This window comes from Hordeum vulgare, chromosome 5H (assembly GCF_904849725.1).
Source record: "Hordeum vulgare subsp. vulgare chromosome 5H, MorexV3_pseudomolecules_assembly, whole genome shotgun sequence".
In the NCBI taxonomy this organism is placed as follows: domain Eukaryota; kingdom Viridiplantae; phylum Streptophyta; class Magnoliopsida; order Poales; family Poaceae; genus Hordeum; species Hordeum vulgare.
Genome location: NC_058522.1, coordinates 112,167,807 through 112,311,985, shown reverse-complemented (window position 1 = coordinate 112,311,985; position 144,179 = coordinate 112,167,807). Strand labels below are relative to the sequence as shown.

General features: G+C 43.7%; 1 long non-coding RNA gene and 1 other non-coding gene across 2 annotated transcripts; one reads left to right on the top strand and one right to left on the bottom strand.

Moving 5' to 3' along the window:
• Positions 1–80,308: 80,308 nt before the first annotated feature.
• Positions 80,309–80,403, bottom strand: LOC123400521. Its single transcript, XR_006610763.1, has one exon. It is a non-coding gene; the product is annotated as a small nucleolar RNA Z103 (small nucleolar RNA).
• Positions 80,404–121,578: 41,175 nt separating this feature from the next.
• On the top strand, positions 121,579–122,308 carry LOC123397753. The gene is made up of 3 exons (XR_006610017.1): positions 121,579–121,609; positions 121,693–121,785; positions 122,127–122,308. It is a non-coding gene; the product is annotated as an uncharacterized LOC123397753 (long non-coding RNA).
• Positions 122,309–144,179: the final 21,871 nt, after the last annotated feature.

Genomic DNA, 144,179 nt, shown 5'->3' with positions numbered 1-144,179 from the left:
TAAAACCACAATTCATTGGATCCCAATAAACGCACCACACAAAAGGAATCACATCATGTGGATCAAAGCGAAGATGCGATAATCATTGTATTAAAGATTGAGGAGAGAGATTGTCATCTAGGTACTAGATATGGACACGTAGGTCTATGATGAACTACTCACACATCATCATGAGGGCAGAAATGTTGATGAAGAAGCCCTCCATGATCGATACACCCTCTGGCAGGGCGCCGAAATGGAGCTCCAGATGGCCTCCCATCTGAACAAAGACTTGCAGCAGCGAAAAAAGTGTTTCGGGAATGCCTGTGGGTTTTTTAGGTTATTTGTGAATTTATAATCCCGAGAACAGAGTCAGGAGGGCTTCAAGGGGACCATAAGCCAACAGGGCGCCCCCAGGCCACGCTGGGATGGCTTTGTAGGGCCCTCGTGTGGCCCCCAGCCTTCTTTTGATGCTTGCTGGTCTTCTTTTGGTCCAAAAAAAATCTCCAAAATATTTTAGGTCAATTGGACTTCGTTTGGTATGGAAAACCTGAAAACTGCAAAACATGCAGAAAACAAAAACTAGCACTAGACACTTGGTCAATGGGTTAGTGCTAAAAATTAATATTAATTTGTAAATAAATACCCAAAAATTATTCTAGAATGATAATATATCAGCATGGAAAAATAAAAAATTATAGATACATTGGAGACATTTCACATAGGCAAGGTTGCTTCTCCATCGACCCTTCATGGGTGCAGCGCGTCGTGGACTCGCATAGTCGTTACACTCCATGGGTTGAAGTCTCCACAAACATGGACATACGATAGCACCACCTATCAGAACCATACCAACAATCTTTGTGTCTTCATTGTGTTGATCTTCCTACTATACCATCTTTTATGTTTCTTGCAAATACAAGTTGCTTATTTTGCGCTTCTTGATCTCTAGATATGCATGTGTAGAAACTTTTGGATGCAACTTAACTTGTGAAAAATATGCCTAAATTTCAAGCCAACTAAAACTTGCTCATATATCTTGTTAGGTGTCTATTCACCCTCCTCCCTCCTCTAGACGCCCTTCTCAATCCCACAATTGGTATCAAAGCTTTTCTCTCCATTGCTTTGGTTTTATCACCATTGAAGAAAGGTGTATGTGTCTACTTTGGGGACTTTTAGATGTAGAGTGCCTATTATCATTGGGGAGTAGTATAGTCAATGGAAAGACAAAATGCTTGAGATATTTGATGAATTTAACTTAAGCCAGTATGTTGATAGTCCCTATGTGCCTCCCATTGATCCCTTATATCCTACTCACGAGGAGTAAATTGACATGCTTCGTAATCTAAGAACCGTCAATCTTATAATCAGAGGATTACACAAAATTATGTTTAACTTTATGGAAACCTTTGTGTCACTTTGTGGAAACATTTGGATAATAATGTCCAAACAATTCTTTCAAAAATCTTGATGTTATTCTCCATAAGACTATTGCCTTTCACAAAATGAAGCCTAGCGATCCTATTTTTGATTTATATATATTTGAGCTTCATGACCTCATGCATGCTAATATATGAATTTTGCATCATGTTTTACTACTATTATTTTTTTCTCTCATAATATGCAAGGTTTACACAAAGAGAGAGATTACCGGGAGCTAGAATTGTGGACCTGAATAAGCTATGTGAGATATACCTATTCTACACATCTCCAAATAAGCTAAAATTTCATGGAGATTTATTTTGGAATATATAAAAAATATTGGAGAAAATAAATACGAGAGGGGGCCACTAGGCACCACACTGCGCCTACCCCCTCGCACACCCTAGTGGGTAGTAGGGCCCCTGACCGGCCTCTCGTGCCCATCTTCTTGGACATAAGCCCATTTTACCTAGAAAAAAATCAGGAGAGGACTCTCGGGACGTAGCGCTGTCGTCTCGAGGCGGAACATAGGCAGGAGCACTTTTGCTGTGCGGCACAACGATTCTGCGAGGGATATTTCCCTCCGGGAGGGGGAAATCGAAGCCATCGTCATTAGCAACAACCGTCTCACCTTAGTAGGATAAATCTTCATCAACATCTTCACCAATACCATCTCATCTCCAAACCCTAGGTCATATCTTCTGTTCAATCTTTGTATCAAAAACTCATATTGGTACGTGTGGGTGACTAGTAGTGTTAACTACATCTTTTAGTTGATGCTAGCTGGTTCATATGGTGGAAGATTAAATCTTCAGATCATTTACACTATTTATTATCCCTCTAATATTGAGCATCAATATGATCTGTGAGTAGTAGCTTTTGTTCTTGATGACATGGAATAAGTCTTGTCATAAGTAATCATGTGAATTTGGTATTCGTTTGATAATTTGATGATGTTTATGTTGTGATCCCCTTAGTGGTGTTATGTGAACGTCGACTACTTGACACTTCACCATATCTAGGCCTAAGGGAATGCATTGTGGAGTAGTTATTAGATGACGGGTTGATAGAGTGGAAGAATCTTAAACTGTAGTTTATGAGATATTCTGTAAGGGGTTGATTTGGATCCATATGTTTAATGCTATGGTTAGATGTGATCTTAATTCATCTTTCGTCGTTCAAAATGCTTGCGAGAGAGGTTAATCATAAGTCGGAGGCTTGTTCAAGTAAGAATAGAACCCAAGCACAGGTCCACCCACATATCAAATTATCAAAGTAGCGAACGTGAATCAAGCAAACATGATGAAAGTGACTAGGTGAAATTCCCATGTGTCCTCGAGGACGTTTTAGTTATTAACAAACACCATTCCGTCTTGTCCTTTGCTACAAAAAGGATTTGGATACCTTGATGCACTTTTTTTACCATTATTGTTACTTGCTCGTTATAAATTATCTTGCTATCAAACTATGTGTTACCAACAATTTCAGTGCCTGCATAAAATACCTTGGTGAAAATAGATTGTCATTTCTTTCTACTCCTCGTTGGGTTCGACACTATTACTTATATAAAGGACTATAATTGATCCCCTATATTTGTGGGTCATCAAGACTCTTTTCTGTTGCCTTTTCCTGGGAGTGAAGCACTTTTGGTGACTGGAAATTGGTAAAGAAAACAATAATGTTACGGGCTGAAACTTACTGTTACTTGCTACTATGGAAAACAATCCTTGGAGGGGTTTGTTCAGGGTACCTTCACCTCGATCAGAAGCACAAAGGGTTTCTTCTCAACCTAATGCAACTACTGAAAATATTGATTATGATAATCCTTCGGGTATGATGGAGAAACTGCTAGCTAATCCTTATGCATGAGATGAAACACTACATCCTGATATGCACTTAATCTATGTGGACGAAGTTTGTGGATTATTTAAGCTTGCAGGTTTACCCGGAGATGACGTTAAGAACAAGGTTTTCCGTTTAATTGGGGGGGTGCATTGACGTAGTATAGGCTATGTGATGTTATTGGAACATGGGACTCAAATCAATTGAAACTGGAATTTCATCAAAAAATTTATCCTATGCATCTAGTTCATCATGATCGTAATTATATATATAATTTTTGGCCTCGTGAAGTAGAAAGTATCGCTCAAGCATGGGGAAGTCTTAAATAGATGATGTATACATCCCCAATCACGAGCTCTTAAGGGAGATTATCTTACATAATTTTTATGCTCAACTTTCCCATGATAAATAAACCATGCTCGATTCTTCTTCAACTGGCTCTTTTATGAAGAAAACTATTGAATTCAGGTCGGGCCTTCTTGAAAGAGTTACACGCAACTGTGAAGATTGGGAACTCAACAAAGGTAATGAGTCAAGTATAACACTTAAGTTTGATTGTGTTACAAAAATATGGATACCGATACTTTTCACAAGTTTAACAATAAATATGGACTTTACTCTGGGATAGTAGCCTCTTTTGGTGAATCATTTGCTACTCACGTTGATCTACGTAAGGATAAATGGTCTAAATTTCATCCAATGTTAAATAAAAAATTGAGGAGCCAGTTATACTTAAAGATGAAAATATCATTTACAAAGTTGATCCATGTGTGTCTGCTCCTTATATTGAAAAACCACCTTTCCCTGTAAGGATAAAAGAACATGCTAAGGTTTCAATTGTGGTTAACAAAAGTAATATTAGAGCACCTAGGACATCTGAACAAATCAAGGTAGAAATTAGTATTGCTATGGTTAAGGATATCTTAGTTGATAATATCGATGGGCATGTTATTTATTTCTATGATGGAGCTGCTAGAATTGCTAAACCAGATACTAAAGATAAAATAAACCTGTTGTTGGCATGCCCGTTGTTTCAGTTAAAATAGGAGATAATTGTTATCATTGCTTTTGTGATTTAGGTGCTAGTGTTAGTGTTATCCCTTTTACTTTATATCAATAACTTATGAATGATATTGCAAATTCTAAAATAGAAGATATTCATGTCACTATCGAACTTGCAAACAGACATACTATCAAACCACTTGGGATTGTTAGAGATGTTGAAGTCTTGTATGGGAAAATAAAATACCCTAGTGATTTTCTAGTCCTTGGTTCTCTACAAGATGATTTTTCCCCATAATATTTGGTATACCTTTCTTGAACACTTTTAATGCTAAGATAGATTGAAGTAAAGAAATCGTGAGTGTTAATGTTGGTGATGTGTCCCATGAGTTTAATTTCACTAAGTTTCGTAGGCAATCTCATGATAAAGAATTGCCTACTCAGGGTGAAGTAATTGGTGTGTCTTCTATTTCCGAACCACCTACTGATCCGTTAGAACAATATTTGCTAGATCATGGAAATTATATTTACTTGCATGAAATAAATGAAATAGATAAGATGTTATTTGATCAACAACCTATCCTTAAACACAATTTGCATGTTGAAACTCTAAGAGGCCCTCCTCCACCTAAAGGTGATCATGTGTTTGAATTAAACAATTACTTGATACTTTGAAACATGCTTATCTTGATGAGAAGAAGATATATCATGTGATTATTAGCACTAACCTTACAGATCATGAAGAAAGAGAATATTAAAAACTCTAAGGAAGCACCAAGCTGTTATTGGATATACTCTTTATGATATTAAGGGTATCAGTCCCACACTCTGTCAGCACAAGATTAATATAGAACCATATGCTAAACCAGTTGTTGATCACCAATGATGATTAAATCCTATGATGAAAGAAGTGGTAAGAACTGAAATATTAAAGCTTCTTGAAGCACGTATAATTTATCCTATAGCTGATAGTAGATGGGTAAGTCATATTCATTGTGTCCCTAAGAAAGGAGGTATTACTGTTGTTCCTAATGATAAAAATGAACTTATCCCACAAAGAATTACGATTGGTTATAGAATGGTAATTGATTTCCGAAAATAAAATAACGTTACTAGAAAAATCATCACCCCTTGCCTTTTATTGATCAAATGCTACAAATATTATCTAAGCACACAGACTTTTGCTTTCCTGATGGTTATTCTCGTTTCTCTCAAATACGTGTACCACAACCCGATCAAGAGAAAACCACCTTTACTTGTCCTTTTGGAAATTATTCTTATAGACGTATGCCTTTTGGTTTATGCAATGCACCTGCTACCTTTCAAAGATGTATGACTGCAATATTCTCTGATTTTTGTGAAAAGATTGTTGACGTTTTCATGGATGTTTTTTCTGTTTACGGAAGTTCTTTTGATGATTGCTTGATCACCCTTGATTGAGTTTTGCAGAGATGTGAACAAATATTTTCTTGAGGCATACAATTTTTGAACGAGGCATTGAAGTGGATAAGGACAAAGTTGATGTAATTGAGAAAATGCCATGTCCTAAAGATATTAAAGGTATCCAAAGCTTCCTTGGTCATGCTGTATTCTATGGAAGGTTTATTAAAGCTTACTCATCTCTTGCAAAAGGATGTTCCATTTGTTTTTATGATGATTGTGTAGAAGCCTTTGAAACACTTAAGAAATCCTTAACTTCTGCACCTATTGTTCGACCTCCTGACTGGAACTTGACCTTCGTAATTATGTCTGATGCTAGCAATTATGACATTGGTGTTGTTCTAGGACAAAGATTTGATAAGAAATTAAATGTTATCCATTATGCTAGTAAGACTCTAGACAGTTCTCAAAGAAATTATGCTACTCCTGAGAAAGAATTTGTAGGAGTTGTGTTTGCTTGTGATAAATTTTGATCTTACATAGTTGATTCTATAGTAATTGGTCAGACTGATCATGCTGTTATTCAATACCTTATGTAAAATAAATACGCTAAACCTAGACTCATTAGGTGGGTTCTTCTGCTAAAAGAATTTGATTTACATATCACTGATAGGAAGGGAGTTGAGAATCCCGTAGCTGATAACTTGTCTAGGTTAGAAAATATTCTTGATGACCCACTACCTATTGATGATAGCTTCCCTGATGAACAACTAGCTATCATAAATGCTTATCATAATACTCCTTGGTATGCACATTATGCCACTATAATGTTGCTAAATTCATACCACCTAGTTTTACATACCAACAAAAGAAAAAAATCCTTCTTTGATTTAAGACATTACTTCTGGGATGACCCACATCTATGTAAATAAGGAGTAGATGGTATTATTAGACGTTGTATACCTGAGCATCAACACGAATAAGTCTAACAGAAACGTCACTCTGAATCCTATGGAGGACACCATGCGGGAGATAGAACTGTACACAAGGTATACAATATGGTTTTTATTGAAAGATGCTCTTAAGTTTGTTTTATCTTGTGATAAACGTCAAAGAATTGGTAATATTGGTAGAGGTCAGCATATTCCCATGCAATATTCACTTGTTATTGAACCATTTGAAATTTGGGCTTTCGATTATATGGGACCTTTTCGATCCTATAATGTGTATAGACATATTTTTGTTGATGCTGATTATGTTACAAAGTGGGTAGAAGCTATTCCAACTAGTAGTGTTGATCATAACACCTCCATTAAAATGCCTAAAGAAGTTTTTTTCCCAAGGTTTGGAGTCCCTAGATATTTAATGAAAGATGGTGGTTCACATTTTGTTCATCGTGCCTTTCGTAAATTTCTTGCTAAATATGATGTCAACCATAGAATTATATCCCCTTATCATCCTCAATCTAGTGATCAGGTTGAGTTGAGAAACAAGGAAATAAAGTTAATATTACAAAATACTGCCAATAGGTCTAGAAAGAATTGGTCTAAGAAATTAGATGATGCACTTTGGGCTTATAAAACGACTTATAAAAATCCTCTGGGTGTGTCTCCATATAAAAATGGTTTATGGAAAAGCTTGTCATTTGCCTCTTGAGTGAGAACATAAAGCTTATTGGGCAATTAAAGAACTCAATTATGACTTCAAACTTGCCGATGAAAAGAGGTTATTTGATATTAGCTCTTTAGATGAATAGAGAACCCAAGCTTATGAAAATGCCAAATTGTTCAAAGAAAAAGTTAAAAGATGGCATGACAAAATAATCCAAAAGCGGGAATTTGAAGTAGGTGAATATGTTTTATTATACAATTCCCGTTTTAGATTTTTTGTAGGAAAAGTCATCTCCAAATGGGAGGGGCCATATATCATTGAAGAAGTTTATCGCTCTAGAGCTATTAAGATAAATAATGCCGAAGGCACTAATCCGAAGGTGGTCAATGGACAAAGAATTAAGCACTATATCTCACGTACACCTATTAATGTTGAAACTAATATTATTCAAACTATGACACCATAGGAATACAAAAAAGAGACCTTTCAGAACATTTGAGAACCTTGAAAAGGAAGAAGTACATTAAACAGTAAGTAAATCGACTCAAAAAATTCTGTAAAAATATTTTATGTCAGTTTTGGAATATTAGATAAAAAATACCCGAGAAGGAAACCTAGGTGCCCACTAGGCACTAGGGCGCGCGTGCCCCACCTTCTCACCCTGGTGGGTAGTGGGCCCCTCATGAACCTTCCCGACTCCATTTTCCTCTAGATTACTTGTTTTGCAAGATAAAAATTATTTATATATACTCTCGGAGGTTCTGAACATCGCATCATGGAAATATCATGTGTTCTTGTTTCATGTTGTTTTTCTATCACATCTAGATCACCATGGCCTCAACAAGATCTTCTAACGACAAGTTCTACGAGAAGGTCATCAAACCATACCCACCTAAGGTGATGAAGCACCCTCAAGCCATTGAGATGCATGAGGTGGTGCTTCGTATCCGGGATGTTCAAGGTCCCAAAAATATGGGAAGCATTGAGGCGAGGCTCGAGGCAGTGGAGCAGGAGATTTTCAAGTGCCAAGGGGTGGTGGCGATCTTCAAATGCTCAGGCGCTTGTCATTGCTGCATGAGCCGCCCGACAGGCAGAGACGGAGGCAGCGACGACATGGGTGGGTCAGGGGGTTCCACTATATACCCAGCCGACTCCTGGATACATTGGGCAATGAGAAAGGAATGTAGGTGTCCCTTGCTTGTCTTTTGCTCTACGCAATGAGCGCATGCCCAGAGACTTTGAGGGCCCTCATAAGGTACCCAACTATACACCCGATCTTGAGCCGGGGCGTGGGTTGAGAGCTATGAGCTGGCTATGGACATGCTGGACTCTAGCGAGGCAGTCTGCGCCAAGCATTTCACCACGATGTTGGAAGAGCTGGCTCGCATGTGGTTGAAGAATCTACCCCCAACTCCATTAACAATTGGGCGGAACTCAAGGAGCGCTTCGTCAAAACCTTTCGAGGAACCTGCAAGCGTCCGATGACCATTATAGATCTACAACATTGTGTTCAGTGGGCGGATGAGTCAGCTCATCGTTGGAAAAGGCGGGTCGCGGAGATCATCCACTCTTTAGATGACATTACGGCGGCTCAGGCCATGCTAATCTTGGAGAAGAACTGCCATTTTCAACCCCTGGTGTTGAAACTTGGCCGCCTCAAGCGAAAGGCGCAAGATATGGGCGAGTTGATGGACACCCTCACCGGGTATGCTGAGTCAGACGGCAAGAAGGATACCGGCTCTGATGACGAGAAGGCCAGTTAAGTTAAAAGGGGAGACGGACCTAAGGATCACTTCCAGACTCCTGGGAGCAATAACAATCACGGAGGTCAAGGAAAAAAGAAGGCAGCAAGATGGCGTGTTTGATTTTGTTGCTAACACCAATGCAGGGCCCCGGAACCAGCGTCGGAACATGAGTCAAGGCGTCTTTCAGGACCGGGGCTTTAGCGGAAGGAAGCCACGCAATTATGAAGAGCTCCTCAGTGGACCTTGCCCTAAGAAAAGTACTCCTGATGCCCCATCTACTCACTCTTGGGAAAACTGTTTTTTGATGCAGGAATTTCGTCTCCAGGCGTCCCAGGATCACCGGGGAGGTAAAGATGGTGCCCAGCAGGGTCGATTTGGCCCGGGCGGGTCATGAGGAGGCTCGTTCAGCGACTTTCCTAATCCAGGTCGTCAAGGGCGAGGGGGATCACATAATAATGGTGGACAGTCATCTCGCCAAGGCAATCAGCAGTATAATGACCAGGGCAGTTTCGAGCAGCCGAACAGCCAGGGTGGTTTCCGGAGAAATCCTAAGCAGTTGAATGGCGGGCAATACCATGTCTTCACTACTGGTACCTGTAAGAGGGATAAGAAGGTGAAACAGAGGGCCATCAATATGGCTGAGCCGGCGTTCCCCAGATACTTAAACTGGTGTGAACAGCCTGTCACATGGAGTAGTGCTGACCACCCGCCTCAGATTGATAACCCTGGCGACTTTGCATTGGTGGTGGTGCCTCAGGTTGGGGGATACACGCTCTCTAAGGTCCTCATGGATGGAGGTAGCAGTATCAACATCCTATATTATGACACTTCCGATGGATGAACTTTAATGAGAAGGATTTGATGCCTTTAACAACGGTTTTCCACGACATTGTTCCGGGTAAGTCGGCTTATCTTGTTGCGCGAATAAAGTTGAATGTGGCTTTTGGTGATGAGTCCAATTACTGGAGTGAATCACTGATGTTTGAGGTGGTCAAAATTAAAAGTCCTTATCATGCTTTGATCGGGCGGCTGACTTATGCTCGCTTCATGGCTCGGCCTTGTTATGTGTAATTTAAGCTTAAAATGGCAGGTCTTAAGGGCACCATCATAGTCATTGGGGATCAAAAGATAGCTCACGAGTGTGAAGAAGGAGACGCCGCGTATGCTGAGTCGGCGTGCGTTGCTGAAGAGTTGAAGTTCCACAAAGCCAATGTGCATCTAGCTGACATGAGCCCGCTCAAGAAGCCAACGGTTGATTCTGAGCCGCCCCTTAAGTTCAAACCGACAGATGACACCAAGCAAGTTGATTTCATCCCTGGCGACTCTTCCAAGCAGCTTACTATTGGGACCGTCCTTGATCCCAAATAGGAAAGCGCGCTCATCTAATCCATCCATGAGAATCGGGACATCTTTGCATCGAAACCTTCTAACATGCCACGAGTACCGAGAGCATTCGTTGAGCAGCATCTCAATGTGGATCCCAAGATAAAACCAGTCTCTTAGTACCTTTGCTGTTTTTATGAGGAGAGACGCAAGGCAATTGGAGAAGAAGTCGCCCGGCTCTTGGCCACCGGGTTCATCGTCGAGGTTTTTATCCTGAGTGGTTGGCTAACCCGGTCTTAGTTCTCAAGAAGAACGACACTTTTCGCATGTGCATTGACTATACAGACCTCAACAAGGCTTGTCCGAAGGATCCTTTTGCCCGTCCCCGTATCGATCAAATCATTGACTCTACGACGGGTTGTGAGTGTTTGTGCTTTCCGGATGCATACTCTGGTTATCATCAGATCAAGATGGCCCAGGAGGATCATGAGAAGACGGCTTTATCACCCCCTTTGGTGCTTTTTGCTATGTCTCAATGCCTTTTGGGCTTAAGAGCGCGGGGGCGACATATCAGCGTTGCATTTAGAATTGTTTGCACAGCCAGATTGGACGTAATGTCCATGCTTATGTCAATGACATCATGGAGAAATCACAGAAGAAGGAGACACTTTTAGGCGACCTCAAGGAGACATTTGACAACCTCCGGGTGTATCATATGAAGCTTAACCCAACCAAGTGTGTGTTTGGGGTTCCTGCAGGAAAATTGCTGGGATTCGTGGTGTCCGAGTGTGGCATAGAAGCTAATCCGGACCAAATCAAGGCGATAACTTCGCTTGGGAAGACGGCCAACATTAATCAAGTCCATCGTATGGTGGGTCGAATTGCGGCACTGAGTCGTTTCATAAGTCGCCTTGGTGAGAAGGTCATCCCTCTTTACCAGTTGCTCTGGAAAACAAATCACTTCGTCTGGAGCGATGCGGCTAATGAGGCCTTTGAGGCCCTTAAGAAGCAACTTGTTGAGCCGCACCATGCTGGCAGCCTCGGCTGACAAGGAGCCAATGCTCTTGTACATTGCCGCCAACTCTAAGGCGGTGAGTGTGGCGGTGGTTGTTGAACGCAAGGAAGAAGGCAAAGAATATATTGTTCAGTGGCCAGTGTATTTCATCAGTGAAGTATTGACCCTGTCCAAACAGCGATATCCGCATTGGCAGAAGCTGGTCTTTGGGATTTTCATGGCAAGCCAAAATTTAAAGCACTACTTCCTGGAGCACCCAATTACTATGGTCAGTTCGGCGCCAATTGGGGACATTATACAGAACCGAAAAGCCACTGGGCGGATTGCTAAATGGACAATAGAGCTTGGTCCTCATCATATGAAGTATATGCCTCGCACAACCATCAAGTCTCAGGCTCTGGTAGACTTCATCAACGATTGGACCGAGTTGTAGATTCCGGAAGATAGGCTTGATAACACATATTGGACTAGTCATTTTGATGGCTCTAGGAAGTTCGAAGGATCAGGAGCTGGAGTGGTGTTATCCTCCCCATGAGGAGACAAGTTTTGCTATGTTCTGCGGCTCACGTTTCCTTGCACAAACAGTGCAGCTGAGTATGAGGCGTTGCTCCATGGGATCAGGATAGCTAAGGAGATGAACTTGAGATGGGTCAAGTGCTTAGGCTACTCAGATTTGGTCGCTCAGCAGGTATCAGGAACCTGTGATTCCAAAGATCCATTGATGGCGGCTTATTGGCGTGCGGTGACCGAGGTGGCGGGTTATTTCCGTGGCTACCAAGTTGATCATATTGGTCGTCGATAGAATGAGGCGGCTGATGCTCTATCCCGACTCAGATCAGAACGTAAGCCTGTTACCCCAACATGTTCTTGGATGTCTTAGATAATCCTTGTGTGAAGTTGCTTTCTGAAGAAGACATAGCGGTTCCAGACCCGAAGTCACAATTGGTGGCGCCTCTCCAGACGATTCCTGACTGGATGGTACCTTACAGGGCTTATCTAGCTCGAGGCGAGTTGCTAGGCAAATCGTGCGGCGGTGCAACTCCATGGTTATACACAAAGTTGGGTCGCATAAGAGAAGTACTTTTGGGGTTTTTCAGCGCCGTGTTTCGCCGGAAGAAGGGTGAGATATCCTCAACAAGATACATGATGGCGACCGTGGACATCACGCCGGGTCACGATCTTTGGTGTAAAAAGCTTTTTGCCATGGTTTCTGCTGGTTAACGGCTCACGCCAACGCAGAGGATATAGTGCGCCGATGTGACGGATGTCAGAAGTTTGGACATCAAGCACATGTGTCGGCTCAGGAGTTGCGCATGATCCCAATTACATATCCTTGTAAGTCTCTCCGAGTCTTGGGTTTTGTTTGGCCAACTAGATCTATGATTCTTGCAATGGGAGAAGTGCTTGGTTTTGGGTTCTTACCGTGTGGTGACCTTTCCTAGTGACATTAGGGGCAGCAAGGCACACATCGTGTAGTTGCCATCAAGGGTAACAAGGTGGGCTTTGTCGTAGATATGAGATTGTCCATCTACATCATCTCATCTTGCTTAAGGCGTTACTCTGTTCTTTTGGACTTAATACACTAGATGCATGCTGGATAGCGGTCTACGTGTGGAGTAATAGTAGTAGATGCAGAAAGTATCGGTCTACTTGTTTTGGACGTGATGCCTTTAGATATAATCATTGCCATAGATGACGTCACGACTTTGCGCGGTTCTATCAATTGCTTGACAGTAATTTGTTCACCCACCGTCTACTTACTTTCATGGGAGAAGCCACTAGTGAACACTACGGCCCCCGGGTCTATTCACACCTATCGTTTCCACTTTTGCTTTTACTTTGCTTTGTTACTTTGTTGCTTTCAGTTCTCACTTGGCAAACAATCTATAAGGGATTGACAACCCCTTCATAGCGTTGGGAGCAAGCTTTTTGTGTTTGTGCAGGTACTTGTGATACTCCTTCACTGGATCGATACCTTGGCTCTCAAACTGAGGGAAATACTTACCACCGCTGCGCTACATCACCCTTTCCGCTTCGAGGGAACACCAACGCAAGGCTCCAAGGCCACGGGGAAATCCTTTGCATATTTGCCTAGGAACTCCCTAAAGGCGTAGCCGTAGAAGAAGGATTCCTGGTGCCGTTGCTGAGGAGTATCAAGACAAGAACAGTCTCCCGTCAGCACGTGTTTCTGGCGCCGTTGGAAGGTCTTTTGTTGCAGTAGCAGAAGTATTTCTGGTGCCGTTGCCGGGGAAGGAGAGATCTATCCAAGTAGGTCTCACAAACTCATCTCTTGCATTTACTTTTTCGCCAGTTGCCTCTCGTTTTCCTCTCCCCCACTTCACATTTCCCATTTTCATTTGTCTTTCTCCTTTGCCGTTTTCTTTTGCCTTTTGCCTTTTTGCTGTTTTCCTTCGCCGGTTTTCTTGCTTGCTTGTGTGCTTGTTTGTTTGTTGAAGTCATCATGGCTGAAAACACCAGACTTTGCGACTTCTCGAGTACCAATAATAATGATTTTATTAGTACTCCGATTGCTCCCGCCACTAGTGCGGTATAGTATGAAATCAACACCGCTTTGACGAATCTTGTTATGAAAGAGCAATTCTCTGGCCTTCCTAGTGAAGATGCCGCATCCCATCTCAATACCTTCATTGAGCTTTGTGATATGCAAAAGAAAAGAAATGTGGATAATGACGTGATTAAGTTGAAGCCTTTTCCTTTCTCGTTGCGAGATCACGCAAAAACTTGGTTTTCTTATTTGCCTAAAAATAGTATCGATTCTTGGGATAGGTGCAAAGATGCTTACATATCCAAGTATTTTCCGTCGGCTAAGACCTTCTCCTTATGTAACGATATCATGAATTCCAAGCAACTTGATCATGAACACGTTGCACAATCTTGGGAGAGGACGAAGCTTATGATTAGAAATTGTCCCGGTCATGGCTTGAGTTTGTGAATGATTATACAAATCTTTTACACTGGCTTGAATTTCGCTTCTCACAATATCTTGGACTCCGCCTCACGTGGAACGTTCATGGAAATCACGTTAGGAGACGCTACAAAAAACCTAGACAATATCATGACCAACTACTCTCAGTGGCACACTGAAAGGTCGCCTGCTAGCAAAAAGGTACACGCTATCGAAGAAATTAACTCACTTAGTGCTAAGATGCACGAGTTGATGAATTTGGTTGCTAGTAGAAACGCTACTGTATATCCTAATGACATGCCACTATCTTCCTGAATTGAGAGTAGCAACGCTAGTTTGGACGTTAACTTTGTTGGTCGGAACAATTTTGGCAACAACAATGCTTTTAGAGGAAACTATGTTCTTAGGCCTTTTCCTAGTAACTCCTCTAACAATTATGGCAATTCCTACAACAACACTTATGGAAATCACAACAAATTACCCTCTGATTTAGAGAGTAATATCAAAGAGTTCATCAACTCTCAAAAGATTTTCAATGCGTCCATAGAGGAAAAACTACTCAAAATTGACGATTTGGCCAAGAGCATTGATAGGATGTCTTGTGATATTGATGCTTTGAAAGTTAGATGCGCTCCTCCCTAGGTCAACTTGGATGAAACTTTGAAAGCTATGCATGTCTCCATGAATGAGAGCAAAGATAGAACAGCCCAAATTCGCGCTAGGCATGAATAGTTTAAAAGGGTGCGTTCTAGTGATGCAAATCATGAAGATCTTAAAGTGCTTGGTGTGACTCCTCTAGAATCTTTGTTTTCGCATGTCAAAACTATTGATGAAGGGGCTGGATATGAATCCACTTTGGTTGAAAAACGCCCCAATGATTCCGAGTCCACCCATCTTGATGATAAAGGTGTGGAGAGTGGAGTAGAAGAAACCAAATTTTGGGTAGTAATGAAACTCCCACTTTGGATTTCAAGGAATTCAATTATGATAACTGCTCCTTGTTTGAATGCATTTCTTTGATGCAATCCATTGCAAACTATCCACATGCTTATAGCCAAAGCAAAGCCTTTACCGCGCATACTGTAGATGCTATGATGAAATCTCTTGAAGAGAAGCTCGAACTAGAAGTCTCTATACCTAGAAAACTTCATGATGAGTGGGAACCTACTATCAGAATCAAGATCAAAAACTATGAGTGCAATGCTTTGTGTGATTTGGGTGCTAGTGTTTCCGCGATTCCAAAGTCTTTATGTGATATTCTTGGTTTTCATGAGATTGAAGAGTGTTCTCTTAATTTGCATCTTGTGGATTCTACTGTCAAGAAACCCATGGGAAGGATCGATGATGTTCTTATTGTTGCAAATAATAACTATGTACCCGTGGATTTCATTGTACTTGACATAGATTGCAATCCTTCATGTCCCATTATCCTTGGTAGACCTTTCCTAAGGACTATTGGTGTTATCATCGATATGAAGGAAGGGAATATTAGATTTAAATTTCCTTTAAAGAAGTGCATGGAGAACTTTCCTAGAATAAAAATAAGATTTCCTTATGAATCTATGATGAGGGCTACTTATGGTTTGAGCACCAAAGATGACTATACGTGATTCCATCACCTTTTGCCTAGCTAAGGGCGTTAAACAAAAGCGCTTGTTGGGAGGCAACCCAACGAATCTATCCTTTTTCTTTATGTTTTCTGTTTTCCACACTTTCATAATTCTGTTAGGATTGTGTTTATTGTGTTTATTTTTGCGTTTGTGCCAAGCAAAACCGTTATGATTAGTCTTGGGGATGATCGTTTGGTCATGCTGGAAAAGACAGAAACTTTCTGCTCACGAAAACAATTTTTTTTCCTGTAAGATATTTTGAGTTGATTCTTTTTGCTGCTGGTTTCTATGCAAATTCGTCAGACTTCCGTAATTTTTCAGAATTTTTGAAGTACCAGAAGTATACGAAGTATACAGATTGCTACAGACTGGTCTGCTGTTAACAGATTCTGTTTTTGTTGTGTTGGTTGCTTATTTTGATGAAACTATGGATAGTATCGGGGGTTATTAGCCATGGAAGATTGAAATACAGTAACCCAACATCAGCATAAGTAGAATTTAAGTTTTCTTCAGTACCTAAGGAAGTGGTGGTCTGCTTTCTTATACTAATGTTATCACGAGTTTCTGTTTAAGTTTCGTGTTGTGAAGTTTTCATGTTTTGGGTGAAGTTCTTATGGACAAAAAGATAAAGAGTGGCGAGAGCTCAAGCTTGGGGATGCCCAAGGTACCCCAAGAGATTTAAGGATGCCGTAAAAGCCTAAGCTTGGGGATGCCCCGGGAAGGCATCCACTCTCTCGTCTTCAATCCATCGGTAACGATACTTGGGGCTATATTTTTATTCACCACATGTTATGTGTTTTTGCTTGGAGCATCTTGTATCGTAGGAGTCTTTTATTTATGTTGTGTCATAATCATCCTTGCTGCACACCTAGAGAGAAAGACATGCACTCACCGTGATTTTGTCGAGCTTCACTTATATCTTTTGGTAGACAATTCAGCTCACATGTGCTTCACTTATATCTTTTGAGCTAGTTGATTTTGCTCTATGTGCTTCACTTATATATTTTAGAGCACAGCGGTGCGTGGCTTGGTAGGTGATCTACGCTTTGAAAGTAGTATCAAAAGGGGTAGTTATCCAAAGGGATACGAAAACTTCCACCTTCATGTGCATTGAATAGTTAGAGAAGTTTGATTCATCCGAATTAGTTTTGAGTTGTGGTTGTGGTAATATTGAAGTTATGCTAGTAAGGTGTTGAGTATCTAGAAATACTTGTGTTGAATTTAGTGATTCCCGTAGCATGCACGTATGGTGAACCACTATGTGATGAAGTCTGAGCATGATTAGTCTTTTTATTGTCATCCTTTGTGTGGCGGTCGGGATCGCGCGATGGTTTATACCGACCAACCCTTCCCCTAGGAGTATGCGTTGAATGCTTTGTTTCGATTACTAATAAAACTTTTGCAACAAGTATATGAGTTCTTCATGACTAATGTTGAGTCCATGGTTTAGATGCAATTTCACCTTCCACCATCACTATCTTCTTAGTGCCGTGCAACTTTCGCCGGTGCACAAAACCCACCATTAGCCTCCCTCAAAACAGCCACCATACCTACCTACTATGGCTTTTTCAAAGTCATTCCGAGATATATTGCCATGCAACTACCACCATTACATGTGCCACCACTTCTACACTGCCATTGCATGATCATAAGATAGCTAGCATGATGTTTCCATTAATGTCTATGCGATGCTAGATCATTGTCACGGTACACTACCGGAGGCATTCCATATAGAGTTGAAAGTGTGATGATCATCATTAATGGAGCATTGTCCCATGTGAGGAAATAAAAGAGGCCAAAGATGCCCACCAAAATAAATAAATAAAAAGAGGCCAAAGAGCCCACTAAAAAAATGAGAGAAAAAGAGAGAAGGTACAATGCTACCACCTTTCCACACTTGTGCATATTAAGCACCATGATCTTCATGATTGAGAGTCTCTTGTTTTGTCACCACCATATAGCTAGTAGGAAATTTTCAGTATATAACTTGGCTTGTATATTCCAATGATAGGCTTCCTCAAAATTTCCTTAGGACTTCGTGAGCAAGCAAGTTGGATGCACACCCTCTAGTTTTCTTTAAGAGGTTTCACATACTCTTAGCTCTAGTGCATCATTTGTATGGCAATCCCTACTCATTCACATTGATATCTATTGATGAGCATCTCCACAGCTCATTGATATGCCTAGTTAATGTGATCATCTTCTCCTTGTTTGTCTTGCAACCTCCACCACACTCCACACCACTTATAGTGCTAAAACCATGGCTCATGCTCATGTATTGCGTGAGAGTTGAAAAGGTTTGAGAAAGTAAAGGTGTGAAAACAATTACTTGGCCAATACCGGGGTTCTGCATGATTTAAATTCGTTGTGCAATGATGATAGAGCATAGCCAGACTATATCCTTTTGTAGGGATAACTTCATTTTGGCCTTGTTATTTTGAAAGTTCATGATTACCTTGCTAGTTTGCTTGAAGTGTTATTGTTTCCACGTCAATATCAAACTATTGTTTTGAATCTAATGGATCTGAACATTCACGTCACATAAGTGGAGTTACAAAGGACATCTATGCTAGGTAGCATGAAAGCATCAAAAATTCATTCTTTATCACTTCCCTACTCGAGGACGAGCAGGAGTTAAGCTTGGGGATGCTTGATACGTCTCAAACGTGTCTATAATTTTTGATGGTTTCATGTTGTTATCTTGTCATCTTTGGATGTTTTATGTACCTTTTATATATTTTTTGGGACTAACTTATTAATTCAGTGCCAAGTGCCAGTTCCTGTTTTTTTGTGTTTTTGGCTCTTTTCAGATCTGATTTGGGAATGGAGTCCAAACGGAATAAAATCCCCGAAATAAATCTTTCCCGAACGGAAGAAGATCATGGGGCTTGTGGGCCAAGCCACGAGAGCTACAGGGAGCCCACAAGCCCTGTAGCCCCCACCAGGGGGCGGCGGCTAGCAGGCTTGTGGCCTCCCTGGCGCCCCCCTGACCTAGCTCCTTCGCATATATATTTCCTAAAATACAGAAAAAAAATCAGGGAATCCACGAAAACACTTTTCCGCCACCGCAAGCTTCCGTTTTTGCGAGATCTCATCTGGAGACCCTTCCCGGTGCCCTGCCGGAGGGGACTTTGGAGTTGGAGGGCTTCTGCATCAACACCATCGCCCCTCCAATGACTCGTGAGTAGTTCACTTCAGACCTACGGGTCAGTAGTTAGTAGCTAGATGGCTTCTTCTCTCTCTTGGATCTTCAATACAAAGTTCTCCATGATCTTCATGCAGATCTATCCGATGTAATCCTCTTTGGCGGTGTGTTTCTCGAGATTCGATGAATTGTGGATTTGTGATCAGATTATCTATGATATATATTTGAGACTTTGCTGATTTTCTTATATGCATGATTTGATATCCTTGTAAGTCTCTCCGAGTCTTGGGTTTTGTTTGGCCAAGTAGATCTATGATTCTTGCAATGGGAGAAGTGCTTGGTTTTGGGTTCTTACCGTGTAGTGACCTTTCCCAGTGACAGTAGGGGAAGCAAGGCACACATCATGTAGTTGCCATCAAGGGTAACCAGGTGGGCTTTGTCGTAAATATGAGATTGTCCATCTACATCATGTCATCTTTCTTAAGGCGTTACTCTGTTCTTTTGGACTTAAAATACTAGATGCATGCTGGATAGGGGTTGACGTGTGGAGTAATAGTAGTAGATGCAGAAACTATCGGTCTACTTGTTATGGACGTGATGCCTATAGATATAATCATTGCCATAGATGACGTCACGAATTTGCGCGGTTCTATCAATTGCTCGACAGTAATCTGTTCACCCACCGTCTACTTGCTTTCATGAGAGAAGCCACTAGTGAACACTACGGCCCCCAGGTCTATTCACACCTATTGTTTCCACTTTCGCTTTTACTTTGCTTTGTTACTTTGTTGCTTTCAGTTCTCACTTGGCAAACAATCTATAAGGGATTGACAACCCCTTCATAGCGTTGGGAGCAAGCTTTTTGTGTTTGTGCAGGTACTTGTGATACTCCTTCACTGGATCGATACCTTGGTTCTCAAACTGAGGGAAATACTTACCACCGCTGCGCTACATCACCCTTTCCGCTTCGAGGGAACACCAACGCAAGGCTCCAAGGCCATAGGGAAATCCCTTGCATATTTGCCTAGGAAGTCCCTAAAGGCGTAGCCGTAGCAAAAGGATTTCAGGTGCCGTTTCTGAGGAGTATCAAGACAAGAATAGTCTCCCGTCAGCACGTGTTTCTGGCGCCGTTGGAAGGTCTTTTGTTGTAGTAGCATTATACTGGATTGTATGTTTTGGACTCGCCCATAAGCCCAGTGTACTTTTGGCGAGTCAGTCCAATATTGGATCCTGAACTTCCAAAGTAAAAACATTGAGGTGCTTGCGAGAGCCAGCATTATGGAAAATAGACAAACCATTGGTTCACAAAACCTGCTTCACTAAAGCTTGACTTGAGCCTGATCAGCTAGTCTAAAAACATAAAGGTTTTTACAAAAACATCTTAGGGTACGACTAGAGCCTTGCAAGCCCGTCTACCCATCGTGAATCACTGAGACGTCTTTTTTATAACAATTCAATATCCCATGTGGTGTTATCTGTTTTAGGCAAGGATTCAATATTCTTACCGGCTCATGCAAAGCATGGTGAGTATGAAGTCCTTTTTCTCATAAAGGAAAATCCAAATTGAAAGGCAATAAAGCTCAGAAGGGTGGCTTAAATTAAAAGGTAATGCCAAAGGTTTCAGCATCCATAAAGGTATTGTGCAAATATAGCACTTTAAGTATACTCAAAAGCAAATTACATGGCTCGTAAAGGCCAAAAGTTTTTCTATATTAACTCGGTGGCAAGTTTCCTCTAGGTTTAGTCTTTTTATTCAGGTTGAAGTTCCGAGGGTCGCCGCATCTAAGCCGCCTCTAGGTCACCATGTGCCGAGTTTTCGGGGTCTTGGATCTGGAAGTTGTCCACATCCCAGGTGCAATTGATTAAAGCATGAAATTTAGTCAACATGGTTTATGAGTCAGCATCAGAGGCAAAAAGGTGCTTACGACGCTGAGGAGTCAAGTCCATTGGTGCAAAACTGGGAATCGCCATGCGCTTACAGTCATCATCATAAGCTGCCTGATACCTTGACACGTCAAGACTCTCGGCAAGCTGGCTTGCCGCAGGACGAACATCCTTTATGCACTGGGCGTAGTCTTCTTGCGTGAACTCTGAGCCGTCATCCTTATACTCAAGGAACCCGCCGACTATTTCATCCGGCTTGAGCTCTGGAGGATAGGCTAAGCACCGGCTCATTGTTGTGATCACACCTTTCTATGAAGATGATTTCCTTATTTCCTCTATATGTTGTGGTATGGTTGAAAGCCGCCTCAACATGTCCCTAATATATTTCACTGAGTCTTTGTCACCCCATAAAATTTTGACTGTGAATAAGCTGCCAGCATAGAGTTGCTCTGTCTGGATGTATATCACCTTTAGCTTCAGCACACAATCATCATGAAGGTTGGCGGATTGAGGTCCTGCAAGGAGCAAATGAAACATAACTCGCTTGGCACCTTGTGTTCTTTACGATAATTATAATCTGAACTATCTGAAGGACTTACCGAACATAGATTGGTCATATTGGAGATGTGTCGATGAAGCCTAGTTAACTCTACTATAACTTGTTTCAGCCGACCCTCGGTGTTTTCAGGACGTTTCACCAGGGCGGCTTTCTCACCTTGAGTTGACTCTTTGTACAATAGGTGCTCCGCCTTGCCTGTTTCAAGTTCTGCCAAAGTGGCTCGAAGTTGTTCTTCCACCGCAGCCCTGGCGTCTTGTTAACGTCCGGAACTTTTTTCATCCCACTTAGAGATGCGTCATCTTGACTTATAGTCTCCTACAAAATCAAGCAGGATGGATCAGCTACCTTGTTTCTAATTGACCGAATTGATCGTTTGACATCAAGTTTCAAGCAGATTGCAAGCAATACACTTGACACTTGGGGGCTAATGTACTTATTTTCATAAAGTTATTAAACAAGACCCGACTCATATTCAAGAAGATGACCCGGCCCTTGGGGGATACAGGTTGAAGTTTTCAAGATTATTAAACAAGACCTGGCTCATATTCAAGAAGATGACCCGACCCTTCGGGGCTACATGTTGAAGTTTTCAAGATTATTAAACAAGACCCGGCTCATCTTCAAGAAGATGACCCGACCCTTGGGGGTTACAAGTTGAAGTTTTCAAAATTATCAGGTAAGACCCAGCTCATCTTCAAGAAGATGACCCGGACCTTGGGGGCTACAGAGGGATATATGGGGTAATTTATGACACAACACCATACCTCGTATCTTTTCTTCATCATGTTTACCAGGCCAACTTCAAGGTCTTGGCTCATGGAAAGGTGGTTTAGATATCCTGCATGCAGCTGTTCAAAGTTCAGCTTCTCAATATTGGGAAGCTCAAGTGCAGCTTTCCCATTGGCTATCTTGGTTGAGACGTCTCTGGCAGTATGCTTAGCCAACACATTATGTACGAGCGTCGTTTGACCCGTCCCAGTAATGAGAACAACATCTTCCTCGAACGTAGCATCTTTTGATGACTTCAGGGGGCTTGGCGGATTGAGATTCTCTTTCTGACTCAGATCCTTGGTCACATCATCAGCTTTTGGTGGTTTGGCTTGAATATCAGGGATATTATCCATGGCAGTGCTTTCTGGAGGATCAGTATAAGTTCCAGCTGGTTCAGCCGGAGTGTCATGGATAGAGGCATCTGTCTCTTCCACTTGAGGTGTATCAATGTTTGGAGCTGACCCGTCGGTTTTCCGTTTCTTCGCTTGAGCTCTGAAAAATGAAAGGTTAAGGTATATATATTGACATGTGAATGATGTGTGAAATATTGAAGTAAGTGTTGATGATACAAATGGTAACATACCCTACGAGACAAACTAGGAGTGGCAATGTTGAGGATGCTGAATTGCCAGATGAAGGAGGAGACACCTATTATAGTGGAAAAATTTGGTGAGCTTGAGCAAATTGACAATATATTTGATAAGGAAAAAGAAGGCACCTCAGTGCGGTATTTTCGGCCGGATGTTTTCTCATGCGGACCCGCCATAAGATCACCAGAGGGACTACGGGTGTGGCGTTTTAGAGTATACATAGCCTTCTTCAAAAGGAAGTTAGGATCCAAATGAGCATCTCGATGATTCATAGGGACTTTCTTACAAACCCTACTTTGAGATCTTTCCAAGGAAATATTTGAGTCACAAGATATTGAAATTACCTCAACATCTTCAGCGTCACTTTCCACATCATCTCCGTGAGAATAAATTAAGTGATTAGAACAACATGTGAAACAACAAAGGGACAGTCTAGAGATTTACCTCAAACAATTCCTTGATATTTGTGACTCGCCCAAAATAGATGACTCGCCTGCACCTGTCTTGGCTTTCTTCTTCTTCTTCGCAAGAGTCTTGACCCTTTTTACACGCGGTTTTATTGGCCTACACTTTGAGAAGGCATATTTTTCTACAACAGGGGAAGTTAGTCCTACAAAGAACAAGGGGAGTACCAAATAAGTTGGGTGATAGTTGGATTTATTTACCTCAAGAGCCGGATTCATGATGCAAAAAGGTTTGAACCCAATTTTGGAACATGCTTCTTTGGATTCAGCACATAATTTCTTCACAAGGCTATTAACTTCTTAAGTGTCGAGAATTATGTTGGTGAAACATTGAGCATTATTTAAATCGCCGTTGTAATGACACATCAGTCCATCTCGGTGGCTTACGAGCATAATACACCATTCCACCCAGCATCGGATTAGGTCAACACTGGTCAAGCCATTGGCATTCAGAGTTCTCAGTTTTTCCCAAACAAAGGTGTGGGCGGCTTGTTCCTCTAGATTCAGTGCGACGGGGAGCTGGAAATCCATTGGAAGACACTCTTCTCTATAACCCGGCAGAGGACTTTCTTGATCCGACGCGGTATTTTTGCAATAAAACTAGGTTTTCCCCCAGCCTTTGGGGTGACTGGGTAAGGTGCAGCAGGAAACCCAATCTCACGCCGCCTCTGGATTGTGACTCCACCAAGTTCTAAGATGGGGCCATCGGCCCATTCTATCTGGGGGTTTAAGCAGAAGAACTCTCTAAATAAGGGAACAGTGGGTTCTATTCCAAGGTATGCCTCACAAAATACTTGAAACTGACATAAGTTACAGATTGAATTGGGACCTAGATCTTGGGGTGAAGGTTGTAAAAGCTGAGAGCATCCCGAAAGAATTTTGAGCCAGGAGGAGAGAAGCCTCGTTCTAAATGATCAGCTTGACACTCTGCAGAGGTTGCACACTTTACCCACACTCTGGAGCACTGACCTCGTGATCCCATTCGGGTGGACCAGCATTGCTCCAACGAAACTTTCCTGACCCGTGACTCTCTCATCATATCCCCGACAACCACTCCCTTCTAGAGTCCTGCCCTGGGTGGCCCTGTGTCCTCATGATACATGTGTCCTCATGACACCTGCCACCGTCGTGGCCAAACAAAACTGTCCCAACCGGGGACGGGTACCCAACTCAACTTAACTGGGCTCACAGAGTTATCACCGCCTACCTGATCAGGGTCAGCGCGCGTGCATAACCCTCCTTCTTTGGGGCATATCGGTGAGACATCACGCGATCAGCTCAAGTCACGGCCGTCCCATATCGGCAAGAGGTGGTTGTGCGGATGGGCCCGGACAGGTGACTCTGATCAACCAACTAGGTATCTTATCTCTGAATAATCTGTCACAGCTGACACTATGATGTCATAGAAATCCAATAATCTCTAACCACTACTGTTAAACTACATTCCTAAACTGTCGGATAAAACACAAAGTAATCACACATAGTAATCTCAACAGTATAATATGAATATCAAACTATTACATTACAGATTATAACTACAGGTGGGACGTTCAGAACCCTCGCATAAAATCAGCAAATAAATCGGTACCCACCAGAACGGTCTTTACAACACAGATCCGGGACGTTATCGGAATAACTCAACTCCGACTCAAGACGGCTGGAAAGCAGCTCAGAGCATGAGGCGGTGTTGATAAGAAGAAAGTAGCAGTTCCCTAAGACGACAGAAGCACAACTCAGAGCATAGGGTCACCGCTACGGAAAGAAATTCAACAGTTGTCGGCGACGGCCGAAAAGCAGCTCAGAACACGGGACACCTGCTGACAAAATAAATATAAAATTTGCATCCACCCCGGACGGCCGGAAACAACATAGACTCAGGCATGGTGCCAGTATTGAAGGAAATGCGAGCAAGGGTTCGTCAACGTCACACACAGCACCTCACTATGTATTCAGATATAAGCATTGTAAATTTAATATGTAAGAGCAACATCTGAGAGCGTATGTTGGATGAAAAGCAATACTAGGAACTATTATTAATGTCATCACAGTTATATGCAAATGCAGGCTAAGCGGTGATACAGATAAACACACAGAGTGCAAGCAACGTCATCATGCAAGTCCGGAGCTCATGGTAAGAGGTTGGCTTGCCTGGGGGTCGACAAATACTCTGGGAAGAAGTGCAATAACACACCGGAAAGCTTTGCCGGAGAGGGTTTCCCTCTCGGAAGGCTCAAACAAAGGCAAGGGCAAAATGGTCAATTCTACTGTGCAAACACATCATGAAAATGACACTATCGAAACGGGCTCGACGAGATGAAGACGTGGGCGCTGGTTTTATAGTAAAGTTATGGCCTTTCGTTGCTTAGGCAAAAAACAAATAAGAATTTATTCATTTTCGGTCTAAACCAGTGAACGTGCACCACTTAGGCAGTTATGCCGGCTGGGCTGAAACAGAAAGCGCCTTTCGGGGAAATACGCTTTCGGTAAACCGAAAGTGCATTCCGCCCCTTTACGTCTCCACTTACGTGTGCGGGCCCGGTGGGAGGGGTTGACTTCCTTCTCTCTCTCCTCTCCATCTCACTGACGGGCGGGGCCTGCCCCACTCTATCTCTCTCTCCTCTCTATCTCACTGAAGGGCGGGTCTGGTCGTCGTCTACCTCTCGCTCGCCTGCGAGGCAGAGAGAGGCGCCGGCGTCCGCCAGGGCGGCTCCGGCCACCCTCGACCAGACGGAGGCCACCGGAGGGCACGCCGGCGAGCGGCGCATCCATTCGCGGTCTCCACAGCCAATGGGGAGGGCCTGGTTGCGCGGCCACCCGTGGTTACCACAGCTCGGCCCCGGCTGGATTTCGGCGACCGGGAGGTTACCAGGGGCAGGCGAAGGTGGGGGCGGGGTCCCTGGGCCACGGCGCGTCCGTAGATGGGCTCGGACGGAGCCATGGATGGACGGAGAGAGGGATTGGGCACGGAGGCCGAGGGGAAACGGCGAAGGCATTTGTCCATTCGAGGGCTATGGCTCTCCAGGAGCTTGGGGATGGGCTTGGGATGCTGCTTGCTCACGATAGAGGCTCGGGGCACGCTTAAATAACCTCAGGAGGAAGATTCACGGAGGTGGCCGAAGCTCTACAATGGCAGCCGAAAATTCGGGACCATGGCAGTGGATTCCTTGGCAAGGAGTCGAGGGGGAGGGAGCAATAGAGTGTGTCGGAGGGCAGTGGGGATCTTGCCGACACCTGAAGACAAGACATAACCCACTCTGATCAAGCTTACATCAACTCGAACGCACAGAGCTCTGTTTTGGCCTGCTCTACACGTGGTCACCATGGTTCCATGACCTTTCCTTGCCCTCCAAGCTGTCAAGCCTTGTCTAAGCTTATCTACCTACTTTTCTAAGGTGAAATGACACAACACACACCACTGGGCAGCACTGAGGTGACCACACCAAGGGTAACAGTCTCTAACAACAAGGTGTTTGTGTTGTGCTGTCACCACCACAGTGCACCTCTTGGCATGATATTTGGCTCAGGGTGACCACTCACTAAGGTCACTATACTGGACAAAATTCAGCTCAATCCAATAAGTCTATGGGGTACTTCCTTTTGTAACTTGGCATACTGACCAGAAATGAAGAAGTTGTTGCTGGGGTCAAATGGCTAAATGCAAATGGCTGAAATTTGGAGGAGGCTCATGAATTAGGCATATGAAGGCACTAGCAAAAATTCATACCATTTGCACAAATATAAATGGTACTTCCTTCACAATGATTCATTCTGAACAGGATCTTAAGTAATTTGTCGGGGAAGAATGGAATGACGAAATGGGCTAAATTTTGGTGGACAGAGATGATTTAACATGATGAACTACACTGCAAAATTTCAACTCAAGGGGAACAAGGAATCAAGCACTTCCTTTGCAAATAGAAGATCTGGACAGAATTTGCAAAGGGACATTGTGCTCAATTTTTGAACTCGGAAACTTGATATTTTGATGGAAATGATGAACATATGGATATGAGAGGCACCACAAATTAATTGGGATTTTTTGTACCTACCAAAATGGTAGTTCCTTTGGAAAGGCCCCAAAATGCTATATCGGCATAAAATAGAAAAATGAAATTTTCCTTTATTCTATGATGGCCAATATTTTATGGGAGCTCAATAGGATCACAAAGAACATCTCTACAAGATTTAATGAGCATTGGAGATGGATAGATATTTTCTAAGATTTAATTCCTTAGACAAGCAGAAACAGGAATTAATTCTAGGGGAAATATTGCATATGACCTGGCAATATTTTTGCACATCTAGGGTCTATGAGGGAATGATGGTCTCTGGGAAGACTTGGGGGATCAACAGAGCAAGGGAAATGATGGATCCTTTGAAAACACAAAGACAGGGTTCCCAGTTCCAATATTTCGGAGCTAGCGTTTTTAAGAGGTTCGGAATTTTCTTAGCAAGGACAAGAGGGCACAAGGTCATGGGAAAATTATGGAGAGGTTGAGGATAAAATGGGTTCACCTGGTCATTTTCCAAATTCCAGAGGAAAAATCCGGGAGAGAATAGCTAGGAAGGAATAACAGCACAAAAATTGATAACCCGATTTTGCGGGTGTTACAAACCATCCCCCCTTAGAAGAATCTCGTCCTCGAGATTCCCAGGGTTAGCTTAGCACTACAACTATTACTACTACGCATCCTATAAAAACTTCTGGGCTCGGTCTTAACCCTGTGGTTGAAAACAACCGAGTTAAGAGCACCAAATCTGGTACACCCACATCGAGACACCAATATCGCGGAATCTACTCTATACGCGGGGATCACTGGGTAGCTAGAAAAAGCAAAATTTCCTTTTGCCAAAAATGCTTGGGGTACCCTGATGAACAGTGGCCTCCTCTCGCTGGCGAGTGGGACCAGGGTCCACTGGCAGCCTTCTTCTTCTATCTCCGGCCAACGACTCTCACTCTCTCTCGCTCCTGCGTCGCTCGGAGTGCGGCTAGGCACTGCGCACGCCTAGCTCCTAGGGCGTAAAGCACCCTACGACGGTAGTGCGTGGTGTGCACGAGGCCGACGCAGAGAGCACTCCCATCGCAGGCCAATGCCGGTCGGCACTGCTCTCGGATTCCCTCCTGGACGCCGGTGATCGAGCAGCACGCGGCCTCCTGGACCTCGCTCACCGTACGCCGGACCAGGGCTATAAAAGAAACCTCAGTCTCTCTCTCTACTACCTCGCATCCGGCTCACTCCTTCCTCCTCTTCTCCTTTCTTCCTAATTGCAGGAGCACGAGGCAAGGCGCTAATGGCAGGCATGGGGTCGGAGTTGCTCACAATCCTCTTGGCTGGTCTACTGGCAGCGCTGGTCGGCGGCTCGGTGCTACTGTGCGTGATGATCCTCGATGAACGTCGCGATGCCGTGGCTAAAGGGATAGCGGTGGGTCAACTATGCCATCTCAAGCAGGCGAAGTAAGCGTTGGCAGGGCGGCAAAGACGGCTTGTCAACATCGCACCAGATGATGACAGAGGCGCTCCTGGGTCTGGGCAGCGGGTGTAGTCAGGAGATCTCTATCAGTGTGGAGACCACGTTGTTGGTTGCTCCTGGCTGAACAACATCCACAACTAGTGGGCACTAGGAGTAGAACTACGGTCTAAATCTGGGTCTGAAAGGTTGTAACGGTCTACGCTGCAATAAAATCTCTTAGAATCTCTCCGAGATTGCAACACTGCTCACCCGATGCGCAAGCAATCTATATAGACTAATATGCAATAAGATGCATAATGCACATGATGAAAAAATGCAGGCAAAGAAGGAATCATAACAAGCCGATTACACTAAGGTGTTTTAATGCTAGTGGGTGTATGTACTCCTGGCATACATACAGCTACACCGGCTCACATTTTATTAGGGACTCTGGGCGAGTCCAAGTTTATTAGGTGTAAGTGCTCTAGCGATCAAAATCTTGTTAAGAAATCCCATGTTAGCTCTGTTAAACATTTCTTCTTAACAGGGTGACAAACGATTCCAGCACACAGGACAAACACGCACACACGCATACACAATATTACAACAACACATAGGTACAAGCAATGCAAGCAGTACAACAACACATGGCCCTACTGGGCGACTACCAACAACGCACTCCAAACAACAGCGTCCTAACCCTATGTGTCGGCGAAGAAACAGTCTTTGCAGCACACCTACGTGTGGCATCTTCTCGCTTCGCTCACTTTCGAATCCACCAATGGGCTTACTCCTGCTGGGCTCTCCTGGGGGACGAAGGCTGAGCCAACTCTTGTCTAGGTCTTGAGGCACTTCTATGGGTTGGGACCCAACTGCTGGAGCTACAAAGGGAGCTTGACGGAAAAATCCTGACGACGAAGTCACCTAATCGCTCCCAGGATGGAGTTACTATGGATGTCTCCGGGCTGATAAGGGTCCACGGGTTGCGAGGGCAGTACCAGCTGCGAAGGTGGCACTGAGCCTGGCAATAGGGACTGGGTTGATTGGGGCTCCACTTGACGGGACGCATGGTATGCTTCCGCAACAACCCGCGTGGCGTCCTGATCCATGGCCTTGAGCTCTTTGAGAATGCCAAAGAGCAATAATCCGTGGGCAGCCGCAAACTGGATCAACCAAGCTATTGCTGGGTCTGCATCTTTGACTATGCCGGAGGAATTTCAGCCTGTGTCCGATGTAGGGGGACAATAGCGAAGCTCCTGCATCTCCACCACTTGCGGAAACTGAAGCCGAAGATGGGTGATAGCTTCCGCAGCGGCTATCTGGACAGCCAACTCAAGAGTGGGCATGGGATGGCCACGAATATTCGTGGGTTTACCATTCACCGCTGGCCCTGGGTTGATATGCACCTTTGCATAGAACCGACAAAGATGGGGGACGGGTTCTGACTGGAACACCAAATACACTGGGGGCTTACTAAGGCTAAATACTCGGGAGAGCATACTAGAAAGGATGGGCAGGAAGCCAGCATAACCTTTGGCTAGGGTTCGGCTGTGGAAAGTGGGTGTCTTGGAGGAACTGGCCATGGTTGTGGGTTTGGGGATACGGGTCTGGGTTCTCTTGCAAGGCTCTGGCTTACTAGGTGGGGAGAGCTATGGCTCAAAAGTGGGAAGGGTTTAAATAGGCAGTCGGGCTGGAACACACCTAGATGGCGTAGATCCTTCTCGTGCCGGGTAGAAGATACACTGGCACGGCCGACAATTGGGTAGGGTCACGGTCCAATCAAGAGTGGCTGGTTGGGCGGACAACTGGGTAGGGATACGTCCATTCCGACTGCGCCATCTATTTGTCAATAGTGGCCATGTCAGATGCCAGAGACGGGTCATATCTATCGGGCTCACTACTGGTCGATCCTAAGGTGGTCTGGGTGCTAGGGTAACCTATAGCCAACCTAGTTCTGATACCAACTCTTGTGGCACCCCGATAGAGGGCCCACACACGTCCGTCCCCAGGATAGGACCGGACGCACGTCAAGAGCATGATACAGAAATTCCAGGCAAATATCGTGTTATTAATATGATGGAGTGTTACAATACTGTTGCTTACAACAATATTACATAGTTCCAAGGCTATCTAAATGGCAGCAGAGATCTTGATACAGCGGCAACGACGTCCCGGGTTGGGCTCCATAACTCGCAGGACTGGCTTGGTTACGATCTAGCACGACGAATCTTCTCCTGCAACTGGCCACGTGCAAGGCCAAGTGAGTACTTTGAATGTACTCGCAAGACAACCAAATACATGGCATCCAAACAAGCAGATAACAAAGCAAGCATAATAAATATATAACAGCTATTCTAAGAATGGCATGGTATTAACAGGAAACATATAAATCCAACATAGCATGACATGGACTAAACATGTAATCTCTTCACTAGCATGGCAAAGATCACACGATTGCATAACTAACTTACTTTTACCGAATATCAACTTACTCTCTTCTAGGTTGTACCACAACCCTCGACATACTCGTAATCCAACCTGAATGGATCACATCACATCCCACGGTCATCTGACCATTCATCATATAGCCTTCTCTTGGCTAACACAACATGTTATCAACATCCTCTGATGTTCACATGAGACGAGTTCTTCCATCATTACTGACATCAATATGGTTGACCATCTACTGAGGTCTGATCGGGGTGTCCATTCCGTGGACTCGGCTATTCGAATAGGTTTTGACACTCTGCAGAGGTTGCACACTTTACCCACACTCTGGAGCACTGACCTCGTGATCCCATTCGGGTGGACCAGCATTGCTCGAACGAAACTTTCCTGACCCGTGACTCTCTCATCATATCCCCGGCAACCACTCCCTTCCGGAGTCCTGCCCTGGGTGGTCGTGTGTCCTCATGACACATGTGTCCTCATGACACCTACCACCGTCATGGCCAAACAAAAATGTCCCAACCGGGGACGGGTACCCAACTCAACTTAACTAGGATCACAGGGTTATCACCGCCTACTTGATCAGGGTCAGCGCGCGTGCATAACCCTCCTTCTTTGGGGCATATTGGTGAGACATCACTCGATCAGCTCAAGTCACGGTAGTCCCATATCGGCAAGAGGTGGTTGTGCGGATGGGCCCGGACAGGTGACTCTCATCAACCAACTAGGTATCTTATCTCCGAATAATCTGTCACAGCTGACACTCTGATGTCATAGCAATCCAATAATCTCTAACCACTACTGTTAAACTACATTCCTAAACTGTCGGATAAAACACAAAGTAATCATAGACAGTAATCTCAATAGTATAATATGAATATCAAACTATTAGTTTACAAATTATAACTACAGGTGGGACCTCCGGAACCCTCGCAGAAAATCAGCGAATAAATCGGTAGCCACCAGAACGGTCTTTACAACACAGATCCGGGACGTTACCAGAATAACTCAACTTCGACTCAAGACGGCTGGAAAGCAGCTCAGAGCATGAGGCGGCGTTGATAAGAAGAAAGTAGCAGTTCCCAAAGACGGCCAAAGCACAGCTCAGAGCATAGGGTCACCGCTACGGAAATAAATTCAAAAGTTGCCCGCGACGGCCGAAAAGTAGCTCAGAACACGGGACACCTGCTGACAAAATAAATATAAAATTGGCATCCACCCCGAACGGCCGGAAACAACACAGACTCAGGCATGGTGCCAGTATTGAAGGAAATGCGAGCAAGGGTTCGTCAGCGTCACACACAGCACCTCACTATGTATTCACATATAAGCATTATAAATTTAATATGTAAGAGCAACATCTGAGAGCGTATGTTGGATGAAAAGCAATACTAGGAACTATTATTAATGTCATCACAGTTATATGCAAATGCAGGCTAAGCGGTGATACACATAAACACACAAAGAGCAAGCAACGTCATCACGCAAGTCCGGAGCTCATGGTAAGAGGTTGGCTTGCCTTGGGGTCGACAAATACTCCAGGAAGAAGCGCAATAACACACTGGAAAGCTTTGCCGGAGAGGGTTTGCCTCTCGGGAGGCTCGAACAAATGCAAGGGCAAAATGGTCAATTCTACTATGCACACACATCATGAAAATGACCCTATCGAAATGGGCTCGACGAGACGAAGATGTGGGCGCCGGTTTTACCTCAATCAGAGTCACGAGCGCAAAGTTATGGCCGTTCGTTGCTTAGGCAGAAAAAAAATAAGAATTTATTCCTTTTCGGTCTAAACCAATGAACATCCACCACTTAGGTAGTTCGGCCGGCTGGGCTAAAACAGAAAGCGCCTTTCGGGGAAATACGCTTTCGGTAAACCGAAAGCACATTCCGCCCCATTACGCCTCCACTTACGAGTGCGGGCCTGGCAGGGTGACTTCCTTCTCTCTCTCCTCTCTATCTCATTAACGGGCGGGGCCCGCCCCACTCTCTCTCTCTCCTCCCACCTAGCCATCGTCTACCTCTCGCTCCCGTGCGAGGCAGAGAGAGGCACCGGCGCCGGCGTCCTCTAGGGCGGCTCCGACCACCCCCCACCAGAGGGAGGCCACCGGAGGGCCCGCCGGCGAGCGGCGCGTCCATTCATGGTCTCCACAGCTAGTGGGGAGGGCCTGGTGGCGCGGCCACCCGTGGCTACCACGGCTCGGCCCCGGCTGGATTCCGATGACCGGAAGGTTCCCAGGGGCAGGCAAAGGTTTGGGCGGGGTCCCTGGGTCACGACGCGTCCGTAGGTGGGCTCGGACAGAGCCATGGACGGCCAGAGAGAGGGATTGGGCGCAGAGGCCGAGGGGAAATGGCGACGGCATTCGGCCATTGGAGGGCTATGGCTCTCTAGGAGCTTGGGGATGGGCTTGGGATGCTGCTTGCTCACGGCAGAGGCTCGGGGCAAGCTTAAATAACTTCAGGAGGAAGATTCACGAAGGTGGCCGAAGCTCTACAATGGCGGCCGAAGCTTCGGGACCATGGCAGCGGCTTCCTTGGCAAGGAATAGAGGGGGAGAGAGATCTAGAGTGTGCGGCAGGGCAGTGGGGATCTTTGCGACACCTCAAGACAAGAGAGAACCCACTGTGATCAAGCTTACATCAACTCGAACGCACAGAGCTCTGTTTTGGCCTACTCTACACGTGGTCACCATGGTGCCACGACCTTGCCTTGCCCTTCAATCTTTCAAACCTTGTCTAAGCTTATCTACCTACTGTTTTAAGGTGAAATGACACAACACACACCACTTGGGAGCACTGAGGTGACCACACCAAGGTCAGACAGTCTCCAACAGCAAGGTGTTTATGCTGTGTTGTCACCACCACAGTGCACCTCTTGGCATGATATTTGGCTGAGGGTGATCACTCACTAAGGTCACTATACTGGCCAAAATTCAGCTCAATCCAATAAGTCTATGGGGTACTTCCTTTGTAACTTGACATACTGACCAGAAATGAAGAAATTGTTGCTGGGATCAAATGGCTAAATGGAAATGGCTGAAATTTGGAGGAGACTCATGAATTAGGCATATGAAGGCACTGACAAAGATTCATACCATTTTCACAAATATAAATGGTACTTCCTTCACAATACTTCATTCTGGACCGGATCTTAAATAATTTGTTGGGGAAGAATGGAATGATGAAATGGGCTAAATTTTGATGGACAGAGATGACTTAACATGATGAACCACTCTGCAAAATTTCAACTCAAGGGGAACAAGGAATCAAGCACTTCCTTTGCAAACAAAAGATCCGGACAGAATTTGCAAAGGGACATTGTGATCAATTTTGAACTGGGGAACTTGATCTTTTGATCGAAATGATGAACATATGGATATGAGAAGCACCAAAAAATAATTGGAATTTTTCCTAGCTACCAAAATGGTAGTTCCTTTGGAAAGGCCCCAAAATGCTATATTGGCATAAAATAGGAAAATGCAATTTTCCTTTTTTCTATGATGGCCAATATTTGATGGGAGCTCAATAGAATCACAAAGAACATCTCTACAAGATTTCATGAGCATTGGAGATGTATAGCTATTTTCTAAGATTTAACTCCTCACACGAGCAGAAACATGAATTAATTCTAGCTGAAATATTGCATATGACGTGGTGAAAGTGCAGTCATGCCCTTAATCGTGTTTTGGTGTTGCTGACAACACACATATAGATAACTAATCACTAATTCCCTGTAAGCTATTGTGAATGATCATGTGTTGATAAGGACAAGCTCATGTGCTAACAAGGACAAGATCAAGATAAGCATTCCTGAGCACTACATGCTTGATTCTTGTGGATGTTCACATGGTGGACAAATGAAGGTGAATACATAAGCTAGGCTTTCCGTATTGTGTATGGGAGAGCAACTTGAAGACTTCATCATGTCTTGCTTTCAACTTGAGCCAAGAAGGAACAACAACATCAAGCTCAAGTGAAAGGGCTAACTCAAAGGTATCGGTCCCTTTGACGTTAGTGGTGCGGAGTGATGATCAGCGAATAAAAGTATACACTCAAGTATGGATCATCGGTACCCCTTTTATAATTCTTGAGTCTTTAGGGATCCCGCACTATTAAGAGGGGATCACAGGTCTTGCGATGAACTTGCTCAAACTACATCTCCACTGTTTCTGCTCATACCACATCTCCACTGCTCTGCTGTTATCTGTAAACAGAACCAATGCCTCGGGCATCCGACTTCCTCCGGACGTCCGAGGGCCGGACGACCGACTGCTTCGGAAATCCGGAATCCTATACCAGAGAAATCAGAGCCATATAACTCGGACTTCCGGCTCCCTCCGGACGTCCGAGGGCCGGACGTCTGACCAGCTTAGGAAATCCGGAGCTTTGCACCAGAGAAACTTGAGCCATATAACTCGGACTTCCGGCTCCCTCCCGACGTCCGACCACGTTCGGAAATCAGGAATCTTGCACCAGAGAAGTTTGAGTCGAATAACTCGGACTTTCGGCTTTCTCCGGACGTCTGGTCCCTGTTCAACTACACAATGGTTCCAGATATATATACATCCCTCGAACGACCGACCGCTGTCGGACGTCCGACTCCTTGTGGACGTCCGGACATCCGTGAACTGCCGGATGTCCGACCACTACCAGACTTAAGTGCCCCCAACGGCTGTTTTACTCTCCCCACTATATATACCCCCCTCCCACTTCGTCAGAGGGTTCCCAACACAGCCATATCCTCACAAGAACACATTTCTACCCCACATACATTTTCTCACATCAAATCTTAGATCCAAGAGCATTTGTGAGCCCCCTTGAGAGTTGCTCCAATCAAAAGATAGATCATCTCCCTCTCCTTATCTCAACCCAAGCTATTTGAGATTTGAGCAAGTTTTGAGCATTCCCCGTGATCTTGTTACTCTTGGGAGTTGGAGACTCCTAGGCGGTAGGAGTTCTTTGGAGAGGAATCAATCCGTGTGATTACCCCCGGAAAAGTTTGTGAGGGTTTGGAAGCCACCTCAAAGGCTTACCACTAGTGGTTGAGAAACGCGTTTGTGGTGTTATCTCAAAGGGAGAATAGGGTGAGCCTTCGTGGCGTTGGTGTGCCTTCATGGTAACATCCACCTCTCTAACGGTGACTAGCTTCCCTCCAAGGAAGTGAACATCGGGATACATCTTCCTCTCAGTGACCTTGGTTATCCTTAACCCTAACTCCTTACTGGTGGTTTACTTGTGTTACTTGAGCATACATACATTGCATATTGTTTGTGCTTATTATATTGTGTTGGTTATTTCTTGTACAAGATTAATCATTCAAGCATACCCTCTATATCCACACGTTCACACTTGCAACTTTTGATATATCGTGTGCTATAGTGTGATCTAGTATCTTGTGTCGTTCACCTACTTGTCGTGTGATATAGCTCAAGTAAGTTTGTGTAACTTACTTGTGCTTGTTAGTAACTGTATTGTGTCCATCTTGGTAGATCATGTTGTTGACACACGTTGCAGTGCCTATTGCATTTAGGATTTGTGCTTGACAAGTATCCTCTTAGTTTATTTCCGCATTAGGTTTAAGCCAAATCCGAAGAAGTTTTTAAATAGCCTATTCACCCCCCTCTAGGCATCATCAAGGTCTTTTCACCTTGCAATATTTTTGCACATCTGGGGTCTATGAGGGAATGATAATCTCTGGGAAGACTTGGGGGATCAACAGAGCAAAGGAAATGATATCTCCTTTGAAAACACAAACACAGGATTCCCAGTTCCATTATTTCGGAGCTAGGGTTTCCAAGAAGTTTGGAGTTTTCTCAGCAAGGACAAGAGGGCACAAGGCCATGGGAAAAGCACGGAGAGGTTGAGGATAGAATGGGTTCACCTGGTCATTTGCCAAATTCCAAAGGAAAATCCGGGAGAGAAAAGCTAGGAAGGAATAACAGCACGAAAATCGATAACCTGATTTTTTGGGGTGTTACATGTGCCATCAACGGCGGCGGGACGAACCCTAAGAACTCTGGTGAGCTAGGGAGGGTAACCTAAAGTTGATCTACTGCGGGAAATAAAACCTTACCTAATGGCGTCGATGGAGGCAGAAGGAAGTTGCGGCTCAAAGCAGAAGATGTGCGACGACGAAACCCTCGTGCCGAAGTGCTCGTCCGTGGGAGGCGTAGCGGCGGCGCGTCGCAGACTGGAAGTGTGAGGTAGAAGATGAATTGAGGCTAGGGTAAAAGTAAAAGGAGATCCCCCTGTAAGTATTTCAAGGCTAAGGGTGAAATGGAAATGGCAGGCACGGGAATCTAGGGGACGCCGTAAATCTTTGAATTGATGGCGCCTCGATTGTCAAGCCATACAGATAGACCAAAGAAGCCATTGGAATGTCGTTATGAAGATTCCGAAATTTTTAGGATAGATGACGTCATTAATTTCCGCAATGGAAAATCAAGAGAAGTTTATAAGCCGGTAATGTTTCCGTTTAAGACAAATTGGGATTGTCTTTGAGCCGCCAAGAATGTGAGAGGTTTATTGAGACGAACAAGTTCAAGTCAATCTGGGGCCTAATGTTGGGGATATTATCCCACCATGAGACCCGCCCTAGGGGCCCGGGTCAAGACGATGGCGGCTCAACATTTCATAATCAAGACATGCCTTAAGTTAGGAAGCTGAAGTCACAAGACGTTTACAACAAGAGCCGGCTATGGCGCAAGACAAGAAGAGGGTGATTCGCGGCCCATGCAGGAGAGGGGTCACGAGGAGTTTCCTTACTTAAGAGGCAAGGCGAGTTAGAGGCATATTGGGTCATGAATCGTAAACGCGACTCGGTCTCTTGTAAAACCTAGAGCCTCGACCTATATATAAAGGCGAGTCTCTAGGGCTGGGAGATTTAAGTTAACATCGATCGAGAGATAGGTCAGGCGAATACGCACCCATTGTAATCGATTTCCATAGCAATATACACATAGCAGGAAGTAGGCATTTACCTCAATCTAAGGGGCCGAACCTGGGTTAAATCGTCTGCCGTTCCTGATCAACCCCTTTGAGTCGCCACATAGTTGCGATGGCTTCACCACCAAGTCATTTCACGAGGACATATGCCGTGACAAAAACCACGACACCATGTCTACAACAACTTCACTCGAAAAGTTGTAGAGAAGGTAGATATGAAGTTTGATGGGATAATGGTTCGCAAGTCAGCAATTGCCAATTTATGTAGGAGATAAACCCTTTGAAAGCAATTCAAGATCTATCCATACACAAGATTCCTCCCATGGAGGTGAAGGAAAGTATTTCATCAACTCAAGTGGAAGCCCCCACTTAATGTCAAGGTAAACCACAAAATGATGCAAAGGTATCCACAAGAGGTACACACCTAGATGAAAGAATGAATAAGTACATGAAAATGGTCCACCTCATCCTCCTTCACCAAATCCACAATGGAACTACGACCTCAACAATGACAAAGATGATGATGAGGAAGCTCCACTATCCAGAACTCAAAAGTTATCTTGGGTTCGAGCAAGAGTGGACAAGGACCACCCCATCAAATAAATATTTGGAGATATTATATCTGGGACAATTACTCGCTCTAAAACTTGTTAGGCTAACTTTTGTGAGCATTACTCATTTATCTATAGTATTTAGCCTATGAAGGTGGAAGAAGATCTCAAACCTGGATTGCGTGAATTCCCTGGACAAGGAGCAACACAACTTTGAGAGGAATCAACGATGGACTATAGTGCAGAAACTAAAGGATGAGAACAACATCATTGGAACAAAATGGATGTTCGGCAACAAGAAAGAAGAAGATGGACAAGTAGTACGCAACAAGGCCCGCCTTGGAGCTCAAGGCTACACTCAAGTCGAAGGTATGGACTATGGTGAGACACATGCCCCCGTTGCTAGACTTCAGTCCATTCGCATTCTTCTTGCATATGCCAATCACCATGATATCACACTTTACTAAATGGATATTAAAAGTATTTTTCCAAATTTTGAAATTGAGGAGGAAGTCTATATCAAACAACCTGTTAGATTTGGCAATCCTAAGAAACTTAATCATGTTTATAAACTTTGCAAAGCTCTTCATGGTATTAAACAAGCCCGTCGAGCTTGGTACAAATGCTTAACGAAGTTTCTTATAGAAAAGGGTTTTGATATTGGTAAAACTGATGTGACCTTGTTCATTAAAAGGGTTAACGGTGAATTATGTGTGTGCGAAATTTATGTGGATGACATCATATTTGGATCTACTAACCCACATTTTAGTGATAAATTTAGAAGGTGTGTGATCGATAAATATGAGATGGCTATGATGTGTGAGCTAAAATTCTTCCTTGGTTTGAAAATCAAGAAAACGAGAGATGGCACGTTTGTCTCCAAAACAAACTACACCATGGACATGTTCAGGATGTTTAACATGCACGAATGCAAAGGTATGAAAAACCTCATGCCTACTAGCGTACATGTTGACCTCACTGAGGAAAAACAGGTTGATTATAAAAAATTAAAGATCAATGACTAGTTGATTGTGATATCTTTGTGTATCCTGTCCCGATATCTTGTTAAGTGTGTGCATGTGTGTCCGATATTAAGCTGCTCATAGAGAGTGTTATCTTAAGTCCATGAAATGAATCATCAGATACATGATACATACACCAAACTTTGGTATATGTTATCACAAGGGATCTTATTTTGATCTTATGGGCTACTCCGACTCGAACTATGTTGGAGATAAGGTTGACAAAAAATCCACTTCGGGTACTTGTAAATTTCTTGGGATATCTCTTGTGTCTTGGTCCTCCAAGAAACAAAATTTGGTATCTCTATCCTCCATCGAAGTGGAATACATTGTCGTCGGAGTTTGTTGTGCACAAAGGTTATGGATGATTCATACTCTAAAGGACTATGGAATAAATATGAAACATGTCCCATTGTTTTGTGACTATGTGAGTGCTATTAAGATTGCACTCAACTACGTGCAACATTCTTGAAATAAGCATCCCCAAGTTCATCATCATTTCAATCATGATCATGTTGCCAAAGGGGATATAAATCTCAAACATGTTTGTGCCGACAAGCAATTGGTGGATATCTTCACAAAACCACTCGATGAGAAAGTATTTTGCCACTTGAGGAGTGAGTTGAGCATCATAGATGCTTCAAACATGGTCTAATGACTCATCCGGATGAGTCTAAGCGCAGGAGCTAACATGACTATTCCTTGATACTATTGACATGATATTATGTCACATCTTGGAAAACTATGCTCCCTTGTATTCCAACTAACATCTTGTAGGTACTTGGATGGACTACACACCACGAAATTGTCATCAACTCAAATCATAAGAAATCTCGTCATGGCCAAGTATCAACAAATTGTCTTTGTGATGAAGGAATAAGATAGTACAAACCATATCCTTGACAAACATCTTACGCAAAACTTCTCTCTTTTCATTTGGATATATTCATGGTATTTGTTGCATGACTAAGCCATGTAGGAGGACCTACTTCAAGAAAGAAAGATTGCGCCAAACCGTAACTCTTGAGCATCAACAACAAGTCCATCTAGATTCTTTCATCATCAACAACTCCCAAAGGTATGTAATCGTATCCTTGAATAAGCTTTACTCCAAGTCATGAGTCAAAGCACCTCTAGGGATATGAAAACATCAAAAAAATTATATGAAAAATGGTAACCCCATTTTGAGCCTAACAATGAGTCTAAAATATGATCAAGTGTTCTCACTTGGCTCCTAAGTCAATATACTCTAACATAGGTGACCTAGTCACCAACCATCATCCAAGATAAAAGATTCTTGATTGGTTCATCACTTCATTGCACATTTCGCTTCCCACCAATCAATCTTCATCTAGTTGAAAATTTCTTGCAAATCTTTTTGAAAATTCCTTAGTAATCTTATTGAAAATTCCTTGCAAATCGAGTCAGGATTTCTAAAAAGTCCCTTACACAAAATTGGCAAAGAATATTTTTGCCGAGTTTATGTTTGCTACTCAGAATATCTGACTGAGATGGTGTAACCAATCGGGGATACTTCCCTCCGGGAGGAGGAAATAGCAGACATCATCATCATCAAACCTTGTGCCATCATGATAGGACACATGTCCATCAACATCTTCACCAATACCATCTCATCTCAAACACTAGTTTATCTCTTGTATTCAATCTTTGTCTGTAAACCTCGGATTGGTACATGTGGGTTGTTTCTAGTATTGATACATCTTGTAGTTGATACTAGTTGGTTTACTTGGTGGAATATTACATGTTCAGATCCTTAAGCATATTCAATACCCCTCTCATCTTCAATATGCACATGATTTGTGAGTAGTTACTATTGTTCTTAAGGACATGGGAGAAGTCTTGTTATAAAGTATCATGTGAAGTTTGTATTCGCTAAATATTTTCATGACATGTATGTTGTGTTTCCTCTAGTGGTGTGATGTGAACGTCGACTACATGACACTTAACCATATTTGGGCCTAGAGGAGAGCATTGTGCAATAGAAAGGATATGATGGGTTACGAGAGTGACATAAACTTAAAACCTTTTTTCTGTACTATTCTGTATGGAGTTGATTGGGATCCATATGTTTCATGCTATGGTTAGATTTATCTTAATTCTTCATTCATAGTTGCGGAGTCTTCTGAAAGGGGGTAATTATACGTTGGCTACTTGTTGAAGCAATAACAACACCTTAGCGTCAGTCCACCCACATTACAATTTATGAAAGTAGTGAACGCGAATCAACTTAAAGATGATAGTCATGACTAGACAGAATCCCGATGTGTACTCGAGAATGCTTGATCATCGTACGAAATACTTTTGGCATGTCCTTTGCCTAATAAGGATCGGGATACCTTGCTTCACCTAGTTACTATTGTTACTTGTTACTTGCTATGAATTATCTTGCTACCAAATTACTTGCTAGTACTATTTTCAGTGCTTGGAGAGAATACCTTACTGAAAATAGCTTATATATCATTTCCTTCTACTCGTCGTTGGGTTCGACACTCTTACTTATCTAAAGGACTATGATTGATATCCTATAATTATGGATCATCAAACCTCTTTTATGGCGCCGCTGCTGAGGGGTGAAGCACCTTTGGTAAGAGGAATTTGGTAATGAAACATGTATACTAAGTGCTGAAATTTATATCTACTTGTTGCTATGGAAAATAATCCATTGAGAGGCTTGTTAGGGGTATATTCACATCGACTGGAAGAGTAAAGAACATTGCTCAACCTACTAAAATGTTTACTATGAGATTCCTTCGAGTATTTTATAGAAACTGTTAGCTAATCCTTATGCAGGAGACGTAACAATACACCTTGATATGCCCCTAATCTCTATAGAGGAAGTATGTGGATTGTTCAAGCTTGTAGGATTATCCGAAGACAGATTTAATAACAAAGGATTCCCTTTATATTTGGCTGGGGAGCATTAGCATGATATAGGCTATTGTATGAATTTAGATCATTCGACTGGAACCGATATAAATGTCACACCTTGTGTTTTGACTCTCCTTACTAAATTAACATAACTCAAGAATTAGGACCTATTAAAAAAATTGTGAGTGCTTGTGATGCTTGAGGTGATTGTTATTTGCTTACTTGTTTGCTTGTATTTTAAACCACAAAGTTTCTACTACTCTTTAGGCTCACCTCCCTGCCCAAATTCATTTCCCAATGACCATACCATGTGTAAAAATATTTTTAGCAAAAATTATTTTGACCAATTTTTACTACAAGTCCTCAAATTAGGGAAGTTGTTTTGCCCCAAATATTTTATTTAAATCCTTATATCAAAAATACTTCCCAATTCCAAAAATTATCATTTCAAAAGTTATTTTTTGATTTTGTTTAAATACCTTTTTCTGAGGCTAGAAATGGTCTTTTATGAAGAAAAGTTATGTTTCTTTCTTGAAAAATATTTGAGAAAATTTAGGGAAACTGACTGGACATATATATTCCATATATAAGAGTTTTAACACATGATCATGGTCAAAATATTAGACAAAACCCTTTTTGCCTACTTCATGCTTTCAAAATATTTCTACAAGAATATTCTCAATAAATTCCAAGGAAATTGTAGCAAGTCACACATGATATATGTGATGATCTTGATAAGTTTCATCTCAATCTAAGTTGGTTTGGTTCACCTAATATTCCAAGACCCTATGTGTCCAGATCCAAATTTGATCAACTCTACATGGCCAAGTGTCTCCACTTGTGTTGAAATGTTGTGGACATGTTGTGATACTCTAATAATGCATCCACACAAGGTGGTGCATCAAGGGGATCATGTTAACTTGTGCCAAGCCCCTCAAAAGCACTCGTGCTGATTTTTGGAATTGGGAAACTTTACAATGTAAAGTTTCTCCAATTGATCCCAAACTTTTTGGTCATCCTCTAATACTCAAATAATGCCACCAAACCAAGTGGTGCATAAGTGGGAATTGATTTGCATGAATGTATACGCATGAATCCTTTTCTTCCCATTTCTAGGGTTTTTCGTGTCTACCTTGGAGACTTTCTCCACCCAATCCCAAATTTGGTATCCAATCTCATTTTCAACTAACATGTGATCCTATTAAGTTTCATAGCAAGTGGACTGCATTTGCTAGCCTTAACACCCATCAAACACCTTCTCCTCTCTTACCAAATTTGTTGCTTTGGCCCCTTCCACTATTCTTCTTGAGCTCAAATTTTTGCCACAACTTTTGCTATCCCTCTACCACCTCCAGCAGCCTTGCCATGGCCCCTGATTAATTATTGGAGGGTAACTCCCTCTCTTTACCTTTCCTTTTCACCAGGGAAGCACCTCTTCTACCCCTCCTCCATTATTTGTGCTCATGCAACTGCCCCCAAGTCTTTTCACAACAACTCTAGTGTGCTAATGCACCATCTCATGCAAAGATATGGCATGCTCATGTGGAAAATACGAGCAGCCCTTCTAAAACTTGATTTTGGGCAGAAATGTGGCATTGAACTACAAGTGCTAGCTACACTCCTCTCCCTGGGTTGAAACTTGGTAGTCTTGTAGTTGTTGCATAGGCACGGCTGCTAGACATTGTTTTATACCAATGTCCTCCGAGTAAAAACACTTTATGCTAGCCCCAAGTTTGCTTCTGCAAACTTAAATAGATATGAAACCCCACCTACATTGTCCTAGATGAAACCAAACTCATTCATGCATGCCTTGCATGCCATACATCTTTGGTTCACCAAAATGTTACTATGGACATGAGTGGTCGTGGTAACCACCTTGCTCGCATGCGGAATTGGTTCTCTGCCACTTGTACTCGTCCTGTATCCCACATCTGGCTATGGCAGGTTGTCCTCATGTGCCTGGCATATCCCTTCGAGCTCCCACAGCACCACCCAACACTAGGTTGCCTCCAAGGTAGCTCAGGCATGCTTGTGCCGCCGTGCCCAGAGCATCCAAGGCCACCCAAACCTCTTTCTCATTGCTCCCTTGCTCTAACTCTTCCCCTCGAGCCACAGAGCGCGTGATTCTACTTCCCTCCATCCTGGATGCCTCTTGGAGCTCTTCATTCCCCCTCCCATCCCCTCCATCGAGGGTAACGACCGAAGCATCACGTGCGGCCCTCCCCCAAATTGGAGCTTCCCCGAACCCGTCCTCTCTCTTGAGCGCCATCAAGATACCCCCCACCCGTCGCAAAGGCCCCTCCACCGTGCTTGTTGTCCTCCCAAGATGGCCGGAGCGCCACTCCGACGACCGACGTCAGCACCCTTCACCTCGGCCGACGGTGTGCTCGTTGTCGACCTCCCAGCGCCTCAGAACCACCCAGGCGGGTGCGACCGGTCTCCCAGAGATCGTTGATGGCCGGAGTGCCGCCGGGGTAGGCTAGAGCCGCTGGAGCAAGCGCTTTCACCGTCCAACACTACCTCCCCTGCTCCCTTCCTGCTTGAGCGTGAGGAGGAAGACACGTGTGCGGGTGGAGCCCTCCTGTCAGCGAACGAGGGGCCGGACCCGACCATTCTTATGTGGATGCGCTCCAGCCACTTTCTCCTACTTGTTGTATAGGTGTACTACGCAGAGTACACCTTCGGCATCGCCCAAACCTCGAGGCATAGCCGCTGGACCGGCCCATTGACTATTCTGCGCCCCGGGCAAACCTTAGGCCCGTTGATAACTCCCTTTTGCCTTTTTGTTTTTGGTAGAACTTCCAAAATTCATAATTCAATGATATGAACTCCAAATTAATTGATTCAAATTTCTAGGAGTTTCTAAAATCACAAACTATCCAAATATGTGCATTGCACATTTTTCCAGATACCTTTTCTATAGGGATAAAATCCAAAAATTGAGTTGTATCCATCCCAACTCCTCCTTGCAAAAATCCTATAGCATTCACATCAACTCCAAATCGAGTGATTCCAGTTTCTGGGTGACTCTAAAATAATGCTCTAATTTTCTAGCCTATGTGAACATTTTTATCATGCCTTAGTTATGTTGGACCGAATAAATGGCCCCTTTTTCCCATTTATTCTAGATTAGAAAATCCATAGTGAATTCATACCAACTCCAAATCCCATGAAACCACTTCCTATTTGTTTCTAAAATAATCCCCTAATTGATAGGGACATTCACACTTTTTATAAAAATATTATCTCTAAAATTCTCATAGGATCACCTATTCCTCCTTTTCCACCATTCAAAATTCTAAGGTGATCCAAATCTCTTAGAACAATCTTTAGGGATTTTCCTTATGAAGAGAGATGTCCAAGAAAAATAAAACCACTATTTATAGAGCACTTTGTTTTTTTACTTGTTGTGTGGCTTATCGTCGTTGTTTCTGACGATAGTTGATGAAGTAGACGAGCTACTCGGAGTGGACTAGAAGCTCGCAAAGACCTCGAAGACTTTCATGAACTAGGCAAGAAGCCCTTTGACCATGTCTGAGAAACTATTTTTATGCATGTAAAATAGCACTTCGTTCCGATGCATTAAATCATGTTGAATCGGTGACCACCTTAGTGGGATGCGTCCGGTAACTCCTCATTGATACTTGCACGTGGGCATGATCCTACCTTCCTATGAGGGTTGTGCGGGTGGGAAGTAGTTATGTTGTTGGTAGTGCTACACATGGGATTGGGTACACGCATGGATACGGTAAAAGGAGATGAATTCAAATGTTTTGCGGAAACCCCGTCAGGTGCCACTAATGCCCAAGGGTGATGTGTGGAGCTAGGTAATCAATTGAAGGAGAGTGGTATACCGAGGCCAGTTGTATGAGTGGTTTATAAAAAACCAGATTAGTTATAAGATTTTTCGACCGTCCCAACCTTACATGTACGACCACAATACCCCTTATGGGACGGGGCTTTCCTGATTGCTATGGTCGGTGGTTGTAGAGAACCTACATTCCTAGTGGCAGGAGTGACGTGGTCACTCTCGAGAAGGGGTCGTGCCAGGATAAAGCGTGACCATGGGCTGTTTTTATAGACACCGGGCACACCGTTGCGTGCTCCCGTGGATGATACATGTGATGTACATCACATGGGACTGTCACCAATGAGTGTACTCTTTGCTAGTATCATCATGGGAAAGGTGATGTTTGGGTCATTACCTCGGGTATGATAAATACCACGAGTCGTGTGCTGACATGAAAGTTTCCCAAATCTTGTGGGTAAAGTGTGCAACCTCTGCAGAGTGTAAAACTATTTGAATAGTCATGTCCACGATCAGGACAGTTGGGTGGTGCTCCTTAAACTATGTCTAGGAGTTTTTATATAAACCAAGTGTGTTTGTGTGAATGATGAGCTAAGTCACATGACTTAGCATGATGGGAGGACATGGGTTGTTCAACCCTCAGTTGATATTGATATATGTAGCTTCTTCTTATGGGTATCATTTACCTATTGATGTATGCTCTTACAAGTTGATCGATCATGACATTGCACTCAATTTAGCTTTTCGCAAATTACCTACCTAGTGCTATATCATGCATTGTAATTGCCTCGTTCCAACATGGGTTGCTTGCAAGTACAGTCAAAGTACTCATTTTCTTGCCACTTGTTATTTCATTAACCATGTAAGGGAGAACAGGAGATGGTGAAGAATACCTTGGTGACATTCCTATGAACTAGGAGGCTTCGTAGTCAGAATTATTGTTGGGTTAAGGTAGATGGCATGGGTTCTCACTATCTTGGAAGATTTCTGTTACAATGTATATGCAGACTTGGCCATAATGGCCATGTCCGAGCTAAACAATATGGATGGATGTAAGTCTCTTGTTATTCAGCTTCTATGTGTTCAGTGAGCATTGATATCTGGGATCACTATACACATGCATTCGACTATCTCGACCTACAAGTTGGGGTCCCCATAGAGACGGTATCAGAGCTATCCTGACTGCAGGAAGGCCTTAGTTAGCACGGATGTTAGTTAGGACAAAGTTGTTCCTAAACCCTTCAAACTCACTTGCAAATCCTAAATATATCTCACCTCTCCTAAATCTTCAAAGGAAACAAAGGTCTTTACCTTAGCACTTCCACCCTTGTTTCTCCAACTCTCCTCATCTGCTTTTCAAAACTTGCAAACAGTCTCTAGCACTCTTATGCCCCTAACCACTAGTTTCCTTGAAACTTGGTGGGTAACTTGAAAGGAAACGACCTTGCTCAATGATAACCCATGTGTTTGGAAGACAAGATTGGCAACTCTACAACCAAACAACACCAACACAAGCTACTCTCTCAAGAAATGAGGACATCGAGACTCAGAAGATGGTTACACCCTCGACACCACCTTAGAGTGGTGCAACCCTAGCCTATGATGATTAGGATATAAGATAAGCAAGATCATGATATGCATCGCTAATAGAGCGACCATGTCATTACCGTTGTTGTGTTGACAACCACCGGTAGATGAGAACCTCGCCATTTGGTCCGCCTCACTATAGTGAGCAGGAAAAACGGTTCTCTTCGTCCCCCGCCCTTGGTGTCGATATAATCAGCAACATAACTGACACGACGGAACTCTACCAAACCATGCCGATGTTGTTCATATAGGATTGTCCACTTAGAACAATCAACGCTTTGGAAGACAAGGAGATATCGACGGGATTACGAAGACAACAAAAGACCCTGTCCAAGGAGAACCATGAAGAATCACCTTCGTCGACACCTCACCAGATGAGAAATTGTCAAGGACTCTTTCCATCTCAACCCGAGTCATCTCGACCGACAACAACAAAGGCATGCGACATGTGAAAAAGAACCAGAAGACTGAGCGGATTCCCCCAATGACACGAATTAAGCACGACTATTGAGTCCGAGAACCCCTGGGGTAGGACGAGTCGTGTATCCCCTATGCAAATTCAAGTCCGTGGGATGGTTCGAATGGAACCATATTGGTTGTTGCTTGTTTTGCTGTTTGTGCCTTGATATAAGTCGCACTTTTGCCCAGGCAACAAGTACGCGATTATATCACCTGCATCATATGGGTGTTTGTGTTGGGCCTTTCGGCACTTGTTTGATTGCTCTTGCACTATACCCTCCCTAGACCAACCTAAACCTCGCAAGGTTCACCAGCTTAGACCTCTGATCTCATGTTCAATACATGGGTTGCCAGAGCACCTGTTGAGCTCCGATGACCCCTTCTTAACACTGGGTTCATCATGGAACAAGTGATCACAGTGAACAAGTATCCTTCATCCTTAAGCTAGCCCCACGATTTTGATGCCATAGGAAGGATTGTTCTAAGGGTATACGACCCGTAGCCAATGACTTGAGGTGACTTGACTAGCCTAGTGATGGGCATATGTACCTAGGGTAGGGCCATAGGCCCGACCTACATGTTCTACCTAAAGGCCCCTCATTAAAGACTTCAAGACTACAAGGAGGGTTCCGACTGGATAGCCATAGCGTTTGAATCACTCTGTAAGCAATCACTCGGCGAATATCCATCTTTTCTCGACAATCAACTTCCACTCAGAAGAACCATAAGCCAGTCGACGTAGAAGACCATAAGCCACTCCAGAGAGGCCGACGGGCGAGCGTTCGGCTAGTCGTCATAAGTAACATTAATTACATACGTTATCAGTAATGTACGCCTTTAAGCTCCATTGATCGAACCCTTGGTTGCCTGGTATTGATGAGGGGCAGCACACTCTGTATAAGCCACCCCTCCCCTCTGGCACAAGGGTTCGCACCCCCTGTAACACACATTCCACACCGCAAGAGCTCCCGAGCACTGAGATGTAGGGTTGTTACCTCCACGAGAGGGGCCTGAACTCATACATCTTGGGTACAAGCTTGTCGTAGCTAGAACTCTGGCCTCTCCTTTCGTACCCCACACCTCTACTATCAGGTTCATTCCCATGACAGTTGGTGCCCACCATGGCGAAGGCGTCTAAGCGACTTCCGGCAAGTTTTCGATTTTCATTCTCCGTCATGTCTTCCGGCTGCGATTTGTTCTTGGACTGCGAGATTTGTCTCGGCGCGCTCGTCTTCATAGCCGATGACTCGGCATGGCTTCAGAAGGCGCCTCTCGACATCGAGGCGCTCCTTGTCCACGGGGCAATGCACTTCCATGCAAGTTCCTACGGCGTACTCGTTCGGCTGTCGTCGACCCCGGTGTCGATTGTTCGCCCTGCTGCTCGTCGCCACAAGCGATCCGGTCGCTTGCAACTCCGGCGATGGGTGAGACATGCGGTGGCTCAGCAGGCGTCATCTCCGTAGATTGCAGCAATCGAGCCCACCGAACCTCTTCGAGGCGTGATCGACTCGGCGCAGATTAGTCTGATGTTCCTTCCGAGTCCAAGAGCTGCAATCCTGCAACGGAAGTCTTCATTGCAGGTTCTATGGAGAGCCCGCATGGGTTCGTTTACGGCGAGCGCGAGGCTGGAGAGTCGTCGAGTGGAAACGCCCATCAACGTCCTCCGGTTTCCAGTCGGCGTCAGCGACAACTCTTTACGAGTGGACCACAGAACAATGTTGATGTATTTCGTACTCCGGTACTAAATGTTGCAGCTGCCGCTAAGATGGCAGATTATATTCAGTCGTCAAACTCAGAAGCTCATAGAGGCTTAGAGCAGATTCGTACTTTGCTTGAAGCAGCGCAGCAGCAAAACTCAGTTGTATCACAGTAACTCAATAGATTGCACGGTAATTCACCCAGAGCAGATACAGTTTGTTCAGTTTACAGTCCAGGGTCACCTCAGCATCGCAGAGACGGGGGTTACCGAGAGGATCAACATAGAGATCAGGGCGAAACAAGTTTGCTCCCCGTTACCACCGTGATGACCACCGTCGGGTGCATTCTCCTCTGAGGAGTAGTACATATGTGCCCAACACTACGACGGTAGGCGCCCGTTCGGTGATGAGAGGAGTCCTGGGTTTGATGCGAGGAATGTACTCGCCCAGAGGAGGATTGACAGGGGCAGATCTCACAGAGATGGTTTTCACAGAGATCGTCTGAGTGGAAGCGACACTGTGGTTTCCGGCCCCGAGTGCTTCAGTAGAGCAATTCGTTCTGCTGATATTCCCCCACAACTTCAGGTTGGCGGCTAAAATAAGTAAAATCACAGGATAATCTAGGCCTGAAACCTGGCTCGATAACTATCGATTGGTAGTGCAGATTGGTTGAGGTAACAACAATGTCGCCATGAAGCATTTGTCTCTGATGTTGGATGGTTGGCCAGGGCGTGGTTGAATCAGTTGGCTCCTTCTAGCATCTATTTCTGGGAGGATATCACCCGAGTCTTCATCAAAACAATCGAGGGCACATGAAAGCGCCGTGCTGGTTTGTCCAAGTTGCAGCATTGCATGCAGAAGCCAAATGAGTCCTTGAAAGATTATATCCAGTGTTGGACCACCCTTCATGACATGGTGGAAAGCGTTTCTGTGCACCAGGTAGTGTGCGCTTTCAAGGATGGTGTTAGTGCACTAGAGACTGGGGTCTCCAGTGCCCGAGATTTGTGCACGGATACCAGCAACGCCCTTGGCATCAATACTCTAAGAGAGCCGACGGGAAGATAAAACCCTGGCTCGCCAAGGCCACACCCCACCAAAGGTGTGAAGAACCAGCCCACGCTACAAGGCCCCGGCAAGCCCTCCTTGCCAGGAAGACTCGCAAGGCCCGGGCAAGCCCTCCTTGCCGGGAAGATGTCCAAGTCCCTGGCAAGGATGTCTTGCTAGGAAGATGGGTTAGGCCGCAGGCAAGGACGCCAGGCTGGCATGCTCCCTTCACTCGCCAGGTGTCCCTCCTGCCATAGTGCCACCGACCGCTGCCACTCCAACGCATCCCTCATGCGCCAGCACAAAGCCCAAGTGTCAATACACTTTGGTACGTGTCGAAGCCACCTTGATGCAGGTCAGGGGGCTGACAAGGCATTTACTGCCCCTGACACCACAGTAGAAAGATAAGCGGTGAACCCTGTTCACTATGTGACTCGTGAACTCACATCAGAGCACTGTTGGTGACCCCTTTGCCTATAAAAGGAGGCCCAAAGCTCAGTTCTAGAGGTTGGACCTTTTGGGGTTTAGACTCTTTGATCACCAACTAATTACTAGAGCAAATAATCCTACAGTAAGCACCCAATACAAACAAAGCAAGAGTAGGGTTTTACGCGCCACGCGGCCCCAACCTGGGTGAACGGCCTTGCCTGTGCTACTCGCTAATTCCGCTCTTGGCACCACCTCTCTCCCTTCGCCGAACGATCAAGGGATCCTCGGAGGTTCCCATAGGTGTCGTTTTCCCGACATCTTTGGCGCGCCAGGTAGGGGGAGGAGTGATGTGTTTCCATCGTATCTACTTTTCCAAACTCTTTTGCCCTTGTTTTGAACTCTAATTTGCATGATTTGAACGGAACTAACCCGGACTAACGTTGTTTTCAGCAGAATTGCCATGGTGTAGTTTTTGCGCAGAAATAAAAGTTCTCAGAATGACCTAGAAATTTACGAGGATTTTTTGTGGAATATATAAAAAATACTGGCGCAAGAATCAGCCGGAGAAGTGGAGCGTGGAGCCCACAAGCACACCAGGCGCAGGCCCCCCTGACCACGCCTGGCAGGCTTGTGGGGCCCACGGAGTTCCACCGCCTCCAATCCCAGCTCTATTTAGTCCCTTTCGTCTGGAAAAAAATAAAGGAGAAGAGTTCAACGCGTTTTACAATACGGAGGCGCCGCCAACTCCTGTTCTTCCTCTGGAGGGCAGATCTGGAGTCCGTTCTGGGCTACGGAGAGGGGAGATCGTCGCCATCGTCATCACCAATCTATCATGTAATAGAGTTAGTTTTGACGGGGATTGATCCCTAGTATCCACTATGTTCTGAGATTGATGTTGCTACTACTTTGCCATGCTTAATGCTTGTCACTAGGGCCCACGTGCCATGATTTCAGATTTGGACCTATTATGTTCTCATCAATACATTTGTGCTCTTGATCCTATCTGGCAAGTTGTAGTGACCTACTATGTGTTATGACCTGGCAACCCCGGAGTGACAATAGCCGGAACCACTCCCGGAGATGACCATAGTATGAGGAGTCCATGTATACACTAAGTGCTAATGCTTTGTTCCGGTTCTCTATTAAAAGGAGAACCTTAATATCCCGTAGTTTCCATTAGGACCCCGCTGCCACGGGAGGGATGGACAATAGATGGCATGCAAGTTCTTTTCCCTAAGCACGTATGACTACATACGGAATACATGCCTACATTACATTGATGAACTAGAGCTAGTTACATATCTCTCCGTGTTATAACTGTTGCATGATGAATATCATCCGGCATATTTATCCATCACTGATCCAATGCCTATGAGTCTTTTCCTACTGGTCCTTGCTACGTTACTTTGCTGCTACTGCTGTCATTATTGCTACATTACTCTGTCGCTATTGTTGTCGTTGCTGCTACTATTACTCTGTTGCTACTGTTGCTATCACACTACTCTGCTACTGATACTTTTCTGCAGATACGAAGTCTTTCAAGTGTGGTTGAATTGACAACTTTACTGCTAATACTTGAGTATATTCTTTGGCTTCCCCTTGTGTCGAATCAACAAATTTGGGTTGAATACTCTACCCTCGAAAATTGTTGCGATCCCCTATACTTGTGGGTTATCAAGACTATTTTCTAGCATCGTTACCGGGGAGGCATAGCTCTATTCTGTGAGTCACTTGGGATTTACGTCTGCTGATCACTATGAGGAATCCGAAAGATCCAAGAACTAAAGTCTTGCCCTCAACTACGAGGACAGGTAAGGGACTGCTATCTAGCTCTGCACTTGATTCACCTTCAGTTATGAGTAAGTTTGCGACACCACCTCCTGCTAGAAATTTTGATGTGTCACATGTGCTTGATGATGCTACTTCTACTACCCATGATACTTGTGATGATGCTATGCTTGATACTGCTTTGCCACTTGGTGCATTCCTTGATGCACAAATTGCTAGAGTTGCTGCTAGATGTGATGATGCTTCTGAAACTGCTGAGATTATTGAAGTAGAACCTGCTATTTCGCCTGTTAGAACTAGCTCTCCTAGATATGAATTGCATGATATGCCTAAGGGTTATGTTATGGAGGTACAAATAGATGAGGACTTTCTTGCTTTTAAGGATAGCTATGATTTTGAGAATTTACTGCGTAAGTGGAAAGAAAAATCTTTGAACGCTAGGATGAAATACGACCCGAAGTTTGCTACTTCGCCTATCTTTGTGACCGATAAGGATTATGAATTCTCTGTCGACCCTGAGTTAATCACTCTAGTCGAATCTGATCCTTTTCACGGTTATGAGTCTGAAACGGTTGTAGCACATCTTACTAAGCTGCACGATATAGCCACCCTATTCACGAGTGAGGAAAACATCCGCCACTACTATATCCTTAAGTTGTTTCCTATCTTGCTAAAGCATGATGCTAAGAGTTGGTTCACTTCTCTTGCTCCTGATTGTGTGCGTAGTCCCTGGGATATGATCTACTACTTCTCTCAAAAATATTTCCCTGTCCATAAGAAGCAAGCTGCCTTGTAGGAAATATACAACTTTGCGCAAGTTGAAGAAGAGAGTCTCCCACAAGCTTGGGGGAGGCTCCTCCAGCTACTGAATGCTTTGCCTGATCACCCTCTTGAGAAGAATGAAATACTTGATATCTTCTATAATGGACTAACTAATGCTTCTAAGGACCACCTAGATAGTTTTGCCGGTTGTGTTTTTAGGGAACGAACTATAGAACAAGCTGAGATCCTATTGAATAATATCTTGTGCAATGAGAATGCTTGGACTATTCCTGAACCACCTCCAAAGCCAACTCCTAAGAAAAGAGGTATTCTATTCCTCAGTCCTGAAGATATGCAAGAAGCTAAGAAATCTATGAAAGAGAAAGGCATTAAATCTCAAGATGTCAAAAATCTACCACCTATACAGGTAGTAGAGGTAAATTCTCTTCGTAGATTCAATGAGAGCAATATTCCTTTTGATAAACCTGCTAGCTTATGCTTGGATAAATTTGATAACTTTGTTGCCAAACAACAAAGTTTCAATGATTATGTTAGCAGAAAATTGGAAAAGAATGCTCGCATGCTTAGTCATTTAAGTGCTTGTGTTGACAGAAACGTCAATGATCTTAAGCTCTTGAGTAAACATGCCTCTATGGTTACTACTCAAGTAGGACAAGTACTTAAGGCTCAAAATGAATTGCTCAATGAGTTGAATGACAATTATGTCAGAGTTATCACTAGAGGCGGTAGAATGACGCAGGAACCTTTGTATCCTGAGGGTCATCCTAAGAGAATTGAACAAGATTCTCAAGGAGTTAGCACCGAGGCACCTAGTCATCCTAGAAAGAAAAAGACAGATGATAGGAACTTGCACACTAGCAACCCTGTTGCTGTTACACCTGAGAATCCAAACGATGTCTGTGTTTCTGATGCCAAAACACAATCTGGTGATGAAAATGAGCCTAATGATAATATCGATAGTGATGTTCATGTTGATGCTCTAGCTAGCAATGATAAGGATGTGGAGAATGAACCCGTTGATCTTGATAACCCACAACCTAAGAATAGAAGATACGATAAGAACGACTTCGCTGCTAGGAAGCATGGTAAAGAAAGGGAACCATGGGTTCGGAAACCCATGCCCTTTCCTCCCGAACCATCCAAGAAAAAGGATGATGAGGATTTTGAGCGATTTGTTGAAATGATTAGACCTGTCTTTCTGCAAAAGCGTTTGACAGATATGCTCAAAATGTCTCTGTATGCTAAGTACATGAAGGATATTGTAACTAATAAGAGGAGGATACCTGAGGTTGATATTTCCACCATGCTCGCTAATTACACCTTCAAGGGTGGAACTCCTAAGAAACTAGGTGATCCCGGAGTGCCCACTATACCTTGCTCCATTAAAGGCAACTGCGTTAGAACTGCTTTATGCGACCTTGGAGCCAGTGTTAGTGTTATGCCTCTCTCTCTTTGTTGTAGGCTTGAACTGGATAAGTTGACACCCACTGAAATCTCTCTGCAAATGGCCGACAAATCAACTACTTTCCCGGTCGGCATTTGCGAGGATGTGCTTGTTGTGGTTGCTAACGTCACTCTCTTAACAGACTTTGTTATTCTGGATATTCCCGAGGATGATGCCATGGTGGTCATCCTTGGAAGAACCTTTTTAAACACTTCAGGGGCTGTTATTGATTGCAACAAAGGCAATGTCACTTTCCACGTCAATGGTAATGAGCATACGGTGCACTTTCCGAAGAAACAATATCGAGTACATTGCATCAATGCTATTGAAAAAACTTCATCGATTCTTATTGGGAGCTTTGAATGCCCTATACCTACTGTTAAGATGAAGTATGATTTGCTTATTGGGGATATGCACATTCACATTGAGGTAACCTAGTGACTATTCAAAAATTCTCCGTTCTTGTTTATGCGATTCGAAAAGGTTTGTCAAGGAGACTTGATCAACCTCGTTGACGGATTTCTTTCGATGGCCATGAGACGGATGAATCGAGGAGTCACAACCCTTTGTTCCAAGCTTTGACCTTCGGTTGCTTAGAAGAAAAATGATAGATTTAGCTTTTGTTTTTCCTGTTTTCTGCTTTTTGCGTCCCGTAGAAAAGTGTCCCGAAAATAAAAGTTCTCCGAATGCCGTGAAAATCAAGTATGATTTTTTCTGGAATTTTTTAAAAAATCTGAGACGGAGAGCTAGTCAGGGGGCTGCACCAGTGGGCCGCAAGCACTGAAGGTGCGGGCACCCCCCCTGGCCGCGCCTACTAGGCTTGTGGGGACCACGTGTCCCCCCTCCACTTATTCCAGCTCCCATCTCCTTCTCCTACCTCCAGAAAAAATCACCCCGCAGCTCAAACCCGTGTTCTTGCTCTTCTTGCTGCGATTTTCGATCTCCTTGTGCAAAGCCCCATTCACCAAACTGTTTTGGGGAAATTGCTCCTTGGTATGTGACTCCTCCATTGGTCCAATTAGTTTTTGCTCTAGTGCCTTATTGATTGCGTATTTTTGCTTCCTTGGTGACCCTATTCTTGAGCTTTGCATGCTAATTTTAGCTGGTCCCAAGTAGTTCTGATGCGTGATATGGCCTCTAGGCACTTGTCAGGGTAGTTGCTATGAGTTTCGTTGAGCCTTGTTCGCTTTTCCTTTGAGTTATTAAAAATTTCAGAAAAGGAAGATGTTCAGGAGAAAGTATCATGGTGGTTCCTCAAGCGAGAAGGGTCCCCGTCTCGCGATTCGGGAGCCCGATCCTTACCAACAGAGGAAGGCACACATACAACCATGTGAATGGCCTTCTGATGAATTCATGATTAAGGCGGGTTTCAAAGACAAGTTTGATATAGTTGTTCACAACGTCGGACTCAAAGAATTCATCTCCGATAAATGTGAATAGTATGCTACTCTCACTACCTCTTTTGTTAGTAGATTCAAATTTTCAGCTGGCCGTGACACATCTGTACTGTTTGATCTCTATGACAAATCGTATACCATGGATTTAGAGGATTTCAATAGAATTTGCAAGATACCTGTTTGGGGTAGTCTCAATGATCCTCCTAAATCTTCGGTTAGAGATTTTTTCTCTAGTATAACTGTTGGAGAAACTAGAGATATTACGCAGGCTACCATGGGGAGCATTCATTTTCCTGCCTTGCATTACTTTGCCCTCTTCATAGGTAGATGCATTAACGGCAAGATCGAGCATTGTCACCTCTGCGCACCTGACCTTGGTATTCTTAAGAGCGCAGTAACGGGTGATAGAAGTTTCAACATGGGAGCTATAATCGCGAGGAGGCTAAATAATAATGCTAATGAAGGGGATTTCTTTGGTGGGATCTATGCCACTCGCATAGCAAATTTTCTTGGAATACCCATCCGCGAAGGAGATCCCCCGCTCCATACAGCTTTCCTTGATGGCGCTGCTATGACACGCTATCAGTTCCTTGAGAGGGATAATAAATCCCTCCTGTGTCGGTTAATATTTAACCGACACCGTGTTTTCCATATTACTCTTCCTGCTCCTGCCTTCTTTGACTTTCAGGTAAAATGGAGATATTACATAACCAGAAGAGAGGCAGAGGAGTATGAGAGGGAGGCAAAGGTTGCTCGCCTCTATGAGGCAGCTATTCAGGCAGGGGCTGCCGCGCTCCCGTACAACCCCCATTATTATTTCGGATATCACCCGGACCAGCCATGGGAGTAGACCAACTTAGGCCAAAATCCTAAGCTTGGAGGAGTACGTGTTTCTCACCGACTTTATATTCTTGCTTACACTTTCACTTTGTTAGTCGGTGTTCACACTTTGACACTGTATCATCCATGCTAGTTTATTTCTTTTTCTCGCTTTCTTCCCGTGTATTTGTCTAGTTTGAGAAAATCCAAAAAGATTTCTCGTTCTTCTTTTGCTTGTTGGGAGCTTTCCCGTGTAAATAGTTTTCGTTTTCTTTGGGTCAAGGTAGAAGACCGTAGTTACAATGTTTAGTGGCTCTCGCATGCATATATGTTTATCTGTCAAAGAGCCATATTACTTTGTCTTCTCCTTTGTGTTTGCTTGCAGATTCTAGCTTAGTCCAATGCATGAGCACTCTTATTATTGTTCACATCGTTCGGTCGTGCAAGTGAAAGACAATAATGACGATATATGATGAAGTGACTGAACCTGGAAAAGCTGGTATGAACTCGATCTACTTTGTTTTTGTAAATATGACTAGCTCATCGTTCTTGATTCATCTTTGTTGTGAGAGAAACATGTTTGCAATGACAACTTAGAGATCATAGTTTCTGATGCCATGCTTAATTAGCTAGGAGCTTATAATGGTTTGTCTTGGATGCCAACATGAATTTCGAGATGCTTATGATGTAGTATGATAGGATGGTATCCTCCTTTGAATGATTCAAGTGGCTTGACTTGGCACATGTTTACGCATGTAGTTGAAACAAAATCAACATAGCCTCTATGATATTCATGTTTATGGTGATTTATGTCCTACTCATGCTTGCACTCAATGTTGGTTAATCTCAATGCATATTGATAACTGTTGTTGCTCTCTAGTTGGTCGCTTCCCAGTCTTTTGCGAGCCTTCACTTGTACTAATGGGAATACTGCTTGTGCATCCACTTCCATAAACCCAAAGTTGTTCCATATGAGTCCACCATACCTACCTATATGCGGTATTTACCTGCCGTTCCAAGTAAATTTGCATGTTCCACTCTCTAAACCTTCAAGAAATAATCTGTTTTGCATGCCCGAACCGCTCATGTGGTGACAAGGGGCGATCAGTATCTTCCATGCTAGGCGTGTTATCCTCGATATGTGTTTATTCACTATCACTCACGAGATAGGGGACGGTAATTGGAATGCCCAGTTCCATGCTCAAATCAAAAAGATAATTGCAAACAAAACTCCCCTGGACTGTAGTTGGTATGGACGGCACCCGAGTACTCGGCTAGTCCTGGAGTGTGATTGATCGGTGGTGGGGGAGTCAAAACTTTACTTTTCTGCTTGGGAACCGCCTATAGTATGTGTAGCATGGAATATGGTGAAAACTCTTGGTCAGAATACTCTTGATCATTGCGTTGACAATGAAAGCATGCCACCCAAAATTATTATCTCTGTCTCCAAAGCTTGAGCTCTAGCACCTTTGCAAATCAATGCTTCACTCTCCGAAGGGCCTATCTATTTATGTTTCTGTTGAGTCATCCTCTTCTTATAAAAGCACCAATTAGAGAGCACCTCTGTCATTCTTATGCTTTGCTTTTAATTGTTATTGAGTATGACTGTGACTGGATCTTCTTTGCCATGAATTACAATGTTCAGTCAGCCCATGGTCTTTGAAGGTGCTCTGCATTTATGTTTTGCGGTCTCCGAAAAAGCTAGCAAGATACCATATGTTCATACTGCTTCATGATTGTTTTGATTGAAGTGTTGACGTTTGAGACTTATTATTATTGCTCGCTAGTTGATTATGTCATTGATATGAGTTTACCATGAGACCTAGATGTCATTTGCTTATGTGGTTAGCTTATGATCTTGCTGAAATTCTGGATATGAGTTAGACATAATTGCAACAACAAGATCAAACAGAGTTCGTAAAAGTTTTTCTTTTGTCTCTTTCAGTTTGTCAACTAAATTTCTTGAGGACAAGCAAGGTTTTAAGCTTGCGGGAGTTGATACATCTCCGTCGTATCTACTTTTCCAAACCCTTTTGCCCTTGTTTTGGACTCTAATTTGCATGATTTGAATGGAACTAACCCGGAATAACGCTGTTTTCAGCAGAATTACCATGGTGTTGTTTTTGCGCAGAAATAAAAGTTCTCAGAATGACCTCGAAATTTACAAGGATTGTTTGTGCAATATATAAAAAATACTGGCGCAAGAATCAACCGGAGAAGTGGAGCATGGAGCCCACAAGGCAACCAGGCGCCCCCCCTGGCCGCGCCTCGCAGGCTTGTGGGGCCCACGGAGCTCCACCGCCTCCAGTCCCATCTCTATTTAGTCCCTTTCGTCCGGAAAAAATAAAGGAGAAGAGTTCATCAGGTTTTACGATACGGAGGCGCCGCCACCTCCTGTTCTTCCTCTGGAGGGTAGATCTGGAGTCCGTTCTGGGCTCCGGAGAGGGGAGATCGTCGCCATCGTCGTCACCAACCTTCCTCTCATCGTAGGCTTGCTGGACGGTGATGGGTTGGATGATATCTATCATGTAATCGAGTTAGTTTTGACGGGGATTGATCCCTAGTATCGACTATGTTCTGAGATTGATGTTGCTACTACTTTTCCATGCTTAATGCTTGTCACTAGGGCCCGAGTGCCATGATTTCAGATCTGAACCTATTATGTTCTCGTCAATATATGTGTGTTCTTGATCCTATCTTGCAAGTTGTAGTCACCTACTATTTGTTATGACCCGGCAACCCCGGAGTGACAATAGCCGGAACCACTCCCGGAGATGACCATAGTATGAGGAGTCCATGTATTCACTAAGTGCTAATGCTTTGTTCTGGTTCTCTATTAAAAGGAGAACCTTAATATCCCATAGTTTCCATTAGGACCCCGCTGCCACGGGAGGGATGGACAATAGATGTCATGCAAGTTCTTTTCCCTAAGCATGTATGACTACATACGGAATACATGCCTACATTACATTGAGGAATTGGAGCTAGTTACATATCTCTCCGTGTTATAACTGTTGCATGATGAATATCATCCGGCATAATTATCCATCACCAATCCAATGCCTACGAGTCTTTACCTACTGGTCCTTGATACGTTACTTTGCTGCTACTGCTGTCACTGCTGCAACTGTTACTCTGTCGCTACTGCTCTCACTGTTGCTACGTTACTATGTGGCTATTGTTGTCGTTGCTGCTATTGTTACTCTGTTGCTACTGTTGCTATCACACTACTCTCTAGTGATACTTTTCTGCAGATACTAAGTCTTTCAGGTGTGGTTGAATTGACAACTCAACTGCTAATACTTGAGAATATTCTTTGGCTTCCCCTTGTGTCGAATCAACAAATTTAGGTTGAATACTCTACCCTCGAAAACTGTTGCGATCCCCTATACTTGTGGGTTATCAAGGAGCCGATGAGATCTTTTTTGCGAATTCAAGCAAGCTCTGCACGAGATCTTTTGAAGTTGGGCACACCACCGCGGTTCCCCAAAGCAGGACGCGGCGGTAGTCGCCCCACTTTGCTATGGCCTCCTAACGCGTGCGCGAACGCGCTGATGCGCAAGCGCAGGCCAAGTAGGCGGAGACCCCGAGTTTGATGGTATCAGGATGATGCGCTGCTCCAGGATAGTGCATTGCTCTCGAAGGTGTGCCTGGGGGCTTCGACGAGGCCTCCGGCGCATACTCCGGCTGACGCACCTCTGCGGAGTGATGCATAGCTATAGAGGATGCGCCAACAAGTCCCGAAGCCCCAGCGCGCACTCCAGCAAGAACGTCTTTCCCCCTGGAAGCGTCGCGTCACCGCCAAATGCGCTCGGGGGCTCCGCCCGCACGGTCTGGCAAAACAGAAAAAGGAGTTATACTCCCGCAACCCCTTATCTATACGATAGTCAAAGACTATCGGCAAGAACCTTGCCAGTGGGGAGGTTGCCGGGAGGGTGTAACATCCTGCTTGCCGTGGACCTGTGGCCCCGGCAAAAGATCCAGACACCGCGGGGAGAAGTGCCACGGCACAACAGATAAGTGATAGAAATTCTAGATTAAGTTTTTGAGTAGATAGGTTGTTTCCTTTTTACAAATCCCTATCTTCGTTTGAGAAACCTGCGCGCAGATGGAACCTTGTCAGGATTAGTGCACCTTGGCTCTGTTTCGAACTCGTTCAACGACCTGAATGGCCACAGAGCACCTTCACGCTGTTTCGAACATGTTCAACAGACCTAGCGGCTACGCAACGCCTTATTTCGCCTCGAGCCGCGCTCGACGATCTAATGGGTGCACTCAGTGCGGCAAGGAGTCTTGCTGGTAATGGCCCCTCTGATGAACTGCTAAGGATCCGTTCCTTCAAGCACAAGCAGAAGGACCAGTCATGCTCGCAAGCTTCCGGAAAATGCAACGGTTGTATCATACGAAGAAGGAGAAAAGTGGGAAAACAACATTTCGTTCATCTGTTTGAGGCAAACTCAGACATATTACATGGATGATTTTCACTACTCTAACCTATGATACTATCTTTTGGCGAGGGACATGCTTGCCGTACATAAGTTCAAGAAGACAAAAAGCGGCAAGGCCCCCAGCGCAGCCCAGGCTGGTTCCTCCTGGACCAGCACTCCGTGGAGGAGAACGGGGCCAGAAGGGACGCTGGAGCTAGGAACCAAGCGCTTCCCGCAATATGCGGCAGCGTCGGTTCTTCCGGCTCGTCGGTCCCAACTCTAGAGGAGGAGAGCCGCAGACTGACGGTGATGGTGCGACCTACGGCGAGTCCGATGTCAGATCCTCGTACCCAGGCTTAGCCTGCCGAGGGTCTGACCCGTACCCGCTGCCGCTATTGTCTGTCCTGTCCTCATCGCCCTCGCACGAGGAAGGGCTTTCAGTCCCGCTTGATCTCTCTTCGCAGCAGCTAAGGCGCACACCCAAGCTCCCGTATATCATGATGGAGAGCAGGTTGTCCGCCGCCATCTTGAAGCGAAGAACATGCCCATCCCAAAGATTATGGGCACGAGTGAAGCTCTTCCACCCACGACCAAGGAACAGGAGCCGAGGCCCCGGTTACTCCACGGCGAGTGGTACAGTGCCATTGCCGCAACCATGCACCCGGAGCCACAACATCGGGAGCTACTCTTCGCTCACCACCTTGGCGAAGGCGATGGGGAGTTGAAGCCGGGTCCTGATGCGGCCTTGCAGTTTAACGAGAAACTCCAACGAAGTCCTTTCAACGTGAGTCCCCGTGGGAACAAGCCTCGGAGAAGATAAGGGTGATGGAGTAGCATCCCACCTTCCTGGGCCACGGCCTCCACAGCGACCGTGGCCCCTCACCCCTCCTCCACCTAGGGCGCTCGGGCGACCCTCCACAGCTCTGGCCCCTGAAGTTGTGGCATGATCCGAACGGGATCCTTTCGCCGCCCAGGCGGCTGATGGTGGCCGCCCTCGTCTCCTAGCCATGGTTAGGGGCGAGCGCCACATGAAGCTAAGGAAGATACTACAGAAACAAGATGGGGATGCTGAATGTTTCAGGAGTTGGATGGATGAGAAAAACCCCCTCGCAAACCCCCTAATTTATAGGGCAAGGCGCGGGGGCTAGCTCTCCTCACTCCAGAAACCACTGCTCCTCTCACCCAACCACCCTTTATCACGGGCGAACAGGGAGCCGCCCTGCTGCACCAATGCATGTGGGGGCGGGCCCTGCCACGACTACGACCTTTAAAGCCACGATCGCCACTTGCCTGATCGTTACTGCGCATGGCTCACGCATGGCAGTAATGCTCCGTGAGGTGGGACGGCCATTGTGTGCACGCCTCTCCACCTCGGGCGCTCGATGCGCGACGTGGGGAAATGCCACTTGCAACGGCTCCAAGCTACCAAGTACCCTATCAGAGAAGCCCGTGCACCACTTTCGGCTTGGCCCAACGATGCCTCGCACCCGTGTATGGCCCAGGGCCGGGGGCTCTTGTGGTGAACTAGAAACTGGGGTCTCCTGTTCCTGAGACTTGTGCACGGACACTAGCAACGCCCTTGGCGGCAATACTCTAAGAGAGCCGAAGCAAAGATAAACCCCACGCTCGCCAAGGCCACACCCCACCGAAGGTGTGAAGAACCATCCCAGGCTACAAGGCCCCGACAAGCCCTCCTTGCCGTTAAGACTCGCAAGGCCCCGACAAGCCCTCCTTACCGGTAAGATGCCCAAGGCCCCGGCAAGACATCCTTGCCGGGAAGATGGGTTAGGCCGCAGGCAAGGACGCCAGGCCGGCAGGCTCCCTTCGCCCGCCAGGTGTCCCTCCTGCCATAGTGCCACCGACCGCTGCCGCTCCAGCGCATCCCTCATGCGCCATCACAAAACCCAGGTGTCCATACACTTGGGTACATGTCGAAACCACCTAGATGCAAGTCAGGGGGGTCTGACAAGGCATTTACTGCCCCTGACACCGCAGTAGTAAGATAAGCGGTGAACCCTGTTCACTATGTGACTCATGAACCCACTTCAAAGCATTGTTGGTGACCCTTGGCCTATAAAAGGAGGCCCAAAGCTCAGTTCTGTAGGTTGGACCTTTTGGGGTTTAGACTCTTTGATCACCAGCTAATTACTATAGCAAATAACCTTACAGTAAGCACCCAATACAAACAAAGAAGGAGTAGGGTTTTACACGCCAAGCGGTCCGAACCTGGGTAAATGACCTTGTCGGTGCTGCTCGCTAGTTCTGCTCTTGGCGCCACCTCTCTCCCTCCGCCGAACGATCAAGGAATCCTCGGAGGTTCCCATAGGTGTCGATTTCCGGACAGCTGGTGTGAGGTACTGAGAGTTATATCTGAAGTTTGGTCGGACAGGTGACATTTCCATGAGCCAAATGATGAAGATTGTTGTCCGATACGCCAATGGTGAAGAAGAAGACCGCATCCGCAGCGGTAAAGGAAAAGCATTCGTCAATGATGTCGGCGGCTATTCCAATCGGAAACAGAAGCGCAAGGCTGATGGTTCCACTTTGACAAAAGCGGCCACCTTGGAAGGACAAGGAAAGTTCAAGGAAAATCCCAAAGGGCAATTCGACCCCCCCCAAGAAGTCAAAGAATCAATCAGATGTTCTGGATTTACCGTGTGTAATCCACACGAAGAAAGATGAAGATGGCAATCTGATATTGCCCAAACACACCACTCGTCAGTGTAGACAATTGATCCAACAGCTCAAAGATAATCCGTCGAGTGAGAAGACTCCTGAGAAGGAGGATGAAGAATATAAAGAAGATTTTCCAGATATCAATGCCACCCTGATGATTTTTGCTGATGCACAGAGCAGAACTCGGTTGGAGGTCATAAACAGAGAGGTTAACATGGCAGTTCCGACCAACCCGTCATACCTCAAATGGTCTCAGACTCCCATAACATTCGATCAGTCGGATCACCCTGCTCACGTCGCTACCCCCTGGGCGTCAAGCTTTGGTGGTAGACCCAGTTGTGGGAGGCGTTCGTCTTTGCAAAGTTTTGATTGATGGTGGGAGTGGGTTAAATATTTTGTATGCAGAAACCCTCAAAGGAATGGGAATTCCCGACTGAGTGAAATCAATACAATGTTCCACAGGGTCATCGCTGGGAAAAATTCCAAGTCACTCGGCTAGATTGCGTTGGATGTGGTATTCGGCACACACAAGAATTTTTGCAAGGAAAAAATAACGATCGGAGTTGTGGATTTTCAGAGTGCTTATCATGCCATTCTTGGTCGCCCCACTTATGTGTGTTTTATGGCACGCCCATGTTATGTGTATCTCAAGATGAAGATGTTAGGGTCCAAGGGCGTCATCACAGTCACACGCAATCGGCAGAGAGACGAGGAGTGCTTGGAACAAGGCTCCAAGATCCCTGATCAACAGATGGCTGTGGTTGAGTTGGATGAACTCCGGAAAAACGCTAACCATGCCGACTTGATGCGTTCTAAGAAGCCCACTTCTGAGTCCGCTTTTCAGTCGGCAGGTGAAGTCAAAAAAGTGAACATCCACCCGACGGATCCTGATGTTGTCCCGACCAACTTCTCAACAACACTTGACAGCAAATAGGAAAAGGAGCTCATCCAGTTCCTCCATGGGAACTGGGACATCTTTGCATGGAAGCCTGCTGACATGTCGGGTGTGCCTAGGGAACTGGCTGAGCATCGACTGAGAGTGGATCCGAAGGCAAAGCCTGTTAAAGAGCATTTGCATGTGTCTGCAGCTGAGAAACGGAAAGATTTCGGCAAGGAGGTGGCTCGACTTTTGGAGGCGAAGTTCATAAGCGAGGTTTACCACTCCAAGTGGTTCACAAACGTCGTCATGGTCCCCAAGAAAGAAAAGTCCCTTCGCATGTATATCGATTTAAAGAACATCAATAAGGTGTGCCCAAAAGATCACTTTCCGCTCCCCCGCATCGATCAGATTGTCGACTTGACTACGTGGTGCAAACTTTTATCCTTTCTTGATGCATACTCTGGCTACCATCAGATCCGTGTGTTTGGTCCAGATGAAATAAAAACGGCCTTCAACACCCCTTTCGGGTGTTTCTGCTATATCACCATGCCTTTTGGTTTGAAGAATGCTAGCGCTACACTCATGCATATAATCCAGAAATGCCCGCTTGATCAAATCAGTCGTAATGTTTAAGCATATATGGATAATACTGTGGTCAAGTCCCGCAAAGGTTCCGACATGCTGACTGACTTGGCAGAAACATCCGCCAACCTGAGAATGTATGATATCAAGTTGAATCTTGCTAAGTGCTTTTTTGGAGTTCCTGGCAGCAAGTTACTCGGTTTCCTCGTTTCCGAACGTGAGATCGATGTCAACCACGAGAAGATCAGCGCCATCATTCAAATGAAAAGTCGTGTGCATGTGCCCGATGTCCAGAGGCTCACAGGCAGCCTGGTGATGATGAGTTGATGGATATACTTCTCGCCCCTCATTGGTTTATCGAACTAGGACTCTGAGGATCAACAAGTAGGTGTCCGCTGCTCTGGCGCTAGCAGAAGACGTGGACCTGCACACACAACAAATAACTTTGCTCCCAACAAGTTCAAAGAGGTTGTCAATCTCTCCTGCCTTGTAGTTTGCAAAGGATCAAAACACAAGAGGGAATAGCGATAGTGATTGCAACAGGAAAAGTAAATAAAAGCAGTAAATGATGGAGGGGTAAACAATGGTGGAAATATGGACTAGAGTCGCATGATGTTCACTAGTGATGTCTCTCTCCCAAAAGACGATAAACAACTATGCTGGGTAAAAAAATTACAGCTGGGTAATTGACAGAATTATAAACGCACCGCAATGCTAATCATGCTACAAGAAAGTTAGAGGCTCAAAAGTAACGAGCAGTACGCCAAGACAAGTAGACCTTTATCCATCAGCATCTACTCTCTAATCACCCACCTTGAGATATCTATCCAGAACATCTCGCTGGTATTAAGTTGCAAGCCCCACCCAAAGTGTAAACTCAAAGCAACGGACAACTGCATTAACGAACTTTGTGTAAGGTAAATGATCCTCACAACTGTGGTTACAAGAACCATTGTTTTCTCCCTGGTGGCAACATCACATCCCCTAGTCTCATGTTTCTGTCACTCAAGCTAGACATCAGGAGGCATGAACCCACAATCATGCATAACGCTCCCTCTTGGAGTTACAATTTACTACTCAGCCAAAGCAATAAAAAGCAATGGAGAACATGCATGAATTACTCAAGAACATAATATAAAAGGAGAACCAAATATATAACTCATCACAATCTGAACATAATCTCGTAATCCATCGGATCCCAGCAAACGCAGCACAACAACAATACATAAATTACATAGATGCCTTGATCATGTAGGGCGGCTCACAAGAGCTAAGCATTGAAGCACAAGATTGGAGAGAATACATCACATAGGTACTGTTCATGGACTCATGTCCAAGAGGACTACTCACGGCAAGTCCGAGAAGCGTCCATGGTGGTGGAGAAGATCCTGGAGGTCAATCCTCCCTCCGGCAGGGTGCCCGGAAGAGGTCTTCAGGCACTCCCGATCTCGGGAGCGTTGCGGCAGCGGAACGGTGGAGAAATTCGTTTTTCTGGACCTTATGGTATGGTTTTCTCTCAGAGAGGTAAATATAGGCCGAAGGAGGGCACCACGGGGTGGACCAGCCGCCCAAGCAACCTGGTGGTGCGGCCAGGAGGGGGCCCGCGCCAGGTGGCCGCCTGGGTGAGGCCTGGCTCCCCTCTGGCCCATCTTGGTGCTTCGTAAAGTTTCAGTCACGCTGATTTTTATATATTTTTCTCGGGATTTTTGGGGCTCTGTAAATTGGGGTAAAAGTCCCTGCAAAAAAGACATCAACAAACAGAAACTAGCACTGGGTGCACTGAGTTAGTAGGTTAGTCCAAATATGTGTAAAAGGGTATAAAAGTGTAGCAAAACATATGACAATGTCACGCAAAAGAGCTTGGAACAAACTGAAATTATAGATACATTTGGGACGTATCACCTGGCGGCGTTGAGTCGGTTCATTTCTCGTCTCGGTGAGAAGGCATTGCCTTTGTACCGACTCAAGAAGTCTGATGTGTTCGAGTGGAATGACGAGGCAGAAGCAACATTTCTCGAGCTAAAATCCCTGCTTTCCACCCAACCGGTGCTTGCTGCTACGCACAGCAAAGAACCCATGCTTTTATACATCGTAGCTACTAATCAAGTCATCAGCACAATTCTGACTGTCGAGCGAGAAGAAGAAGGCAAGACTTACAATGTCCAGCGTCTAGTCTACTACATTTCTGAAGTATTGACCCCTTCGAAGCAAAGGTATCCTCATTACCAAAAGCTCCTCTATGGAATATATTTATCAGCGAAGAAGGTGGCGCACTACTTTGAAGATCATTCAGTATCAGTCATCGGCGATGCTCCATTGTCAAAGATTTTTAACAATCGGGACGCATCTGGTCACGTGGCTAAATGGGCAATCGAGCTCTTATACTTTGACATCAAGTTCAAAGCAAAGAAATCTATCAAGTCTCAAGCGCTTGCTGATTTCATGGTCGAGTGGGTGGAACAACAACAGCCAACTCAAATTCACTCGGCACACTAGACCATGTTCTTTGATGGCTCTAAAATGTTGAATGGTTCCGGCGCTGGTGTGGTATTGGTGTCCCCAAAAAGGCAACAAGCTCAACTATGTACTCCAGATTCACTTTGATTCCTCCAACAACGAGGCTGAATATGAAGTGCTCCTCTACGGGTTGCATATGGACATCTCATTAGGCGTCCGGCGCCTGATGGTGTACGGCGAATCGGATTTGGTGGTCAATCAAGTGATGAAGGAATGGGATGTCAGAAACCCCGCCATGACTGGGTATTGCCATGGAGTAAGGAAGCTTGAGAAGAAGTTCGAAGGTCTAGAACTCCATCATGTTCCTCGATTGAAAAATCAAGCAGCTCGCGAACTGGCCAAGATTGGATCCACTCGGAAACCTGTCCCTAGGAATGTGTTCCTAGAACACTTACATACTCCTTCAGTGCAAGAGGATCCTTTCACTGAAGAGCCCCAACAACCGATAAGCACCTCCAATCCAACTAAGATTGATGTTCCAGCAGTCGTTGATTTAGTCACGGAAATTCTCGCGATCACGCCCGATTGGGCAATACCATACATTGCATACATTCTGAGGCGAGAACTCCCAGAAGACGAAGTTGAAGCAAGAAGATTGTCCATAGATCAAAGGCTTTTACTGTGATGGACGGTCAACTTTACACAGAAAGTGTTACCGGCGTAGCACAACGGTGCATCTCTCCTGAGGAGGGCCGAGTGATCTGGGAGGAAACCCACTCGGGGACCTGTGGTCATCATGCGTCCTCTCGGACTATTTTTGCCAAAGCATACCGAGCTTGGTTCTTCTGGCCGTGCGCTAACGAGATGGCTAAAATATTGTTGATCACTGTGAAGGCTGCCAGTTTTAGTCTAACTTGTCTCACAAGCCTGCATCTGCCTTGAACACTTTCCCACTCGTCTGGCCGTTTGCTGCTTGGGGTTTGGACATGGTCAAACCTTTCTGAACAGGCCAGAGTGGATTCACACACCTACTTGTTGCAGTCGACAAGTTCATGAAATGGATCGAAGCCAAACCTATAAAGAAGCTGGACTCGCGCACCGCCATCAAGTTCATGAAGGAAATAACATTCCGGTATGTAGTTCCTCATAGCATCATCACAGGCAATGGTTCTAACTTTGACTCGGAAGATTTCAGATGCTTTTGCTTTTCTCAAGGCACCCGGGTGGATTATACGTCTGTCGCACACCCCCAAACCAATGGACAAGCTGAGCGGGCGAATGGCCCTATCCTTCAAGGGTTGAAGCCTTGACTCATGCGAGACTTGGAACATGCAGCTGGACCTTGGGTATCTGAATTACCGTCTGTTATGTGGGGCTTGAGGACGACTCCCAACTGATACGTCCCAAACGTATCTATAATTTCTGCTTGTTCCATGATCTTTTGGGTGACATTGTTATATGTTTGGCTACACTTCTATATCAGTTTACACATATTTGGACTAACCTACTAACTCAGTGCACCCAGTGCCAGTTTCTGAGTGCTGATGTCTATTTTGCAGGGGCTTTTACCGAATTTCCCAAGCCAGAAAAAATCCGGAAACAACATTAAAAAATAAGCGAAACTGAAGCTTCGGGATCATCGAAGGAGGGCCAGAGGGGGCCCACAGGCCTCCCAGGCGGCCTGGTGGCGCGAGCAGGCCCTAGGACGCGCCAGCAGGTCGCCTGGGTGGGTCCCACCTCCTCCGGTGCCCTCCTTTGGCCTATATTTAGTGTTCCGTGAGGAAACCCTCACAGACTTTCTCGAATCGCGAATTTCTCCATCGTTCCACCGCCGCAGCGTTTCCAAGATCGGGAGCGTCAGGAGACCTCTTCCCGGCACCCTGCCGGAGGGAGGATTGACCTCCGAGAGCTTCTCCACCGCCATCGACGCTTCCCGGACGTGCCGTGAATAGTCCTCCTTGGACCATGAGTCCATGACTAGTAGCTATGTGATGTCTTCTCTCCAATCTTGTGCTTCAATGGTTAGTCCTTGTGAGCTGCCCAACATGATCAAGGCATCTATGTAATCCTCTTGCTTTTGCTATGCCCGGTCTGTTGGGATCCGATGGATTATGAGATGATGTTCAGATTGTTATGAGTTATATATTTTACTATCCTTTTATATTATGTTCCTTAGTGATTCATGCATGTTCTCCGTTGCTTTTATTTGCTTTGGCCAAGTAGTAGATCGTAACTCCAAAAGGGAGCGTTATGCATGATTGTGTGTTTCGGTCCCTCGATGTCTAGCTTGAGTGAAAGAAACATGAGACTAAGGGATGTGCTTGTCGCCACCAGGGAGAAAACAACGGTGGTTGTGACCACGGTTGCAAGGGTTGTTTACCTTACGCATGGTTCGTTAATGCAGTTGTTCGTTGCTTTGAGTTTACACTTTGGGTGCGGCTCGCAACTTAATACCGGAGAGATGTTCTAGATAGTTATCTCAAGGTGGATGATTAGTAAGTAGATGATGATGAATAAACGGTCTACTTGTCTTTGTATTCTGCCCATTACTTTTGAACCTATAACTATCAAGGAGCATAATTAGCATTGTGGTGCGATCATAATTTTGTCAATTGCCCAACGGTGATTTGTTTACCCAAGCATAGTTGTTTATCGTCTGTTGGGAGAGAGACATCACTAGTGAACATCATGTGACTCCAGTCCATATCACCATCACTGTTTACACATCCATCATCTAGCGCTTCCATTTACTTTTCTGTTGCAATCACTATTACCTTCCCGCTTGTGTTTTGATCCTTTGCAAACGGCAAGGCCGGAGAGATTGACAACCTCTCTGTATTCGTTGGGAGCAAAGTTATTTGTTGTGTGTGCAGGTCCTCGTCTTCTACTAGCACGAGGGTGCAAGACACCTACTTGTTGAGCCTAGGAGTCCTACTGTTTCGATAAACCTTATAGTCTCTGCGTGAGGGAAATTTGCTGCTAACTACATCTCCATCTTCCACTTGGGGTAACCAATGAGGGGCGAGAAGTATATACATCATCTCGTCATCAAGCGAATTTCTGGCGCCGTTGCTGGGGACTCCACTCTTCAAGATAGGGGGGTTGCACACTATCTTTTACCTTTTCTTTTTAGTCTTGTTAGTTTGCCTTCTAGTTTTTTTCTTTAGAGTCTTATACCAAAAACCACAAAAAAATTAGTTACTTTGCTTTTAGTTGTCAATCATGTTAAGGCTTGTTGCTTGGAAGGAGTCTGAGGTTCTATATTTCCATCAAACGAATGGAGGAAATATGAAGGAAGCATGGGATAGAATTTTTGAAGCACACAAAATAATTATGCCTTGGATACCTGTTAAAATTGTGCTTAGAAATTTTTATCATGGTCTCTTTATATGGTGCAGACACTCTCTTGATATTATAGCTGAAGGAGATTTCTTAGAGTGTGGTGAGGCAAGAGCTCTTGACATTATACATGGTCTATCTAATAATCTTGTTCATAATCATGGTTATGACACTATTATAGATAGACTTGCTACTATTGAAGGGAAAATAGATGCTCTAGACTTAAGAGAAGGAGAGAAACCCATGGTTGATAAGGAACAAAATTTGAAAATAGACGACGACTGGGAACCTTTTGTTAGAATTAGCATCTCTAACCAAGACATCCTTGCCTATTGTGATATTGGACCCATGGTTTGTACTATGCCAAAAGTTGTTTATGATTCTCTCTGGTTAGACATGGAATTTTTTTCATCTTATCATGAACATGCTAATGGTGATATTTATGAAATCCCGAGAAAGGTAAAAGATGTCCAGGTTACATTCTCTAAAAGGAATACAACGATTGATTTCTTCATCATGGAGCCCAACAAAGGGAATACAGTTCTTGGAAGGGGCTTCCTCCGAGCCATGAGAGGCTTCATTGATGTAGGTAAAGGACACATACGCTTACATGGGAAAGCGAAACGTACGTACCCGTTCCCTAGGAAAAATAAGGATGAACTTGTTGAGGATCCGTTTGAAGGTTTTTACAATTCCGATATCTTCGGAGAATCTTGATCCTCCTTCTTGCATTGTGCCTAGCTCAAAGGCATAAAAGAAAGCGCATGTTGGGAGGCAACCCAATTTGTTTTTACTTTCTGTTTTAGTGGTCTTGATGTGTGTTACTACTGTAGCAACATCATTATATTTTTATTTTTAAGCTTTGTGCCAAGTTATAGCCTCCGATTGCAAGAATGTTCAAAAATTGTGACATGTTGTCTAGAAACAAATTATCTCTGCCTGATAGAAAAATTCGCCAAACATCACCAGATCCTCTTTTTGATCTGAATTTTTTTGAGAGCATGATCCATATAATTTTCTTTCTTACATATGTTCTCGGTTTTTTAATTTGAGTTGCAGATGTGCCCCTAATAAATTATTTACTACCTGTTGTTCTGTTTTTCACTGATTCTGCCATGTTTTGTGTTTCCCTTGTTTTGCGAATCCTAAGCTTGATTTTTATTTGCAAAAACCCTTTGGCATTCATAAGAAGCAGTAGATTTTTATGAAAATCTTTATTTCCAGCAGGTATTGAATTATTTAATTAAGGGAACTAACCACTCTAATCAGCTTATGATTAGTTTTGTATGAAGGGAGTTTTCAAGTAAGCAATGTGAGAGATGATGAAAGAAGATACAGGAGTGTCAAGCGCTCAAGCTTGGAGATGCTCCCATCTACCCCAAGAAATATTCAAGGAGACTCAAGCGTCTAAGCTTGGGGATGCCCCCATGCATCCCCTTCTCTATCAACAATCATCATTTCGTCCATCTCCATGCTATATTTTTATCACTTCCTATGATATGTGCTATGGTTGGAGCGTCCCTCTATTTACTTTTTAGTTTTGTTTTAGTCTAGTTTGCTGGTCATAACAAGTCGGAACCTAGCCTACCTTGTTTGGGAGAGAGACATGCTCCATTCCACTCTAGAACACAACATAGCTTTTCATGCTTATTTTTTTGTGTTCTTCATCTTTTCGTAGCTACTCTCATGCTTAGCTCTTAGTTTTCATGCTTATCTTTTTAAGAGCTATTATTTAGGTTCATTTTGGAACTCTCTTGAGTTATCATGCTTATCTTGTTTAGAGAGTTGGATGTTGCACTTAGTTGTGTGTCTTGCATGAGTAGGTAATTGAGGTTGCTATATAAGTATGGTAGTAACTTGGAAAAGTTTTGAGGTATTCATTTGAGTAATGTTTGGACTATTGGTGCCAAGAGCTTGAGCCTATTAATGATAGGTGTCGTATTTTGGGAAATCTGTGTATTTTTCAAAAACTAAAATTAGTTGAGAACTCTAGCTACTAAACTGATCGCTAACCTCTGGAGGGGTTGGAATATATAGAATACCCTCACGTTACCATGAGTCGAGGATGCACAACAATAACCAAACCCCCAAACATTCCTCCTCGGGGTACTTGTATCTTTGTGAATTTCCTAACTAGATAGAGAGTTACCGATAATAAGTGTATGAGTTCTTCGGACTAATGTGAGTATTCGATTCTTCGCACTTCCACCATCCATATTTTGATAGCCTCTTCAGTACCGTGCATTGCCCATTCTCACATTGAGAGTTGGTGCAAACTCCGTCGGTGCATCCAAACCCATGACATGATACGCTTTGTCATACATAAGCCTCATTATATCTATCCTCAAAACAGCCACCATACCTACCTACTAAGGCATTTCCATAGCCTTTCCGAGATACATTGCTATGCAACATCCACCGTCTCATGACTTGATCTTCATGTCATACATGCTTTTGCTTGATTGTAGAGCCGCATGATAGTTGGTCTTTGCCCTTATTACTGCTACATGACGCGCTAGTATTATTGCATATCCTGCTACACTGGCAGAGGCATACATTTGCATAAATTATGGTACTTTTCACTTGTCTTTATGTTGAGTACTTCTTATAAAGTGTGACGATTTTTCGTTCTATTCATGCAAAACATAAAGTGTTACCCTTAAGTGAGGAAAAGATCCCAAAGTGGACAAAACAAAAGATCCCAAAGAGGAAAAACGAGAGATAAAAAGAAAGAGCCAAAGAGGCCACAAAAAAATTAAAAAAAAGATAAAAATAAATAAAGAAATAAAAATAAATAAGGGGGCAACACTACTATTCCTTTTGAAAGATCCACACTCGTACTCCATTACTATATTGGTACTACATAGAGATTATCATTCATGCATAACTATGTGGGGACTCTTACACTATAGAACTTGGTTTGCACATTCCAATGATGAGCCTCCTCAAATGACCTCTAGGTCTTCATGAGCAAACAAGTTGGATGCACCCCCACTAGTTCCATTGGAGAGCTTACCTTAGCTCATATGTGCATCCGTCACATGGCAATCCCTACTCCTCACATCATATCTATCATTTGGCTTTCTCTCGTCTATGGTTGTCCTCATTCATGTGAGCCTTTCACACCTTTTTGTCTTCCTTCCCCATCATTATTCTATTTTCCATCCTAAGTGCCAACATATCTTTCTTACGCTCATCCATTACATGAGTGCTCAAAATCGAAAGGGAGAGGATCATTTTGAATTGTGCGTGACAACTGGTCTGGGGATGAGTCAAAATAAGATTCTGAAGGAGACTAAGTGTGAGGTTTAGTAGATTGAGTTCTCAATAAAAAATATTTTATCTCTGAACCCATCTCCCACTTCTTGCACACAAACACCATTTAGAGACATTCGAGTCACGGACAGCGAGAACTCTTGCACCTTTATGTTCTTACTTTGCTAAATTCAATACTAGATATAAACTCTTGCTTGTTATTGTCTTGACTTGAATTGCATATATTACTTGCTTTACTTTGAAGTTCTTATATGTGTGTTAGCATGTCACCACAGAAATTATTACGTTATCATTTATCTACCCGAGGACGAGAAAAAATTAAGCTTGGGGATGTTGATACGTCCCAAACGTATCTATAATTTCTGCTTGTTCCATGATCTTTTGGGTGACATTTTTATATGTTTTGCTACACTTTTATATCATTTTACACATATTTCAACTAACCTACTAACTCAGTGCACCTAGTGCCAGTTTTTGTTAGCTGATGTCTATTTTGCACGGGCTTTTACTCCATGAGGAAACCCTCGCAGACTTTTTGGAATGGCGAATTTCTCCATCGTTCCGCTGCCGCAGCGCTTCCAAGATTGGGAGCGTCAGGAGACCTCTTCCCGACACCCTGCCAGAGGGAGGATTGAATCCGGGAGCTTCTCCACCTCCATGGACGCTTCCCGGACGTGTCGTGAGTAGTCCTCCTTGGACCATTAGTCCATGACCAGTAGCTATGTGATGTCTTCTGTCCAATCTTGTGCTTCAATGGTTAGTCCTTGTGAGATGCCCTACATGATCAAGGCATCTATGTAATCCTCTTGCTTTTGCTATGCTCGGTTTGTTGGAATCCGATGGATTATGAGATTATGTTCAGATTGTTATGAGTTATATATTTGATTATCCTTTTATATTATGTTCCTTGGTGATTCATGCATGATCTTTGTTGCTTTTTATTGCTTTGGCCAAGTTGTAGATTGTAACTCCAAGAGGGAGCATTATGCATGATTGTGGGTTCGGGCCCCTCGATGTCTAGCTTAAGTGACAGAAACATGAGACTAGGGGATGTGCTTATTGCCACGAGGGAGAAAACAACGGTGCTTGTGACCACGCTTGCAAGGATTGTTTACCTTACGCATAGTTCCTTAATGCGGTTGTCCGTTGCTTTGAGTTTACACTTTGGGTGGGGCTCACAACTTAATACCGGAGAGATGTTTTGGATAGATATCTCAAGGTGGATGATTAGTAAGTAGATGCTGATGAATAAATGGTCTACTTGTCTTGGCGTACTGCCCATTACTATTGAACCTCGAACTATCAAGGAGCATAATTAGCATTGCGGTGCGATCATAATTCTGTCAATTGCCCAACTGTGATTTGTTTACCCTAGCATAGTTGTTTATCGTCTTTTGGGAGAGAGACATCACTAGTGAACATCATGTGACTCCGGTCCATATCACCATCATTGTTTACACCTCTGTCATTTACCGCTTCCATTTACTTTACCGTTGCAATCACTATTACCTTCCCGCTTGTGGTTTGATCCTTTGCAAACTGCAAGGCCAGAGAGATTGACAACCTCTCTTTACTTTTTGGGAGCAAATTTATTTGTTGTGTGTGCAGTTCCACGTCTTCTGCTAGCGCCACGGTGGAAGACACCTACTTGTTGAGTCTAGGAGTCCTGCTGGTTCGATAAACCTTACAGTCTCTGTGTGAGGGAAATTTGTTGATGACTACATCTCCACCTTCCACTTGGGGTATCCAACGAGGGGCGAGAAGTATATACAACATTTGGTCATCACCAACCGGTCGACTGGATGCACACCCTTCTTCTTGGTATATGGAGCTGAAGCCGTCTTACCGAGTGACCTTCTTCACAATTCTCCCTATGTGGATGTGTATTCTGAGGCTGAGGCTGAACAAGCGCGACAGGACGGAGTAGATCTCCTGGAAGAAGAGTGTGAACTGGCCTTGATTCGGTCGACAGTATACCAACAGGATCTACTTCTCTTCCATGCGTGGCATGTGAGGAGTCGGGCGTTCCACGAAGGTGATCTAGTGCTTCGGGTGGATCAACAACGACCTCACAAGCTTGCCCCCATGTGGGAAGGACCTTTCGACGTCACCAAAGTACTGAATAATGGAGCCTATCACCTTTACAACCTCAAGAAGAAAATTTACGAACCGCATGCTTGGAATGCAGACCTACTCCGATGCTTTTATAGTTAACAACTGATTGGTTTGATGTAATAAGAGAGTTTTTTGAACAATGTTGCCTATCAAAGTCATCATTCCTACAGTTTTTGTCGATTCCAAGTGGTGAGAAATCCTCCTGCTCGGGGGCTTACTTGCGAACATGTTTTCCCCTAAGTTAAAAACTCTCCGAGTGAATAGCAACCTATTCACTCGGATGCTTAGCCATGAACCAGTCTTCGCCTAAGTACAAAACTCACTTCAAGTGACGAGCAATCCTCTCACTCGGGGGCTTAGCTGCGAATGAGTCTTCATCTAAGTATAAAACTCGTTGCTGATACGTCCAAAATGCATCACTATTTTGTATCATAATTTGTCTCTATTCATTGATATATTTCATATCATGATGATGTACTTATAGTGTTTTGGCTTATTTTACATAATTTAGAACTTTCCGGTGCCAAAATATAACACACAGAATTCAGCGGAGAAAATAGCACAAAGATTTGCAATATCAGAACATCTCCAACTATGCTGAAAATTTGAGGGAAGAAGTTTCCGAACAGATCCCGAAGACAGGCCAAAGAAGGGTCGGAGGGGGGCCACAGGTCACCCACGCGACCTGTTGGCACGGGGCCCCTAGGCCGCGCCAGGAGGCTGCCTGGGTGGTGGGTCCCGCCTCCGGTGCTCTCCTTTGTCCTATATGTTCCTCTTGACCTAAAAGTTATGGGGAGAAAAGAGTTTTCACAGTTCTGACACCGCTCCACAGCGGAAACCTACAGAGAAGAAAAGACCTTTCCGGCGGGCAGATTCCGCGGGGGAGAACTCCTCCCGGAAGGGGAGATTGTCCTCATTGTCCTCACCATCTCCACGGGCATCATTGAGATCATCATCACCATCATCACCATCATCAACACCATCTCCATCTTCATCCCATCTACTTCACCATTGCAATCAGAGTTGTACCTTGCACTGTTCATCCCCTCTACTCTACCGGTGTTGATTACACTTTTGTGGTGAATGCTATTGAGTTTTGTTGGGGGATTATTATTATGACCAGATTGTTAATCATATTTTCATCACCTCTGATCATGATCTATTTTCTGTCTTGTGAGTAGTTCTGTTAGTTCTTGAGGACATGGGAAAAGTCTACATGCTGGTAGTCATATGATGTTGAAGTCATATCACTACAAGGAATATGCTAATACACGACGCTATTTTTTCGTCGCTACATCGTCACGGTTTTTAATTTACGACGATCTCACCACGAAAAACCAAGCGTCAAAAACGGAGCGTCACAAATGAACAGCAGCGACATTTTGATTAAAATCGTCGTAACTTTTACGACGATTCATGTATTGTCGCAACCTTTACGACGATCCTAAATCGTCGTTGGCAATCAAACCCAGTCCTACGTGGCAAAATTACGACGAAATCAAAACCTCATGGTTGAAATCAGCCCAACCCATTTCAATTGATCATATGGGCTGGTTTTTATTTTTTTGGGCTTTTTCTTATTAGGCTTGTTTTTGGGCCTTAGCCTATTTACAGCCACTTCTAGTATTTTTTTCAAAATTTTTTATATCATTATAATTTGGGCCCTGGCCTTTTAGTGCCCAAATACATTTAGTCCAGTTTCAGTTTTGGGCCTTTCTCATTTTTGAATTCAGCAATTTTTTGTTCCAGAATTTGGATTCATTTCTATTTGTTGGGCCTTTTCAACCCAATTATTTGTCCAGTATTAAATCCAACACTATTTCATATTCAAATCAAAAAAACTCCAAGTCGAATAAAAATCATCCATCATATAACATCACAAAATACATATCCTAGGTTTACATAACACAATAAATCATCTCATGAATACATTTTCTTACACAGGAATATAGCAAGAACGAACAAAATTACACAATAAAACAATGGCACATCTGCTACTGTCCCAACAGTATAGTAGACTTCATTCCGCTCTCCTATGAGGCATGCTCGAGATGCCACAACTTCTCAACCTACAAGAACATTACACTGCACATGAATCAATCAAAAGGAAACAAATATAAAAAATATTAGAAATAAAAAGATTTGTGTTCATCATCAAGATGGTGTTAAAAATCCTGAGATATAAATTCTGGAGTATAATAAGTCCAACCTAAACAGGTCACAGAAACTGAAAATTAAACTTCAAACTATCTAAGATTGTTCAAGGAAATTCTGGACAAAGGAAATGCAGACAAACAAACTCAATATCTTTATGGTATTTTCTCTTTACTAGAGGAATTTAAGCACTGACACAAGCAGGAGTCAATGAGACAATAATTAGCAGACATGTAAGATAACACAAAACAAGCTACTCCACATTTCTGTGATAACCAAGTGCAATCCAGGGTGTAAAAATACTAGCCCAAAAAATCCTTTCGGCAACATACATCACTAAATTACGCTATCAATAAGTGCACGAGCGTCTCTAATTTATTACCTTAGGAAGTTTTAGATCGAATCAAATGAAAACATGAAAAAGGGACTACCAAAGAGCATTATTGATTTAGATAGAGCTTGATGCTGAGTTGATTTCTGGTTTCAACTAGGGTAATTCTTTAGCCATATTGGAGAAAGGAAACCTGACTAGCACTCAAAATATTAACCAGAAGGCAATAGTAAAACATAAAAGATGGATCAGATTTCTGGCTTGGAATCCTGATGGGATTACATTTGCGCATTGTATAGTCATAGTCGATAATTTGGGGAAAGTATCCTCGGGTCCATATAATCCAAGGAAAAGAGCAATTGATCATCACAGTAAGTGCATAAACGTGGTATGGATATGATATCATCACTTCTCATAGCAAACAAAAAATGGTGTAGGAGTTTCTATTTATTTTAGACAAGACAACTATACAACATCCATGACAGAACGTGCTGCTTACTAGACATTCAGAATAAGTAGAGATACAAAAACATGACTTCAGATGCCGAATATGCACAGTTTAATAATATATTGTATCATGAGACACCTAATAAGTGTTGATCATCACTTATGAATCAACCACAGAAACCAGCTGCACAAAGAACAATATAGTTGATATGTGTAAACGGGGGTATAGTAACAGGAAGCTCCTTGTATGAGTGCAGCCACTATCACAAAAACACGTTTCCTTCTCGATGTCTGCCAATCTAACGAGAAACAAGGCCATGAAAGCAAACCAAGCATCAGATACCTCATGGCATCCCAAATACCACTATCCAAACAAAATTCAGTTCAGTGCTAAGATATGTATGGACAAGTTGAATGCAAAAACCATCTCAAAGAATGGTTTGTGCTAGAATCTTAACCCAAAGTATCTCTAGGCAACGTACAACGCTGAATTACGCTACCATGAAGCGCACCCCAGTACTCAACCTTAAAGCTGATAAAAACTTAGCAGAGTATACATAAAGATGAACGGGAACACTCAGCGTGTCAAAAAAGAAGGCATCATCAAATACTATAGTAATTATTATTGGACATGATATAGTAAGGTACTCTCACTGGTTATTGACTATTGTCAGTTTTCACTAAGCATAAGTGCATAATATGGAAACAATATAAGAGAAAACATACACCCTCGGATATTAAGCTATTCCAAGTATGTGAGGTATACAACTTATAGGAGCTTACATGACAATTGAACCGATAGTCCCAACGCCCAGAGCAATGTTCTTCGGGGAATCTAGGTGTTCTTGTTTATTCTCTGTAATATTTGATGTCGATAACCTTTTCTTATTCCCTCTACTGATTAAAAATATAAGTAATTAATCCCAGTCCAATGTGTTGAGGGAAGAAAAACATAGCGTGTCAAAAAAGAAGGCAGCATCAAGTACTATAGTAATTATTATTGGAGATGATATAGTAAGATACTCTCACTGGTTATTGACTGTTTTCAGTTTTCACTAGGCATAAGTGCATAATTAAGAAACAATATAAGAGAAAACAAAAGTAGTTAGTCCTGGTAAAATGTGTTCAGGGAAGAAAATCATAGCATATAAATCAATGAGTTTTAACAACTCGCATCATGAACATTCAGTGATCAGTTTTTATGTATATGAAGCTGAATGAGCTTACCTAAGCAGAGATCCTATGGTCTCATCATCAGAATATGTGCCTTGCGAAGCCTCTTGATGCCGTGATTTCCTCTTGATGTCGTGATTTACTCCGTGAGAGGTCCACTGAAGGCGGCTCCTTATTTTTGGTTCTGCCGTAGATGAATAGAAACACTCAATATGTCAAAACAGACAAAGACACAGTATAAAACTAGTTCACATATCTGTGGCATGTTCACTCTCAGTTCTTAGGAAGGGAAAATGCAACCTAGAGTCCTAAATTCGTTGCATATTTTGCCTATGATGAAACTAAGAAAAATTAACTTGACAATACATGCTATGGACTGTAGTCTAAAGAATAAATGACATACAAGATTAAATAATATGATTCTATTTTGCAGAAGCAGCTGTTTTTTCATACATCCCATGGCATTTATTAACCGAGCATGGAAATGGCGAGAATGGATTACGAGGAAGAAGAGTGAAGACGAGTGTACTGACCCTGGACGAGGGAGAAGAGGCTGCCGTTGGGGTAGTAGTCGTACACCAACAGTCACTCCTCCTTGGCTTGGAAGTATGCCCGCACTGCCACCACGTTCGGGCGCCGCACCCGCCCGAGCTCCTCCGCCCGCCGCCCGAACTCCGCCGCACCGGCGCCCCCCCCCCCCCCCCCCCCGCGTCGCCGGATGCAACAGCAACACCTCCAACCGGAACAACAAAGGAAACACCAATGATCACCTGCATGACATTTCAGATCATTACTACAGATTTTCTATTTATTTAAGACACTAGCAACAAAGATAGCTTCTGGCTTCACATATAATTAAATAGCCTACTGTTATTATCATGTATGTCAAATATGAAAGAGGTAGAAACAATAGTTATGTACATTCATTGCAAACAGACCTATAAAGAAGAAGAGAAACCGCTACTATGCTTCAATCATCAATCCAACATTGCACACACACCTAGGAAAAAAGTAATAAACACGTCCCCTAATATAAATTATCATTAGGCCCAAACATTTGGCAAATCCAAACATGATGTTGTTCTACAACTACATCAGGTAGTTAATACCTCCATGATGCTACAGGTAGAAAATACCTACTCGTATCATATGAGTTTGATTGCGGGGTGGACAGGGGAAGACGGTGCATACTATCACTATGCACAACTACTAATTGCAAGAACAACAAAGCTTAAATAAAGGTTGAAGTTCAACGTATCCAGGAAAAATATTATTGTAGGCCCGGGACGCGATGTGCTGCGTGCATCCACGGAGGCCCGGGATGTTGCTCGTGGCCGAGGAGCTCATTTCCCTCGCGGCACTAAAAGCCGTCCAAGGGGCACATGCCAAAGTGAGCAAGATCAGGAAACTAGAATTTTCTCAAACTTAAATGCCATGGCATGTTGATACAAATAAGGATAGTTGTGATGTCATATCCTATCATCGGTTGGCACAATAAAATAAATTGTTATATAAACCATAAATAAATAAAAACACTAATGGCGTTTCATGCAATAGCAGATCATTCTCCCGTAGAGACTTCATCAATAGGATATCAGTAGTGCCACATGAAGGGAGCAGAAAGTGACCAGGAGATGCCAGCTGGTCAAGGTGGTAGCTGCAAAGCACAATTCCATGTCATACGATATCAGTATTAATAAACTCACTGGCATCTCATCTTCTCATTCACTCTTCAGCAAAAGCTCACCCTATTCTATGCACAAAGAAATAAGCAACATTCAAAAATAAGAAAGAAAAATGAAAGTCAAAGCTAACAAGTTTTTGAACATCACATGTACATACACTCCAGGCAGCACAAACAAACAAAGATACTACTCCCATCTGTCAAGCTATCGAAGCAGCAAGAAACCAGGACATGCTACACAGCCTTCTTCTTTTTTTGAACCGTAGATACACAACCTCGTTCATTACGAAAAATAATCAAAGCTTTCGCAGTAAGTACGCTAGCTCCAGAAAACTAGTCACTCTTATCATTTTACACTCATGGTCTCCTGATTTCTACATTATGCTGCGACGAATCACAATAAATAGCTATCAAATACACCAAATTCAATTGGCACTCCTTGGCCAAAGCTACCACATAAGCTAAGCATCATCTGGTGTTAATAATCTGAACTGTGCACGTGCACAACCGAAGAAAGTAGCACGCATGGACATGGATAGATAGATCTGCGGATGTTGATAATCAAGCATGTTGACGTCGGTGTTAGTACAGAAAAGGCTGGGAGCAACCATGTGCACGTTAGGGGCTAGTGTACTAGTATTGATGTAACTGCGTCCAAAGAGAAGCACTCTGAACCTTGAGTTTGAGAGTTTCTGCACAGAGGGTTGAAGGGAAGCTGTTGAGAGGCATGTCCACCAACGTAGTTATGCCACCTGAAAATGGAGGAATTAATTTACAGGACTACTGTATGCAGCAAGAGAGAATACTTCTAATTACCAAATCGTGCCAAATCAGTCGTAATCCAGTAATGTTGCTTGCTATATACAGTATGTTATTAGTTAACTTAATGATAGCTACTTAGCATATCAGGTGGCTTCTGAATCCCGATTAGCATAGCCAGATACAGACCGAAGTGCTTTGGAGTGTGGCTCTGAACTACTAATAAATTATAACGGATTCGCACCTGCGGCGGCGGCTCTTGTGTCGGTGGAGAAGCCCCATCACCTCCATTGGCCTCCACGCTCACGCCCGTGCCGCTCTGCGGCATTGCGAACAAGTCCACCACCGTCACCGTGTACTCGTCCACGAACTCCCCAAGCATCAGCCCCATCACCTCCATCGGCACACCGGCGCGCGCTGCAACCACATCCGTAGATCAGATCAGATCGATGCAAAACCGAAAACATTAGCACTAAACGTAATCACGAGAGAGTATTAATTGGAGATCGGTCGCCGATTAGTTGGTTGTGTACCTTGCTTGAGCATCTTGAGGAGCGCGACGGGGGCGATGTAGATCTGCTCCGACGAGTCGGGGAGCGGCGCTTCGGCGGCCGGCTCGGGGAGGCCGGCGGCGGCCAGCAGGCCAGCAAGCATGTGGTTGTCCATGGATCTGCCGGTTGTCCTCGCTCGCAAGCTTTGATATGATCGTACAAGCCGCGTTGGCGTATCAATCTAGCCGTCCAGGACCAAGGAATTATCGATGACGAGGACAATGAGGGCCATATTTATCACGCCCTCTTTCCTTTCCTTCACCTGCGGCGCGCACGAGCTGAAGCTAGGGAGAGGGCCGGCGGCGGGCGCAGCAGAGGGGGGAGGGAGGGAGGGAGGGAGGAAGAGGGCTAGGGTTTGGCTGTGGGTGGGGTTTTCTAATTTCTTTTTTTTCCTGTATATACATGGATGGATGGATGTGAGATGGTGAGATAGATGGATGGATGGATGGGCACCATGTCATCGATCCGTGGGAAGAGTTCTAATTGGTTTGAAAAATCAGTGATTTAAAATAGTTTTCATGTATTAAAAATAAAGAAATTTTGTGAAGCATATATCAAAATATTCTGCAAAAGGGCATCACACAAATTTTCACTAGAGTTAGACCACATTTTATGGATGAGGACCAATTTGTATTCATTTCTCATCTTTCTAGCTATTTTAATCATTTTCTGAGTGGCAAAAAATGAGTTTTTTTGTAAAGAACCTACCAAATATTTCTTGCAAAATTGGACTCCATCAATTTTCTAAAATATTAGTACATATTTAATATACAATTGACCAAATGATGGGGTGTCAAAATCTTTTATCCACCTCTCCTGAAAAAGAAAACTTTCTGCCGATTCAGTTGGAAGCAGGTCAAATTTGAACTACAGCGAGATTATATGGTGAGGTTCATCCCGTGGTAATTTTCATCAACTATAAAGCAATATAAAATGTAGTTGCTTCACAAAATGAAAATATTAGCAGAAACAAAGATTGGATGATGAGCTCACATGGATTGTTAGATGGGGCTAAAATTTTGTGGAGAGCTATGTTTTGGGCACATAGAAGATGTGGAAAAAAAATTCAACTCATAAGGATATTCTTATCTACTACTTCCTTCACAAAGTTGTTAGCTGAACACAAACTTTGGAAATTTGCTGAGAAAGATTTACTAAGCAAATCATTACAAAAATTTTCATGAGGCAATTATTTGGATAGGAAAGAGTGCCCAAAAAATACGAGGATAATCAAAGAAATAGAAATAGCACTTCCTTCACAAAGTGCTATTTTGTACAGAATAGGAAAATGAATATTGTTGCATTATTTTTGAACTATGGAAGGAAGGGTTTTCACATATTCGAGGAATATATGATCCAAAGTATTTATGAGAATTCTTCGAGAAATTTTGGAATGACAGAATAGTAGGTTGATTCACAAACTAGGATGAGATGGGATAGAATGGACCCACGAGTGACATGTCAACATAGTTAGAACACGTTACGACATTTTTATAATCGTCGTAAAAGTTATGACAATCTCATCTTATGCGGTTACGATGTTTTTGACTCACATCGTCGTAATTTATATGTAGGTTTGATCCCCTCAAACGGCTTACGACAATCTCGGATGAAATCATCATAGATTTATGATGAATTCATCAACGACGTCTTGAAAAACGTCATGTATGAGCATATTTCTTGTAGTGTATGTGTTGATTGATATTTAAGTTATGGTGTTATTCTTCTAGTGGTGTTATGTGGACGTCGGCTACATAACACTTCGCCTTTTTAAGGACCTAGGGGAATGCATCGTGTATAAAGAATGCTTATGGTGGGTTAATGGAGTGACAGAAACCTGAACCCCAGTTCGCATACTTTTGTATGAGGGAGTATTCGATCCTAAATCTTATTGCTATGGTTAGGCTTTGCCTTAATTTATCTCTTATATTTGCGGATGCTTGCAAGAGGGATTAATCATAAGAGTGTACTTGTCTTAGCCTAGAAAGTGCACCAGTACTAGACAGAATATGGCCAAAGCACTTGACTAGCTCTCCCGTGTGTCCTCGGGAACTCCTTAGTCTTTATAAGTTTAGTCCCTCGGCTTATCCTATGTGTTCAAAAGGATTGGACCACTTTCCGCACCTCGGCACCATTTACTTTACTTGCATTTATTTCCTTGTTGCTTATACTAGAAAACCCATAAAAAGTTACCTTTTAGTACTTGCAGTAATTCCTTGCTCAAGATCGCTTTTCAATACCTTCTGCTCCTCCTTGGATTCGACACTCTTACTTATCGAAAAGGCTACGATAGATCCCCTACACTTGTGGGTCATCAAGACCATTTTCTGGCGCCGTTGCGGGGAAGTGTAGCGCTATTGGTAAGTGAAATTGGTAAGGAAACCTTTACACTTTACGTGTTGTTTTTGTTTTCTTGTTTCCACATTTTGTCGCTATCGACAACTTTGCTCTTGGTTTGTTGCTTGTGGGGAACCACACCAACGCTATTGTGGTGGAGAAGCCTCCCACACCTACTGAAATTGTGTCTTTTAAAATACCAACTGGTATTATTGATTGTGTCTTGGCTTATCGATATGCAGGAGATAGACATCCAGGTGAACACTTGCTATATCATTCACAACTATGCTCCTTATTTAAGCTTGCAGGTATATAGATGGATTTTGTTATGAGAAAGCGATTCTCTCTATCATTAAAAGATAAGGCTTTGGATTGGTATAGGCTTCTTGATGACTCTCACTTACTAAATTGGCAAGATCTTATGCCTCTCTTTTATGGAAAGTTTTATCCTCTTCATGAAATACATCGAGACATGAACAATATTTATAACTTTTGGTCTCGTGACGGAGAAAGCATCACTCAAGCTTGGGGGAGATTGAAGTCCTTAATGCTCAAATATCCCAATCATGAGTTCTCCAAAGAAATTATCCTTGCGAATTTTTAGGCAATGTTTTCTCGTCAATATAAAGAGATGCTTGATGCTTCCTCTAGTGGGGCATTCTCCAACAAAAGCACTGAAGCTAAGTGGGATCTTATTCAAAGGATCTAGAAGAACACTAAAAACTGGGAGATTGATAAAGGTATTGAACCCGTTATAAATTATGAGCGTTATTACATTGAGAGCTTTGTAAGAACTGATTACTTCAATACCTTTTGTGCAAAGATTGGTCTTGATTCCCAACTTCTAATTGATTTTTGCACAGACCTTGCCTCTCATATTGACTTTTCTAAGAAGAAGGAGGATCAACACCATAAACCTTTTAAGGAATTACCTATGGATATTAATGTTGTTGACCCTATCTTGCCTGCAGTTGAATATGAAAAGCCCCCTTTTCCTGCAAGGATGAGGGAGCATTGTTTTGTCACAGGCATCCTGAATAAAAGTGAAAGAACGAATTGATGAGCATGAGGACCTGATTAAAGTCGATCCTCAAGTTGCATTAGTCAAGGATCTTTTTACTAGTAATACTGAGGATTCCAATATAAATTTTGTGCTGTTTCCACTAACCTTGTTACAGCCAAGAATAAAGGCCCAATTTCAGGTATTCCAGTTGTATTTGTTAAAATAGGAGATCATAATTATTATGGGCTATGTGATTTGGGATCCAATGCTTGTGCTATTCTTTTTTCACTTTACCAAGATATCATGACTGCGATTCTACCGTGTGAAATTGAAGAAGTTGATGTTACTATTCATCTGGCAAACAAAGAAACTATCTCTCCTACTGGAATTGTGCAAGATGTTGAAGTTCTATGTGGAAAGGTAAAGAATCCTACCGACTTTCTAGTACTTGGTTTAGTGCAAGATAGTTTTTGTCCTATTATCTTTGGTAGGCCTTTTCTCAATACTTGTGGAGCTATTATAGATTGCAGAAAGGGAAAAGTATCTATTGAATTTAATGGTGAGCCATATGAATTTAACTTTTCTAAATTGTCGAAGCAAACTCGTGGTACTGATCTGCCTAGTAATGATAAAACTACTGAAGAGATCGCTTTTATTGCTATTCCTCCTAACGGTCCTTTACAACAATTTATGGAAACCACGAGAATGATATGCATATGCAGGAAAGGAATGAGCTAGATGACATATTCTTGAGACAACCTGCTATCCTGGAGCACAACCTTCCGGTTGAGCCTTTGGGAATTTTATCGAAACCAAAAGAAGACCTGGTGTTTGATCTTAAACCTCTTTCCCAGTACGCTCAAGTATGCTTATCTAGATGAAAAGAAATTATGTCATGTTATTATAAATTCTAACCTTTCAGGATATGAAGAAGAGCGACTATTGGAAGTCCTTCGTAAACACCGAGGCTCTATTGGCTATACTCTTGATGATCTTAAGGGGATTAGTCCATCTATTTGTCAGCATACTATCAATCTTGAGCCTGATGCTAAACCGGTTGTTGATCATCAATGTGGGTTGAACCCGAAGATGAAGGATGTTGTGAGGACCGAAATCCTCAAGCTTCTAGCCACAGGTATTATCTACCCTATAGATGATACTAAGTGGGTAAGTCTAGTACATTTGTGTTCCCAAGAAAGGAGGTACGGCTGTGGTTCCTAATGATAAGAATGAACTAATACCTCAAAGAATTATTATTGGATATAGAATGTGTATTGATTACAGGAAGCTGAACAAGGCAACCAGGAAGGACCACTGCCCGCTGCCGTTCGTCGACCAAATGCTCGAAAGGTTGTCCAAAAACACTCACTTTTGCTATCTTGATGGGTATTCTGGCTTCTCTCAAATTCATGTTAACACTGTCGATCAAGAGAAGAACACTTTTACTTGTCTCTTTGGTACTTATGCTTATAGACGTATGCCTTTTGGTTTATGCAATGCTCCTACTACTTTTCAAAGGTGTATGTCTGCTATCTTTCATGGTTTTTCTAAGGAAATTGTGAGGTCTTCATGGACGATTTCTCCGTCTATGGAACCTCTTTTGACCATTGTCTCCACAACCTTAATAAAGTTTTGCAGAGATGTGAGAAGACGAACTTGGTACTCAACTGGGAGAAGTGCCACTTCATGGTCAATGAGGGAATTTTTCTTGGCCACGAGATTTTTGAAAAAGGAATCGAGGTGGAGAGGGCAAAGGTTGAAGCAATCGAGAGAATGCCTTATCCAAGGGACATCAGAGGTATTCGTAGTTTCCACAGTCATGCTGGTTTCTATAGAATATTTATTAAAGACTTTTCTAAGACTTCGAAACCCCTCACTAATCTTCTCCAGAAGGATATTCCTTTTGTGTTTGATGAAGATTGTAAGGAAGCCTTCGAAGTTCTCAAGAAAGCCTTGATAACCGCCCATGTAGTCCAACCACCTAATTGGAATTTGCCTTTTGAAATCATGTATGATGCTAGTAATTTTGCTGTTGGAGTTGTGTTAGGACAAAGGGTTGATAAGAAATTGAATGTTATCCATTATGCTAGCAAAACCCTTGATAGTGCTCAAAAGAATTACGCTACTACTCAGAAAGAATTTTTAGCGGTAGTGTTTGCTTGTGATAAGTTTAGGCCTTACATTGTTGATTCTAAAGTCATCATTCATACTGATCATGCTGCTATTAAGTAACTTATGGAAAAGAAGGATGCCAAACCAAGGCTTATCAGATGGGTCCTTCTTCTTCAAGAATTTGATTTGCAGATTGTTGATAGGAAAGGAGCAGACAACCTTTCCAGGATGGAGGACATACCACATGATCCTATTCCGGTCAATGATAGTTTTCCTGATGAACAGTTAGCTGTTTTGCTGGTAAAATCTAATTCAGATCCATGGTATGCAGATTATGCTAACTTTATTGTTGCAAAGTTTTTGCCTCTAGGTTTAATATTCTAGCAGCGGAAGAAGTTCTTCCACAAGTTGAGGTATTACTTTTGGGATGACCCACATCTTTTTAGAGAAGGTGCGGATGGAATTGTGAGGAGATGCATACCGGAGCATGACCAGAAGGATATTTTGAGACAATGTCATAACAGTCCTTATGGAGGACATCATGCCGGTGAGAGGACCGCACACAAGGTTCTCCAATCAGGTTTTTATTGGCCTACTCTTTTTAAAGATGCTAGAAATTATGTTTTATCTTGTGATGAGTGCTAGAGAGTTGGTAATATTAGTAGGAGGAATGAGATGCATATGAACTAGTCTCTAGTCATTGAGCCTTTTGATTGCTTCCTTCACACAAGTACACTCACATCATAGTAGCTATTGATTATGTGACCAAGTGGGTTGAACCAATCCCTACTAAAAGTGCTGATCACAAGACATCTTTGAAAATGCTCAAGGATGTAATCTTCCCTAGGTTTGGTGTACCTAGGTACCTGATGACCGACGGAGGATCACATTTTACACACGGTGCTTTTAGAAAAGCTCTAGCTAAATATGATGTTAATCATATAATTGCTTCACCTTACAACCCTCAAACAAGTGGGCAAGTTGAGCTCACAAATAGAGAGATCAAGTTGATCTTGCAAAAGACAGTGAACAGTTCTAGAAAGGACTGGTCCAATAAGCTAGGAGATGCTTTGTGGGCGTATAGAACTGCTTACAAAAATCCCATGGGGATGTCTCCGTATAAGATGGTCTATGGCAAGGCATGCCATCTACCTCTAGAGTTAGAGCACAAAGCTTTCTGGGCTGTTAGAGAGCTTAATGTTGATCCAAAGCTTGTTGGTGAAAAGCGTCTCATGAACTTGACTTCTCTAGATGAGTGGAGAAGTGAAGCTTACGAGAGCGCAAAAATGTTCAAAGAAAAGGTAAAGAAGTGGCATGACAAGAGAATTTGGAAACGTGAATTTAATGTTGGTGATAAAGTTTTGTTGTATAGATCTCGTTTTAGGTTTTCTCCAGGTAAATTACTTTCCAAGTGGGAAGGATCGTACCATATCGAAGAAGTCTACCGCTCCGGTGCATTCAAGATTAATAATTTTGAAGGCAGAAAACCACATGTTGTGAATCGGCAAAGACTCAAGCATTACATGGCTGGAGATCCCATCAATGTAGAGGTGGATGTGATATAGGTAGCCACTCACGAAGCACATATTGCAACACTGTATCAGACACTGGCAGAAGCAGAATAAGAATAGGTCAGAAATATGGTAAGGAAACTTCGCGAAAATCAATAAAAGTTTTGTATTATGTGTTTTTGCAAAATTAGGAAAATTCAGAGCCGAAGCGGAGCCGGAGAGGATCTCCAGGTCACCCGGGCTACCTGCTGGCGCGGGCTAGCCCCTGGCGTGCGCCAGGAGGCCGCCTGGACCACCCGGAGTCCGTCTTCGACTCTACTATGGCTTGTTACCTTCCTTTCGGTGCATAAATTTTTGCTATATATTTCCCGGATCGTCCCGGCTTTGTATCTTGCAACTCAAGTGGGGAAGACTACACGGGTCGTCGTCTCCGCCGTGTCCAGTGATACGTCTCAAACGTATCTATAATTTTTGATGGTTTCACGCTGTTATCTTGTCAATTTTGGATGTTTTTTTTACCTTTTATATCTTTTTTGGGGCTAACTTATTAAATCAGTGCCAAGCGCCAGTTCCTGTTTTTTCTGTGTTTTTGACTCTTTTCAGATCAGATTTTGGAACGGAGTCCAAACGGAATAAAATCCCCAAAATAAATTTCTCCAGAACGGAAGAAGATTGGCAGGCTTGAGGGCCAAGGCAGTGGGCCCACAAGGGGCCCACAAGCCCTGTTGCCGCGGCCAGGGGGAGGCCGCGGCAACCAAGCTTGTGGCCCCCCTGGCACTCCCCTGCCCTAGGTCTTTGCCCTATCAATTCCCTAAAAATCCAGAAAAAATAAGGGCATCCACGAAAACACTTTTCCGCCGCCGCAAGCTTCCGTTTCCGCGAGATCTCATCTGGAGACCCTTCTGGTTCCCTGCCGGAGGGGAATTTGGAGTTGGAGGGCTTCTACATCAACATCATCACCTCTCCAATGACTCGTGAGTAGTCCACTTCAGACCTACGGGTCCGTAGTTAGTAGCTAGATGGCTTCTTCTCTCTCTTGGATCTTCAATACAAAGTTCTCCATGATCTTCATGGAGATCTATCCGATGTAATCCTCTTTGGCGGTGTGTTTGTCGAGATCCGATGAATTGTGGATTTGTGATCAGATTATCTATGAATTATATTTGAGTCTTTGCTGATTTCTTATATGCATGATTTGATATCCTTGTAAGTCTCTCCGAGTCTTGGGTTTTGTTTGGCCAACTAGATCTATGATTCTTGCAATGGGAGAAGTGCTTGGTTTTGGGTTCATACCGTGTGGTGACCTTTCCGAGTGACAGAAGGGGCAGCAAGGCACGCATCATGTTGTTGCCATCAAGGGTAACAAGATGGGCTTTTATCGTATATAATTGCCCATCTACATCATGTCATCTTGCTTAAGGCATTACTCTGTTCTTTTGGACGTAATATACTAGATGCATGCTGGATAGCAGTCGACGTGTGGAGTAATAGTAGTGATGCAGAAAGTATCGGTCTACTTGTTTTGGACGTGATGCCTATAGATATAATCATTGCCTTAGATAACATCATGACTTTGCGCCGTTCTATCAATTGCTCGACAGTAATTCGTTCACCCACCGTCTACTTGCTTTCATGAGAGAAGCCACTAGTGAACACTACGGCCCCTAGGTCTATTCACAACTATCGTTTCCACTTTCACTTTTACTTTGCTTGTTTACTTTGTTGCTTTCAGTTCTCACTTTGCAAACAATCTATAAGGGATTGACAACCCCTTCATAGCCTTGGGTGCAAGCTCTTTGTGTTTGTGCAGGTACTTGTGTCTTCATGCGATCTTCCACTGGTTCGATACCTTGGTTCTCAAAACTGAGGGAAATGCTTATCGCTGTTGTGCTACATCACCCTTTCCTCTTCAAGGGAACACCAACACAAGGATCCAAGGCCGCGGGAAAATCCTTTGCATATTTGCCAAGGAAGTCCCTAAAGGCGTAGCCGCAGCAGCAGGATTCCTCGCGCCGTACCAGGGAAGGTCTGTTGTCACAGTAGCATCCAGCAAGATATCAACCAAGGGAAGGTCACCAGATGGGATACTAATGAAGAGATAGCCGCAAGACAAGCGGAGATGGAGCGCTTCGTGAGAGAAGAAGACAATATGGTGACCACACAGCAGGAAGGAGATCCTTCATCACCAGGATCCAGCTCCAACAACCCCATCGTCGTGGGGTTTAGGAACCCTCAACGTGATCTTTCTCTGAACCTTTCAGAAACTGCCCCTCCACCGGGAGCTTCACCTGTGTCATCTACTATATCCGAAGCTTATAGAATCACTAACCAATTCTGTGAAGACTTCCATGTTCTTAAAGTACATGTGGCCATATTGGAAGCCGAAAATAAAACCCTTCGGCACATAATAGCGGACTTGAAGAACAACAAGAACAAGGATGAAGAGTGAAATCTTCATGGGTAATGGCATTCCCTTAGCTTGTTCCAAGCTTGGGGGAGTGACCAGTATCTTTATTTGTATTATTTACCTTTATGGTCAAGTTTAGTGTCGTATCATGTCTAGGGAAGTTATCTTATGAAATGGGTGTTTGCATTGAGGTCTATCACTCCTTTGTGGAGAGTTTGTATCTGTGAGCGTGCAGTGTCTATGATGGAATATTAATGAGAAGTCTATTGGTTTCTTTGCTGCACTTGGTATTCTCTTCATGCAATCGATCTTATATGTCTATTCTTATGGGAGTATGATCTTACATATCAGGTATGGCTTTGAAAACTTTATTCAATCTTGGTAAATATAGCATTGGTCATAACAACAAGCATGATTTTTTTTAGTAGTGACATAGCCAAAACCTTTATGTTCTTATGCTTGAAGTGTTATGCTGATAAGGAAGACAACTTGATGTTTTATGCCAAAAACTTTATGTTAAACTTTATATCATTTTTTATCCAAGTCAACATTATTAGTCTGCTCTCAAAAGCCTTTGCTAGCCAACCCTTGCACTAAGCGGGAATACTGCTTGTGCATCCATACCCTGAAACCTCAACCTTCCCAAGAGTCCACCATACCTTCCCTATACGTGCTATTTGACCACCACTCCTAAAGTATATTACTCATGTGCTATCTTTAAACCTTCAAATATCACTCCCTGTTTTGTGCCTCTGCTTTAGATCATGAGGAAGTAGTAGGTAATTCATGATCTTCTCATACATGACAAGCGTTATCCTGAGTTTGCATGTAATCTGTGAACCCCTAACACCAGAAGGGACTGGCATGAGCGCGCCCAGCTCGTAAAAGATAATAACAACAAACAAAACCTCCTTCACGATTTGTTGATGAGAAATCAGAAAAGTTTGGTAATGATAAACAAAGGAGACTAAGGGGATGTGACCGTTCCCACTTTGGGAGCCGTTCCTCAAAACTTGTCGAGCATGAGAACTATTGGGCTATCTACTAGCATTCGTTGACAAATTATGCACCTCTCAAAAGCTTGTTTTACAACCTTGTTGATTTCAAGATCTCTACAAAGCTCTAGCACATGAGTTATCCCTACTTCCCTATGTGAAGGGCCAATCTTTTACTTTTATGTTGAGTCAGTAAAACCTACTTATTTCTATTCTAAAAAGAGCAGACACCTTGTGTTGACAAAGATGCATGCATTTATGTTGTTTCATTCAGAATTGCCATATCACACCTTTGTTGATATTATCATTAAGATAAGTAAGTTGTTTGTTAAAGCCTGGCTAAAGCAGACATCTTCCTTTGTGTTGGCATTTTCACTTCCTGACTAATAACGCGTTCTTTCAAAAAGCTTCAATTGATCTCATCAAAATATAAGAGGAGCAAAAGTTAAAAGTTATTAGTTGTTCTTTGACCAAGGACATGTTTGCCATGGTTTGATGAGTTTTCTTAGCTCTTCTTTTGATTGTAATTGATATTGCTCTTTCATAAGGGCCTTATAAGTTGAGATTGTTGTTGAGGATGGTTGAGTTTAGTAGATAAATTATGATGCTTCTTGTCTGTATTCTTATTTATCGACATTTCACTCTCTAAACTTGTGGACAGGTTTACCGAACTCAAAATTCTCTTGGGGACAAGCAAGGTCTAAGCTTGGGGGAGTTGATACGTCCAAAATGCATAAATATTTTGTATCATAATTTGTCTCTATTCATTGATATATTTCACATCATGATGATATACTTATAGTGTTTTGGCTTATTTTACACAATTTACAACTTTCCGGTGCCGAAATAGCACACACAAAATTCAGTGGAGAAAAATAACACGAAGAGTTGCAATACTAGAACATCTCCAACTGCGCTGAAAATTCGAGGGAAGAAGTTTCCGAACAGATCCCAAAGACATGCCAAAGAAGGGCCGGTGGGGGGCCACAGGTCACCCAGGCGACCTACTGGCGCGGCCCCCCTAGGCCGCGCCAGGAGGCCGCCTGGGTGGTGGGTCCCGCCTCCGGTGCTCCCCTTTGGCCTATATGTTCATCTTGACCTAAAAGTTACGGGGAGAGACGAGTTTTCGTAGTTCCGCCGACGCTCCATGGCGGAAACCTATAGAGAAGAAAAGACCTTTCTGGCGGGTAGATTCCGCGGGGGAGAACTCCTCCCGGAAGGGGAGATCGTCCTCAACGTCATCACCATCGTCACGAGCATCATCGAGATCATCATCACCATCATCACCATCACCAACACCATCTCCATCTTCATCCGATCTTCATCCCATCTACTTCACCATTGCAATCAGAGTTGTACCTTGCACTATTCATCCCCTCTACTCTACCGGTGTTGATTACTCTTTTGTGGTGAATGCTATTGAGTTTTGTTGGAGGATTATTGTTATGACAGATTGTTAATCATATTTTGATCGCCTCTGATCATGATGTATTTTATGTCTTGTGAGTAGTTCTGTTAGTTCTTGAGGGCATGGGATAAGTCTAGATGCTAGTAGTCATATGATGTTGAAGTAATATGTGTTGATTGATATTTAAGTTATGGTGTTATTCTTCTAGTGGTGTTATGTGAACGTCGACTACATAACACTTCGCCTTTTGAAGGACCTAGGGGAATGCATCGTGCATAAGGAATGCTTATGGTGGGTTGCCGGAGTGACAGAAACCTAAACCCCAGTTTGCATACTTTTGCATGAGGGAGTATTGGATCCTAAAGTTTATTCCTATGGCTAGGATTTTCCTTAAGTCCTCTCTTGTATTTGCGGATGCTTGAAAGAGGGATTAATCATAAGAGTGTACTTGTCTTAGCCTAGACGGTGCACTAGTTAAAATCCACCCACATAACACTTATCAATACAAAACATAGTACTAGACGGAATATGGTGAAAGCACTTGACTATCTCTCTCGTGTGTCCTCGGGAACGCCTTAGTCTTTATAAGTTTAGTCCCTCGGCTTATCCTTTGTGTTGAAAAGGATTGGGCCACTTGCTACACATCGGCACCATTTACTTTAGTTGCATTTATTTCCTTATTACTTATACTAGAAAACCCATACGAAGTTACCTTTCAGTACTTGTAGTTATTCCTTGCTGAAAATCGCTTGTCAATACCTTCTGCTCCTCGTTGGGTTCGACACTCTTACTTATTGAAAAGGCTACGATAGATCCCCTACACTTGTGGGTCATCAGCTGCGAACATGTCTTCGCCTAAGTATAAAACTCACTCCGAGTGATGAGCAATCCTCTCACTCGGGGGCTTAGCTGCGAACATGTTTTCGCCTAAGTTAAAAACCTCTCCAAGTGAATAGCAACTTATTCACTCGGACGATTAGCCACGAACCAGTCTAAGTTTAGAACTCACTTCGAGTGACGAGAAAACCTTTCAGTCGAGGGCTTAGTTGCGAACCGGTCTTTGCCTAAGTATAAAACTTGCTCCGAGTGACGAGCAATCCTCTCACTCGGGGGCTTAGCTGCGAACATGTCTTTGCCTTAGTATAAAACTCACTCCGAGTGACGACCAATCCTCTCACTCGGGGGCTTAGCTGCAAACATGTTTTTGCCTAAGTTAAAAACCTCTCCGAGTGAATAGCAACTTATTCACTCGGATGCTTAGCCGCGAACCAGTCTTCGCCTAAGTTTAGAACTCACTCAGAGTGACGAGCAATCCTCTCACTCGGGGGCTTAGCTGCGAATATGTTTTCACCTAAGTTAAAAACCTCTCTGAGTGAATAGAAACTTATTCACTCCGATGCTTAGATGCAAACCAGTCTTCGCCTAAGTATAAAACTCACTCCGAGTGACGAGCAATCCTCTCACTCGGAGGCTTAGCTACGAACATGTTATCGCCTAAGTTAATAACCTCTCCGAGTAAATAGCAACCTATTCAAGCGGATGCTTAGCTGCAAACCAGTCTTCGCGTAAGTATAAAACTCGCTCCGAGTGATGAGCAATCCTGTCACTCGGGGGCTTAGCTGCGAACAAGTTTTTGCCAAATTAAAAACCTCTGCGAATGAATAGCAACCTATTCACTTAGATGCTTAGCCGCGAACCAGTCTTCGCCTAAGTTTAAAACTCACTTCGGGTGACGAGAAATCCTCTCCCTCGGAGACTTAGCTGCGAACTTGTGTTCGCCTAAGTATAAAACTCACTCGAGTGACAAGCAATCCTCTCACTCAGGGGGCTTACCTGCGAACATGTCTTCTCCTAAGTTAGAAAACCCCGCCGAGTGAATAGTAACCTATTCACTCAAATACTTAGCAGCGAATCAGTGTTCGACTAAGTTAGACTCGAGCCGGGTGAAAAACAATATTTCCACTCTGATACTTATCTCCAAATTAGACTTCGCTTAAGTAAGGGATTTTCCCGAATGTCAAGAACATTCAAAAACCAAACAAACTCACATAAACTCAAAGATATCCAGCATGGATTAAAGTTGTCTATGCGGACGAAAGTACTCGGCTTTAACACCAGAACGAAGTTTTAACAGATACATTATCACTCGACATACCTAGGCGAATAAAAGTTTGGACTGTAATTGAAGTTTCTTATCAAGGCACACCAGGACTCGCAGGCTCAACCAAGGTGTTGATTACGAGTTGATGGATATACTTCTCGCCCCCCGTTGGTTACCCCAAGTGGAAGGTGGAGATGTAGTCAGCAACAGATTTCCCTTACATGGGGACTGTAAGGTTTATCGAACCAGGAGGACTCCGAGGATCAACAAGTAGGTGTCCGCTGCTCTGGCGCTAGCAGAAGACGTGGACCTGCACACACAACAAATAACTTTGCTCCCAACGAGTTCAGAGAGGTTGTCAATCTCTCCGGCCTTGTAGTTTGCAAAGGATCAAAACACAAGAGGGAATAGCGATAGTGATTGCAACGGAAAAGTAAATAAAAGCAGTAAATGATGGAGGTGTAAACAATGGTGGAATATAGACCAAAGTCCCATGATGTTCACTAGTGATGTCTCTCTCCCAAAAGACGATAAACAACTATGCTGGGTAAACAAATTACAGCTCGGCAATTGACAGAATTATAAACGCACCGCAATGGTAATCATGCTACTAGAAGTTAGAGGCTCATAAGTAATGGGTAGTACGACAAGACAAGTAGATTGTTTGTCCATCAACATCTACTCTCTAATCATCCACCTTGAGATATCTATCCAGAACATCTCGCTGGTATTAAGTTGCAAGCCCCACCCAAAGTGTAAACTCAAAGCAACGGACAACTGCATTAACGAACTTTACGTAAGGTAAACAATCCTTGCAACCGTGGTTACAAGCACCGTTATTTTCTCCCTGGTGGCAACAGCACATCCCTAGTCTCATGTTTCTCTCACTCAAGCTAGACATCAGGGGGCATGAACCCACAATCATGCATAATGCTCCCTCTTGGAGTTACAATCTACTACTTGGCCAAAGCAATAAAAAGTAACAGAGAACATGCATGAATTACTCAAGAACATAATATAAAAGGAGAACCAAATATATAACTCATCACAATCTGAACATAAATATCATAATCCATCGGATCCCAGCAAACGCAGCATAGCAACAACAAGTAAATTACAGAGATGCCTTGATGATGTAGGCAACTCACAAGGACTAAACATTGAAGCACAAGATTGGAGAGAAGACATCACATAGCTACTGGTCATGGACTCATGGTGGTGGAGAAGCTCCCGGAAGAGGTCTTCTAGCGTTCACGATCTCGGGAGCTCTGTGGCAGCGGAACGGTGGAGAAATTTGCGATTCTGGATCTTATCGTAGGGTTTTCCGTTGGAGAGGTAAATATACGCCGAAGGAGGACACCAGACGGGGTGGGCCCCACCCACGGGGCCTGGTGGTGCGGTCAGGAGGTGGCCCGCGCAGGGTGGTCACCTGGGCGAGCCCTGGATCCCCTCTGGGCCCACTTGATGCTTCGTGAAGCTTCCGTCACGCTGATTTTTATAAATTTTTCTCGGAATTTTTGGGGCTCTAGAAATTGGGGTAAAAGTCCCTGCAAAAAAGACATCAGCACAAAGAAACTGGCACTGGGTGCACTAAGTTAGTAGGTTAGTCCAAATATGTGTAAAAAGGTATGAAAGTGTAGGAAAATATATAACAATGTTACCCAAAAGAGCATGGAACAAACAGAAATTATAGGTACGTTTGGGACGTATCAACATCCCCAAGCTTAATTCCTGCTCGTCCTCGAGTAGGTAAATGATAACACAAATAATTTCTGTGGTGACAAGCTAACACACATATAAGAACTTCAAAGTAAAGCAAGTAAGATATCCAATTCAAGTCAAGACAATAACAAGCAAGTGTCTATATTTAGTATTGAAAATAGCAAAGTAAGGACATAAAGGTGCAAGAGCTCTAGTTGTCCTTGACTCGAATGTCTCCAAATGGTGTTTGCGTGCAAGAAGTGGGAGATGGGTTTAGAGCATAAAAATATTATATGGTTTAATTGAGAACTCAATCTACTAAAACTTCACACTTGGTCTCCTTCGGAATCTTATTTTAACTCATCCCCAGACCACTAGTCAGGTACAGGTCAAAATGATCCTCTCCCTTTCGACTTTGAGCACTCATGAAATGGATGAGCGCAAGCAAGATATGTTGGCACTTAGGATGGCAAAGAGAATAACGGTGGGGAAGGAAGACAAAAAAGGTGTGAAAGGCTCACATAAATGAGGACAACCATAGGCGAGAGAAAGCCAAATGACAGATATGATGTGAGGAGTAGGGATTGCCATGGAATGGATGCACATATGAGCTAAGGTAAGATCTCCAATGGAACTAGTGGGGGTGCATCCAACTTGCTTTCTTATGAAGACCTAGAGCTCATTTGATGAGGCTCATCATTGGAATATACAAGCCAAGTTCTATAGTGTAAGGGTCCCCACATAGTTATGCATGAATTATAATCCCTATGGAGTACAAATATAAGAATGGAGTACGAGTGTGGATCTTTCAAAAGGAATAGTAGTGTTGCCCCCTTCTCTCTTTTTATTTCTTTTTTATTTTCTTTTTCTTCATTTTTTATATTTTTTTGTGGTCTCTTTGGCTCTTTCAATTTATCTCTCATTTGTCCTCTTTGGGATCTTTTCATGTCTCCTCTTGGGGATCTTTTCATTTGTCCTCTTTGGGATCTTGTCCTCACTTAAAGGCAACAGTCTATATTTTACAAGAATAAAAAGTAGATCTTGACACTTTATAAGAAGTACTCGACATAAAGACAAATTAAAACTATCATGATGTATGTAAATGTATGCCTCTGCCAGTGTAGCAGGATATGCAATGAGACTAGCGCGTCATGTAGCAATAATAAGGGCAAGGCCCAACTAGCATGCGGCTCCTTGATCAAGAAAAAGCATGTATGACATGAAGATCAAGTCATGAGATGGTGGATGTTGCCTGGCAATGTATCTCGGGAAGGCTAAGGAAATGCCTTAATAGGTAGATATGGTGGCGGTTTTGAGGAAAGATATAGTGAGGCTTATGATGATAGAGCGTATCATGCCAAGGGTTTGGATGCACCGGCAAAGTTTGCACCAACTCTTAAGATGAGAAAGGGCAAATCACGGTACCGAAGAGGCTAGCAAAATATGGATGGTGGAAGTGCCAACAGTCGAATAGTCGCATTGGTCCAAAGAACTCATGCACTTATTATCGGTAACTCTCTATCTAGTCAGAAGATTCACAAAGAGACAAGTACCCCGAGGAGGAGTGTTTGGGGGTTTGGTTATCCTTGCGCATCCTCGACCTATGATAACGTGAGGGTGCTCTATATATTCCAACTCCTTGAGAGGTTAGAGCTCCATCTAGTAGCTAGAGTTCTCAACTAATTTTTTTAGTTTTTGAAAATACACACGGATTTCCCAAAGTACGACACCTATCACTAATAGGCTCAAGCTCTTGACACAATAGTCCAAACATTACTCAAATCGATACCTCAAAACTACTGCAAGTTACTACTATACTTAAATATCAACCTCACTTACCTACTCATGCAAGACACACAACTCAGTGCAACAAGATAACTCTATAAACAAGATAAGCATGATAACTCAAGATAGTTCCAAAAGCAACCTAAATAAAAGCTCTTAAAAAAATAAAGCATGAAAACTAAGAGCTAAGCATGACATCAGCTATGAAAAGATAATGAACTCACATAAAGATAAGCATGAAAACCAATGTTGTGTTCTAGAGTGGAGTCGGGCGTGTTTCTCTCCCAAACAAAGAAGGCTAGGTTCCAACTTGTTATGAACAGCAACAAAAACTAATAAAACTAAAAAGTAAAGAGTGGGACGCTCCAAGCATAGCACATAACATATGAAGTGATAAAAATATAACATGGAGAAGGACGAAGTGATGATTGTTGATGGAGAAGGGGATGCACAGGGGCATACCCAAGCTTAGATGCTTGAGTCTCCTTGAATATTTCTTGGGGATGCTTGGGGGCATCCCCAAGCTTGAGCGCTTGACACTCCTGGATCTTCTTTCATCATCTTCCATCACATACTTGAAAACTCCCTTCATACGAAACTCATCATAAGCTGATTAGAGTGGTTAGTGCCCATAATAAAATAATTTATTCTGTACTGGAAATAACAATTTTCATGAAGAGCTGCTGTTTATCAATATTGCCAAAAGGTTTTTTCAAAGAAAAAGCAACCTTAAGATTTGCAAAACAATGAAAACGCAGAACAGGGTAGAATGTAGGAAAAACAGAACAACGGGTAGTAAATATTTTTTTATGGTAGTTCTGCAACTCAAATCAAAAAAATCAGAACAGATGCGAGAAATAAAAGTATATAGAGCATACTATCAAAAACATTCAGATCAAAAAGATGATCCGGTGATTTTTGGCGAATTTTTCCGTCAAGCAGACATAATCTGTTTCTGGACAGCATGGCACAACTTTTGAACTTTCTTGCAATCGGAGGCTAAAATTTGGCACAAAGCTTGAAAATAAAGATAAAATGATGTTGCTACAGTAGTAACAAGCATCAAGACCACTAAAACTGAAAGTAAAAACAAATTGGGTTGCCTCCCAACAAGCGCTTTCTTTTATGCCTTTGAGCTAGGCATGATGCAAAAAGATCAAGTATTATCAACTCCAAAAGAATATCTTGCTTGAATAACAGACACATAAGGTAGCTTAATCTTTTTTCGAGGGAAGTCTTCCATTACCTTTTTAAGGGGTAATTGGAATGTAATGGCCCCTTCTTTCATGTCAATGATAGCACTAACGTTGCGGAGAAAAGGACATCCCAAAATAAATGGACATGAGGGATCACACTCAATGTCCATAATAAGAAAATCAACGGGAACATAATTATCATTGACAACAATAATAACATCATCAATCCTCCCTAATGGTTTCTTTTTGCAAGAATCAATAAGACGAACACCAAAAGAACATTGATCAAAAGGTTTCAAATCAAGCATATCATACATTCTTTTGGGCATAACGGAGGCACTAGCTCCAACATCACATAAAGCAAAGCAAGAGAAATTATTCAATTTAATCTTGACCATAGGATCCCAACCATCTTCTAGTTTTCTAGGAATCGAAGTCTCTAGCTTGAGCTTCTCCTCCCTAGCTTTGATAAGAGCATTGGTAATGTGCTCGGTGAAGGCAGTATTGAGTCTACTAGTGTGGGGGTCTTTAGCCATTCTTTGCAAAAAAAGTGATAACTTCGGAAAGACTAGTGCGGGGGTCTTTAGCCATTCTTTAGAAAAAAGTGGTAACTTCAGAAAGACTACAATTATCAAAATCAAGATTATTACCATTAATTAAGGTGGTGGTGATGTCATCTAAGCTCATTTTTTGGTAGTCTCTAACTTCAAAGGACCTTCTTGTCGTGAAGTTGAGGTATTAGCATCACCATTAATAGGTCCACTTGGACTAGGGATGTGATGGGTGCTAATAGTTTTGAGATCCTCAACAAGTTGTATAGTAGCAAGGGTAGTGTGTGTAGGAAGGCTCTTTATCCTATCTTCCTCTTCTTGAGATACAACCACTTCGGGTTTGGCCGCCATTTGATTTATCAAAGTTGCCTGTGTGTGAGACATATTGGAAACATGGGTCTCCGTGGTGATGAGTCTAGTTTGGAGATTGGAAATCTCACTATTCAGGCTCTCAAGTTGTCTTCCAATGTTTTGCAAAATAGAAGACTGCTCATCTAATTGTCTAGAGAAGGCCTTGTTTTGTTCATATTGGGTGTGCATATAATTCTTTGTAGCCTTCTCTATCTCTAAAACTTTTTCATAACTAGGCATTCTTCTATCATTAGGAGTGTAACTATAGGTGTTGTTGTTCCCATAGTTGTTGGATGGGAATGGTCTAGGATTTCTACCAAAATCACTCCTATAAGCATTATTATTAAAGTTGTTCCTAGAGATAAAATTAACATCAACTTGCTCTCTTTCTTGAGCAACCAAATAATTTAAAGGAACATCATGAGGATCAATATGAGCCTGCTTAGTAAGTAAAGACATGATCATGTCAACCTTATCATTAAGGGAGGAGATCTCCTCAACAGAGTTTACCTTCCTACCTGTTGGAGCTCTCCCGGTGTACCATTGAGAATAATTTGTCATCATCTCGTCCAATAGCTTTGTGGCAGCACCAAGTGTAGTTGACATAAAGGTTCCTCCCGCGGCCGGGTCCAACAGATTCCGCGAGGTAAAGTTCAATCATGCATAGAAAGTTTGGATAACCATCCAAGTATTCAAACCATGTGTAGGGAAATTATTGACAAGAGATTTCATACGTTCCCAAGCTTGGGCAACGTATTCGTTATCCAGCTGCCTAAAATTCATAATGTTACTTCTTAACAGGATAATCTTAGCAGGCGGGTAATACTTCCCAATAAAAGCATCTTTGCACTTATCCCAAGAATTTATGTTATTCCTAGGCAAAGATTGAAGCCACACTTTAGCTCCTCCTCTCAAGGAGAAAGGAAAAAAGCTTAAGTTTAACAATATCACCATCTACTTCTTTATACTTTTCCATATCACAAAGCTCAACAAAATTATTCAAGTGCAAAGCAGCAGCATCTCCAGCACCGGAGAATTGATCTTTCATGATAAGGTTCAGTAAAGCAGGTTTAATATCATAGGAGGTCGCCTCAGTGGCAGGAGCAGCAATAGGATTGCAGATAAAGTCATTGTTGTTGTGACTAGTGAAGTCCCACAACTTAGTGTTCTCACTGGAACCCATAGTAGCAGCAACAAGCAAGAACAAAGCAACTATTTTTTTTATGGTTTTTGGTATAAAACTCTAAAGCAAGAACTAGAATGCAAACTAACAAGACTAAAAGCAAAGGTAAAAGATAGTGTGCAACTCCCCTATCTTGAAGATTGGAGTCCCCTGCAACGGCGCCAGAAATTTTCTTGATGACGAGTTGATGGATATACCTTCTCGTCCCTTGTTGGTTACCCCAAGTTGAAGATGGAGATGTAGTCAGCAGCAGATTTCCCTTACACGGGGACTGTAAGGTTTATCGAACCAGGAGGACTCCGAGTTTCAACAAGTAGGTGTTCGCTGCTCTAGCGCTAGAAGAAGACGTGGACCTACACACACAACAAATAACTTTGCTCCCAACAAGTTCAGAGAGGTTGTCAATCTCTCTGGCCTTGTAGTTTGCAAAGGATCAAAACACAAGAGGGAATAGTGATAGTGATTGCAACGGAAAAGTAAATAAAAGAAGTAAATGATGGAGGTGTAAACAATGGTGGTAATATGGACTAGAGTCCCATGATGTTCATTAGTGATGTCTCTCTCCCAAAAGACGATAAACAACTATGTTGGGTAAACAAATTACAGCTCGGTAATTGACAGAATTATAAATGCACCACAATGCTAATCATGCTACTAGAAAGTTAGAGGCTCATAAGTAATGGGCAGTACGCCAAGACAAGTAGATCGTTTATCCATCAGCATCTACTCTCTAATCATCCACCTTGAGATATCTATCCAGAACATCTCGCATGTATTAAGTTGAGGGCCCCACCCGAAGTGTAAACTCAAAGAACGGACAATTGCATTAACGAACTTTGTGTAAGGTAAACAATCCTTGCAACCGTGGTTACAAGCACCGTTGTTTTCTCCCTGGTGGCAACAGCACATCCCCTAGTCTCATGTTTCTGTCACTCAAGCTAGACATCAGGGGGCATGAACCCAGAATCATGCATAACTCTCCCTCTTGGAGTTACAATCTACTACTTGGCGAAAGCAATAAAAAGCAATGGAGAACATGAATGAATTACTCAAGAACATAATATAAAAGGAGAACCAAATATATAACTCATCACATTTTAACCTAATCTCATAATCCATTGGATCCCAGCAAACGCAGCATAACAATAATAGGTAAATTACATAGATGCCTTGATCATGTATGGCAGCTCACGAGGACTAAACATTGAAGCACAACATTGGAGAGAAGACATCACATAGCTACCGGTCATGGACTCATGGTCCAAGGAGGACTACTCACAGCATGTCCGGGAACCGTCCATGATGGTGCAGAAGCTCCCGGAGGTCAATCCTCCCTCCAGCAGGGTGCCGGGAAGAGGTCTTGTGGCGCTCCCGATCTCAAGAGCGTTGCGGCGGCGGAACGGTGGAGAAATTCACGATTCTGGATCTTATTGTAGGGTTTTCCGTCAGAGAAGTAAATATAGGCCGAAGGAGGGCACCAGAAGGGGTGGGCCCATCCCAGGCGGCCTGGTGGCGTGGCCAGGAGGTGGCCCTCGTAGGGTGGCCGCCTGGGCGAGCCCTGGCTCCCCTTTGGCCCCACTTTATGCTTCATGAAGCTTCCTTCACGCTGATTTTTATATATTTTTCTCAGAATTTTGGGGGCTCTGAAAATTGCGGTAAAAGTCCCTGCAAAGAAAGACATCAGCGGACAGAAACTAGCACTAGGTCCACTCAGTTAGCAGGTTAGTCCAAATATGTGTAAAAAGGTATGAAAGTGTAGCAAAACATATAACAATGTCACCCAAAAGAGCATGGAACAAACAGAGATTATAGATACGTTTGGGATGAATTAGGTGTCAAGATCAATCCCATCAGCAATGCGAGTGGCCACATCGATGAAGGTCTCCATGAAGTCCTCAAACCGGAGCTTCTTTGTATTATCCATCTGGAGAGCCTTCAGCTTATCTTCCCTAGCCTCCTTGCAATGGACTCGGACGAGCGAAAGAGTCACGTCGGCTCCGCAATGTGCAGCTGACTTCTTCCATGCTTGCACCCTATTCGGAATCTGGTCCAAGCAGCTCATTGTTGACTCCAGATCAGTCTGGAGGGTGTCTACAGGCCACAACTCCTTGTCGATCTTCCCCAACGCGGTTCTCAGTCGGGCGACGTACCCTTGGACCTTCAAAAGACGAGCATTGAGGCAAAACATATTCATGGACACAATATCTAAAACAGGTGACTTGACAGGGTCCAGATGCGACTCCACTTCTTCAGTCTCCTTATCAAAATCCTTGCAGAATTCTATGTGAAGTAAAAATGAAAGGTCAGTCACAATTCATTCGGTAAAATTTGAAGAGATTTACTCGGTGAAAGAAGCGTACCAGTGAGCATGCCGGGCATCTTGCTCAAGAAGTCCCCCAGATACTTCTCCATGGCGTTCCCCCTTTTGGCCATCTGCTCAAGCTTTTTGGCCCACTCGGTTCGCACTTCTCCAGTTTGGCATTCTCTTCTTCTATCTTACCGACTGCCAAGAGCTTCTCCTCAGTAGCCGCAGATTTCTCCTTAGCCTCTGCGAGGACCTTATCCTTATATGCAAGTGCCTTCTTCAAGACATTCAGGTCATTGGATGTAACTTCCAGATCCAGTTGTAGCTGGTTCTTCTTTGATTCCAGGTTGGCATACTTGGCTCCAATCTCACATGATTTCTGATAACATCAAGGAAATATTTCACTCGACACTGAGATTTTTCCACTCCCAAGTGGAGAAGTGCAGTTCAATCGACCGAATGGTAGCCCATCGTCCCCACACACACTCCCCTACAAAGCGTCATATCATGGTTGATGGAAATTATCTCCATGAAACTCATAGGATAATCCTTGCTGGTTCGGACCTTTCCATTACTAAGACGAAGATTCAGTGGTGGAGATACTAAAGAAACATATTCACTCGACCAACAGAGTGGCGCAAGTACACTAAGTACGAAAAAGGACCCTCCGTCCAAGTTCTTAAGACTATTGCCCTTCGTAAATGATCGACAATAGTCTCGGGGACTACACCCAATGGGTGCACTCAGTGTGCCCCCACTGGATTCAAAACCACTCGACCAGGTCCGGTCTGGCTGAGTAAAAAAAAGAGAAGAGTGTGTCTTCCAATCAGACCCCTGCCGATGCAAGTTCTCGAAAACGGTCTCGGGGACTACACCCAATGGGTGCACTCAGCGTGCCCCCACTGGATACAAAACCACTCGACCAGGTCTGTCCTGGCCGAGTCAAAAAAAGAGAAGAGTGTTTCTTCCAATCAGACCACTGCCGATGCAAGCACTCGACAGCAGTCTCGGGGACTACACCCAGTGGGTTCACTCAGTGTGCCCCACTCGATCAGAAACAAGCAACCATACAACACAAGAAAACACCCATTGGGTGCAAAGTCAAGATGGACATGATTCAATCGGAAATGAATTTATAATCGCACTTACTCGGACGTTAACTCCAAGCGCCGAGCTGGCATCGTATGCCAACTTGCTATCCTCATACACCTCCTTGGTCTGTAGCATAATCTGTTCAGCTTGAATCATGGCCTCTTTAGCAGCTCCAGTATGGTCTTCCAGGACACGGTGAAGAGGATATGCAAGCATTGAAGGAGTCGGCGTTGCAGCAGAGGTAACAGGAGTTACGAAAGAGGCGCACTCGGCACTTCAGTCACAACAATCGAACTGCTGGAGGAGGTGTAGTCACAACAATCGAACCGGCTGGAGGAGCACTCGACACCGGTGTTTCACGCATGGTTTTAGCTATTTCAGCAGCCGTCTGCCGCAGTTCTTCGGCGTCCTCCAAGTGGATGACTTCTGTAGCTGTCAATCGACAATATCAGTTAGTCCAATCGACGAATCATATCTAGAAAACAGAACAGAATGAAGACTTGTCGTACCTCATTGGGAGGTGGCCATGTCCGAACTGTCCATGTCCATGGATCTTCATCTCGAGGAGGCGACGTCACCGATGTAGCAGCTCTGGCAAGCATATTCCACTCGGACATCAAAGGCATGAAATTTCACAATGAAAAAGAAAGAAAGAAGTAAACGCTCATGTTGAAGCGACTGGCACAACAATCCTCATTCAGGGTAGAGCCTTCCGAGGCTTGGGAGCGTCAGGTTTGGGTTGTTTGGCAGCCTTTTCTACCGACTCAGTTGTGGCAGCTCGGTCACGCTTCACATTCCTAGTGCTTTACACTAAGGTCTTTCTTGGGGTATCCTCCGGATCATGGTGATGCTTGGATCGAGACTCGGTGCGTGGATGAGGCTGAATCTCTTCCTCACTCTCCTCCGAGTCATCTTCTCTCCCCTCGCTGTCCTCAACATGGTCGTTGTCGGTGCTGCCACCTTCGCTTTCCCCACCAACGTCAAGTTGATCCCCGTTAGCATGGATGAATGCATGTTTGTCCACTCCTAAAAGATGTAAAAATAGCAAAGTCAGTCGGCCGAAGATTCAATCACTCGACAAAGATATGAAAGTAACCGACAAGGAAATAACTCACCAAGTTCCGTGGCTTGTTTTCTGTAGAGAAAAGCAAGACCGGCTTTGCTCCTAATGGATTGTCGCAGGCTCCAGTGATGCCTCTGAGCCACTGAGCCACAAATTCTTTAGAAACCTCCTCTGGGTGTGACCGACTGGAATCCTGAGGGCCCGAATAATGCCACATGGCATGATCCCTCGCGTGAAGACGTTGAATACGCCGACCAAGGAATGTTTCAAGCAAGTCCATCCCAGTCACTCCGCTACGGACCAAGTTAACCACCTCACTTACCAGGATCTCTATGTGAGCCTTCTCCTCATCTGACACGTTTATCGTTCTAGGAGCAGTTGGTCGCTCCAAAGTGAATGGGGGGGGAAGATGAGTCGACATATTTGGATATGCAATATCATTACAATAAAACCAAGTCGACTGCCAGTTCTGTACTGACTAGGGAAGGGTCATCTGACGATACGTACTCCTACTCCTCTTCTGAATCCACAGACCACCAGACAACTGAATGACATGGGTTCTACTATCACTTGGATTTGCTTTCTTCACCGATTGGGAGCGCACAGTGAAGATGTGTTTAAATAGTCCCCAATGAGGGGGACAACCCAAAAAGCATTCGCATAGCATTACAAATGCAGCAAGGTATGCGGCGGAATTGGGAGGAAGATTATGAAGTTGCGTGATGACCAACAAGTATAGGGGATCAATCTAGTCCTTTCGATACGTAAGAGTGTCGAACCCAACAAGGAGCAGAAGGATCTGGCAAGTGGTTTTCAGCAAGGTAAAATCTGCAGTCACTGAAATTGTCGGTAACAAGTGATTGTGTGGTGAGATGATTCATAGCAAGCAACAAGTAAAAAAAGTAGCAACAGTGCAGCAAAGTGGCCTAGTCCCTTTTCTAGCAAGGGACAAGCCTGGACAAAGTCTTATAGGAGGAAAACCGCTCCCGAGGACACACGGGAATTTCTGTCATGCTAGTTTCATCATGTTCATATGATTCGCGTTCGTTACTTTGATAGTTTGATATGTGGGTGGACCGGCGCTTGGGTACTTCCCTTACTTGGACAAGCATCGCACTTATGATTAACCCCTCTCGCAAGCATCCGCAACTACGAAAGAAGAATTAAGACAAAATCTAACCATAGCATTAAACTAGTGGATCCAAATCAGCCCCTTATGAAGCAACGCATAAACTAGGGTTTAAGCTTATGTCACTCTAGCAACCCATCATCTACTTACTATTTCCCAATGCCTTCCTCTAGGCCCAAATAATGGTGAAGTGTTATGTAGTCGACGTTCACATAACACCACTAGAGGAAAAACAACATACAACACATCAAATTACCGAACAAATACCAAATTCACATGACTACTATTAGCATGACTTATCCCATGTCCTCGGGAACTAATGTAACTACTCACAAAGCATAATCATATTCATGACTAGAGAGGTAATGAGTAGCATCAAGGATCTGAACATAAACTCTTCCACCAAGTAATCCAACTAGCATGAATTAAAAAGAGTAATCAACACTACTAGCAACCTTACAAGTACCAATCGAAGTCGCGAGACGAAGATTGGTTACAAGTGCTAAACTAGGGTTTGGAGATGAGATGGTGCTGATGAAGATGTTGATGGTTACGAGTCCCCTCTGATGAGAGGAGTGTTGGTGATGACGATCGCGACGATTTCCCCCTCCAGGAGGGAAGTTTCCCCGAGAGGATCGTCCTACCGGAGCTCTAGATTGGTTCTTCTCAAGTTCCGCCTCGTGGCGGCGGCGAATCCACGACAAAGCTCCTCCCTGATTTTTTTGGACGAAACCCTTCATATAGAAAAAGAGGGGGGCAAGTGGGCCAGCAGGTTGCGCACAAGCCCTCATGGCGCGGCCTGGGGGGTGGCCGCGCCGTGCAGGCTTGTGTCCAACCCCTGGCGCCCCTCTGGCACTTCTTCGGCCCAGTATTTTTGATAAATCCGGAAAAAAAATCCTCGTTGATTTTTACGGCGTTTGGAGTTGCGCAGAATAGTTATCTAAAACTTTCTCCACTTTCATGCCAGAATTCCAGCTGCCGGCATTCTCCCTCGTCATGTAAACCTTGCAAAATAAGAGAGAAAAGGCATAATAATTGTACCGTGAAGTGAAATAACAGCCCAAGAAGCGATAAATATCAACATGAAAACATGATGCAAAATGGACGTATCAACTCCCCCAAGCTTAGACCTCGCTTGTCCTCAAGCGAAAGCCTAGCTCAATAAATATGTCCACATGTTTAGGGAGAGAGGTGTCGACAAAACAAGATACGAACATGCATGCATCATGATCATGATCAGAACAACAATACCAACATATAATCTCTCATGCTAAAGTGATAATTTCTTCACAAAGTAAAGCATGGATCAAGAACCTTACCGAGAAGTAACAACTGATAGCCTTTAGTCATTGAAGCAATTGCAAATTTATCACAACATCGGAAAGAGTCAAATAAGAGCTTGTAAAGCAAATCCACATACTCAATCATTCTTTCGTTCTCTACAGTTACTACAACTCACGTGGTACTCCTGAGATCAAAGTTTCAGCTGGACATAGAGAAAGATAGGGGCTTCCAGTTTTGCCTCCCATCTGCTTACCTCAAGGGTAATGTCAACAATAATAATTCATGAATACTTACCTCCAAGTTGACATATGAATATAGATCTTTCCCAAGCATATGACGCTAGCCAAGATAAAGGCGAGATGGGGGAATTGGTGAAGATCACCATGACTCTTTCAAGGGCAAAAAGTAAAGGTACAAGATAGGCCCTTCGCAGAGGGAAGCAGAGGTTGTCATGCGCTTTTGAGGTTTGAATGCGTGTCCTCTTAATGCGGAGGAACGTCACTTTATATTGCCTCTTCTGATAAAGAACTTTATTATGCAGTCTGTCGCTTTTATGTCTTCCTCATCACACGTTCGTATAAAGCTTATTTTCCACACACTAATAGATCATACATATTAGAGAGCATTTTTCATTGCTTGCACCGATGACAACTTACTTGAGGGATCTTATTCAATCCATAGGTAGGTATGGTTGTCACACCCAAGGTGCGACCCTATCCTCAATTTGGCACGAGGGCCTCGTCAGGGATAGAAGTGCATCTCGTCGTGTCGCAAGAATGGATATCGTTACAAGTACATGTACTGAACAGAAGAGATGTATACAGAGTTGGCTTACACTCGCCACAAGCTACATCAGAGTCACATCAATACAATACATAACCATCAAGAGTAAGAGCAGGGTCCGACTACGGACGAAAACAAACGACAAAAGAAGAACGACGTCCATCCTTGCTATCCCAGGCTGCCGGCCTGGAACCCATCCTAGATCGATGAAGAAGAAGAAGAAGAAGAAGAAGAAGCAACTCCAGATGATCAATCAACGCGCTCGCGTCAAGTAACCTTTACCTGTACCTGCAACTGGTGTTGTAGTAATCTGTGAGCCACAGGGGACTCAGCAATCTCATTTCCAAAGGTATCAAGACTAGCAAAGCTTAATGGGTGAGGCATGGTTAAGTGGTGAGGTTGCAGCAGCGGCTAAGCATATATTTGGTGGCTAACTTACGAGTACCAGAAAGAAGAGGGGGAAGATCTACGCATAACGGACGTGAACTACTGATGGTCAAATGAATGATCCTGAACACCTACCTACGTCAGACATAACCCCACCGTGTCCTCGATGAGAGAAGGAACTCACGAAAGAGACAGTCACGGTTACGCACCCAGTTGGCATATTTTAATTAAGTTAACTTCAAGTTATCTAGAACCAGTGTTAAACAAAGTATCCACGCTACCACATAACCGCGGGCAAGGCTTTCCGAAAAGATTTAACCCTACAGGGGTGCTCCAACTAGTCCATCACAAATTACCACAAGCCGCATAGTAATCCTCAATCACGAAGCTCGCGATCTCGTTGGATTCCCTAGTGGAAAAACTCAACTCTAAGATTACCCAAAGCATCACCGGAATCCCGATGCACAAGATATTTCGTCAAAGGTAAAACTAATCCAGCAAGGCCGCCCGACGTGTCGACGATCCCGATAGGAGTCGCGTACCTCGTTCTCAGGACATGACGGATAAGCACAGCGTACGGTGGCCTGATAGAAATCTCCCGAGTTGCCCCGGGTTGGCCCCGCAAATGGCTCTAGTTTGGACCAACACTCATGAGGAGCACTGGCCCGGGGGTTGATTAAATTTCCTCGGGTTAATTACTCCCTATGCAGTGTATTAGTGATTAGGCAAATGTAGTACCAAAGTTGGGCCTTGCCAGAACAGCTTTAATCTGAAACGAATTATCAAGGGGGTCCCCATAACAACCCCGATCGTGTTAGGAGCACTCAATTATGGAACATAACACCGGTAGTCGGTAACTAAAGGGGGCAAAGGTGGAACAAAACACCAGGCTAGAAAGGCCGAGCCTTCCACCTTTTACCAAGTATATAGGTGCATTAAATTAAATAGCATTTATATATGGTGATATAACAAGGAACCCATGTTTTCACATGGACGCATCTGCACCTGCAACTAGCAACGCTATCAACAGGGTTAAGCAAGCAGTAACATAGCCAAACAGTGGTTTGCTAGGTCGAACAGGTTGAAGGTTAACATGGCATTGTTGATAGGCTGACATTTAACCGGTGGTAGGCAATGAGACATAAGCGATAGAAGCGATAATCTAGCATGGCAATGATAGTAGTGGTATCTGGGGAAATGATCATCTTGCCTGAGATCCCGCTTGGAAGAAGAACAACTCGGTGAAGTCAGCGAACCGACGTAGTCGAACGGGTCCGCACATTCCGACACGCTTGCGGAACTCTATCGAGACGGAGGAAACCGGAAACAAACATCAACACAAGTATTCACCACCACAAGGCAAGACATGATGCAACCCTAATATGATGCATGAACAGGTCATCGATGCACGGGATGGCACGGAAAAACACCTCACATACACTACACATTAAATGAAGCTCGATATGCAACGGGTTGCATATCGACGAAACTCCACGTTTAAATATTTAATTAACTCCCGTTAATTATCACGACAATATTAACTGTTGTTAACATGGCAAGGGGTGAGCGATGAACCTACAAGTCATCCTAGTCGACAGCACGTCGGACTTTGAACGGAGCTACGGCTCAAGAACAAGCAACACAACATATATGCCATGAATGCGTCATGCATGCGAGTTCAAACATCACGACAAGGAGGAAATAAGCATGGTGTCGCCAGGGCGAGCGAGAGGAAAACAAGGTGGCGAATCGGAAACGATGCCACGGCAACGTTCTGGTCCCGATAACTCGAGGAGAAACCGGTGCCAACGTATACTAACACGTGCGGGAACGGTAAATAAAGATGGGGTGATCCCGTATCTTGGGTTCCCAAGTGTCGAGGGCTCAACGAAAAGGAGGACGATGTGCACGGCAAATAAACGGTGCATACATACGGTGCATACATGCATTCAACTTGTACAACACATGCATTCAAACATCACTAGCACACGATACATGACATGTCCCCTCGGTATACCTTCGACGCGTGCGAATCGGAGGGGTTCGGTCGAAGCGGATGTCGTGGTCGTCGTGGAAGTAGTCGTACATGCGCCGTCGGTTGAAGTAGTGGTGCACGGTCTCGTCGACGGTAGTCGTACTCTCGGCGTCGGCAGACGGTCTTCGGCGTCGGTAGTCGTTCACGAATCCGTAGATGTCCTGGGTCGTCGGGGCGTCGTGGTGCTCGCGGCGAACTTGTCGAGGACCCACGAAGGCGGTGATCATGCATGCAGCAACGGCAACCAGCGACAGCGGCGACACGACTACAGCAGCTACGACAGCGACGGCAACAAGCTATGGCACGACTAGCTAGCAGCAAAACGCACAACAACTTAGCAAAGCTTCAGGCAACATGCATGCAAGCGGCTACAGCAGCACCATGCCTCGGCCGGCAGCTATAGCAGCTCAACAGCAATAGCAAAGCATCAGCGACACAGGACAACACAACAGCATGAGCGCGGGGCGACAGCAACAGCTAAGCTAGCCGCTCGCGAGCACTCGGCAGCGGCGCAGGCAACTCCAAGCAGCACCGACCGACATCAACAACCGCAAAACGTAGCAGCGATGGACAGCAACGGCACGGCACAGCAGCGAGATCAGCCATGGCGTCAGCACCTTCGCACAACACGGGACATCAACAACCAGCGCAGCAGCAAAACGGCGGCACAGCAATGCTAGCAACAGCAAGAAATGGCAGCGACACAACAGCGGACAGCAACAGCGACGGGCTGCATGATGCGATGATGCAACTACATGACGATGCAACGAATAAAAACTAAACACACGAAGAAAACGGAATAAAGGGGGGAATCTTCTGGAACGTCGGTCTCGGGCTGTCACAATGGTGGACACTCATGGCAAAACTGGTTTGAAGGTTTATGGATGCACAAGTAGTATCTCTACTTGGTGCGGGAGTTTTGGCTAATATGAGGTGGAAATAATCGTCACATGCTAAGCGATCTCTAATCATATAACATTGTTCGGAGCCAAGCAAACACAATTCATTATGCTGTCTTCCTTGTCCAACATCTACTTCTAGGCATGCAATAGTTTAGTGAGTGTTCACAATCATAAATGGTGTCAGAGATGATATATTTATATGTGAACCTCTCCTTCTTTATCACTTCCTATTAATTGCAACAATGACCAAGGTCTACGTTTGCCTACCCTCAACAAGTTTCAATCATCATTCTTTTTATATGTTAAGCCATCACTTCCCATAAGATCATTACATGATCTTTCATGCTTTTGTTCTATTCTCACTCTATTGATCATGGCAAGAGGCAAAACCCTTCAACTAAGACACTCTTTATTATATGGCTCACGAGCTCAAATACATCGGGGGTGACACAAAGCAAAACTCAAGACTAAAACACTAAGACTTTTAAACTACTAGAGAAAAAGAAAACTGAAAAGGAACAAACTAAAACAAAGGTAAAGGCAAAAGATGTGATGGTGATACGATACCGGGGCAACTCCCCCAAGCTTGGCACAAGCCAAGGGGATTGCTCATACCCATGCTTAGTTGTCACTACTAGGAAAAGGGCTATAGCTAATATAGATACTAATGGCGCACCAGACAAGTGGTGCGCCACTACTATATAGCAGTGGCGGACACTAATGGCGCACCACACACACAGTGCGCCACTACTAACAAACTTTTTTTCAAAAAATACTAATGGCGCACCGGGGCAGAGTGCGCCATTACTAGTTTAACTAGTAATGGCGCACCACTCACCCAGTGCGCCACTACTATAATTTTTTTGGCAAAACTACTAATGGCGCACCACCAGCTGGTGCGCCATTAGTAACCAGGGTTACTAATGGCGCATTTGTAGGTGGTGCGCTGATACGTCTCAAACGTATCTATAATTTTTGATGGTTTCATGTTGTTATCTTGTCATCTTTGGATGTTTTATGTACCTTTTGTATCTTTTGGGACTAACTTATTAATTCAGTGCCAAGTGCCAGTTCCTGTTTTTTGTGTGTTTTTGGCTCTTTTCAGATCAGATTTTGGAACGGAGTCCAAACGGAATAAAATCCCCGAAATGATTTTTTCCCGAACGGAAGAAGATCAAGGGGCCTCTGGGCCAAGCCAGGAGGTCTCCAGGGAGCCCACAAGCCCCCACTCCGCCACCAAGGGGAGGCGGCGGTGGCAGGGCTTGTGGCCTCCCTGAGCGCCCGCTGACCTAGATCTTTGGCCTATATATTCCCTAAAATACATCAAAAAATCAGGGGATCCACGAAAATACTTTTCCGTCGTCGCAAGCTTCCGTTTCTGTGAGATCTCATCTGGAGACCCTTCCCGACGCCCTGCCGGAGGGGACTTTGGAGTTGGAGGGCTTCTTCATCATCATCATCGCCCCTCAAATGTCTCGTGAGTAGTTCACTTCGGACCTACGGGTCCGTAGTTAGTAGCTAGATGGCTTCTTCTCTCTCTTGGATCTTCAATACAAAGTTCTCCATGATCTTCATGGAGATCTATCCGATGTAATCTTCTTTGGCGGTGTGTTTGTCGAGATCCGTGGATTTGTGATCAGATTATCGATGAATTATATTTGAGTCTTTGCTGATTTCTTATATGCATGATTTGATATCCTTGTAAGTCTCTCCGAGTCTTGGGTTTTGTTTGGCCAACTAGATCTATGATTCTTGCAATGGGAGAAGTGCTTGGTTTTGGATTCTTACCATGTGGTGACCTTTCCCAGTGACAGTAGGGGCAGCAAGGCACACACTAAGTAGTTGCCATCAAGGGTAACAAGATGGGCTCTATCGTTGATATGAGATTGTCCATCTACATCATGTCATCTTGCTTAAGACGTTACTCTGTTCTTTTGGACTTAATACACTAGATGCATGCTGGATAGCGGTTGACGTGTGGAGTAATAGTAGTAGATGCAGACAGTATCGGTCTACTTGTTTTGTACGTGATGCCTATAGATATAATCATTGCCATAGATGACGTCACGACTTTGTGGGGTTCTATCAATTGCTCGACAGTAATTTGTTCACCCACCATCTACTTGCTTTCATGAGAGAAGCCACTAGTAAACACTACGGCCCCCGGGTCTATTCACATCTATCGTTTCCACTTTCGCTTTTACTTTGCTTTTTTACTTTGTTGCTTTCAGTTCTCACTTGGCAAACAATTTATAAGGGATTGACAACCCCTTCATAGCGTTGGGAGAAAGCTTTTTGTGTTTGTGCAGGATCTTGTGATACTCCTCCACTGGATCGATACCTTGGTTTTCAAACTGAGGGAAATACTTACCACCGCTGTGCTACATCACCCTTTCCGCTTCGAGGGAACACCAACGCAAGGCTCCAAGGCCACGGGGGAAATCCTTTGCATATTTGCCTAGTAAGTCCCTTAAGGCGTAGCCGCAGCAGAAGGATTCCTAGTGCCGTCGACATGACTATTCCTGGCGCCGTTGCGAGGGAAGCACAACTGACATTATGCGCCATTAGTAGTTTTGCAAACCCTCGTCTAATCCGCCGAATCCCGCGACCAAGGTAGGCATCCGTCCTGGTTCTCGATATATTCCGCGTCGGTATTTCTACTTCTTCCCCGGCGCCGACTGCACCTCCCCCTCCGCAGCCTCCCCCGTCGACGTGCCATCTAGCCCCTCCTCCGGACCCGCAGCCACCCTACCCTCCCTCCGCAGCCAGGGGGTCCCGGCCTCGCCCTCGCCCCTACTCCCCGTCGGCCTTGGTTGATTAAGGCGCCGGGGAAGAGCAGAGCGGAGCAGAGGAGGCTTTTCTTTTGCTTGGCTCCTCTTCTTCCTCCCCCTCCCTCGTCGACAAGCAAAGGCCACCCAGCCAACCACCCTCACAACCTACCCTTCCCCTCCACATTTCCCATCCAAGGCCCGAGCACCTCCTCCCGGCCGCCGGGACGGAGGGATCCGCGTGCCTTGCGCGATTTGATTTGGGGCCGCCGACGACAAGCGGGGGTTTCTTTTCCTGGTTGGTTGGTTGGTTGGTATGGGGATCTCGCACCCGCTGTCCGACGAGTTCTACGGAGGGACCCACGGAGGGCTGGGCTTGGGCGGCGCGCTCATGCTGTCGCCGGACCGGACGCCGCCCTCCTCTTCACTGTCCTGCTGCTCGCCCGTCCACGGCCAGGAGGGCTTCCTCCAGCACCAGATGTCCCGGATGGACACACTCGCCGGCATCGCCATCAAGTACGGCGTCGAGGTATCTTCTCTCACCCTCTCCATACCTGCTAGTTTGGTGGAGTTGTTGCTGAGTTGCACGCAGAAAACCACGGTGATATTCTTGCTGAATGCAAGGAACAACACCATTATCAAGGAATTTTGATAGAAAAAACGTGTCATGGAGTCTGTGTCTAGTGCCGAGTTTGCTCTACTTCATAGACAAGAGAGGGAGGACTTGTCCCTGACAAAGATCCAAACATTTACCTCTGTTCTCCCTACTTAGCGGCTGCCTGGTGCTGCTATGGCCTTTGTCTTGCTCCACCTGAAAACACCCCGTGAACCAAAGCCGTTCATGCCCATGGATGAAGTAATCCTGCAATGTGATGCAATTCATTTGTGACAATATCCCAACATTACCCATGTTTTTCTTTGGTATGTGGCTGCCATAGTGCGCTAGTGCTTGTACGGCCTTTAATCTTGCGCCGCTTCAGAATACTCCGTCAACTATACACTTCAACGTAGTCACGGGCCATGTAATCCTGGTATGAGCTTGATGCAAGCAAAAACACCGAGTTTCGACATCACGCGTCGTGGTTCCGCGGGGAGTCCGTGTGTGGAGTAACATGATGAAAGGCCATTATGCATTTGCGTTGCACATCGATTTGGACCTCCTGTTGGTCAGGGTAGTTTACTTGGTTCCAGTTGCCAGTTCAGTAGGATGGCTCAGCAACCTTCATACTACATCCCTTGTTTAGTCGGGCATTTGATATTCTGCGACGTGCAAATGCAATGGAGGTCCATTTGTCTGTAGCTATGTCGGCTTGTGGACACAAATGCCCATTGTACACTTGATTTATTACTTGTGTGAAATGTGAGAACCTGCCACTTCAGTATTTCTACTGGGACTAGTTGCTATGCTAGCTGATTTGTTGTTTTCCCTTTGTGGTTTACTCAGAAAGAGACTATCTTCTTCAAATGACTCCTCAATGTTGGAGACCTCGGTCTCAAGAGTCTCAGAAGCAAGGGCGTTGCATGATGGAAGCAGCATACCTAGGCGGCCCAATGCTGGTCTACTACTTGAAGACGTCAAGCAGGAGGCTGCTGATTATTCCGACATTGATGGCTTGAATGGACCGAAACTGTTTGGATCAGCAAAAAGGACATCGCTGGATGGTGGTTCAGGTAGGAGGGCGGCAAGATCAGCGTTGAATCTGGTCAAGCTGGAGGACGATATGCCATGATAAGGAGAAACAACTTCTTTTCAGGCTACATAACATGAATATGAAAGAGAAAAGCTAAAAGAGAGGATAGCCAAATTATATGGTGGTGTTGCTGTCATTCAGGTACATCTGATGTACCACACTGAGATATCTATTGATGTACTAGGCAACAATTCCAGAAATACACCCAGTAGTGCACTTTTTAGGTTGCATTATTAGCAGAATATAATAGATATAACATAATACTCTTGGTTTGTAGGTAGGAGCACAGACTGAAACCGAGCTAAAGGAAAAGAAACTGAGGGTCGAAGACGCGCTGAATGCAACAAAGGTAAATGTTTTCTCCCGGTTCAATTCCAGTTGATTTTTGGGATTGTGTACCTGTGTGGATTCAGCTGGCCTTCTAGTGCACTGTACAACTGCACTTTTTCGAACTGTGCTGATTTTACTTCTAGTACAACATAATCTGTATGTACTCATTCATGTGATAATTAACTACTTCCGTTGTGGACAGGCGGCTGTTGAGGAAGGTATCGTTGTCGGTGGTGGATGTACCCTTGTAAGGCTTGCATCAAAAGTTGATGCAATTAAACAAACCCTTGAGAATGATGAACAGAGGGTATGAAACAAGGCGAATGACATCCTCATCCGCAAAATGTCAGGGTTTAGAATCCTGTCATTAGTTCAAGGTGTTTTTTCTTCCATCGCAACAAGCTAATCCCCTCTTCGTATTTTCAACGTTGGGGCTGAAATTGTAAGGAAGTCCTTGAGTTATCCACTCTAACTGATTGCAGAAAATGTTGGCGTTAATGGCAGCGTAGTTATTGAGAAGGTTCGGAACTCAAATTTGTTCTCAAGTATGCATTTGATATTCAGCAACTTACACGTAACTAATTTGAACTTGCCTTCATCCAGGTCCTTGCCATTGACAACTCCAGGTATGGTTACAATGCCGCTACTGGAAAGTACGAGGATTTGATGGCTGCTGGTATTATTGATCCAACCAAGGTATGTGATTGCGGAAGCAATATTCTCTTTGACCACGTCATATAACCGATATTCTCATATGAGGATGCTGTGGTACGTACCCTTTTCTCAAGTAAGACAATGTACCTGAGAATCCTTGATTCCCTTATGTTTTCTCCGAAAATGGCGATCTGGTGCTTTTCCTAATCAATATCTAATTGTATGGCATGAAACCCATTAACTTTGGGGTGACCAGTTTGATAAGACGTTTCGAAGAGGGATTCTATGTCCCTCCTTATTCACAACCAACTAGTATCTTTACCCTCCTTTCTGTGCATAAGCATCAGGCTCAAACAAAAATTAACTGGGTTTTGCGCAAACAGGTGGTGAGGTGTTGCTTGGAGCATGCTGCATCGGTGGCAAAAACTTTCATCACCTCTGACGCTGTTGTCGTCGACATAAGGGTGCGTAAGTGCACTCCTGTTGTGAACCCGATGTGCGGTTCAGGTATATGGAGACAATCTGCTCATCATCGTCTGCTATTTCTTACTCAGGAATCAATATGGCCTTACTAACTTTAAAAAAAATATAGGTTATGGATTCTAATTTACGAGAAGAGCTATGCTTTCCTGTTCCCTCGGCAGCATGTTATATCAAAGGCAGAACTACTGTTACGTTTTCAGAAATAAATTTGTTACTTGCTGCTGTGGCGAGTCAAAGCCACAGTGAATAGTTCGTTTTATAGTCCTAAAAGTGAATGAGGATTAGTTGCATGGAATATTGTACCTACATAATATTCACGTTTTTTCCCTTCGAGCATTTGTTCCTTTACCGACCGTAGGCTTGTGGTAATGATGTTGTTCCATATGTGGATAAAAGACATAACCTATCACCAGAACCATATGAGATAAAAGACAAGTGATAGGTTTCATATGGTACTAGAAATATTTTTAATACGCATATGAGATTTTAACAACTTGATCTGGTTCCACTTTCTTGACAAATTTGTGCAAAATGTTTTTAGGTACTCAACCTATTGATGCACATGGACATGATGACTCTATAGCGTTTATGGACCAAATAACCTGTAATCATGGACCTTATTGTATTGTAGACCATTTGGTGTTTCAAGTGTTTTGGAGCTTGCACTTTGTGCATGTAGATACAAACTTGTGTGTTCTGGACCATCTGAAGTCTCTCATAGTAACCAATATTCCTTATCTTTTTGTGACTTGTGTGTTCTAGATGATTGTTAAGATGGTCAAAACTATGCTTCCTCTAGGTTAATTTGTTTGTCAACTTGCGTTCAATGTATGTGCATGTTTATAAACATATTTACATTGTGGTGTAATATGTGTTTATCTTGAACCTTCTTGTGGGTGTGAGGATAATAATTGAATATTTTTAGAGCTGGTAGTATAACCTGTGGTGCACCATGAGCTATACTAATGGCACACCTGGGAGGCATACTAATGGCGCACCTGGGAGGGATACTAATGTCACACCTGGGAGGCATACTAATGGGGCACCTGGGAGGAATACTAATGGCGCACCATGAGCTATACTAATGGCGCACTGCCTGGTGCGTCATTAGTATATCAAATACAAATGGCGCACCTATGGTGCGCCGTTAGTAAAAAATTCTAATGGCGTGATGCTAGTGGCGCACCTATAGTGCACCACTAGCAGGCCTTGTCCTAGTAGTGTGTCTTCCTTTGGAGATGATGATGGTGGAGTTGTTGCAACATGAGTTTGATCCTCCGTCTTCCAAGGCATAGGTGCTCCATCATGGAAAGATGAACGAGTCTCCGGAATCCTCAAATCTGCAGCCAACCGTATTGATTTAAGTCTATACTCATACTCACAGTTTTGGTTATGCAGGTCATAGATTTGGGCTTGGAGGTGATCGATCCTGTCATAGAGCCTGGAGAGGTGCTTCCCAATGTCATTGGCATCAATCCTGTGCTTGTTGGTGAACTCCGTGATCATCATGTGGTTGGCGTTGAGTCCACGCTCCACCATCCCTTGGTACTTGAAGACTTGTTGCTCCATTGCTTCGAGCCTCGTCTCCACGCTTTCGGTCTTCTTAGGCCCCTCAACATCACGGATGTGCAACATCCCCTCACGCATCTCGATAGATTGAGGGTGTTGCAGCACTCCCGTGAGGTAGGGATTGATGACCTTCTCGAAGATCTTGTCCTTCAGAGCTTTTGGGGAAGTCATGACGATCTAGATCTGCAACGAAAAACAGAGGAAATATGCGTGATGCAGGGGTCAGACCAAACGGAAGTATATATAATGATTTTTTTTCAGACCAGGAGGAGTACCCCACACGAAAACGGAGTCCGGGAGGCGCACGAGGTGGCCACAAGCCCTCACGGCGCGGCCAGGGGGTGGGCCCGCGCCATGCAGGCTTGTCGCCTCCTCGCGACTTTCCGGACTACTTTCAATTTTTGTATTTTTTTTCAAATATTCCAAAACGGAGAAAATTTCCTACTGGAAAAGTTTTGGACTCTGTTTTCTTATTGAATCACATACCTCTTCGTTTTCGGAGTCTGAAACAGGCTGATAAATGTCCCTTAGGTATTCTTCCGGAGTTATGGTGTTGATGATATTGCTTTCAACATTTATGGGAGTACCTGAGATATAATGCGTGATTCTCTGCCCATTTACAACTCTCGGACAATTACCTTCTGTGTTGTTGATCTTGATAGCACCGGAACGATATACTTCCCCAACAACATAGGGACCTTCCCATTTAGAGAGAAGCTTGCCTGCAAAGAATCTTAAACAAGAGTTATATAGCAAGACATAATCACCTACATTGAACTCACGCTTTTGTATCCTCTTATCATGCCACCTCTTAACCTTCTCTTTGAACATCTTGGCATTCTCATATGCATGAGTTCTCCACTCATCAAGCGAGCTAATATCAAATAACCTCTTCTCACCGGTAAGTTTGAAATCAAAGTTGAGCTCTTTGATTGCCCAATAAGCTTTATGCTCTAGCTCAAGAGGTAAATGACATGCTTTACCGTACACCATTTTGTACGGGGACATGCCCATGGGATTCTTATAGGCAGTTCTATAAGCCCACAGTGCATCATCGAGCTTCTTAGACCAATTCTTTCTACACCTGTTGACAGTCTTTTGCAGAATCAGTTTAATCTCTCTATTACTTAGCTCTACTTGACCACTGGAGTGAGGGTGATAGGGAGACACAATTCTATGGTTGACATCGTACTTAGCAAGCGTTTTACGGAAAGCACCATGAATGATGTGTGAACCACCGTCGGTCATTAGTTATCTAGGGACTCCAAATCTAGGGAAGATAACTTCTTTAAGCATCCTGATAGAGGTGTTGTGATCAGCACTACTAGTGGGGATAGCTTCTACCCACTTAGTGACGTAATCAACAACAACTAGGATATGAGTATACACGTTGGATTTTGGAAAAGGTCCCATATAATCAAATCCCCAAACATCAAATGGTTCAATGACAAGTGAGTAGTTCATAGGCATTTCCTGACGTTTATCGACATTGCCTATTCTTTGGCATTCATCACAAGACAAGACAAACTTACGGGCATCCTTGAAGAGAGTAGGCCAATAGAAACCTGATTGAAATACCTTGTGTGCAGTTCTATCTCCCGCATGGTGTCCTCCGTAGGCCTCGGAGTGACACTTCTGTAGGATCTGTCCCTGTTCATGTTCAGGTACACAACGTCTAATAACACCATCTACTCCTTTCTTATAAAGGTGAGGATCATCCCAAAAGTAATGTCTCAGGTCAAAGAAGAATTTCTTCTTTTGCTGGTACGTGAAACTAGGTGGTATATATTTGGCAACGATATAGTTTGCATAATCAGCATACCACGATGCACTACGTGAAGCATTGATGACATTCTATTGCTCATCGGGAAAGCTATCATCAATAGGTTGTGGGTCATCAAGAACGTTCTCCAACCTAGACAAGTTATCTGCTACTGGGTTATCAGCACCCTTTCTATCGAAAACGTGCAAATCAAATTCTTTTAGCAAGAGAACCCATATGATAAGTCTAGGTTTAGCGTCTTTCTTCTCCATGAGGTACTTAATAACAGCATGATCAGTGTGAATAGTGACTTTGAAATCAACTATGTAAGACCTGAACTTTTCACATCCAAACACGACTGCTAAAAACTCCTTCTCCATACTAGCATAGTTTCTCTGGGCACTGTCTAGAGTTTTACTAGCATAGTGAATAACATTTAACTTCTTATCGACTCTTTGCCCTAGAACAACACCAACAGCATAAGCACTAGCATCACACATGATCTCAAAAGGTAAGTTCCAATCAGGTGGTTGAACAATAGGTGCAGTTATCAAATCCCTCTTAAGTATTCCGAAGGCTTCCTCACAATCATCGTCAAAGACATAAGGAAGATCCTTTTGCAAGAGATTGTTAAGAGGCTTAGAAATCTTAGAGAAGTCTTTAATGAACCTTCTATAGAAACCAGCATGACCAAGGAAACTTCTTATACCTTTGATACATGTGGGGTATGGCATTTTCTCGATTGCATCAACCTTAGCATTATCGACTTCAATACCTCTTTCAGAAATTTTATGTCCTAAGACGATGCCTTCATTAACCATAAAGTGGCACTTCTCCCAATTCAAGACAAGATTGGTGTCTTTACATCTATGTAAGACTCGATCAAGGTTTCTGAGGCAATCATCAAAGGAAGACTCGTAAACAGAAAAGTCATCCATGAAAACCTCGACAATCTTTTCACAAAAGTCAGAGAATATAGCCATCATACATCTTTGAAAGGTGACAGGTGCATTACATAAGCCAAAAGGCATACGTCTATAAGCAAAGGTAGCGAAAGGACATGTGAAAGTGGTTTTCTCCTGATCATATTGTGCAACTGGTATTTGGGAGAAACCAGAATATCCGTCTAGAAAGCAGAAGTGTGTGTGTTTGGACAACCTTTCTAGCATTTGGTCGATAAAAGGCAAAGGGTAACGATCTTTCCTAGTGGCTTTATTCAGTTTCCTAAAACCAATCACCATCCTATAGCCAGTAATAATCCTCTGTGGGATCAATTCATCCTTATCATTAGGGACAATGGTAATGCCTCCCTTCTTAGGGACGCAATGCACCGGACTCACCCAATCGCTATGAGCAACAGGATAGATAATACCCCCTTCGAGGAGCTTTAGTATTTCTTTTATTACTACTTCTTTCATCTTAGGATTCAATCTCCTTTGATGATCAGCAACTGGTTTGAAATCAGCATCGGTTTTAATCTTGTGCTGGCATAGAGTGGGACTAATGCCCTTAAGATCATCAAGAGTATATCCAATAGCAGCACGGTGCTTCCTCAGAGTTTTTAGTAACTTCTTTCCTTCATGCTCCGAGAGGCTAGCACTAATTATGACAGGATATATCTCCTTTTCATCAAGATAGGCATACATAAGAGTATCAGGCAACTGTTTAAGCACGAACACAGGATCGCCCTTTGGTGGGGGGTGGATCCCCAAGCAGTCCAACATGCAGATTATTCTTAAGGATAGGATATTGTTCTAAGACAACTCTATCTATCTCATCCCTTTCATCCATATGCATATCATTTTCATGCTCAAGCAAGTATTGCTCCAAGGGATCAGTAGGAGGCACGGCAATAGAAGATAAGGCAATAGTTTCATCCCTACTAGGCAACTCTTTTTCATGAGGTTGTCTACCAAACTTGGAGAAATTGAACTCGTGTGACACACCTTCAAAGCCAACAATGACATTTTGCTTCTCACAGTCAATATGAGCATTGAAGGTATTGAGAAAAGGTCTACCAAATATGATGGGACAAAAGCTATCTTGTGCGGTAGCAAGAACGAGGAAATCAGCAGGATGCTTCGTTTTACCACACAAGACTTCAACATCCCTAACAATTCCCACATGGCAGATAGTATCTCTATTGGCAAGCTGAATAGTGACATCAATAGGCTCTATTTCAACAGGTGCAATCTAATATTTGATTTCATCGTATAAGGATTGAGGTATTGCACTAACAGTAGCACTTACATCACATAAACCATGATATCAATGATCTGCTATCTTAACGGAAACCACAGACATGCCAACAACAGGCCTATGTTTGTCTCTAACGTGAGGTTTAGCAATTCTAGCAGCATCTTCACATAAGTGGATATTATGTCCCTCAACATCGTCGGACAGAAGATCTTTGATAATAGCAATTCTAGGTTCAACTCTAATTTTCTCAAGGGGTGTAGGTGTTCTAATATAGCCTCTATGTATCACAGTTGAAGCTTTAGAATGATCCTTTATCCTAACAGGGAAATGTGGTTTCTCCATGTAAGCACTAGGAACAACAGGATCATTATAGGCAATGACTTTCTCTTCAACTGGAGTGGGTTTAACTACATTGACTTCCAAAGGAGGATGATATTTAAACCACTTCTCTTTGGGGAGATCAATATGAGAAGCAAATGATTCACACAATGAAGCTAGTATCTCATAGTCAAGTCCATACTTAGCACTAAAATCACAAAAACTATTTGTCTCAACAAAGGATTTAACGCAATCAAACGTGAAATTCATACCTGACTCCTTACCTTCTTCAAGCTCCCAATCTTCAGAGCTGCGTTTAATTCTCTCCAATAAATTCCATTTGAAGTCAATATCTCTCTTCATAAAAGAACCGGTACAAGAACTATCAAGCATGGTGCGATCATCATTAGAAAGGCGAGCATAGAAGTTCTGAATGATAATGTCTCTCGAGAGCTCATGATTGGGGCATGAATATAGCATTGATTTAAGCCTCCCCCAAGCTTGAGCGATGCTTTCTCTGTCACGAGGCAAAAAATTATAAACAAAATTCGTATCACGATGTACTAAATGCATAGGATAAAACTTTTGATGAAATTTCAATTTCAACCGATTGTAGTCCCATGATCCAGTATCATCACATAGCCTATACCATGTCAACGCCTTATTCTTCAAAGATAAAGGAAAGACCTTCTTCTTGACCTCATCCTCAGGCACTACTAGCAACCTTACAAGTACCAATCGGAGTCGCGAGACGGAGATTGGTTACAAGTGATGAACTAGGGTTTGGAGATGAGATGGTGCTGATGAAGATGTTGATGGTGAGGAGTCCCCTTCGATGAGAGGAGTGTTGGTGATGACGATGGCGACGGTTTCCCCCTCCGGGAGGGAAGTTTCCCCGGCAGGATCGTCCTGCCGAAGCTCTGGATTGGTTCTGCTCAAGTTCCGCCTCGTGGCGGCGGCGAATCCACGACAAAGCTCCTCCCTAATTTTTTTCTGGACGAAACCCTTCATATAGCAAAAGAGGGGGACAAGTGGGCCAGTAGGTTTCCCACAAGCCCTCATGGCGCGGCCTGGGGGGTGGCCGCGCCGTGCAGGCTTGTGGCCCACCCCTGGCGCCCCTCTGGCACTTCTTCGGCCCAGTATTTTTGATAAGTCCGGAAAAAAATCCTCGTTGATTTTTACGGCGTTTGGAGTTGCGCAGAATAGGTATCTCAAACTTGCTCCACTTTCAGGCCAGAATTCCAGCTGCCGGCATTCTCCCTCTTCATGTAAACGTTGCAAAATAAGAGAGAAAAGTCATAAGAATTGTACCGTGAAGTGAAATAACAGCCCAAGAAGCGATAAATATCAACATGAAAACATGATGCAAAATGGACGTTTCATTGCGCACCAAAGTAATTCAGAAAACCTCAGATGAAAGGATGAGGGGGCAAAGAAAAACCTCGCTTAGTGTGAGTAAGGAGGAGGGACCGTTCTCCTTCGTGTGGCTCCGGCTTGACCTCCCCCTCAGACAGCCTCCACGACTTCTCAGCTATCATCCCGTGTTCGATGAGCTCCAGAACATCCTCCTTCTGGACGGTTGACGGGAGAAAATCTCCCTGGATCCACCCTCGCGGCAGCGCGGATTGGTCGCCTAACTTCTTCGACTTTCCGCCCTTTCTGGCGCGCTCAAGCTGGCTCGCATTGCCTTTCGTCATCTCAGCGGCTGATGAGGCACATCAAAGCAGCACCTGCGGGGCGGAGATGGAGAGGAAACAGGGGAGAGTCAACAAAAGGCACTGCTCCAACCCTAGCGTCGACCGGGTTTATAACCGCCTGAGTGAGTCAGTGACTCGTGAGCCCGCCATATCTCTGTCTATCCCAATAACAGAGGAGGCGCGATACGTGGCGATAAGGGCGGCGCAATAATCGAGGCGTTGTTATCCCACTTGCCCTGGTTGCTGCATCATCACTGCGCAGCGTGCGCTAACCAAAAAATCGATTCCCGTGAAATCTGTCTCTAACGAAGTGATCCGTCACGTCTCAAGATCCCGTTAACCACTCGGATCAACCTCAATGCTCAAGTTCACTCGGACGTACTTCACAGCAGAATGGATCAGGGTGAATGACGAAGACTTCAATCTACGCACAATTCTACCAAGCCCCAAAGCATGTTCAAGATCTGTATGCCTCGATAAAAGTTGCATCGGCCCCTTCCTCACTCGAACCCCGATCCATTCGGGGGCTAATGATGGGGATATGTACCTATGGTAGGGACATAGGCGTGACCTACATGTCTTACCTAAGGGCACCTCATTAAATAGTTGAAGACTACAAGGAGGGTTCCGACTGGATAGCCGTAGCATTTGAATCACTCGGAGAATTTCCCCCTTTACTCGACAATCAACTTCTACTCGGAAGAACCAGAAGCCAGTCGACGCAGAAGACCAGAAGCCACTCCAAGGAGGCCGACAGGCGAGCTTTTAGCTTGTCATCATAAGTAACATTAATTACGTACGTTATCAGTAATGTAAGCCTTTAAGCTCCATTGATCGAACCCTTGGTTGCCTGGTATTGATGAAGGGCAGTGCACTCTATATAAGTCACCCCTCCCCTCTGGCACAAGGGTTTGCACCCCCTGTAACACACATTCCACACCGCAAGCGCTCCCGAGCACTGAGATGTAGGGCTGTTACCTCCATGACAGGGGCGTGAACTCATACATCTTGCATACAAGCTTGTCGTAGCTAGGACTCTGCCCTCTCCTTTCATACCCCCACACCTCTACTGTCAGGTTCATTCCCACAACACCTAGCATGTATAGACATGGCCTCGGAACACAAGAGACCGAAAGGTAGAACATGAGTTATAGAGTAGATATGATCAACATAGAGATGTTCACCATTAAAGCCAACTCATCTCACGTGATAATCGGACTTGGGTTGGCGGATTTGGATCATGTACCACTCGGATTACCAGAGGGATGTCAATTTGAGTGGGAGGTCTTAAGCAATATGATTAATTGAACTCATTATCATGAACATAGTCAAAATGTCTTTGCAAATTATGTTGTAGATGATTAGCTTGCGCTATAGCTCCCCTATTTTTTATATGTTCCTAGAGAAAACTAAGTTGAAAGATGATAGTATCAATTATGCGGACTAGGTCCGTAAACTGAGGATTGTCTTCATTGGTGCACGGAAGGCTTATGTCCTTAATGCACCACTCGGTGTGCTACCCCCCCCCCCCCCGAGCGTCGTCTGTGGATGTTGCAAACATCTAACATACACATTTTTGATGACTATGTGATAGTTCACTATGTCATGCTTTATGGCTTAGAATTGAGGCGCCCAAGACATTTTGACCGTCACGGAACATATGAGATATTCCAAGATCTGAAATAAGGATTTCAGGCCCGTGCCCGTGTTGAGAGGTGTGAGACCTCTGACAAGATTCTTTGCCTACAAAGTAAGGGAGAAAAGCTCAGTCATTAAGCATGTACTCAGATTGTCTGGGTGCTACAATCACTTGAATCGAGTGGGAGTTGATCTTCCAGATATGATAGTGATTGACATAGTTCTCCAAAGTCACTGCCACCAAGCTACTGAGCTTCGTGATGAACTATAACATATCAGGGATAGAGATGATGACCCCTGAGCTATTCGCGATGTTTGAAAACATGAAGGTAGAAATCAAGCAGGGAGCATCAAGTGTTGATGGTTACTAAAACCACTAGTTTCAAGAAGGGCGAAGGGAATCACTAGTAGAAAATGGCCCATTTGTCCCGGTTCTAGAAGCCCATTAGCCCCGGTTCTTGAACCGGGACTAAATGGTCGGGACTAAAGCCCAAAACCTTTAGTCCCGCTTTGCTTACGAACCGAGACCGAATGGTCTCCACGTAGCCGCTGCGGCGAGCCCGGGCAGGAGGTTCTTTAGTCTCGATTGGTCACACCAACTGGGACAACATCGCATCCATGCGTTAGCATCTGCTCAGAGCTGGGGTTTTTGTTTTTTTATTGCGGGGGGGGGGGGGGGGGTTGGAGGGTTAATTTAGTGGTTTCATATTGTGTTAGTTAGCTAATAGAGAGAAGTGTCCTCTCTTTCTCCGTGCTTGGTCGACGCTAGCTACTATACATATAGAGATAACATGACGCTAGCTAATACGAAAATGAAGAAAACCATTTACAATACTTAACATCTTTTACAATGCCTAACATCATCTACCTAAGATCCAATCACAAATAGCTCACACGGTATTCTCCGTCACTAGATATGACGTGGTCAACAAGGAATCCCGCCAATTCCTCTTTAATTGCTCATATGCCATCATCTGATAGGGGTTCATCCCGCTTCTTCCAGATCTAATTTAAAGAGAGGGTCAATACATGCATATATATGAATAAAACTCAACACAATTGATGGTAATATATAAAATAGAATTGTGAATATTATTTACGTACTTCAAATTGTTCGTCAGAGATGCCCCGCCCAGAGGTCGAGAGGTGAATGAACTCGCATACATAGAATGCACATTTTTCAGTCCCACCTACCTGGTACAAGCACTTTACGAGAATATATAGAGTTCAATCAAACTGATAAGCAAGCATAGTAATGATATATTGATGAAAATTTGAATCAACTAGAGATGCGCGGAACTAGCTAGCTAGTACTACTTACTGGGGGTGCGTAAATTGCAACTCTTTGGGTATACCGCAAACCTTATTCGTGAACTTCTTCCAAATCCTGCGAGGCAAAGAAAATGATTACTTGATATCAGGAAATTAACGAATGTTGCATGCCTATATGGTCCCGGTATTAAGTGAACTTACTTCTTCAGCATTGTAGTCATGTCCGCATAATCCTCGGGATCTCTACGTCTCGAGTCTAAGACACTTACTTTTCCTGCGTTAAGCTTAATGGATAGCAGAATCCAGTGGTAACTGCTCACACATATATAACTCATCAATTACATTTACTAATTAACCTCAAGTAAGCGAAACCGGGTATACAGAGAAGACAACAACACTCAGCTTAAGTTGTAAGGAAAGAGTATTTCCCTTTTGTTTTGATTTACAAGCAACGAATTAAGCAACTTAACCTCTATCTCTTTGGTTTCATTTCATATCGACAATACATTTACCGATTCTGGGCTAATGAACCCAATGTCGAAGATTCCTGATTTTTTTAATTCGACGATCTTCAATCTGCATAATATATATAGTGAGGATAATTATAGATACATGCAATGAACAAGTTGAACTAGAGACTTAACTATAGAAGTAATACTTACAAACAGTAGGAAGTCACGAGTTGTTTGTCGAGGCCCAGGTCATCGTATAACTGAAATAACTCCTCAAATTCAACAAGCACCACTGAAGCTCCAACGAATTCGTGATCTTTGTTCACTCTCATATACATGGCCGTTTTCTCCCCGAGGCTGTTCATGTACCACTCATGCAATTCGTGCATCCTCGGTGTTAGAGGAGGATGACCAGGTTTCACGAGAGGCTTCCCGAGCACGAATTTATATTGTTCTTCATTTGTTACCTCAGCCATCTTAAAAATTACTGAATCGCTCACGTAATCACCAGGATTGGTACCGGGCAGCAACCCCGAATCATTTGTGATGATGATATCGCTAGACACCTTGAGCGGGGGGCACGATTGCTTCTTCTATTGGCCGAGTTGGGGAATTGTTTTCCCACTTCTTCGTTTTGCTAACATTGTATAACTGCTAGCCGCCAGAGCGGCGGCGGAGTCTGTCTTCCGCTTGAGAGAAGGAGGAGGAGGCGACATCTTTCTTACTTGTGTAATTTTCGGCGGAGCGGCGACGATGGATGTCTTCCGCTGTTGCGAAGGAGGCGGACTACTCCGACACGTTATTGACTCTGCTCCTAGTGTGTCTTTTCTAGTCAGTCTCCCCTCATACCGCGATTGAGGGATACGAATCTTCTTCAGGTCGGGAATGAAGTCAACACAAAATCCAATGACATCCTGTGTTTGATGACCCATGGAGATGCTTCCTTCTGGCTTAGCGCGGTTACGAACATATTTGTTTAAGACTCCCATGAATCTCTCAAAGGGGAACATATTGTGTAGAAATACAGGGCCCAGAGCGACAATCTCGTCGACTAGATGAACTAGGATGTGCGTCATGATATTGAAGAAGGATGGTGGGAACACCAGCTCGAAACTAACAAGACATTGCACCAAATCACTCCTTAACCTTGGTAGGATTTATGGATCGATCACCTTTGAGAGATTGCATTGAGGAATGCACATAGCTTCACAATGGCTAATCGAACGTTTTCCGGTAGAAGCCCCCTCAATCCAACCGGAAGCAGTTCTGTCATAATCACGTGGCATTCATGAGACTGTAGGTTCTGGAACTTTTTCTCTGCCATATTTATTGTTCCCTTTATATTCGACGAGAAGCCACACGGGACCTTCATACTCAGCAAGCATTCAAAGAATATTTCCTTCTCTTCTTTGGTAAGAGCGTAGGTGGCAGGACCTTCATACTGCTCTGGATGCATATCGTCCTTTTCATGCACACGTTGATGTTCCTCCCATGCCTCCGGTGTATCTTTTGTCTTCCCATACACTCCCAAGAAGCCTAGCAGGTTCACACAAATATTCTTCGTCACGTGCATCACGTCGATTGCAGAGCAGACTTCTAGGTCTTTCCAATAGGGTAGGTCCCAAAAAATAGATTCCTTCTTCCACATGGGTGCGTGTCCCGCATCGTCATTCGGAACAGATAGTCCGCCATGACCCTTTCCAAAGATTACATGTAAATCATTGACCATATCAAGTATGAGATCACAAGTACGGAGGGCGGGCTTCTTCCTGTGATCTGTGTTACCTTTGAAATGCTTTCCTTTCTTTCGACATTGATGGTTGGACGGAAGAAATCGACGATGCCCCATGTACACATTCTTCCTGCATTTGTCGAAATATATAATGTCGGTGTCATCTATATAGTGTGTGCATGCGTTGTATCCCTTGTTTGTCTATCCTAAAAGATTACTGAGAGCAGGCCAATCGTTGATGTTTACAAACAGCAATGCACCTAGGTCAAATTCCTCCTGTTCGTTCTCATCCCACACACATACACCATTTACATTCCATAGTTGTAAAAGTTCATCAACTAATGGCCTTAGGTACACATCAATGTCATTGCCGGATTGCCTAGGGCCTTGGATGAGCACTAGCATCATAATGAACTTCCGCTTCATGCACAACCAAGGAGGATGGTTATACATACATAGAGTCACAGGCCATGTGCTATGCTTGCTGCTCTGCTCCCCAAAAGGATTAACACCATCTGCACTTAAACCAAACCATACATTCCTTGGGTCATGTGTAAGGTCGCTCCACTTTCTCTCGATCTTTCTCCATTGCGACCCGTTAGCGGGTGCTCTCAACTTCCTGTCTTTCTTACGGTCTTTTATGTGCCATTGTAACAACTCGGCATGCTTTTTGTTTCTGAACAGATGTTTCAATCGTGGTATTATAGGAGCATACCACATCACCTTGGCAGGAACCATCTTCCTGGTGCGCTGGCCCTCAACATCACCAGGGTCATCTCTTCTGATCTTATACCGCAATGTGCCACATACCGGGCTTGCGTTCAAATCCTCGTACACACCGCGGTAGAGGATGCAGTCATTAGGGCATGCATGTATCTTCTGCACCTCCAATCCTAGAGGGCATAGAACCTTCTTCGCTTCGTACGTACTGTTGGGCAATTCATTATCATTTGGAAGCTTCTTCTTCATTAATTTTGGTAGCGCAATAAATGCCTAGTCAGATACACCATTGTGTGCCTTCCATTGCAGCAATTCCAGTGTGGTACCGAGCTTTGTGTTGTCATCTTCACAATTTGGATACAACCTTTTTTTGTGATCCTCTAACATGCGATCGAACTTCAACTTCTCCCTTTCACTTTTGCATTCTCTATGTGCATCAACAATGACCCTGACGAAGATCATCATCGGGCACATTGTCTGGTCCCTCTTGATCTTCATCTTCCCCCATTGTAGCATCACCGTATTCAGGGGCGGGTAGTTGTCATCATCCTCTTCTTCAATGTTGTCTTCCATCATAACCCCTCTTTCTCCGTGCTTGGTCCAAACATTATAGTGTGGCATAAAACCCTTCTGAAGCAGGTGGAATTGAAGGGTTTTATAGTCGGAGAATTCCTTCGTATTCCCACAGATAGTACATGGACAATGCATAAAACCATTATGCTTGTTTGCCTTAGCCGCTTTCGAGAAAATTATGCACGCCACTAATATACTCGGAGGTGCGTAGGTCACCGTACATCCATTGACGGTTCATCTGCGTGCGTGATATATTAAAGTGTATTAAAAACTACACAAATCTTGATGAAAATGGAGCTTGGACACAGATCTTCTAAAGGAGAAAGCTTAAGTGTGGCTCGGGCATTTCATCGAACACCTCATGTACATAGGAGGTGAGCTAGAGCACCACAAAGCTCTCCCACGGCCGGCCGAAAAAACAGAGCGGTGCACTGCTCTGCTCGCGGGGTTTATATAGGCCAACTGTTGGTCCCGATTTGTGGCTGGAACCGATACCAAACGACAACCTGAGGTCCCGATTCCAGCCACAAACCGGGACTACTGGTTGTCGGCCATGAGCAAGGCACATTGGTCCCGGTTCGTGTATTGAACCGGGACCGAAGGTGACAAACAAACCAGGACAAATGGCCCACGAGGAGTGATACGTCCATTTTGCATCATGCTTTCATGTTGATATTTATCGCTTTATTGACTGTTATTATACTTTGTGGTACCATACTTATGCCTTTTCTCTCTTATTTTGCAAGATTTATTTGAAGACGGAAAATACCGGCAGGTGGAATTCTGGACTGGAAAAGGAGCAAGTCTGAGTCCTCTATTCTGCGCAACTCCAGATGCCCTGAAAATCAACGTGGAATTTTTTGGGAATATATAAAAAATACTGGGCGAAAGAAGTGCTAGAGGGGAGCTGCCAGGGGCCCACAAGCGTGGTAGCCGCGGCCTGCCCCCCTGGCCGCGGCTACAAGGCTTGTGGGCACCCTGGTGGCCCACTGCCCCCCCTCTTCTGCTATATGAAGGGTTTCGTTCAGAAAAAAATAAAGGCAGAGCTTTTTCGAGGAGGCGCCGCCGCCATGAGGCGGAACTTGAGCGGAACAAATCTAGAGCTCCGGCGGGACGATCCAGCCGGGGAAACTTCCCTCCCGGAGGGGGAAATCGTCGCCATCGTCATCACCAACACTCCTCTCGTCGGAGGGGAGCCATCTCCATCAAAATATTCATCAACACCATCTCCTATCCAAACCCTAGTCTATCTCTTGTAACCAATCGCCGTCTCACGACGATGATTGGTACCCGTAAGGTTGCTAGTAGTGTTGATTACTATTTGTAGTTGATGCCAGTTGGTTTACTTGGTGGAAGATTATATGTTCAGATCCATTATGATATTCATTACTTCTCTGGTCATGAATATATCCATGCTTTGTGAGTAGTTACTTTTGTTCCTGAGGACATGGGATAAGTGTTGCTATTAATATTCATGTGAATTTGGTATTCGTTCGGTATTTTGATATGATGTATGTTGTCTTTTCCTCTAGTGACGTTATGTGAATGTCGACTACATAACACTTCACCATATTTGGGCCTAGAGGAAGTCACTGGGAGTAGTAAGTAGATGATGGGTTGCTAGAGTGACAGAAGCTTAAAGCCTAGTCTATGTGTTGCTTCGTAAGGGGCTCATTTGGATCCACTAGTTTAATGCTATGGTTAGACGTTGTCTTAATTCTTCTTTTGTAGTTGTGGATGCTTGCGAGAGGGGTTAATCATAAGTGGGATGCTTGTCCATGTAAGGGTAGTACCCAAGCGCCGGTCCACCCACATATCAAACTATCAAAGTAACGAACGCGAACCATGTGAACATGATGACAATTAGCTTGATAGATTTCCCATGTGTCCTCGGGAGCGCTTTACTTCCTATAAGACTTTGTTCAGGCTTGTCCCTTGCTACAAAAGGGATTGGGCCACTTTGCTGCACCGTTGCTATTACTTGTTACTTGTTACTTTTCACCTGCTACGTTTCACCTCACCACACCATCACTTGTTACCGCTACTTTCAGTGCTTGCATTTATTACCTTGCTGAAAACCATTTATCAGAGCCTTCTGCTACTCATTGGGTTCAACACTCTTACTTATCAAAAGGACTACGATTGATCCCCTATACTTGTGGCTCATCGAGGCGTGGCAGGTGCCCTGGCCTCATGAACCGGGACCTATGCCCACATGGGTCCCGGTTCGTGAGTGAACCGGGACTAATGGGATTTCAACAAGTGGACCAAAGCCCTCTTTTATACTAGTGAATGAAGGGAATTTTAAGAATGACAAGTCAGTTGTCACTCCAATGAAGAAACCTAAGGTTGAACCCGAACCCGATACTTTGTGCTTCTATGATAAGGGTAACGATCATTGAGTTGTAACGACCCTAGATACTTGGTAGATAAGAAGGCTGACAAACGTCAACGAAAGTATATTAGATATGTGTGTTTTTGATGTGTACTTTACTAGTACTCCTAGTAGCACGTGGGTATTAGATACCGGTTCAGTTGCTAATTGGTAGTAACTCGAAATAAAAGCTACGGAATAAACGGAGACTAGCTAAATGCAAGGTGACGCTATGTGTTGGAAGTATTTCCAAGGTTGATGAGATCACCATCGCACGCTCCCTCTACCTTCGGGATTAGAGTTAAACCTAAATTTTGATTGGTGTTTGTGTTGAGAATGAACATGATTGTATCGACTTTATTGCAATACGGTTATTCATTTAAAGAGAATAATGGTTACTCTATTTACTTGAATAAAACGTTCAATAGTCATGCACCTAATATGAATGGTTTATTGAATCTTTATAGTAGTGATACACATGTTCATAATATTAATGCCAAAAGATACAAAGTAGTAATGATAGTACCACTTACTTGTGGCAATGTCGCTTGAGTCATATTGGTATAAAATGCATGAAGAAGCTCCATGCTGATGGATCTTTGGACTCACTCGTTTTTGAATCATTTGAGACATTCAAACTATGCCTATTGGTGTACATGCATGAAGAAACTCCATGGAGATGGATCTTTTGGACTCACTTGATTTTGAATCACTTGAGACATGCAAATCATGCCACATGGGCAAGATGATTGAAGGCCTCGTTTTTTCCATTGAGATGGAACGAGCAAGTGACTTGTTGGAAATAATACATTTTGATGTATGCAGTCCAATGAGTGCCGAGGCACGCAGTGGATATTGGTATGTTCTTACTTCACTCATGATTTGAGTAGATACACATGTATTTGCTTGATGAATCCAAGTCTGAAATATTGAAAAGTTCAAACAATTTTAGAGTGAATTTGAAGATCGTCATGACAAGAGGATAATATATCTACGATGTGATCGTGGAGGTAAATATATATCCGAGTTGCAAGTTTGGTATACATTTAAGACAATGTGAAAATTGTTTCATAACTCATGCCACCTGGAACACCATAGTGTGATGGTGTGTCCGAATGTCATAGCCGCGCCCTATTGGATATGGTGCATACTATGATGTCTCATATCGAATTACCACTATCATTTTGGGGTTAGGCATTAGAGACAACCATATTCTGTTTAGTAGGGCAACACGTAGTTCTGTTGAGATGACACCATATGAACTATGGTTTGGAGAAACCTAAGCTGTCGTTTCTTAAAAGTTTGGGGCTATGATGCTTATGTCAAAAGTCTTGAGCCTGATAAGCTCGAACCCAAAGAGAATAAATGCATCTTCATAAGATACCCAAAGCAAAGTGTTTGTTGTACAAAACGAGTCCTTTCTCGAGAAAGAGTTTCTCTCAAAAGAATTGAGTGGGAGGATGGTGAAACTTGATGAGGTTGTTGAACCGTCACGTCAAAGAGAGTGTAGTAGGGCGTTGGAACTTGTTCCTGTGGCGCCTACACCAAATTGAAGAGGAAGCCAATGATGATGATCATGAAGCTTTAGATCAAGTTACTTCCAAACATCATAGGTCGACAAGGACACGTACTACTCCATAGTGGTACGGTAATCCTATCTTGGAGGTCATGTTGTTGGACAACAATGAACCTACGAGCTATGGAGAAGCGATGGTGGGCCTGGATTCTGACAAATGGATGGACGCCATGAAATCCGAGATATGATCCACGTATGAAAACAAAGTGTAGACTTTGGAAGAACTACTTGATGGTCGTAAGGCTATTAAGTACAAGTGGGTCTTTAAAAGGAAGACACGCGATGATGGTGAATGTCACCATTTAGAAAGCTCGACTTGTCGCAAAGAGGTTTCCGACAAGTTCAAGGAGTTGACTATGATGAGACTTTCTCAACCGTAGCGATGCTAAAGTCTATTGGAATTATGTTAGAAATTGCTGCAATTTTTAATTATGAAATCTTGGAGATGGATGTCAAAAATTGTTTCCTCGATGGTATCCTTGAGGAAAGGTTGTATGTGATACAACCAGAAGGTTTTGTCAATCCTAAGGATGTTGACAGGTATGCAACCTCCATCGATCCTTCTATGGACTAGATCAAGCATCTCCGTGTCACGTCCAAGATGCGATCCTATCCTCAATTTGGCACGAGGGCCTCGTCAGGGATAGAAGCGCATCTCGTCGTTTCGCAATAATGGATATTGTTACAAGTACATGTACTGAAAAGAAGAGATATATAGAATTGGCTTACACTCGACAAAGCTATATCATAGTCACATCAGTACAATACATAATCATCATGAATAAGAGCAGGGTCCGACTACAGACGAAAACAAACGAGAAAAGAAGAATGACGTCCATCCTTTCTATCCGAGGCTGCCGGCCTGGAACCCATCCTAGATCGATGAAAAAGAAGAAGAAGAAGCAGGAACTCCAAATGAACAATCAACGCGCTCGCGTCAAGTAACCTTTACCTGTACCTGCAACTGGTGTTGTAGTAATTTGCGAGCCACAGGGGACTCAGCAATCTCATTTCCAAAGGTATCAAGACTAGCAAAGCTTAATGGGTGAGGCAAGTTTAAGTGGTGAGGTTGCAGCAGCGGCTAAGCATATATTTAGTGGCTAAACTTACGAGTACAAGAAATAAGAGGGATGATCTACGCATCGCGGAGTGAACTACTGATGATCAAATGAATGATCCTGAACACCTACCTACGTCAGACATAACCCCACCGTGTCCTCGATCGGAGAAGGAACTCACGAAAGAGACAGTCACGGTTACGCACTCAGTTGGCAAGTTTTAATTAAGTTAACTTCAAGTTGTCTAGAACCAGTGTTAAACAAAGTTTCCACGTTTCCACATAACCGCGGGCACGGCTTTCCGAAGATTTAACCCTGCAGGGGTGCTCCAACTAGTCCATCACAAATTACCACAAGCCGCATAGAAATCCTCGATCACGACACTCGCGATCTCGTCGGACTCCTTAGTGGAAAACCTCAACTCTAAAATTACCCAAAGCATCACCGGAATCCCGATGCACAAGATATTCCGTCAAAGGTAAAACTAATCCAGCAAGGCCGCCCGACGTGCCGACAATCCCGATAGGAGCCGCGTATCTCGTTCTCAGGGCACACCGGATGAGAGATGGTTACCACGCCAAACGCCGAGTTTCCCCGGGTAGCATTAATAAGCTGCTCTGTTTTGGACCAACACCATCAGCGCTGGCCCCCCTGTATTATGTAGAATTACTCCTCGGGTAGCACTAACTCCCTATGCATTGAGTATTAACAAAATTATTATGTTGGGCAAATGTAGTACCAATGTTGGGCCTTGCCAGACCAGCTTTAATCTGAAACGAATTATCAAGGGGGTCCCCATAACAACCCCGATCGTGTTAGTATCGCTCAAATATGGAACATAACACCGGTAGCCGAAACTAAGGGGGCAAAGGTGGAACAAAACACCAGGCTAGAAAGGCCGAGCCTTCCACCTATTATCAAGTATATAGGTGCATTAATTTAATTAGCATTTAATAGGATGATATAACAAGAAACCCATGTTTTCACATGGAAGCAATTGCACCTGCAACTAGCAACGCTAACACATGGTTAAGCAAGCGGTAACATAGCCAATTAATGGTTTGCTAGGTTGAATAGGTTGAAGGTTTTCATGGCATTTGTTGATAGGCTGATATTTAACATGTGGTAAGCAACGAGACATAATCGATAGCATCAAAGTAAGTAGCATGGCAATGATAGTAATGGTATCTGGGGAAATGGTCATCTTGCGTGAGATCCCGCTTGGAAGAAGAATGACTCCGTGAAGCAGACGAACCGATGTAGTCGAACGGGTCCTCACATTCGACACGCTTGCGAAACTCTATCGAGACGGAGGAAACAGGAAACAAGCATCAACACACGATATTCACCACGACACATGCACGACAAGATGCAATCCACATATGATGCATGAGCGGTTGAACGTATGCAGGTCATGGCATGTCGATTCACAACAACCAAATACTACACATTAAGTGAAGTTCAATATGCAACGAGTTGCATATTGACTAAACTCCACATACGAGTTATTTAGTTCTATCCCGATTAGGTACACGGTAATATTAAATGTGGTTACACATGGAAAGAGGTGAAGCATAATTAAACTACCTATCTAGGCATTTTAAATGAGGTCGAAAATGACATATAGCACCTCCGAGACGACCTCACATGTTAATTCACAATTCTGTCCAGATCTGAACTAACACTTTTGAATTTTTTTAACCAACAAAACAAGTAGGTCCACGTGATTCCACGCATCTCTACAAGCAATTTACACATAGAGAACATCTCCAACGGAGCTACGGATCAAAAGATACGGACACCGCAAGATATGATGGCATGAATGCAATATGTGTCCAATGACAGTCACGAGCACATCAAAACACACAACCAGAAAGAAAATATGAAACTACACGAGATTCTAAACAAGTTTCATATAGGACACGATCAAAACGGAGCTACGGTTCAACAACTACGAGCTAAACAAGAAATCACTACAATCTGCCAAAATAAGCCACATAGCATTTTCTACACCCCACAACTACGAGCTACACAATTCCAACATGCTCAACCAAGGCATGAGACGATAGAGGGAAAGGAGCCCTACAACATACAACTAACAACACCTAGCATGGGAGCTTGGACGACTAGGAAAAGAAGTCACAAAATGGCTTCTCACACACAGTTTCAGACTTCAGAGGGCAAGGATCACTAGGAAAATCCGCAGCATGCTAGAGAATCCTAAAGTATACAACTAACTCCATTGCACCAACCTCAAAAGAGCTACAGAACACCAGATAAACTCATGCAAAGACAACAACAAAATATAACAGATTTCAGACTTAGAAATATTTCAGCATCTCCAAACCAACACTATTTTCTAGCAAATTGAGAGCAAGCAAACCACACCTAAACATTAATTTCTATTGCAACCAAAATTACCAGGGGCTACACCAATCATCCAAGAGCATATCTCTAGTTGACAACATAATCATATCACGCATGGATTAAATCCCACTAAATAAACAAAAGGGCATCCCGGCAAAATATCAAGCAAACTAACTTGCTCAAAAGCTAAAACTAAATGCACGGTAAAATCCTATGGATTTTTCTACGCCGAAAACATATATAACTTGTGGGGTTACACAACAATAATATCGCCACACGTAAATGCGAGATAATATACTAAACACGGTATAGCAAGCTAGCTATGGAACCCTACATGCAAAAATACCAACGGCTACTCTAAAATACATGGCAATAGGGTCCCTAAAACATGAACATTTTATCTACAGGGTTTGAGCAATCCGGATACACGCGAAAAATAACTATGGGCAATTATCCTATTGAGATAGCATGCAAAACTAGATATTTGGCATGTAAAGCTACTTCAAACATGCATGCAAGTTACAAATTCGTAATCTACGCGCAAAACTACACAAGATCCATATATAGATCACCTCGATCCGACTTACAGTTTAGAAACTACGGGCATATTAATATCATCACTTTTCTAAAATTTAATTAATTCCGA